Source organism: Hevea brasiliensis, chromosome 8, assembly GCF_030052815.1.
Source record: "Hevea brasiliensis isolate MT/VB/25A 57/8 chromosome 8, ASM3005281v1, whole genome shotgun sequence".
NCBI classification, from domain to species: Eukaryota; Viridiplantae; Streptophyta; class Magnoliopsida; order Malpighiales; family Euphorbiaceae; genus Hevea; species Hevea brasiliensis.
The window spans coordinates 97363131-97506585 of record NC_079500.1 but is presented as its reverse complement, the minus strand read 5'-3'; the positions used below and the strand labels follow the sequence as shown (position 1 = coordinate 97506585).

The 143455-nt window shown below is 34.3% G+C and overlaps 11 protein-coding genes, 3 long non-coding RNA genes and 1 other non-coding gene across 23 annotated transcripts in view; 8 read left to right on the top strand and 7 right to left on the bottom strand.

Annotated features, from left to right (window-relative positions):
* Positions 1-29675: 29675 nt before the first annotated feature.
* On the bottom strand, positions 29676-31072 carry LOC110670074 (probable disease resistance protein At1g58390). The gene is made up of 2 exons (XM_058150837.1): positions 30625-31072; positions 29676-30373 (listed from the first exon to the last, which is right to left on the bottom strand). Exons 1-2 carry the CDS (start codon positions 31070-31072, stop codon positions 29676-29678), a joined length of 1146 nt encoding a protein of 381 aa, XP_058006820.1.
* A 14242-nt stretch (positions 31073-45314) lies between these two features.
* On the bottom strand, positions 45315-53273 carry LOC110670076 (folylpolyglutamate synthase). The gene is made up of 16 exons (XM_021832020.2): positions 53140-53273; positions 52857-53026; positions 52705-52770; positions 52019-52128; positions 51672-51732; positions 49844-49927; positions 49662-49718; positions 49461-49521; positions 49074-49120; positions 48866-48943; positions 48130-48294; positions 47764-48057; positions 46982-47060; positions 46620-46772; positions 46125-46285; positions 45315-45631 (listed from the first exon to the last, which is right to left on the bottom strand). The coding sequence occupies exons 2-16, from the start codon at positions 53004-53006 to the stop codon at positions 45575-45577; spliced, it is 1623 nt and encodes a 540-aa protein (XP_021687712.2). The 5' UTR covers positions 53007-53026; positions 53140-53273; the 3' UTR covers positions 45315-45574.
* Positions 53274-54366: 1093 nt separating this feature from the next.
* Positions 54367-55704, top strand: LOC131182549 (uncharacterized). Its single transcript, XR_009150820.1, has 3 exons — positions 54367-54669; positions 54772-54929; positions 55377-55704. It is a non-coding gene; the product is annotated as an uncharacterized LOC131182549 (long non-coding RNA).
* A 6348-nt stretch (positions 55705-62052) lies between these two features.
* Positions 62053-63837, top strand: LOC131182548 (uncharacterized). The gene is made up of 3 exons (XR_009150819.1): positions 62053-62531; positions 62979-63036; positions 63605-63837. It is a non-coding gene; the product is annotated as an uncharacterized LOC131182548 (long non-coding RNA).
* Positions 63838-67348: 3511 nt separating this feature from the next.
* LOC110670081 (probable glycosyltransferase At3g07620) lies at positions 67349-68777 on the bottom strand. Its single transcript, XM_021832022.2, has one exon. The coding sequence runs from the start codon at positions 68476-68478 to the stop codon at positions 67408-67410; it is 1071 nt and encodes a 356-aa protein (XP_021687714.2). The 5' UTR covers positions 68479-68777; the 3' UTR covers positions 67349-67407.
* Positions 68778-69802: 1025 nt separating this feature from the next.
* Positions 69803-72764, top strand: LOC110670086 (PRA1 family protein A3). 4 transcript variants are annotated; one of them, XM_021832026.2, is made up of 5 exons: positions 69803-71212; positions 71319-71359; positions 71463-71540; positions 72432-72456; positions 72599-72764. In XM_021832026.2, exons 1-5 carry the CDS (start codon positions 71118-71120, stop codon positions 72678-72680), a joined length of 321 nt encoding a protein of 106 aa, XP_021687718.2. In that variant the 5' UTR covers positions 69803-71117; the 3' UTR covers positions 72681-72764. The 4 variants fall into 4 exon arrangements, with proteins under 4 accessions (XP_021687718.2, XP_021687719.2, XP_021687716.2 ...); XM_021832027.2 differs by having other exon boundaries at positions 69806-71212; positions 71463-71519; XM_021832024.2 differs by having other exon boundaries at positions 69806-71212; positions 72440-72764.
* TRNAV-CAC (transfer RNA valine (anticodon CAC)) lies at positions 70798-70871 on the top strand. Its single transcript has one exon. It is a non-coding gene; the product is annotated as a tRNA-Val (tRNA).
* A 468-nt stretch (positions 72765-73232) lies between the features above and the next one.
* Positions 73233-75000, bottom strand: LOC110670087 (uncharacterized). Its single transcript, XR_002497817.2, has 2 exons — positions 74798-75000; positions 73233-73456 (listed from the first exon to the last, which is right to left on the bottom strand). It is a non-coding gene; the product is annotated as an uncharacterized LOC110670087 (long non-coding RNA).
* A 15231-nt stretch (positions 75001-90231) lies between these two features.
* On the bottom strand, positions 90232-92465 carry LOC110644030 (phosphoglycerate mutase-like protein 1). Of its 3 annotated transcripts, none has more exons than XM_021796631.2 (10): positions 92235-92465; positions 92025-92103; positions 91838-91945; positions 91602-91681; positions 91412-91508; positions 91246-91320; positions 91038-91126; positions 90810-90929; positions 90595-90639; positions 90232-90502 (listed from the first exon to the last, which is right to left on the bottom strand). In XM_021796631.2, exons 2-10 carry the CDS (start codon positions 92082-92084, stop codon positions 90457-90459), a joined length of 720 nt encoding a protein of 239 aa, XP_021652323.2. In that variant the 5' UTR covers positions 92085-92103; positions 92235-92465; the 3' UTR covers positions 90232-90456. The 3 variants fall into 3 exon arrangements, with proteins under 3 accessions (XP_021652323.2, XP_021652322.2, XP_021652321.2); XM_021796630.2 differs by having other exon boundaries at positions 92266-92464; XM_021796629.2 differs by lacking the exon at positions 92235-92465 and having other exon boundaries at positions 92025-92228.
* A 3246-nt stretch (positions 92466-95711) lies between these two features.
* Positions 95712-110376, top strand: LOC110644039 (uncharacterized). 2 transcript variants are annotated; one of them, XM_058151776.1, is made up of 7 exons: positions 95720-96048; positions 96510-96549; positions 96667-96753; positions 104941-105042; positions 108183-108348; positions 109376-109649; positions 109755-110376. In XM_058151776.1, the coding sequence occupies exons 1-7, from the start codon at positions 95995-95997 to the stop codon at positions 109944-109946; spliced, it is 915 nt and encodes a 304-aa protein (XP_058007759.1). In that variant the 5' UTR covers positions 95720-95994; the 3' UTR covers positions 109947-110376. The 2 variants fall into 2 exon arrangements, with proteins under 2 accessions (XP_021652334.1, XP_058007759.1); XM_021796642.2 differs by lacking the exon at positions 104941-105042 and having other exon boundaries at positions 95712-96048.
* A 3203-nt stretch (positions 110377-113579) lies between these two features.
* Positions 113580-123374, top strand: LOC110644032 (delta-1-pyrroline-5-carboxylate synthase). The gene is made up of 20 exons (XM_021796633.2): positions 113580-113849; positions 114238-114309; positions 114401-114504; positions 115163-115265; positions 115472-115633; positions 116508-116785; positions 117223-117373; positions 117543-117707; positions 117904-117981; positions 118305-118394; positions 118763-118849; positions 118956-119042; positions 119152-119248; positions 119351-119454; positions 119613-119688; positions 122053-122203; positions 122323-122391; positions 122616-122682; positions 122767-122837; positions 122955-123374. Exons 1-20 carry the CDS (start codon positions 113787-113789, stop codon positions 123094-123096), a joined length of 2217 nt encoding a protein of 738 aa, XP_021652325.2. The 5' UTR covers positions 113580-113786; the 3' UTR covers positions 123097-123374.
* A 905-nt stretch (positions 123375-124279) lies between these two features.
* LOC110644040 (uncharacterized protein At2g39795, mitochondrial) lies at positions 124280-127227 on the bottom strand. Its single transcript, XM_021796643.2, has 3 exons — positions 126843-127227; positions 124915-125255; positions 124280-124827 (listed from the first exon to the last, which is right to left on the bottom strand). The coding sequence occupies exons 1-3, from the start codon at positions 127107-127109 to the stop codon at positions 124668-124670; spliced, it is 768 nt and encodes a 255-aa protein (XP_021652335.1). The 5' UTR covers positions 127110-127227; the 3' UTR covers positions 124280-124667.
* A 973-nt stretch (positions 127228-128200) lies between these two features.
* LOC110644041 (CASP-like protein 5B2) lies at positions 128201-133284 on the top strand. The gene is made up of 3 exons (XM_021796644.2): positions 128201-128650; positions 131805-131937; positions 132904-133284. Exons 1-3 carry the CDS (start codon positions 128520-128522, stop codon positions 133102-133104), a joined length of 465 nt encoding a protein of 154 aa, XP_021652336.2. The 5' UTR covers positions 128201-128519; the 3' UTR covers positions 133105-133284.
* Positions 133285-134767: 1483 nt separating this feature from the next.
* On the bottom strand, positions 134768-138594 carry LOC110644036 (mannose-1-phosphate guanylyltransferase 1). Of its 3 annotated transcripts, none has more exons than XM_058151773.1 (5): positions 138385-138594; positions 136585-136811; positions 136245-136307; positions 135907-136146; positions 134768-135792 (listed from the first exon to the last, which is right to left on the bottom strand). In XM_058151773.1, exons 2-5 carry the CDS (start codon positions 136693-136695, stop codon positions 135121-135123), a joined length of 1086 nt encoding a protein of 361 aa, XP_058007756.1. In that variant the 5' UTR covers positions 136696-136811; positions 138385-138594; the 3' UTR covers positions 134768-135120. The 3 variants fall into 3 exon arrangements, with proteins under 3 accessions (XP_058007756.1, XP_058007757.1, XP_058007755.1); XM_058151774.1 differs by having other exon boundaries at positions 136585-136715; positions 138398-138594; XM_058151772.1 differs by having other exon boundaries at positions 136585-136715; positions 138385-138593.
* Positions 138595-143256: 4662 nt separating this feature from the next.
* The window catches only part of LOC110644035 (uncharacterized), a 3855-nt gene continuing 3656 nt past the window's right edge, over positions 143257-143455 (top strand). Inside the window, exon 1 of the mRNA XM_021796637.2 lies at positions 143257-143455. This exon is cut by the window's right edge and continues 242 nt beyond it. Coding sequence (XP_021652329.1) covers positions 143349-143455 — 107 coding nt within the window. The 5' untranslated portion in view covers positions 143257-143348.

The window sequence follows — 143455 nt, the reverse complement described above, 5'->3', positions numbered from 1 at the left end:
ACCTCTTCCCAATTCAGGGGGATTTTATTTTTCCATTTTTTCTTTTCCTTTTTCTTTGAAATGAAGAGCACTGTAGGAGATAGAACAGGCAAAACAAAATAGTTAGTAGCAATAATAATTAGCATATAAGACATCGCCAAGTGAGCCCCTCTAAATATAATTTGATCGGACAAAAATTAAGCCTACTTTTGGACCTCTAGACTGGGGTTGGGTCCCTAGTTTCCCCAGCGGAGTCGCCAAGCTGTCGCAATAGGATTTGCGGTCGCCCGGACGATCACTCACCGAAGTGGGAAAGAGTGAGGAGTCGCCACCTTAGTTTTGAGGGAAACTAAAGAAAACCATTTGAGAAGTTAAATTAAAAATGAAACCACTTTAAAACAGAGATTCTAAGTTCGGGGTCCGTAAACGGGTGGGGAAGGTGTTAGGCACCCCACCTCGTCCCTTAATAAGGGTAAGTAGATTTAATTCTGCGTCCTTTACAAATTAGTTAGAAGGGCTTAGGCGGCAATGTTAATCCTTTTGGTAGAAGGAATGTTTGATTTTTCACTAAATTTGGATCACTCAGATACATAAGTAAATGAGACAACCTTAGTGAACGGGTGTGAGAATCGGATAAGAACTCTCCTCCGATCTTTTTTAAGTTGTTCATTAAAATTTTGAGGGGAGACCGGATAAGAACCCTCCTCCGGTCTCTTTTAAGTTATTTATTTGAAGTTTTGAGGGGAGACCGGATAAGGACCCTCCTCCGATCTCCTTTTTATAGTTATTAGAATTTTAAGTTGAGACCGGATAAGAACTCTCCTCCGATCTCTTTTAAGTTATTTAGGTCTCGAGTTGGGACCGGATAAGAACTCTCCTCCGATCCCTATTTAATAGTTAGCAAAATTTTGAGTTAAGACCGGATAAGAACTCTCCTCCGATCTCTTTTAAGTTAACAGGAGCACGAAAAGACTTTTACGATCTCACGAATTTTGATGTCCTAAGAACCTAAAGTTAAAGATCCTGGCGTTCAAAGATGTCAGGGATAAGGCTTCTCGATACCTTTTGGCTAGACGGGGAAAACTAGACTTGATTTACCGACCTTCCAGATATTCATTTTTACCAATATCTGTTAATGACCGATCTATTCTATTTCGTTTACTTTGGTTTTGTCTCACTTTGTGGCCTCTTTGCTGATCTGCCATTTATGTCAGCCTAATAGTTTGGCTATTTTCCTGACGTGTTATTCATGTCTTCCCTCAAAAGAGACCTCTAAGTCGCAGTTGCCTACGTTTACCCAAACATTTACATACTACTGGGAGTTAGAAAACTTGCTTTCAGAAATGATGAAGATTAATAAAAATAAACTGATCACTAAAGAAATGATTTAGGAGTGTCATTCTTTGGGGATCGTTCGTGCAAAAAGTAAACTTGAAGAAAATCGCAGATGTAAGAAAACAAGGAAAATGCGGAAAATAAACGTGGACACTTAATAAAACAGTAGCATGAACTCCTACAATAACACCTTTTGAGGTTCTCTAGTGCAAAATAATCTTTGAAGGAAGTTGCAGATGTATAAAGAACAAAGGAAGTGTGGAAAATAAACGTAAACAACAGTATGAGCTCTACCTGTGAGGAGCCAAATATATTGAAATAACTATGAGATGGTAAATAGTGATGAAGATGGCGGATTGATCGGCTGAGAGTTGATGTCGATAATGAACAAAGCGGAAATATGGAGTTCGAGATTCAAAACCTTTTCCAAGAAAACACTCCTGAAAACTAGTTTCAAAAGTCTTTTAATCACTACAAAACAGCAGAGTAACAAACTGAATGAAGTTTCAGAGTTCCTCCACGATAATAGCAGCCTCTTGTCTATATTTTCCGTTCGTTTGTTTCGTCCCTTGAACAGTTTTTCATGCAGGTATTTATAGGAATCGGGTGCTCTCCATGAAGGGTCAGGATTCATTTTGAGGGAGATGGAGGGTCAAGATTTTGAAGTACATGATCGGATGTTTAGGAATTAAAGAGAATCAAACGAATGGTGAGATCGCTTCTCAAAATATTTGTCCTTTTCCTCTTTTAATCCGACGGTCTTGAATCCTCTTGTCCGAATGATCCGAGGGAGAGTGAAAAAGCTGGTATTGTCGTCTTCTCTTTTGATCCAAGGGTTCGGATTCATCCTTACAAGTGAGATCAACGGTGGAGATTGGGATGTACAGGATGTCATGACATACCACGGCACTGTCGACGTGCGGGCGATTCTTAGGCGTGCGGTGGAGATCTCGTCGCAACGCTTTAACTACCTCGGCTCGATTCGGCGACGGTTATTGGGATTTGTCTTATTCTTTTTGTCTTCCGATCCCTCCCTAGCTCCTATTCCGATCTCTCATACGATCTCCTATCTCCGATCTCTATTATCCCTTAACGATGCGGATTCGGTCCAATCATTAATTGCAACTCGATTCTCGAAGCGCGCCGTTTCCGCTCAAAGAATAAATGCTCATTTTCCCTATATATACTCCTGTCGCAGAGACATTTCTTCATCCGATTTTCTCTCTTCCTTTCTTGCTTTCCTCTGTTCATTTGCTCGTGATCGCTCGTGCCATGATTGTGGTTTTGATCTTTTTCCGATGAACTTCTTTACTCACCGATTGAAAATTTACGATCCCGGTGATCGAATGACCTTAACTGACGAAGGTGAGAGGACTGGATTTGACCGATCTATATTCGACCTTGGTTGTACCGATCTCGATCGCTCAACTGAGTTCATTCGGTTTCTCATCACATTGGGTGTTCCGACAGCGTTTTTCCTCCACATTGGGTGTTCCGGGTCGGTTTCAAGTGGTAACATCGGTGACGATGTCTCTCATCTTCATGAGAGTCATAGTCACCCCTTCTGAGCTGCACATCGGTCTGATGTCAACAGCCGGTCTCCTGGTCAAACACGTCTTTTGATTCAGCCACGAGACTTGGCTTTGACATAGGCCTTTTAGATAGGATGTTCCACCGGTCTCTAGAGATCGCCCAAATGATGTAATCCTAAAATGTAATCAGATCTCTAGAGATCGCCCAAATGATGTAGTTAGACCTCCATTGTCATCCGATCCCTAGAGATCGCCCAAATGGTATATTTTGTTTTCAATGCAATTCGATCTCTAGAGATCACAGAAATGATGTGATCCAATGTTAATGTAATCCGATCTCTAGAGATCGCCCAAATGATGTAATCCGATCTTTTTGCAAATAAAGACTTTATTTTGCAGTTATCATCTTATTATTTTTGCATTGATTATTTTCCGGTCTCTAATGTGGTTATCCGATCTGGTTTACGATCTGAACGACACCTAACTGATCCTTTATTCAAAATATCTAACTTATTATGCCGATCTCCAATTAACCGATCTCAGAACATTCGGATATTTGAGAGAAGTGTCAGAACAGCTGTCGAGTCTCACCAATCGATGCGCCTAGAACCTCGCGAGCATTAAATGCTCGGACTAGTATAAATAGGGAGGGTTAGCGGTTGTTCTCTCATTCCATTTTCAATCCCTGCTCACAACTTCAAAGTTCTCTCATGTTCTCCAGTTTCTCCGACGCCGATCAGACTCCGGTAAGGGCTTTAATCCTCTTTTTAGTTTAAGTTCTTTGTTTTTTTCTTGAAAATGAGCGGTGCCGAAGGTCAGAGAGCGGCGAGCCCTCCTTCCATTCAGTTCTCATGGTCATCGTCTGATGAAGAAGAGGCGGTCGGGCCAAGCACGCAACCTGAACCCCCTAGGGTCTCTGCTCCAGGTCGGGGTCGGGTCATACCATCAAGGCTTGCACCACCTTCAAGGAGAGAGACCCTTCCTATAGACGAGCTTCCATCGGTTCTTCGGGAATCCGATCTGCAATCGTTTGTTCAAGAATACAACATTTGTCCTGATTCATATGAACTGATCAAGTGCCATGGCGATGTTCGTGTCGATCACTCCTTTGAAGAGAACGACATAGTCATGGTGTATGAGGAACAGTTAAAGGCCGGTCTTCGATTCCCCCTGGATGACTTCTATAAGGAGGTCCTAAAACTTCACCGGCGAGCATCGTTCAGATCCACCCTAACTCATGGCGGATTTTAGTAGCCTTCCGAGGCCTATGCCGAGCTAAGGGAATCAGACCTACGGCTAAGGTGTTCGCCGAGTTGCACCGGCTATCTCGCCGAAAGGACGATGACCACTGGTTCTTTCAGGCGAAGCCTCGTTGCGGGCTCTTTTCCGATCTGCCCTCGTCTCTTAAGAATTGGAAGAATCGTTTCTTCATTGTGAGGAGCAAAGATCCGAGCCATTTTGAGGACTTCCCCCGCAGCTGGTGGTACCAGGGACCTTTGCTTCCGAATCACATCACCCTGAGCCAAGATGAAAGCCTAATAGTGATGGATTTGAAGAGTGAGGCTGCTACTAAAAAGTATTCTTGTTTGGATGCGGTGACTGCCGAGCTACACCATTGGGTGTTCGGTGCTCCTTTGGCCAAGACCGCGAACTTCCGCTCTCTAACCTTGGCATCGGTATTTTCTATATCTCAATTCTCACGACCTTAGCGATCTCACTAACCTTTTCTTTGTGCAGGTATGGCGGGTGGCGATGGCTCTAGGAAACGGAAGAAGGAGAGAGAGATCTCCCGGAAGATAAAGGAGATCAAGCGTTCGGAACGACTTCAAACACCCGGTCACGAACCCGGGGAGATACAAAGAGACCCACCTCAACCTTCGGGTCCGCCGACCACTGAAGCTACCCGATCTCCTCCTAGATCGGAGGAGCAACCTCCGACTCTTGCAGTTGTTCCAAGCAGGGAAGGGGGCCTACTCAAGCTCAGGAGGACCTCTTCTCGGGCGCTCAATCTTGATCATCGCTTGAGGAATAACCGGACTGTCAAGGAGAACTCTGATTTCGCCAAAGTCCTGGGGTCTACCATCTTCTTTTCGGAGGATCGGGACAGGCTATCCCAGAATGGTCTCGACGACATATTGACTCGGACCATGAGCTTAAACGTGGAGTGTCTGGTGAACCAGACCATGATCCGGGAAAGGATTCAGCGCCTGGGTAAGGAGATCGGGAAGAAGAATCAGGAGGTGGATTCCCTCCGATCCCAACTCTCATCCGCTCGGGATTATATATCTCAAGTCGAGGGACGGGCAAAGCTCCATGAAGACCGGTTGGCCGAACAGAATCGTGTTTTGGATGAGAGGGACCGTGCTCTTAAGGAAGTCCAGGTGCTTCACGCCAACGAAGCCGCTCAGGTCGCTCAACTTATAGAGGAACTCGAGGCGAAGGATAAGGAGCTTAAGGAGAAAGATAAGGAGCTTAAGGAGAGGGATGAAGAGATGGTGACGGGAATAGCCGAGGCCTATGTGAAGGCTCACAAGGATCTCATGGCCGCACTCCAGAAGCGTTACCCAGAAGAAGACTTCTCTTGGATGGCAGACGTGGCTCCTGAGGACAATGATGAAGACAGTGAGGATGAAGCCGAAGGTGAGGGAGAGAGGGAGAGTGATCCAAATGTAGATCAGGCTGGGGGTGATCCCCCAGCCGAATAACTTGTACAAATTATGACATGAAATGGAATGCCTTTTGTTCAATGAATGATTGTGATCGGAAAATTTTAAACCATTATTTGTCTGAGTATTTGATTGTATGAGCACAAAAAACAAAAACTAAATCTGATAAATAATCTAAGTATGAGAGATCGGAAATCAATTTAAACATGAGATTGGTAGGGAGAAATCTTTGACGGAACTTGACTGAAAATTTAACTCGAACACTTAAGATCGGAATCGAACCAAAACTTTAGCTCTTAAACTTTCGGAAAGGAGGTCGGCAATAAAACTGGTAGGAAAAGATCTAGTGCCAGTTCATTTCATTTATCAACAGAGATCAGGAATATTCTTGACAGGTCCGGGAATCCGACATCGGGTTTGAGAGGTCGGTAAAATGATTTTGAGAGATCGGCGAGGCTTTAATGAATGTGAGGACTTAGCATTGATTCAATTCTCTGTGAGGAGAGATCGGAAATGTGACCGCCTATCAAAGAGGGACTGGAAACGTGATTAGCTGTTCAAAAAAGAATTTTTTATTGATTCTAGGGATCGGCCAAAATATGCTGTCGACAATGGTCTCTCACAAATTTTTCTTTTATTTAAAATTTATTTACAAGTTCCATAAGTTAAAAATGTAGAAATCAAACTAAAATCATCAAGTTTGCTTACTAACCTTTTTTTGTTGAATTGCTCCCTCTTCAAAACTCCTTCCTTTCTTTTTCTTTTTGTTGTCAAGCTCCTTATCTAGGTCTAACTACAAGATTTAATGTTGGAGAGTAAGGTTTTTATGGTGGGATTGAAGGTTTATGAAGCTTGACTTAAGAGCTCTAATGGAGTTTGAGAGAGAGAGCTAAGGGAGAGAGAAAACGTCTTGGAAGGGAAGAAGAAGACAATGAAATTTTTTTTTCCTTTCTTTTATTTATTTTGTCTTATGGAAGACCCCAAAAATTCATTTAATTAATTTATTAATTATATGACTTATGGCATCATGCATGATATCATGCATGATGTCATCTTCCTACACCTTTTTAACTTTTTCATTTTCTCTTCTTCTTTTTTTTTTCTATTAGTTCTTTAATTTAATTCTCGATCCCGAAGTTTTCTTTTCTCCTATTTTATTTGACAATTAGGTCAGGAGTCAGCTCTCGGGGTCAATTGACCAAATTGCCCCTCGCCGGTTCATCCCGGTTTGCAATTAATTCCATATTTCTTCCGGCTCCCTGACCTAATTATTTGACTGGCTTAACAGTTCTTTTTCGTGATTTTCTCTTTTCCACTGTGTTCATAAGGGTCCTAAGGACCGCGGCGTCACATTTTACGGTTCGAAATTTGAGTTTAAAATGACTTCAGATGCGTTCGAGAAGGTCACCCATCGTGACTCTCGCTGCTTAACTTCTTATGTTCTATTTTTCTTGTTTATACTTAACTAATTGGACATTACTAATTATTTGTGTTTATAGCTTCTCTAGTTGTCTTAAGTGTGGTTCTAATCCCCTTAATTGTCCAGACCGACACCGGTCACCGGAACAGTGAAATATACTAGGCTGTGCAAACGAGGGTGTTACAATTCTCCCCCCCTTAAATAAATTTCGTCTCGAAATTTTACTTGGTATCAATTTCTGAACAGTTGTGGGTGTTGTCTCCTCATGTCCTCCTCTCATTCCCAAGTAGCTTCTTGGCCCGAATGATGGTTCCACAGCACTTTTACCAACGGTATTTGCTTGTTCCGTAGCTGCTTCATCTCATAAGCCAGAATCTTTATGGGTTCTTCTTCATATGTGAGGTCTGGATTCACTTTAATTTCCTCTACTGGTAGTACATGAGATGGGTCTGATCGATACCTCTTCAACATAGACACATGAAAGACATTATGTATCTTCTCCAACTCTGGAGGTAGTGCCAACCGATATGCCAAAGGGCCCACTCTTTCCAGAACCTCATATGGCCCAATGAAACGAGGACTCAGTTTCCCCTTTCTGCCAAATCTCATAATTCTCTTCCAAGGAGAAACTTTGAGGAAAACTTTCTCACCCACTGCATACTCAATATCCCTCCTTTTCAAATCAATGTAGGACTTCTGACGGTCTGATGCAGTCTTAAGTCGATCTCTGATCACCCTGATCTTCTCCTCAGTCTGCTAAACAATTTCGGGTCCAATCATCTTTCTTTCACCCACGTCATCCCAACACAATGGGGTTCTATATTTTCTGTCATACAAAGCTTCATATGGAGGCATTCCAATGCTTGATTGGTAGCTGTTGTTGTAAGCAAACTAAATCAAAGGCAAGTGTGTATCCCAACTGCCTTTAAATTCAATCACACAAGCCCGTAGCATGTCCTCCAAGATCTGAATTACCCTGTAACACCCCTATTGGTATAGCCTGGTATATTTCACTATTCCAGTGACCGGTGTCGGTCCGGACAATTAAGGGGATTAGAACCACACTTAAGACAATTAGAGAAGCCATAAAAACAAATAATTAGTAATGTTCAATTAGTTAAGCATAAATAAGAAAAACAGAACATAAGAGGTTAAACGAGCCGAGAGTCACAGCGATGAGTGACCTCCTCGGGAACGACTGTGAAGTCGTTTTAAACTCAAATTTCGAACCGTAAAAAGTGACGCTGCAGTCCTTAGGACCATTATGGACACAGTGGAAAAGAGAAAATTACGAAAAAGAACTGTTAAGTCAGTCAAATAATTAGGTCAGGGAACCAAAAGAAATATGGAATTATTTGCAAACCGGAATGAATCCGCGAGGGGCAATTTGGTCAATTGACCCCGAGAGCTGACTCCTGACCTAACTGTCAAATAAAATCAGAGAAAGGAAAACTTCGGGATCGAGAATTAAATTAAAGAATTGATAGAAAAATAGAAAAAAAAAAAGAAAGGAAAATCAAAAAGTAAAAAGGTGATGACATCATGCATGACCTCATGCATGATGTCATAAAAGAATTAATTAAATATTTATTAAATTAGATTTTTTATAGTCTTCCCTAAGCCTAAATAAATAAAGGAAACAAAAGAAAAAAAAAATTAGAAAAATCCTTCTTCTTCTTCTCTTGTTTGCCGCCTCCCCTCTTCCACAAATCCTCCATGAAAGCTTTTCATTTAAGCTTACCTTTAAGCTTAATTTTTCATTACCCAACCTTAATAACTCTCATAAAAACTTCATTAAAGCTTGTAGTTGCAACTTGAGAAGAGAATTTCAAGAAGAAAGAGGAGCTAAAGATAGGGTTTTGAGGATTTAAGAGAGGTGAGCATGTTAACTTGTTACTTTCCATTTTTAATGCATCATTAGTTGTTGAATTAGCTTGTAATGTGTTAAAATGAAATAAAAATATGGGGAAGGACAAACTGAAATTTCGGCCAGCCATGGATGTAGGAAAGTTTGATGTATTTTGAATGAATTAAAGGTGTTAGTAAGTTTGTATGAGTATGGTAGTAGGATAGAGATGCATAAATGTAGTTAAATACAATAATTTAGTAAGTTAGGGTTTGAATGCTAGGGTTGTGAACCAAAATTTGGAGAAATGTTTAAATGATGATTTTGGTCTATTGTGAGATGAAAAATGGTCATTAATGACCAAAAGAGAAGTGTGGAAATTGTGAAAATGAAAACCAAATTCGTAGGTCCAATGGTCATGCTGCTGGTAGCATGACCAAACCTACTTTGAAGGACCAAAACGGGAATTTTACAAGCCCAATTGATATGCCACCAATTGGAGATGAAAATAGACATAAAATAGCACAATTTTCATTGAGGAACCATGGCCAAAAACTGACTAAAAATTGGTGAACCAATTGACCAAGTGAAATGAGAGCAGGCTGCCACTGCACCAAACTGACCAAATGAACAGTAACTGTTCATTTGGTCATAATTCGAACTAGACAGGTCAAATTGACCTGAAATTTTACCAGCAATTAGATAAGATATAGATCTAAAACTTTCATGAAGAACACCACCCCAAATTATGCCATTAACCCATTCAAATTATTGAGCAAAGTTGAGTTACTGTACCTGCGATTCTGCAGAATTCCATTTGAGCAGTAATGTTTGAAGGGCTATAACTCTCTCTAGGAAACTCGGATTTAGGTGATTCTTGAACCGATGGAAACCTAAGACATAGTAGAACATTTCATATGAAGAAAGTTAGACCAAATTATGAACTTAACTTGATCAAATTACTGAACAAATTTGGACCAAAAATCTGCCAGAACCAAAATCTCAGCATGAACAGTGCACATAAACAGTAACTGTATTTTGGCTATAACTTGAGCTACAAAACTCCGATTGGGGTGATCCAAAAATGAGAATACACTTAAGATAATAAGAAACATTTTCTATGAAGGAAGTTTTGCCAAATTCCAACAGTAGATTGAAAAATGGAACAGTGCAACTTCGGAGCACCAAAACCGAAAATTGGCAATTTTGCCAAAATGACTTAAGCCTTGAGAAAATGACCAAAACCAACAAGTTTAATGGCCAAAATGTGGTATGTGGGTGAAGTTGGAGTTCCCATACCTATTAAGCCTTAAAAATTCAACAATTTGACTTGAATAGTATAGTGAATAGTAACCCGAAACACAAAAATTTCAAGAACGTCGAAATTAGCACGTTAGAGCTAGGTATAAGTGAAGTTAAATTTATTTTTGGATTTATATTAAATTATGGTACTGAAACACTATAAAATTGTGTGTTTCAGTGGAAAAGAATACCGGGACAGAACCCGAGGAGTCGAGTTAAGGCCAAAAGGCGACTCATTTGAGGTTTGTGCACAACATCACTATGCTTTAAAAATTCATTGATTAAATGAATGAAATATGCATTTTACTTTTGCTTTGAATTGTTGAAAGTATTGTGGCCTTATTTATGATGTTTTGATTTAAATTGTGAAAGTTATTGTGTATATTTGAAATGACAATGTTTAGCAAATTGTTAAGATAAGTTTTGAAACCACAGTGTCATGACCATATATTTGAACACCTCACTAGCACGACTAGTGGGGGTAATTAGTTTCGAATTTTGATTCCTTCTCTGGAGAAGTGTTGAGGTGTGCCAGTAGAAGAGGATGTGAATGGATATCCATATATTTGAGCTAGCTAGCCTTGTGATGTGATTTCTCTTTAGCCTCTGGCTATTGAGATTCTATTTGTTTCGAATGGCATGATCTAACTGTGGGTTTTATGAAATGTGTTTTGATACTTTGAAATGAACCTGGTTTGCATTAAAATCTCATAATTTATGTTTTGTGTTTAATGCTCATGTTTAGTCAAATTTTTGAATAAATGTGATTTAAGTTTTGCATAAAGATTATTTTAGTATGTTGTGCACCACTGAGTCCTAGTACTCAGCGATAGCTTCTATTGCTGTCGCAGATACAGAGACTAGAGGAGCAGCAGACTGAGCTGCTGAGGATTGAGGATCGTTCTGCTTTGAAGCTATCGGGTATAATTTATACCCTGATCGTAAATATTTATTTTGATGTATGTAATGCACAGAAATGTATGGACATGTGAAGATGGGTTTTGAGCAGCTTGTACAAAATCTGTATAAAATTTGTAATAAACTTTAGTTTGGATTTTCTTAATGTAAATTTTTGTATGATGTATACATAAATTGTTTATCTTTAAAGAAATATGAATGTATGAAATTGATTGACTGTACCTTGAGGACTATTGAATTTTGAACTTGAAAAATTTATTGAAATGATTGTGAAATTGATTGAGTTTGATTGTGAAACCGAAGTAGTGGTTAAGAAAAACTTTTAGATGTGCTTTTTACAGGTATTAGAAGAACTGTTTTCTCAAAATACAGAGGAAACTCTGTTAAAATTTTTATAAAATTTGCGGAAAAATAAAATGGGCCAAAATTTCCAACTAGCTTTCAACTTAATTACATGTTTTAAATATTTATTAGAAATGCTCACCACTTATCAAAAAGAAGAAAATTGTTTTAAAATCCCTTGTAGGGTACTTAATGAGTTATCGGTAGGTGAAGTTCGGTAGTTCATTAGGTATTCTACGGGATCATGTTATGCCTTACAGAGGGGTAAGGTGTGACATACCCTCTCAGACTGGCCATCTGTCTGTGGGTGGAATGCCGTACTGAAGTTCAATCTAGTTCCTAAGGCTCTCTGAAGACTACCCCAGAATCTAGAAGTGAACCTAGGATCTCTGTCTGATATGATGGATACTGGCACTCCATGCAGTCTCACAATCTCATCAATGTACAACTTGGCCAATCTTTCTAAACTGTAGTCTATCCGAACTGGCAGAAAATGAGCAGACTTGGTTAGTCTGTCAACAATGACCCATACTGCATCATGACTCTTCTGTGTCCTCGGAAGTCCCATTACAAAATCCATTATTATTCTTTCCCATTTCCATTCCGGTACTGGTAGTGGATGTAACAACCCAGTGGGTACTTGATGCTCTGCCTTCACTTGCTGACAAGTTAGGCATTTGGATACAAACTCTGCCACCTCTCTTTTCATACCCATCCACCAGTAATGCTCCTTTAGCCCCCTATACATTTCTGTGCCACCAGGGTACATGGCAAAAGGAGATTCATGTGCTTCCTTCAAAATGATCTGCCTCAAATTAACATCATTAGGAACACACATTCTGCCCTGGTGTAGCAATAGACCATCATCTCTGATTGAGAATTCTGGTTTCTTGCCCTTTCGGACCTCTTCTATTAGCTTCTGATATTTCTGATCATTCTGAGTAGCCATTCTAATTTGATCAATCAACACTGGCTGTACATGCCATGCAACTGCTATCTGCCCATCATCATTAATCTCTAAGCTGGCATGCAATGATCTCAACTCATGTACCATAGACAAAGGAGTAACCCGTAGACTTGCCATAGTCTTGCGACTTAAGGCGTCAGCCACAACATTAGCTTTCCCTGGCTGATAGTCTATCAGACAATCATAGTCTTTTATCAACTCTAACCATCTCCTCTGTCTCAAATTCAACTCCTTCTGAGTGCCCAAATACTTCAAACTTTTATGATCTGTGTAGATGTAATACTTTTCCTCATACAAATAGTGTCTCCAGATCTTAAGAGCAAACACAATGGCTGCAAGCTCCAAGTCATGTGTCGGATAGTTCCTCTCATGCGATTTCAACTAGCGTGATGCATAAGCAATGACATTTTGATCTTGCATCAACACAGCCTAACCCATTGTGAGAAGCATTACTGTAAACTGTATATTCTTTACCCGGAGTAGGTAAAGTCAGGACTGGAGTTTCAGTTAAACATTTCTTCAATCCATCAAAGCTCTGTTGGCATTTATCCGTCCACTAAAATTTCACATCTTTTCTAAACAGCTTGGTCAATGGAGATGCCAACATGCAGAATCCCTTCACAAACCGACGGTAGTATCCAGCTAAACCCAGAAAACTGCGAATCTCTGTGACATTTCTGGGTGGCCTCCAATTAAGGACAGCTTCAATCTTACTTGAATCTACCTTGATGCCCTCTTCTAATACTACATGCCCCAAAAAGGATATTTCCTTCAGCCAAAATTCACACTTCGACAATTTGGCATATAGCTGTTTCTCCCTCAAAGTCTGCAGTACAATCCGCAGATGTCTATCATGCTCTTCTACATTCCTCGAATAGACCAATATATCATCTATGAATACCACAACAAACTGGTCGAGGTATGATCTGAAAATAGTGTTCATCAGATCCATAAAAGCAGCCGAAGTATTAGTTAACCCAAATGGCATAACCAAAAACTCATAATGGCCATAACGGGTTCTGAAGGCAGTTTTAGCAATACTCTGCTCTTGTACTTTCAACTGATAATAACCTGATCTCAAGTCAATTTTGGAGAACACAACTGCACCCCTCAACTGATCAAACAAGTCATCAATGCGGGGCAATGGATATCTATTCTTTATTGTCACCTTATTCAACTGTCGATAATCAATACACAAGTGGAGAGTGCCATCCTTCTTCTTAACAAACAACACTGGCGCTCCCCAAGGTGACACACTAGGGCGGATAAAGCCCTTGTCAAGCAATTCTTGCAATTACACTTTCAACTCTTTCAATTCTGTAGGTGCCATTCTATATGGCGTTATGGAGATTGGGTCCACACCAGGCATAACATCAATCTCAAACTGCACCTCTCTTTCTGGAGGTAATCCTGGCAATTCATCAGGAAATACATCCAGAAAATCACATATAGTAGGGATGTCCCTTAGTGCTAGACTCCCCACTTGGGTGTCTATCACATGTGCCAAATATGCTTCACACCCCTTTTTAATCATCCTTCTGGCTAGTGCAGCCGAAATGATGTTTGATGGCAGTAAATGTCTCTCCCCATGTATTACCACATCACCATACAGAGGGAGACCAAAAGTGACTGTCTTCAGTCTACAGTCAATTATGGCGTGATGCCTGGCTAACCAATCCATGTCCAAGATGATATCATACTCTCTGAAGGGCATTTCAATCAAGTCTGACAGGAAAATATGTCCTTGGATCACCAAAGGACAGTCTCTATAAATTCTGTTGACCCGAACCTCTTGTCCTAACGGACTAGTTATTAGAACTTCAAAACCCATTTGCACACATGGAACAGCAAGTGAACAGACTATGCTAGCACTAACATATGAATGGGTTGAACCCGGATCAAACAATACAAATACTTCTTAATCAGAAATAGAGAATGTACCAGCTACCACATTGGAAGTTTCAGCCTCTTCTCGCTGTCTCATTATGTAGACTCTGGCTGATGCACTTCCTTGTGCTGATTGACCAACTGTGCCCTGACTGCCTAAAGCAGTGCCTCTACCTCTGCCTCTTCCTCTGCCAACTGATTGTGAACCTCTGGGAGCAGGACTCTGAATAGATCTCTCGGCAGTAGTAGGAGCTGGACCATATCTCGGAAACGGAGCACTAGTGCAGTCTTTAGCTATGTGGCCCTTGCCTCCACAGTTAAAACAGGCTCCAGTGGCCCAATAGCATTCCTCCCCATGAATCTTGCCACAAGTCTCACAGGGGCGGACAGAATGTGAACCCTTGCTCGACTGCTGCCTATACCTAGGGGGTCTCTATCCAGAAAATCTGCCCCTACAAAATCTTCCACCTCGACCCCTGCTGGGTCCACTAAATTTCTTCTTCTTCCCAGAAGTCTCACCAGAACTCTGTTCTACTGACTTTTCTCCCTTGTCTTTTTCTGATTTCTCAGCTTTCTCTGATTTTTCTTTCACTGGGGTTGCTTCTGATTCTATTCTTTCCAACTCAAGTGCTTGAGACATGAGCTCTGAGAAGTTACTGTGCCTGAATCCCACTACTTGTATTCTCAAACTGGGCTTCAAACCAGTCTCAAATCTCTTGCACCTTGCCTTGCTGGTGGAAAGGAGACTCCCAGCATAATGACTTAAGTGGGAGAACTCCCTCTCATACTCTGCCACTATTCTGTTGCCTTGTTTTAGACTCAGAAACTCTTGTAACTTCTGATCAACATATGCATCTGGGATGTATTTCATCGAACTCTCGATGAAGTCATCCTGTGTCACTGTGGTTCAAATAAGCCGTGGGGATGGTCTTCCACCAATCATATGCATCCCCTTGTAGTAGAGACACATAATATTCAAACTTTAGTTCATCTTGGCAGTGCAGCTTCTTAAATACTCCGTCCATTCTTTCAAGCCATTGCTCTGCCTCTAAAGGATCCACTGTACCCTTAAATTCTACAGCCCCATACTTCAGTAATTTATCATATTGTCTGGCTGGAGGCAGTGGTTGTGCCACAGGTGTTTGGGGTGGAGCTTGAGCAGACATACCCCCAGCCATTTGTTGAAACATCGCAGCCATCTGCTGTGCGAACTGTGCAGGAAACTGCGGCATTTGTGGGGCTGGTGCTATTGACCCACTGACATTCGGTAAAGCTGGGGCTTCCTCTTGTGCCTCAGCTTCAACAGACTGCTCAACTGAGTTATCCCCTTCTTCCATCTCAGTCTGAAGTTAGGATATCTCCTGAACAAATAACACAAAGAGATTGCCCTCCGTTAGTTCATATTTATGATGTAATGCACTGTATGTAACAAATATGGACATTGAGCAGTTGTACTTAACAAGAAAGACACAAATTCATAAGTTAAAACATACTTCAAAAACCTGGCTCTGATACCACTAAAACATGTCACACCTTACCCCTCTGTAAGGCATAACATGATCCCGTAGAATACCTATTGAACTACCGAACTTCACCTACCAATAACTCATTAAGTACCCTACAAGGGATTTTAAAACAATTTTCTTATTTTTGATAAGTGGTGAGCATTTCTAATAAGTATTTAAAACATGTAATTAAGTTGAAAGCTAGTTGGAAATTTTGGCCCATTTTATTTTTCCGCAAATTTTATAAAAATTTTGACAGAGTTCTGTCTGTATTTTGAGAAAATAGTTCTTCAAATACCTGTAAAAAGCACTTCTAAAAATTTTTCTCAACCACTACTTCAATTTCACAATCAAACTCTATCAATTTCAATAATTCCACAATCATTTCAATCAATTTCTCAAGTTCAAAATTCAATACTCCTCAAAATACTAGCAATACATTTCATTCAAATTAAATAAAATAGTTCCACTCATATTTCATTTGAGACAAAACAATTTATATACATCCTTACAAAATTCACATCAAAAGAAATACAAACTAAACTTTATTACAAACTTCATACAAATTTTGTACAAACTGCTCAAGACCCATTTACATGTCCATACATTTATATGCAATACATACATCAAAAGAAATATTTACAATTAGGGTATAAATTATACCCGAAGACTTCAAGCTGAATGATCCTCAATCTTTAGCACTTTCCATCGCTCCTTTAGTCTCTAAATCTGCGACAGCAATAAAAGCTATCGCTGAGTACTAGGACTCAGTGGTGCACAACATACTAAAATAATCTTTATGCAAAAATAAAATCATATTTATTCAAAAATTTGACTAAACATGAGCATTAAACACAAAACATGAATTATGAGATTTTAATGCAAACCAAATTTATTTCGAAGTATCAAAACACATTTCATAAAACCCACAGTTAGATCATGCCATTCGAAACAAATAGAATCTCAATAGCCAGAGGCTAAAGAGAAATCACATCACAAGGCTAGCTAGCTCAAATATATGGATATCCATTCACATCCTCTTCTACTGGCACACCTCAACACTTCTCCAGAGAAGGAATCAAAATTCGAAACTAATTACCCCCATTAGTCGTGCTAGTGAGGTGTTCAAATATATGGTCATGACACTGTGGTTTCAAAACTTATCTTAACAATTTGCTAAACATTTTCATTTCAAATATACACAATAACTTTCACAATTTAAATAAAACATCATAAGAATGCCATAATTCAATATTTCACATTATTCAAAACAGTATGCAAAAGATGATTATAAAAAGTATACGTTGTGCACAAACCTCAAATGAGTCGCCTGTTGGCCTTGACTCGACTCCTCGGGTTCTGTCCCGGTATTCCTTTCCACTGAAACACATAATTTCACAGTGTTTTAGTACCATAACTTAGCATAAATCCAAAAATAAATTTAACTTCACTTTTACCTAGCTCTAACGTGCTAAATTCGACGTTCTTGAAATTTTGTGTTTCGGGTTACTATTCACTGCACTATTCAAGTCAAATTATTGACTTTCTAAGGCTTAATAGGTATGGGAATTCCAACTTTATCCACATACCACATTTTGGTCACCAAACTTGTTGGTTTTGGTCATTTTCTCAAAACTTAGGTCTTTTAGGCAAAATTGCCAAATTTTCAGTTTTGGTGTCCTTAATTGTACTATTTCATTGGTCAGTTTACTGTTGGAATTTAGCAAAACTTTCTTCATAGAAAATGTTCCTTACTGTCTTAAGTTTATTCTCCTTTTTGAATCACCCCAATTGGAGTTTTGTAGCTCAAGTTATAAGCAAATTACGTTTACTGTTTATGCTACAGAATTTGGTTCTGCAGATTTGTTGCTCCAACTTCATTCAGTAATTTGATCAAGTTAAGTTCATAATTTGGTCTAATTTTCTTCATATGAAATGTTCTACTATGTCTTAGGTTTCCATCGGTTCAAGAATCGCCTAAATCGAAGTTTTCTAGAGAGAGTTATAACCATTGAAACTTTACTGTTCAAATGGCAAATCTGCAGTCTGCAGATTCAGGTCACCAACTTTGCTCAGTAATTTGATTAGGTTAATGGCATAATTTGGGTTGGTGTTCTTCATGAAAGTTTTAGGTCTATATTTCATCTAACTACTGGTAAAATTTCAGGTCATTTTGACCTGCCTAGCTCGAGTTATGACCAATGAACAAACACTGTTCATTTGGTCAGTTTGTGCAGTGGCAGCCTGCGATTTCTCAACTTCGGTCACTTTGTTCACTAGGTTTTAGTCACTTTTTGGGCAGGCTTCCTAAATGAAAATTGTGTCATTTAGTGCCTATTTTCATCTCCAATTGGTCCCATATCCATTGGACTTGTAAAATTCCATTTTTGGTCCCTCAAAGTTGACTTTTGGTCATGGTGCATACCCAATCCGAATTTGACTTTGATTCAAACACTTCTAACACACTTAATTAGGTCACAAATGATCATTTCTTTCCTTAAACTATGTCAAAGACATCATTTAGCACTTCTTCATATTTTTGGTCTCTAAACCCTAAGTATCCAAACCCTAACCACACTAAATTGTTGCATTTGATTGATTCCATGCATACATACATGTTTCTTCATCTAAAACAAGCTCACATATGTATTTAAATCTATCAAACCATGCAAATATACCCCCATACACATGCTGGCCGAATTTCACTCATGGTCCCTCACAAATTTTTCTTTTATTTAAAATTTATTTACAAGTTCAATAAGTTAAAAATGTAGAAATCAAACTAAAATCATCAAGTTTGCTTACTAACCTTTTTTTGTTGAATTTCTCCCTCTTCAAAACTCCTTCCTTTCTTTTTCTTTTTGTTTTCAAGCTCCTTATCTAGGTCTAACTACAAGATTTAATGTTGGAGAGTAAGGTTTTTATGGTGGGATTGAAGGTTTATGAAGCTTGACTTAAGAGCTCTAATGGAGTTTGAGAGAGAGAGCTAAGGGAGAGAGAAAACGTCTTGGAAGGGAAGAAGAAGACAATGAAATTTTTTTTTTCCTTTCTTTTATTTATTTTGTCTTATGGAAGACCCCAAAAATTCATTTAATTAATTTATTAATTATATGACTTATGGCATCATGCATGATATCATGCATGATGCCATCTTCCTACACCTTTTTAACTTTTTCATTTTCTCTTCTTTTTTTTTATTAGTTCTTTAATTTAATTCTCGATCCCGAAGTTTTCTTTTCTCCGATTTTATTTCACAATTAGGTCAGGAGTCAGCTCTCGGGGTCAATTGACCAAATTACCCCTCGCCGGTTCATCCCGATTTGCAATTAATTCAATATTTCTTCCGGCTCCCTGACCTAATTATTTGACTGGCTTATGATTCTTTTCGTGATTTTCTCTTTTACACTGTGGTCATAAGGGTCCTAAGGACCGCGGCGTCACATTTTACGGTTCGAAATTTGAGTTTAAAATGACTTGCATGATCGTTCTAGAAGGTCACCCATCGCTGTGACTCTCGGTTCGTTTAACTTCTTATGTTCTATTTTTCTTGTTTATACTTAACTAATTGGACATTACTAATTATTTGTGTTTATAGCTTCTCTAATTGTCTTAAGTGTGGTTCTAATCTCCTTAATTGTCCGGACCGACACCGATCACCGGAACAGTGAAATATACTAGGCTATGCAAACGAAGGTGTTACACAAACTAAAGTCAAATTAGAGAAAATAACTTAAAAATCAAGTCTAAATTAAAAAATCAATAAAAAATCAAAACTGATTGGTTTAAACCGAATCGAACTGAAATAGAGCAATTCAGTTCGATTCTGTTTTTGACCCATTTCGATTCAGTTCAGTTTCTAAAATTTAAATTTCGATTTTTATAATTTAATTCGGTTCGGTTCGGTTCGGTTCAGTTCGAACTGAATGCTCACCCCTAAGTTGCGTTGGCTAGGAAAAAAATTATTTTAAATAATAATTGTTTTACCATTTATATAATATAACTATTTATATGAAATCATAAATTAATATGACAAATATTTTAATTATTGAAATTAAAAAATGTTAAATAATTTTAATTTTACAAAAAAATATTTTTTTTTACTAACGTGCTAAATTATTTAACATAAAATAATTGTTTCACTAATTCTATATTTATTTTAAAAAATTCCTTGTAATTATATGTCCAAAACTCTTTAAATTAGTAAGATAAAGAATAAACAAGTAATTTAATAATAAAGCTAATCAACTTCAATTTAATAATATTAATTTTTTTCTAAAATTAGAAACTATACAATTATTAAGGGGACAAGGAATATATATTGATATGATGGGACCCTATGCTATATTATTGATATGAGTAGTGATTGCTTTTGTCTGGTTCTTTTCAAGCTTTATTGAGCACTACCTTTTCTATATATTTATATCTATTTACCTAATATTTGAGAATTATAAAAATTAAAAGGATTTAAATATAAATTTATTATAATTTTTTTTAAAAAATAATCATTTAAATAAGATAAATTCTAATTCTAATTTAAGGATAAAATCGGTTAGATGATTTCAAATTAATTTATGAACCAAAATTATTGATTCATTCTGATGCGATTTACCATTTAAATTGATCTCCTGCAAAGTCTATAATGAGATATGATAGGATAACTATAAAAATTATTTTATTTAAATTTGAATTACATTAATATTCTCAAAATTTGTATCGTTTCAAATCTTATTAAAACTTATTTTTAATTACTCAAAATTTTTCAAACCAGTTTATTATTACTTGTAAAAAATTTGAATGCATTTAATTTTTTATATTTTAATTAATAATTTATATAAAAAATTATTTTGATTAATAATTTATATTTTAAAAATTAATAATTCTATAAAATATTTAAATTCTATTTTATATAAAATAAAATGCATAAAATTTTAAAATATTATTATAAAAATATATATTTATGTTTAGTTAAGTATTTATGTAAATGAATTTATATAACGAATACCCAACCTATAAAATCCAATTCCGTTTCAAATTTAATTATATGCTATATAAACTCATCTTATTAGAATTCTATCAAAAGAAGTACCCATAAAAATTTAACCCTTTACCATCCTTGGATACCATTTATCATGCATGAGAACTGATAATTAAGCTATAAATAATATAAATATTAAATTAAAAAATTATAATTAAATTGTATAATATATAAATACTAAATGCTAGAAAAAAAAAATTCAAAGTTTTGCAAGTTTTTTAAGTTTTAGGTAAACCATATATTATTTTCAATTTTAACCAAAAAAAAAAAATATAATTGAATTTATCACTTAACAAAAATAATTTAAATATTTTTGCTCATTATCAATTTTAGTTTTTTTTTAATTTGATTGATTTGTTCAATAATTTTTAATATTTTCATTAATTTTAGAAAACTATAGGTTTATTTAAATGTAAAAGGCTAAATAGATACGTTTTAAAAATATAGAAATTAATATATAAATTTCGTTAAATTTTAGAGATTAAATTATAATTTACTTGAATTTTTTTTACAGTGTTTATGGCAATATACCCTCTTTACTAACAAATTTAACCTTAGGACCCTATTGCAAATGTGCCAAATCACATGATAGGAAATTATAATTTCCCTTTAAAACAATGCAAATTCATATTTAATTTTCACATAGCAAAATTTATATATTTATCTAAGAATATATTTTTTAAAATATTATATTTTTAAAATATAAAAATTAACTAATTAATTTTACTAAAATAAATAAATTAAATAGTAATTTGATTAGCATTAAAATATATTGACAAATTAAAAATTTGATAGAGAAATCAAAGAATTTAATAGAAGTAAAATACAAAATATAATTATTAATATATTTTTTAAAATATATAAAAAAATAATTAATTTTATTAAAATAAAAACCTAACAAAGTGCAATAGAATTTGAAAATTAAAAAAATAAAATATTAATTTAACAAAATCCAAAAATTTAAAGTATTTAAGGAGTAAAATTATAATAAAAATTAGGAGAATTGAAGAAATCAAGAGAAAATTAGATATACAAAACTCTTAAATCCATATTAATTGGAATTGGTATACAAAATTACATATTACTCCTCTAAAATAAGATGTAACAGGAAAATTAATTTTTAAAATTAAAAGAAATAATAAGTTTTGAGTAGCATATGCACTAAAAGTGTCAATAAAATAGAAAGAAATATTTTCAATTATTACTATTATTTTCATTTTGAGAAACAACTTTATGATGATTAAACCTTTCCTTGCACTGCTATTATCAGAATGCTGCTTTCTGCACCATTTCATTCCATTATTTCTATTTCATCTGCAGTTTCTACAACAGATACAAACACAGGTGCTGATTGTATAGCGTGAAGTTCCAAAGGAGGAAATAAATAACTAAGTCAAATTTTGAAATAGAGGGAAAATGTTTGGACATTTTCATCCTTTTCTTATCTTTGGACATCCTTTTCTTATCTTTGTTCTCCTTTCATCCTTTTCTTATCTTTGGACATCAATTTAGACAATTCTTGTTCTTCCATTCTATCCACTTCGTATTCTACCCTCTCCAATCTCGATTGAAGAAGCTTCGCCTCTGCCAGTTTTACCAACTCAAATTTATCCTGCTTAGATGCAACTTCCATTAGAATACCAACCAAAACATCCCCTGTGGAGAACTGCCGAGATAAGAAAGACCAAGAATGACAATCGAAATGCTGCCTGACATGAATGTCGTTGTATATTTTCTTAGCGAGTGTGGTTTTACCTAGCCCCCCCATTCCCACTAAAGTGACGACTCGGCGTTGCTCTTCCATCATCAACAGTTGAGATTTAACATCTCTGATGGTTACCTCCAAGCTGATAACATCATCTTCCTGATCGTGTGGGTATGATCTTCTCAATCGCGTTTGCATTTCACTTGTAGATTTAGATCCCTCTCCTTCTGCATCAAGTTTGATGCCCAAACTCTGCATATTAGCACAGACACTCACAATCTTAGCTTGGATGGATTTGATCTGGGTTCCAATTTCATGGAGATTAGGAACCTTAGTGAACATGGAGGCAGCCTTCTTAATGAGTCTAGATACCAGGCAAATTACCAAGAGGGGGCAGATAAAAATTTTAAATACCAAAAGGGGGCAAGGTACAAAAAATTTATTAAAATAGGTGAATGCTGCTAAGGTAGAGGAGAGAGAGAAGGAGATTCATCTATGACTAGCGTCTACGGATTAACGTGCAATTTAAAAATTTTTTATAGACTGAAGTGTGAAAAAAAAATTGAACAGCATGCTGGACGGTATGTAAACAAGCGACTAACGTCTTATTAAAAATCTCTGCAATAGTAAAAAAAGTTGTTGCAGCTGATTGCTACTCGTAGTAGCACCTAGCTGCGTAGTTACGTCAGACGGCAGCCAGACGCTACTTATGATAGTGTCCAGCTCCATAATATCTGCCAAAATAAATTTAAATGTACACAGTCCTGCAGTAGTCCCTTCACATCATATAGTACCACAGCAGTCAGTTCAAACAACATTTTGGTTGAGAGACTATATTTATAATAGCATTTAATGACACTATATAAATGAAAATTTCAATGCCATTTTAGATAATTGGACTAATTAATATATGTGGGTAAGCTAAAAATATATTTTCCTTTTCGGTTAAACTAACGGGACCAATAAGCTCAATAATATAAAATTTTAATCTTATTATTTGCAATAAATTTTTTTGGGTTCACATATATATAAATTAACGATTAACTATACAATAAATATAAATCAATTCTAAATTTTAACTGATTACTAACCTTTTTTTTTCCTGGAAATGAGGATCAATTGCAATATCTTCAAATTCAAAGTCTCTTAAATTCAGATACTTGACTTCTGCCAAAATAAATTTACATGTACACATAAAAAATTATATTATTTCTCTTCATACTAGCATCTTCAATTGAATATTATCAATTTAAATTTAAATTATCAAAATTTTATGAAAAAACAAAAATTTTAATTGCAATTACTAACAATATATTGTCTACACATAAAAAATTATCATACATACATTTTTTTTCCTATTTTTCTAAATCAAATAATATATTCACAATTAAAGTACAGAATATTTTTTTATAATAATATAAATTTACATATTTTAAATATAAGACATATAGCAAAAAAAAATCATTTCAATTTACGTTTTTACTAATACAAACTTTTTACCATACTAATAAATTTATTATACATAAAAAATAATACATATGTAGATTTTATTCTATTTTCCTAAATCTAATAATATATTGAGAATTGTACTACATAATAAAATTTTTTTAATAATATCAATTTACCTCATATTTATTCTAAATACTCTATAAAAATTTATATTTTTTTCTTATAAAATATGTAATATATTATCTATATTTTACCTAAGTAGTTTTACCAAAAAATATAATGCACTAAAAAAAAAAATTTAACCTCCGCTTTTTTTTCAACTTTTTGTACTGTTAATATTTTTTCATTATATATAAATAAAAAATTACATTTTATATTAATTTCACCTAATTTTTTTCCCTTAAAAAATTTCTGAATATATATTCAAACTAATATTAATAGTTTTTCCTTTTTTAACTATTTTATTACCTTCTTTACACATAAAATTATATTCTATACCTAATCATTTTTCTAATTAAATTTTATAATACAATATTTAAATTTTAATAATACAAATTATTAACTACACTATTGCAATTATTATATCATAGTTTATTTCATTATTAATTTTTTAAAATATTTTATTAGAATATAAAATTATATTTTATTAGTGAGTGCATATATATATATATATATATATATATATATATATATATACACACACACACTTTACTTCATATCATTTAAAAAAAATATGTATATACACACACCTCTTACTGTATATCAATTAAAAAAAAAATGTATATAAACACACATACCTTAAAAAGTTGAAATGTTGGAGAGAGCCGGTGCATAAGATGTCATTAAACGCTATTATAAATATAATTTACCCGTTAAAATGATATTTGAACTAACTACTGCGACATTGTACGATGTGAAGGGACTGCTGCAGGAATGTGTGGGACTACGCGTGGTGAAGAAGATCATACAAGCAAGACCCTACCATAGGTAGCGTCTGGCTTCCATCTAACATGATTTGGCAGCTTGGTGCTAATATGAATAGCACCCAGCTATAACAATTTTTTCTTTTACTGTTGCAGAGATTTCGTGTAGAGATTCTGGGCGAGACGTTGTTCGCTTGTTTACATAGCATCCAACATGCTGTTTAATTTTTTTTTACACTTCAGTTCATAAAAAATTTTTAAATTACACATTAACCCCTAGACGCTAGTCATAGATGAGTCTCCTTTCCTCTCTTCTCCACCTCAGCAGCATTCACCCCTTTTAGTAAATATTTTATACCTTGCCCCCTTTTGGTATTTAAAATTTTTATTTGCCCCCTCCTGGTAATTTGCCCCCAGACACCCTTTTTCTTGAGCCTAAAGGTGTCCATGACATCCTCCGCTTCATATGCAATATCTCTGATTTCAGCTACCCAGCTGCGAATGCGTTCATCTTGATCTTGCTTGCTGTCTGCATCTTTCAAGAAGCATCGAATCCGCTTCAGTTCAGTCTGCAACTGCTGAACTTCATCTCTCACACCATGAAGTAAGCTTGCTTCACGAACAAGTACATCAGCAATTCTTTCAATGGCAAAGGAGACGATAGCCTCAACCATTTTTCTTTTCCCTTCAGGGTCGAATTGCAATCAAACAATCTCCAAGATTTGGATGCTTTTTTTCGCCGGATATCATCTATCATGCTCTGGAATTGATGCGTGGAGCAAAGATGTGACCAGTTGGGTTGAATTAATTCGGCGCAACTATGTACATGCAAGTTTAATCATAACCCATTATAATTTTACAGTAAATTATTATATATACATTGATTTTATTATATAATTTTTTTAAGATTTCAAAAGCATTTTGAAAATTTTTTATTTATATTTTTAAATTTAATAAATTTTAAATTACAATGACTTAATTTAATAATTAAAATACATTTCATTTGATAAATTTAAATTTAAACATTTATTCTCATTATAGGCTTATGAATTAACTCATTTAGCTTCGTTAGCCAACTCATATATATTAAATATTAATTTTATCTTGTAATAATTTGATATGTATATATAATTGTGATTAAATAATTATAAGATAATTAAATTATAAATAATAATGATAAAATATAAAATATAATTAAATTATTTTATAATGTATAATTTATAATCATTAAAATTTAATTAAAAATGTTATTTTATTTTATTAATTTAACTACTATGATTTATTGAATTTATTAAATATTTTTTAATAAAATTTAATGAAAATATAATAAATTAAATTTGAGCTATTTAAATGTTCACTCGACTAATTATAAACCTGTTTAATAATAAATATTGTTATTAAGAAAAATATTTTTTAAAATATATTAATTATTATTAAAAAATATTTAAAATTAATTTAATAAACTTTAATTATGAAAATATTAAAATAATATATATATATATATATATATATATATATATATATATATATATATATATATATATATATATAAATTTTTTTTTTTTCTAAAAAGCAGATTTAGCCACTCAATGCCAACGGACCACTACGACTACATCCAAGTCTGGCTTTTGCCTTGATTTATTTCTAAGACTAACAAGATCTCAAGATTAAATTTTAATTTTCTAACCTGGCTTTTCTCTTATTTAAAAAAAAATTAAATTTTAATTTAACTAATTAAAAAAAATAAGTGGATATAAATTAATATAATTTCATTAGCTTTTTTTATTAACATTTCTCTTAAAAAAGCCAAGTGGGTAAGAGTTATGATTAGTATCCAGTGTCGTATTTAGCTTTTTAATTTTAATATAGTGTTATTAAAATTAAGATACCCTTTAGTCTCTTATAAACAACTCATAAGTGTATTATGAAACGTTTATAAGAGTTAATAATATGAACCTATTTAATTTTTTCTTAAAAATTAACTCGCAATGAAAAGTTTATAAATTTATACGTAACACTCAAAATCTTCCCATAAAATTGATGTGAAACGCATCATCCCTTACTCTTTTAAATTAAACATCTTTGCGAAGCAACCGGGATCATGACTCTTTCACCCGTACTTTTCTCGAAGAACATTATGAAATTTTTGTAAATGGTCTGTCGACTGGATACATCATTCACAATCCATTTAAACAGAATATTCTGGTAAGCAATTAGGATCATAACTCATTCACCCGATCTCCTCCAAAGAATGTTAGAAAACCTTTTTATATAGCTTATCGACTCATACGGAGTGAGACTTTAAAACTAAATGATATAAACCTATCTCATTTTACATTAAAAGTTAACTAAGTTTGCAAAATAATATATATAATATCCAGAATCGATACGAAATGCATTAATTAAAGTTTGTTATAAGATGTTTTAAAAAATTCAGAATGTGAAATTCTTTTTTAATAAAAATCAGTTATACGCTTATGTATTCGGCGCAAAAAAATGGAGGGATGGTCTTAGTGTACCATCATTCATCAGCTATGGAAGGAATGGATTACTATGATCATCATCAAGGAGACAAGGAATATTTAATGGGAACCTAACCTCTATGATATCTACCATCTAGGGGTGAGCACTATTTCGTTTAAATCGAAAAATTGAATCGAATCGCTTTAAATTTGGTAATCAGTTCAGTTTTTTATGTAATTTGGTTCGGTTCGATTTTGTATTTTAAAAAATTTAGTTATTTCGGTTCGGTTCAGTTTTGGAGAAAAAAATCGGTTTGAATCGAACCGAACCGAATAATATTTTTTATTTTTGAATTAATTTATTTTTATGGGGAATTTATGAATTATATATAATTATATATATATATATATATATAAATTGCTAAATTTCATTAATTAATGGTTATTAGATTCAAACTAAAGTTAAAATCAAATCAAATAACTTAAAAATCAAGTCTAATTTAAAAAATAAATAAAATTCGAAACCGATCGATTTGAACCGAACCGAATCGAAATAGAGCGGTTCGATTGGATTTGATTTTTTATTTATTTCAGTTTAATTCAGTTCGATTCTAAAATATAGTAATTTAATTTTAATAATTTAATTTAATTCAGTTCGATTTGAACCGAATACTCACCCCTAATCAGAGCAATGGTCTTACCGTATAGTTTTTTTTCATGCTTTCCAAAAGGCGTTATCTTTTATATCTTTTATTTTTAGATAATGAATTTATTTACCTACTATTAAAGAAAAACATGATGTCCAAAGTGAGCATATAAAATAAAAAATAAATATATTTTTTTATAGTTTATCTCTGGGATATTAAATATATAATTATAATTATGACTGAGAGGATATTTGTCTTAAATTATAAAAATTAAATTATAAGTACTAAATATTTGTAAAATAATTTTAATTTATAAGTATTTAAATTTTTAAATAATTAAGTATTTAATTAAAATGTTTATAAGTGGTTGATAAATAATTTACATATTTAGTAAAAAAACACTTTACAAATATATTTGTTATTAAAATAATTAAAAATAATATTAAATTATTTTCTCAAATAATAAATTATATTAACTCAATATTTTATTATAATATTATCAAAATATATTTTAATCATATTACAATATAATTTAATTGTAAAATAAATAAACACACATCTTATAGGCAAATATTTTATTAATATTAATAAGAAATAATTTTTAAATTTATTAAAATTAATGTAAATAATTTATCTAACTTATTAAAAAAATATATATTTTTTAACATAAATATGAGAATAAATACAATAAAAATATATAGTGAAATTATAAAATTAAATGATGGTAATATAGCAAAATATATAGACAAACCAATTTATAAACACCTTACTTATAACTAACAAAATAAAAAAAATTTTCTCCTTGCTTATTATTTTTTTTATAAACAATTTATAAATTTTAAAAATATCTTAAATAAATAAATTAATTTAATTAATTTATAAATTCAGTTAAATACCTTATATAAACTAAGCTAGGTATTCAAGGGATATATAGGATATTTGCTCTATTCGCTCTTCATCCTCCTTCGGAAAGAATTTAGGCTCTGATACTATTTAAACCTTTGAGTCCAATTTAAAAGCTGACTTATAAATTAAAAATGATCAGTTAGTATATAAGTCAGGTTGACGCCAGGTAAATTGAAAGATTAAATATTTTATTTTGGAAAATATAATAATAATAATAATAATAATACATCAACTAAATAATAAATTACCAAAATATCTATATAATTAAAAATAAATCCCTGTCCACTACAAATTAATATTGTCTTTTCCTCAATTTTCCCCTCCTGGCTGCTGCATGTACTTGATATTTTATTGGAAGTTGGATTCACTTTGGATTATGGCATTCCAACACATAATGTACTGAAAAAGAACCAAATGGAATGATTCCCCATGGCTTTTCCAGGCATAATCTATGCTTAAAATGGGCTCAAGCTGTGAGCTAGAAGAACCAAAACAGCAGAACCCATACAGAGCATCCAAAGAAACAAAAAGATCACAACGTTTCAATAAAGTAATCAATCAATCCACTAAATTCCAACAGAAAGACATCGCAAGTCTTCTTGATCCACAGAACAGTGTACGTAGTTACTTTCGTAATTAATAATGTATTATGTATGTAACAGAAGTGCTAATCTTTGCCAAAAATAAAAGCAAAATAATGTTTACCTTTGCTTTTTATGATCTCTAACTCTACCAAGTCTATTGCTGCATAGATGAAGAGACTGGAAGGGTATGTGTTGCACCTTTGCAAAATCCGCTCCTTCTACTCCATTTATGACTTGAATCTTCCTTGTAAATGCTTCTGTCATGTTAATGACTTTCATTTCTTGGAGGGCTGTCACAAATTTTATCCCTTCTGGGATCATCTTCTAATTCCTGCAGGTTTTCTAAATGCAAAATCTTGAGAGATGGCATTGCACCTTCTTCTGTTTTCCAGTCTTCTACTCCTAAAGATTCAAGTTTAAGAATCTCAAGCTGAGGAAAGCCCTGTGTAGCGCAGAGCATTTCAGTTCCCTTGTATGAATTCTCCTCCAAGTACAGAAACCTCAAAGCAGGCAGCTTCTCTAGAAAACTCATGGGATCCTGCTTTAACTCGGAATTAGCCAAAATTAACTTGGTAAGACTTGCTGGTAGATATTCCAAGTTGTGATAGAGGGACTGCGGATCTTCTGGTATAATTCCATGCAACTCTAGCTTCGTTAAAGATTCACAGTAAGAAAGTGGCTCCAAGTTTGGAAATGAGCTTTGCTTTCCTCGTATGTTCAAAGAACGAAGCCAGCCTGTTGAAAAAATTGGAGATTTCATAACTGCAGAAATTTCTTTGCTCCTCTTGAAAATGACTGCTAAATTTCGAAGATTCGTCAAATTCTGCATTGCATTTTTCCTGATTAGGTTCTCACGATGTGCCCACCTCAAATTTTCCAGGTTTCTTAATGTTTCCATTCGACATTGCTCCAGAACATTAGGCAAATCTATCAGCAAATGTCTCCAATCTTCCAACTTCCACACTACGTTAGGCAATATTAGTGACTGAATACCTTGTACATCAAGGGTGTGTAAGCTCCTCAACTTACCAATGGAGGTTGGTAATGCTGCCTCCCTGGTCACTTAAGCATTTCTTAACCCAAGATGCCTCAAATGAATCAAATCACCAATTTCTTTTGGTACATATTCAACATTCAGACCCCCAAAATTCAAAACTCTTAGCAGTCTAGAGTCATTAAAGGTAAGAGTTCTATAGTCAATTGTCAACTCATACCGTTGCTCTTTGAAGTAGAGAACAGAACGAAGGGGTGGATTGCATTGTAGCAAGGGTACAGAATACAATCGAGCGTATTCTGGGGATATTGAGGATGAACAGAAATTCTACGTGTCACAATATTCTGTCGGTAGAGCTCAGAAATCCCAAGAAAATTCTCCTCTCTTGCCATCAGTACACACATGTCTCGCATCAGATCATGAATGCGAAATGTTTTGATACCTATTCCGGTGTGATCCCTTTGGCTCACTTGAACAATGCAACTATTGACAAGCTCTTCCAAGTATTGCTCGCCTACATCTTCCACTGTTTCTTCCCCTTCTCTTATCAATGCTTGAGATACAAAGCCTTCAGCAATCCACATCAGAATTAACCTCCTCTTGTGAATCTCCCAATCTTCTGGAAATTGGGAAAGATAGAGAAAGAATGGTTTTAGATAGTATGGCATATCATGATAGCTCAAAGCTAATATCCCATGTACTCCTCTGTATTGATGATCTCGTTCCCACTTAATGAATCATGCATTAAGATTTCTCTGCACCGCCTCCCACTCGTTTGCTGTCTTCTTTGTTGCCAATAAGCCTCCAAGTACAAAAATTGCTAATGGCAATTCTCCACATTTTTTCACCATTTCCCTTCCCAACTTCTCATGTTCTTGTCGGTAGCCACGTCTGATGAGAACATCTTTTGGGAATGCTTTCCTGCTGAGAAGTTCCCAGGCCTCATCATTTGATAAAAGAGCTGGTTCCGCTGGGGAGCTCCATGGATCTGCATAAGAAGCAACTTCTTTATTCCGGGTAGTCAATAAAACTTTGCTCCCTTTCTTTCCCTTGGCCGGAAAAGCATGTTTTAAACTATCCCAAGCTTCATGCTTCCAAACATCTTCAAGGACCACCAAGTATCGCTTATTCTTTGACACAGAAAACAGTGCTTCAACTAGTTTTTCTTCTTTCATGTTTTCCAACATCGAATTAAACATGGGTTCCACTTTCATCTGTTTCAACATCAATTCAAAAAAATTTTCTTCCTTCACCCTCTTCTTTTGTTTCAACTCCAATGCATACCAATGGAGTTCCTTCATCATTCTCTTTCGTTTCAACTCCAATTAAAAAGATTTGACTTGTTCCATCCTTTTCTCTTTTTTCAACTTCAAAAATGATTGTTTTCCTTCATCCTTTCCACTTCATCTTCTATCCTCTCTGAACTTGTGGAATTTTGGATATATTTTTTTATAGTCTTGAATTGTGATCCGACCCGAAAGTTTTTCTCCTTGTGACCTGATTTTGGATAAAAAGTGAGATTTGTGGTGGTAGCGGAGGATACGGACCTATAGGCTTGGGTCCGAAGCCCACCATTGATCTCCTTGGGGGTGCGCGGTATGGACCAGTATAAATATTGTAATATTCTATCATTTGTGATAGAGTTGTAAGATATTCAGGAAACACACTGGGATTAGGGTTTGAGAGTTCTGATTGATTGTATCTTGCTCTTTTCATCATAGTAGAACTTTTTTCTTTGTCTTGCCCGTAGACGTAGACCTTACGATTGAACCACGTTAAATCCTATGTTATTCTTCTTTTCTTTTCAATACTGTGTGATTGTGCGATTTGTGTGTGTGTCTTAGATTTGCGTGCTTGTTATAACAAACTGGTATCAAAGCTTTGTGCGCAAAACCTAAGGTTTACAGATGGCGTCGTCTTCAACGAAGTATGAAATGGAGAAGTTTGATGGTGGATCGAGTTTCAGTCTGTGGAAGATTAAAATTAAATCTTCCTTGATCCTACAAGGTCTATGGAAGGCAATCGATGATAACTTTTCAGAAGGTGTAAAAGAGGCGGAAAAGGCTGATCTAAAGGAGAGAGCCTTGAGTGCGATTTTCATAAGCGTAACTGATAATGTCCTACGCGAGATTACTGGTAAAAGCTCAGCATCTGTGGCATGGAAGGAATTAGAGGAGTTGTACTCTGCCAAATCGCTGACCAACCGCCTGTATCTGAAGAAAATCTGAGAATGAGTGAAGGTACTCCCATTAAAGAATATCTGGATGAATTCAATTCAATCATTATGGATCTGAAGAATATTGATATTGAGACTGATAGTGAGGATCAGGCCCTTATTGTGTTATGTTCTTTGCCACCCTCCTATGAAACTTTTGTTGATACTTTGTTGTATGGAAAAGACAGTATTTCACTAGACGATATTAGTAATTATCTAAAATCGAAGGAGTTGAAAAAGAAATTTCCAGATAATAGAGAAAGATTTGAGGGGAGAGGTTTGGTGAGCAGAGGAAGAACACATTCAAGGGAGGGTTCTTCCAGCAGGAAGAAATCTAAGGCCAGATCTAAGTCAATAATGAAAAAGGCCAACTTTTTTGAGTGCGAAGAGCAAGGTCACTACAGGAGAGACAATCCCAAGTTGAAAAATAAAAAGGGAAAGCAACCAGAAAGTTTTGCAAATGTGGTTGATAGTTTTATTGATTCTATTGGTGATGACAGTGTTAGAGAAATTTTATCTGTCAGTTCAGATCATGGACAAAATTCTTGGATTCTTGATACTGGTGCTACTTATAACATGTGTTCACACAAAAACTGGTTTTTCACTTACAAACATATGAGTGGCAAGGTGTTTCTGGGCAATGATCATGCATTATCTGTTGAAGGAATTGGTAACATCGAATTGAGGATGTTTGATGGCGTTGTCAGGACTAAAGAGGAACTTGATTTCTCTTGGGACCCTTGACTCTCATGGATTCAGATACCATGCAGAGAATGGAGTTCTCAAAGTGTGTGTTATGGAAAGTCAATCATTATATTATTTCTGTGTATATTCTGTATTCTGTATTCCTATTTAGGATTTCTTATTTAGGATTTCTTCCTAATTAGTATAACACAATTATAGGAATCAATTGTATATAAATACCCATGTACAGATTAATTGAAATCAATGAGAATCATCTCTTTCTACATCTCTTTCTACATGGTATCAGAGCAGGCCATCTAGGGTGACTATTTGTTCTCACCAACCAGAGAGACCTTGGCACGACCGGCCGGTTCGATTCCGTTCAACATTGCCAGCGTCGCCTCAATCCCCTCATTCCACCATCAGATGTCTTTGTTCGATCCAAAGACACCATTAAAGGACTTCGATGTTTGTCTCTCCGATCCTATTTCGGTATTTACTTGATTTGTGATTTTGGATTATTTTGTTGCTGTCAGCACTTTGGATTAGCGTTTTGGTTAGTTTCTTTGTCTCAACAAATGGCAGACAATAAGAATGTTATTTCTGATGTGATTCCGATGATGACTAAGATCACGGAACACAAACTTAATGGTTCAAATTACCTGGAGTGGAGTAAGACTGTTAGGGTCTATTTGCGTAGCATTGATAAGGATGATCACCTTACTAAAGATCCACCTACTGATGATACACAACAAACTTGGCTAAGGGAGGACGCTCGGTTGTTTTTGCAGCTTCGGAACTCGATTCACAGTGAGGTAATTAGTTTAATTAATCACTGTGAATTTGTTAAAGAATTGATGGATTACTTAGATTTTCTGTATTCTGGTAAAGGGAATATCTCCCGTATTTATGATGTTTGTAAGGCATTCTACCGTGCTGAGAAAGAGAATAAGTCTCTCACGGCTTATTTTATGGATTTTAAACGGGTATATGAGGAACTTAATGTATTGTTGCCTTTTAGTTATGATGTGAAAGTGCAGCAGCCCAACGGAGCAATCGGTGTTATGAGTTTTCTTGCAGCCTTCCTTCGTAGTATGAGATCGCTAAATCTCGATTCTTTCCAGCTCGAGATTTCCTCTTGCATGAAACATTCACACGGGTCCTTCGTGCAGAGTACCCAATCTTCACACCGCCAAGAGTGCTCTTATTAGCCAGAATCCAAATGGACAACAGAGTAATAGAAGAGGAAGTAGAGGAGGAATTACAGCAAATGTATAATCAGAATGGAGAGGCTAGTTCTAATCAGGACTCAAGAGGAGTCATTTGTTATTATTGTCATGAGCCTGGCCATACAAAATATAATTGTCCGCAGCTTCAGAGGAAAAATCAGCGATCACAGATGGCAAATATGGCAGCAGAGGATTCTACGGTATCTTCCTCTGAGAAAACTGTTTTGGTATCTGCAGAAGATTTTGCACAGTTTTCCCAGTATCAGGCATCTCTAAAGCCTACCATTCCCTATCATCGCGATCACGAGTCGTAAATCCACTTCATGCCTTGTGTCTTCCTCATCCATATGGGTTATTGATTCTGGTTCAAATGATCACTTGACAGTTAATTCTAGTCTTCTATCCGCTTTCACCTAATCCCACTTCCTCATCGTTACTTTAGCCGATGGTTCTACTTCTTGTGTCATGGGTTCGAATCGCGAATCCGACTTCGTCAATTTCTTTGTCATCTGCTTTGTGTCTACCAAATTTCTCTTTAATCTACTTCGTTAGTAAACTTACTCGTACCTTAAATTGTTCTATTTCCTTTTTTTCTGATCAGTGTTTGTTTAAGGATCTTACGTCGAAGCAGATTTTTGGTAGAGGATGTGAGTCAGGTGGTCTCTACATTCGAAAATCATGTACCGCGTCGCTTGTTTGCTCCAGCATCGTAACACCTCTTGAAGCTCATTGTAGATTGGGTCATCCTTCTTTGTCTACCATGAAGAAGTTGTGTCCTCGCCTTTTATCAAGACTAGAATGTGAGTCGTGGCCGCTTGCAAAACATCATCGCTTGCCTTCTCGTGTCTAGAGTCAATAAACGGGCTTCATCCCCTTTTGAGTTAGTTCATTCGATGTTTGGGGTCCTTGTTCACATTTCTAAAACTGGATTTCGTTATTTTGTTACTTTTGTTGATGATTACTCGTGTTACTTGGTTATATTTAATGAAGAATCGCTCGAGTTGTTTTCTATCTTTTGTGCCTTTTGTAATGAAATCAAAACTCAATTTAATATTTCATGCATATTAAGAAGTGACAATGCTAAAGAATATTTTTCAGCACAATTTCAGTCTTACATGACACAAAATGGCATTCTTCATCAGTCTTCCTGTGTGGATACCCCATCCCAAAATGGCGTGGCCGAAAGAAAAAATCGGCATCTTCTTGAGGTAACTCGTGCTCTTCTTTTTCAGATGAAAGTTCCTAAACACTTTTGGGCGGATGCAGTTTCTACGGCATGTTTTTTGATCAATCGTATGCCGTCTTACATCCTTAATGGGGATATTCCTTATACCGCTTTGTTCCTACAAAATCTTTGTTTCCTGTTGAACCCCGTATTTTTGGTTGTACTTGTTTTGTACGTGATGTTCGTCCGCAGGTTACTAAATTGGATCCAAAGTCTCTCAAATGTGTCTTCCTTGGGTACTCCCGGATTCAAAAAGGGTACCGCTGTTTCTCTCCTACTCTTAATCGTTATCTTGTTTCTGCAGATGTCACATTTTTTGAGTCCACTCTATTTTTTTCTCAATCATCTGTGTATGAGAGTCAGGGGGAGGAGGATGATATCTTAATATATACTGCCCAATCAATGTCTAGTCCTCTCTCACAGCCTGTTTCTTCTGTCTCTAGACCTACTCGGCCTCCCGTTGTTCATGTTTATTCCAGGAGATTGGAGATTACTGACTCAGATCCTCCACTAGCTACTTCGTTGGGAGATCCTGTACCTCATACTGATCATGATTCTGATCTAGATTTACCCATTGCTCTTCGTAAAGGTAAACGTTCATGTACTTACCCTATCTCTTCTTTTGTTTCTTATAATCAATTGTCTTCTTGTTCTCGGTGTTTTGTTACTTCTTTAGACTCGCTCCTATCCCTAATATCCGTTGGTGAGGCAATTGTCTCATCCTGGGCCGTGTGTCGCTATGAAAGAAGAAATGGAGGCTTTAGATGCTAATGGTACATGGGAATCGTTGCCTTGCCCACCGGTAAGAAAGCTATTGGTTGCAAATGGGTATTTACTGAAAGGTAAATCGATGGTTCTGTGGCTAGGTTAAAAGCACGCCTTGTAGCAAAAGGATATGCTCGGACATATGGGGTTGATTACTCGACACTTTTTCTCCCGTAGCTAAACTTACTGCTCACTTGTTTATCTCTTTAGCAGCTACATATGATTGGCCCCTGCACCAATTGGATATCAAGAATGCTTTCCTTCATGGTGATCTTCAGGAGGAGGTGTATATGGAGCAACCACCTAGGTTTGTTGCTCAGGGGGAGTTGGGTAAAGTTTGTAGGCTTCTAAGTCTCTTTATGGCTTGAAACAAAGTCCTAGGGCCTGGTTTGGGAGATTCAGGAAACAAAGACAGAATTTGGTATGCAAAAGAGTAAGTGTGATCACTCGGTATTTTATAAGCAACTGAGGTGGTCTAATTCTCCCGGTAGTCTATGTGGATGACATTATCATCACCGGGAGTGACTCTGCAGTATTTCATCTCTTAAAACCTTCCTCCAAACCAGTTTGGACCAAAGACTTGGGATTATTAAAGTATTTTTTGGGTATTGAAGTTATGAGAAGTAAGAAGGGTATTTTCTTGTCTCAAAGAAAATATGTCATCGATCTATTGACAGAGACAGAAAAATTAGGTGCTAAGCCTTGTAGTGCACCAAAGACTCCAAATTTACAAATGTTAGCAGGGGATAGTGAGTTGTTTGAAGATCCAGAGAGATACAGGAGATTGGTAGGAAAATTGAACTACCTTCATCACACTCGCCCCGACATTGCTTATGCCGTTAGTGTGGTAAGTCGGTTTATGTCTTCCCCAACCGTTGCTCATTGGGAAGCCTTGGGACAAATCTTGTGCTATCTGAAGGGAGCTCCAGGAAGAGGTTTGTTATATGGTAATCATGGGCATTTGAATGTTGAATGTTTTTCAGATGCCGACTGGGCTGGATCTAAGGTTGATAGGAGGTCAACTACTGGATATTGCGTTTTTGTTGGAGGAAATTTGGTGTCTTGGAAAAGCAAGAAGCAGAGTGTAGTTTCGATCTAGTGTGAATCGAATACAAAGGCCATGGCACAATCAAGATGTGAGGTAATGTGGATATTTCAATTACTAGATGAGACAGTTTTAAGACCCCCAATCTGAAATTGTGGTGTGATAATCAAGTCGCTCTCCATATTGCTTCTAATCCAGGTATTTCATGAGCGGACCAAACATATTGAGATTGATTGTCACTTTGTTCGTGAAAAGATTCAACAACAGATCATCTCAACAGACATATCAAACCGGAGAGCAGTTAGGAGATATTTTCACAAAAGCTCTGAATGGAGCTAGGATTGACTACATTTGTAACAAGTTGGGCATGATTAACATCTATGCTCCAACTTGAGGGGGAGTGTTATGGAAAGTCAATCATTATATTATTTCTGTGTATATTCTCAGATTCAGTATTCCTATTTAGGATTTCTTATTTAGGATTTCTTCCTAATTAGTATAACACAATTATAGGAATCAATTGTATATAAATACCCATGTACAGATTAATTGAAATCAATGAGAATCATCTCTTTCTACATCTCTTTCTACAGTGTGCAAGGGCTCTATGATACTTATGAAGAGCAGTTTGGTTTCAGGATTGTATTTTCTTTAGGGCAGTACAGTTTCAGGGGAAGCTGCAGTAGCATCCAGAAGCAATAATCAAAATCAGACTCAATTGTGGCATATGCATCTTGGTCATCTGAGTGAAAGAGGATTATCTGTGTTAAGCAAGCAGGATTTATTAGACGGGCAGAAAACAGAATCTATGGACTTTTGTGAACACTGTGCATTTGGCAAATAGACCAGGGTGAAGTTCGACAAAAAGGCAGTGCACAAGACCAGAGGAACGGTGGATTATATCCACTTAGATCTATGGGGTCCTGATAGAATCCCTTCCAAGAGCGGTGCCAGGTACTTCATGACTTTGATTGATGATTACTCTCGGATGGTGTGGGTGTATTTTCTGAAAACAAAAGATGAGGCATTTTCAACCTTTATAAAGTGGAAGATGATGATTGAGAAGCAGACAGAAAAGAAGGTTAGCGTTTTAGAACTGATAATAGGTTAGAATTTTGCAATCGTGAATTCGATGCATTTTGCAGCAATGAAGGTATAGTGAGACATCCACTCTTCCAAGGACATCACAACAGAATGGTATTGCAGAACGCATGAACAGAACGCTTTATGACAAAGCACGAAGCATGCTCTCACATTCAGGATTGGAAAAGGATTTCTGGGCCGAAGTAATTAATACAGCCTGCTTCTTGATTAATAGATCTCGATCTACAGCTATTGAGTGCAAAACTCTTTTTGAGATCTGGTCCGGTTCACCTGCTAATTACTCTCAGCTGAGAGTATTTGGTTGCCCTGCTTATGCTCATGTGAGAGGTGGTAAGCTTGAGCCGAGGGCAAGAAAATGCATATTTCTAGGGTATGCATCTGGAGTGAAAGGCGACAGGTTGTGGTACAATGATCCAAAGTCTCCAGGATTAATTATTAGCAGGGATGTGACATTTAATGAGTCTGCTTTATTGGATAGTCAGAGGGAGAAATCAGTAGCAGAATCAGATCACGGTGTCAGAGAACAGGTGGAGCTTGATATTGATACTTCAGCAGTTTAGTCCAGTGATTCAGAGGATGAGGTGCAAGATCCTGATCAGCGAGAGGATGCACCTGAGCAACAGTAACAGGAACCATATAGCATTACAACTGGTAGAGAGAGAAGACATATTAGACCACCATAGAGATATGCATATGCACATCTAATTGCATTTGCCTTGTCAGTTGCTGAGACAATTGATGTGCATGAACCCAGCAATTATAGAGAAGCTATTTCTTATTCAGATGCAGATCTGTGGGTCAGTGCTATGAGTGAAGAAATTGAATCTTTTCACAAGAATCAGACTTAAGAGCTTGTAACATTGCCTAAGGGAAAAAAAAGTGGTAGGTTGCAAATGGGTGTTCAAGAAAAAGGAAGGTACTCCAGGGGTTGAAGCACCTCAATATAAGGCACGATTGGTAGCAAAAGGCTTTACTCAAAGGGAGGGGATTGACTTTAATGAAGTATTTTCTCCAGTTGTGAAGTACAATTCTATCAGAGTCTTACTTGCTATGGTTGCTCTTCATGATTTAGAGCTTGAGCAACTTGATGTGAAGACAGTATTTTTGCATGGTGAGTTAGAGGAGCAAATTTATATGAGTCAGCCTGAGGGATTTCTCATTCCAGGTATGGAAAACCGTGTTTGCTTACTTAAGAAATCTTTATATGGTCTGAAACAGTCTCCTAGCCAGTGGTATAAAAGATTTGATACATTCATGGTTCGTAATGCCTTTAATCGTAGTTCATATGACAGTTGTGTGTATCATAAGAAGCTTTCAAATGGTTCCTTTGTTTATTTGTTGTTGTATGTGGATGACATGCTTATTGCTACTAAAAGCATGTCACAAATTAACATTATGAAAAAGCAGTTGAGTGATGAGTTTGAGATGAAAGATTTGGGTGCTGCAAAGAAGATATTGGGAATGGAAATTACTAGGGATAGAAGTGTTGGGAAGCTTTTCTTGTCTCAACAGGACTAGGTTGAGAAAGTGCTTAAGCGTTTCAACATAAATAATGCTAAGCCTGTGTCTATTCTGTTTGCTGCCCATTTCAAGTTATCTGCAGACATGTCACCCAAAACAAATGAGGAGATGGAGCATATGTCCAATGTTCCCTATTTGAGTATTGTTGGTAGCATCATGTATGCTATGGTATGCACCCGACATGACATTTCACATGCAGTTAGTGTTGTGAATAGATACATGGCGTGTCCTGGGAAAGAGCATTGGCAGGCAGTAAAATGGATTTTGAGGTATTTGAAGGGTACTACAGATGTTGGTCTGACATTTGATAGGGCCAAGATGAGTGATTCAGTTGTTGACTATGTGGATTCAGATTTTGCAGGGGACTTAGACAAGAGGAGATCTTTGACAGGTTATTTGTTTACTCTTTCTGGAAGTGCTATCAGTTGGAAGGCAATATTGCAAGCTACAATTGCTTTGTCTACCACAGAGGCTTAATATATGGCCTTAGCAGAGGCAGTAAAGGAAGTTTTATGGTTACAAGGTTTGGTGGGTAATCTTGGGTTGTTACAGAACAAGGCAATGGTATTTTGTGACAGCCAGAGTGCAATACATCTCACAAAGAATCAGATGTACCATGAGCGAACTAAGCACATTAATGTCAGATATCACTTAATTCGGGGATTGTATCTCAAGGGACTGTAGTTGTGCAGAAAGTCTCTACACATGATAATCCAGCAGAAATGATGACCAAGGGAGTCCCAGTCAACAAGTTTAGGTATTGCCTAGACTTGGTTGGTGTTTGTAGTGCTCAGTAATGCCCTTTTGCGAGGGCATATGGCAAGACAGAGTATTTTATGGTTATTTTGTTGATGATAAAGGGAATTCAAGCCAAGGGGAAAAATTATTATTTTTGTGGCTTGAATTTTAGATATATTTTTTTATGGACCCGAATTGTGATCTGACCCAAAAGTTTCACGCAGCAAACTGATTGGGATAAAAAGTGAGATCTCTGGTGGTAGCGGAGGGCACGGGCCGATAGGCCCCAGCCTGAAGCCCACCACTGATCTCCTTGGGGGTGCGGGGGCAACGCTCCTACGGTATGGACCAGTATAAATATTGTAATATTCTACATTTTGTGGTAGAGTTTTGAGATATTCGGGAAACACACTAGGGTTAGGGTTTGAGAGTTTTGATCGATTGTATCTTGCTATTTTCATCATAGTGAAACTTTTTTCTCTTGTCTTGCCCATGGACGTAAATCTTACGGTTGAACCTCGTTAAATCTTATGTTATTCTTCTTCTCTTTTTACTACTGTGTGATTGTGCGATTTGTGTGTGTGCCTTATATTTGCGTGCTTGTTATAACAAACCTCAACTGAAAATGCTTTTCCTCTTCCATTTCTTTCAACTCAAATTTAGACAATTGTTCTTCTGTCATCACTTGTTTCAACAATTGTTCTTCCTCCATGCTATCCGCTTCTTTTATCCTCTCCAACATCAATTGAAAAAGCTTTTCCTCTTATGTAGACAGTTGTTTCTTTTGTTTCCACATCGATTTAGACAATTGTTCTTCCACCTTCAATTGTTCTTCCACCATCCTATCCACTTCATTTTCTATCCTTTCCAACCTCAATTGAAGATGCTTTTCCTCTTCCAATTTTACCAACTCAAATTTATCCTGCTTAGATGCTACTTCCACCAGAATTCCTACCAAGCATCCCTTATGGGGAAATGCTGAGATATGAAAGACCAAGAATGACAATCAAAATGTTGCTTCACATGAATGTCATTGAATAATGTCTTGGCAAAGGTGGCTTTACCTAGTCCTCCCATTCCCACTATAGAAACAACACGGCGTTGCTCGTCCTCCATCATCAACTGAGATTTAACTTCCCTTAAGCTTGCCTCCAAGCTGATAACATCATCCTCCTCATCATGTGGATATGATCTTCTTAGTCGCTGTTGCATCTCACTTCTAGATCTAGACCCCCCCTCCTTCTTCAATGAGTTTGATGCCATAAGTCTGCATGCTTGCAGAGACCCTCACAATCTTAGTTTGGATGGACTCGATCTGGGTTCCAAGTTTATGGAGAATAGGAACTTCAGTGAACATGGAGGTAAGTGTAACCCTCTTGATGAGTCCACTTACCCCTTTTATAGAGCCTTTTGCAGCTTTAAGAAGAAGAAAGGTATCGATGACGTCCTCTGCCTCATATGCAATGTCTCTGACTTCAGCTACACAATTGCGAACACGATCATCTTGGTTTTGCTTTGAGTCCGCATCTTTCAAGAAAAACCGAATTCGCTTCAATTCAGTTTGCAACTGATCAACTTGCTCCCGCACACCATAAAGTGAGCTTGCTTCACGGACAACTGCATCAGCAATTCTTTCAATGGCAAAGGAAACAATAGCCTCAACCATTTTTTTTCTTGTAGGGAAGAATGAAAACAAAAAGAGGTGAAAAATATCTCCAAGATTACTGATTTGGATGATATAATTCTGCGCTGGGTATTATTGCCTAAGGAATTAAGGCACTGAAATCTTCAAATGTTTCATTTTCTTTCTTATCTTTCGCTAAAGTCTCCTTGAACTTTATTGATTGCTTACTATGAACAAGGGCAAGGTACTTGGCTTTGGAGCAGAGCAAACCAAAAATTAAAACCAAAAAAGCAATCAGTTTCTTCTTATTCTTTGCTTAAAACAAATGGAAGGCATATCACTTTCCTTTTCCTGTTCTCTGGAGAATGGAAATACCAATCTTACCCTTAGGGTTCCTTTAGAATAAATAATTTATAAAAAAAAAAAGAATTCAATTGAATTCTCACACAATCACACTTAATTTTTATTTCTTTCAAAAAGAACTTTATAAAGTTAAAAGAAATTGAATTCTTTCATTCCAAACACAAGATTTGATAAAAAAATTAAATCAATGGAATTGAATTTTTATAAAATTCTAATCTCTAGAAAGGGGAATTGGTCTTTGCCATTTGGCATAGTTTAGTAGAGATTTTAAATAAAAAAAAAATTACAGTTTGAAAATTCTTTGTTTATTCGAATGCTAAGTTGTATGCATTGCCAATTTCTTCCGTGTTGAGACAGAAGGTTTTGTGCGGAGCAACAAGAAGAATCCTCTTTTATGCTACCAATTTCTCCCACACTGTTTCATTGTGCCAATGAATTGACAGAGGAACAAAGAGAAGTTCCCAGTTTCTACTTTCTACTGTAATCCCGGAACGAATTGTGCATACAAGTCCTAGTTGTGCAGGCGTAAAGTTCCTGTAGTGAAACACGGGAAAAAACAGAGAACCAAGTGAAAAGGCACATGAAAAACTGTCATTGGAAAGAGGGGATGAGAAGCTTGGCCTCAATGAACAAGCAAAGAATTTGTTTGTGCTGCAGTTAGCAATAAATGTCATTTCCACATAAATTCAAGATATTCAAATTTAAAAATATAATGAAAGATTCAGATTCCTTATGTTGCATACCACTTACAAGTCGGCACTCCCATGATTACCTACTGCCACTGTAGACCATATGCCATCCTTGTGCAAATCCATCCAAGGCAATTGAACCTTAAATTGGACCATTTAGGATAAAGCAGAAATTAACATGCCTGACAAGATAGAATTTCCAACTGCAGAAACATCATAAAATAACCAGTAAACTATAAAACGTGTTTGAACAATGCTTGGCTTTCAGTGAACATGCACGATAGAAAAGACTCTGCATAAGCTGCTGATGGAAATGAATGCCTACAACCCTTGGCATATTATGGATTAAGATGCCCAGGCTGAATGGTGTAAGGTTCCTAGCTTCTGGCCTAAGTTCAAGTCACAGCCGTAAAATAATTTTCCTGGAAGGACGCTAGGAGCAACTCTCGTCAGTTCATTAAGCACAGCTTCATTTGACAACTTCTACCAATTACTAAATACTCCAAAATTTTCACAAAGAAGATTTCTGGTTTTGATAATGGAGAAATTTAAAATCATGCCCTTGCTATCAATCTAGCAGGATTTCTCATTGAAAGCAAATTCTCTTATTAAAGAGCAAGAATTCTTTAACTCCTTACTACATTGTTTATCCAAGTTCAAAATTATCAGCTAGGTTTAAAACATAACAATCTAAGACCACTCAGCAAGTACAAAAGGATGTCCTGAAATCTACATGACCAATTGGCTTAAACAGTTGAGCTGCTTATGTTGTTCATTATTCTCCTAACGAGTACGCAATCCAAGCAACCATTTCAGAGAATATCCTATTTAACAGGCAGATAAAGCTCACACCTATGAATGAAACAGAGTTTTTTACATGATTTTCATGATTTCACATAAAGGGAAGAACAAGAATTTTTTGCTTGGAAGTAATTTGTAATATGTGAATCATGGAAACTCTAATCACCAGTGCTTTCTTGTTTTGGAAATGCTTCCAAGATGGAAACGATAAGACACGCTTATGACACATTTTCGGGCTATGTCCGGAAAAATCAAAAGATGGAAACGCGTTTCTACATCGAAAACACATTTTCAATAGTCAAAGATGACTTCTAATTGTCATTTGTTAATCATTTACACAAAACCCATCGTGAAGCTGCTCAAAGCCTAGTTTGTTAAATCGATTGGCTACTTCACGGGCATCGCAAAGTGGTATGAGTCTCGTTAGTGATGTTCATGGCGGATAGGGAAGTTGATGAAAAGAGGAAGATGTAAGAGAGCGCAAGGGTGATGTTGTGTATTTTTTTTATTGGTATTCAGTTTACTTCCTTTTAAATTTCTTCTCTTTTCTTATTCTTTTTATTTAATTCTAAATATCTTTCCCAATAATTAAGTAATCTAAATTAAACAATACTATTAATATTAACAATAAAAATAAATGAAAATGCTAACAATGATAAGTTAATCGTAATTAAATTATCAATATAATAGCTTTATTAGTTCCAAATTAATTACATATAATTATTTTATTTATGTATTATTTTATTCAATATTTATAAATATGTCCTTAAATTTTTTTTTCCACATTTTTATGCCCTATATTTTTGAAAATGCCGTTTCCTCGAATTTGTTTCTGCAATTCCCACATCCGCATTCCATTTCTGTGCTACATAGTTTGTAATTTAATTGTTGATGTTCCCTAGTTATAAAAATAAAAAAATTGAAATTTCTGCCAATTCATATTCAAAATGCAACATTATACATCTTTCAAACTCTCCTAGTATATTAACATGAACAATCAACAGGTTTAACAACAAAGCATACTGTGGGAGCACAATTGGCAAGCACTAACAGAGAACTCAAAACAGAAAATGATCAGAATCTTTTGACTGCTTGCCATCTATACCAGCACATATCTCAAGCAGGAGAACATGCAACTGGACAGCTTCAACTAGGCATCATGTCTAACTACTTGACTAACCTCAGCACGTCACCCACAAGATGTAATGAGCCAGTAACAAGAACCTGATGAATCAGGGTGAGGAAATTAAATATTGATACAGATAGCGTAAAATAATTTAATTGCTTCTCACATACCAACACCTTGCTGAAAGCAATTCAACATTAAATATATAAATACATGCTCATATATATATATATATATATATATATGCTTATCCCACTTTTGGGAGTTATCCAGTGAGAAGTGGACTGGATGGACATCCTCCTTGAAAAGTATGTAGAAAAAAAGGTCTGGCAAGTAAAAACTTATAGGAGAATAAAGAATAGCAATGGCACTGATTATTCATGTCAAGATATTCTACAACAAAAGTTCCTCAAATGTGCAATTGATGTTTGAAGTTCAAAATAAGATTCGCCATGTAAAACTACATTGGAAATGAAAATGACTTTCACTTCCACATGAGGAATCCACCTTGACCTTATTTTTAGAAACAGAAAATAAAATTTGACTATGCAGGTTATAAAATATAGAGCAGAATACATTAATCAGCATTACCTGGAAACTAACAGATTGATTCTTGTAGACGCTGTCCCTAAGCCATTTAATTGCCAATGGGATAGAAGGAAAGACTGCACTGTTTTCACAAGTCCTAACACTAGTTCCTGTATCATCTTTAACTTCCTCACAAACAGCATCTGTTCTATTGGCCTCCCCTCCTAAGAAGTCCAAAAGAATTTTCTTTACAACACAAACTGAGCAAAGAGCTTCCTTAAATGCACTTATGGTTTCTATTATCCATAATTTCAAGTACATTGTATAACAAAGAAAATAAAAATAAAAATTGAATTACTAATACTATGCTGCCATTTTTCAAATATCTAATTAGATGGCACCCAATTCTTGGAAAAAGAAAATTACAACCAAAAAGCTATGGGAGGAAATAAAACCACTTTGGTAAATAAGTGAGTCCATTTAAAAAAGGTAGCATGTGTTTATATTATTTTATATTACTAGACTAGTACTAAAATTCATTGTGTATTTAATTGATACCTTTATCACCCTGGACAAGGTCTTCCCATAATTTTTGCAGAGTAAACTGCCATGACAAATCAACTTGAGGATCTGTTGGGGGTAAAGCATGAGATCCAACTTTGTAATAGACTGATACATTAGGTACAAAGAGCGCCTTCTTGAAGCAGACACCTAAAACATCAATTCCATGTTTATGAGGGCAAGCTCTAGATAAATTCCATCAATATAAGTTGCATCAATAGATGGATAAGACTATAATATAAAGATTTAAGAGGTTAACACACTTCAATTTTTTTTTTGTAATATTTCATAAGCAGTAGCTCTTTTCTAAAAAAGTTAAACAAATTTCATCTAAAGATGCTTCTTGATCAAGTACTTACCATGACTAGCACAGGTTTTCATCAGATGTGGAAGAAGCAACTGAGGATCTCGCACTGACATACAATTGAACAACAGTATCTGCTCAGATGCATGCAAAACTTCAAGCTCAATATAACCTCAATGTTCTACAATAATATCAAATTCAAAAAATCGTAATGCACATGTGAACTACATGAACAAGTGTAGATAGTTTAACAACAGATAGACAGGGTCATTTTTAGCTTCTAGTCTAATAATTGGACAGGTAAATAAAATCTTTTCATTTCTTCTTTGCCGTGATGTGAAAGAAAAGGTCAGGCAGAGCCTTAGGCCCATAAACAGGCTTGGTAATGAACTTCATATTATCTACGTATAGCAAAAGCCCATAATTTTTAATTTCAGATGAAGTATATCATGTGCCTACTTGTAAAGGACCTTTACCATTTCTGCCATCCTGGGGCATTTTGCCTTGGTGCGCAATTTTAGAGTTTTTAAATGATGAATATGGTTTAATCTATCCAGAGAAAAGATCCTACCCTAGCATTCCCAGGACTTTCTTAGCAAAGAACATGCCATCCCATTCTCCTGCTTGCACCAAAACACCATCTAAAGGTATTCTATTCTATAATTACCTCATATACTTTGCAAGACCACTACTCAGTGAGGATTTTAACCTTGCCAAACCACCAGCTTAACTGGCTTCTTACACACAACCATTTAATTTCAACTTCTATTATGCATCTTCATCTAACAGCTTTACAAAAGCAGAATAAGTAAACAAAATGTATATTTCTAAGCGTACCCGCATGAAATTTTTCCCAGATCTTCTGTCATGGTGCTTATCAATGCAGTCAAGCATGGATTGATAATTGTTCTGTGAAGGAAGATTCAAGGTGTTTTGCTGGTTGTCATTTTTAATGGCAAGAGAGAACCATCTTGCACATACTTCCATGCTTTCAGGACTATGAGCTCCATCCAAATAAAACACAAGATCTCCATCGCTCTCAGTGTCGATATAACGATCAGGAACAATTTGAGCTCGCCCTTGCAGACAGGCTGTTGTTAGCCCCTTAATAAACTGCTCAGGCAGTGAGCTCTGTTCCATGGAGATAACTTTGAGAAGATGTAACTAAGTAAAAGAAAGCTTGCAAAGAAACAAAAAACTTACAGTTTGCTCCAAGTAGGTGGCTTCAAGGTGACCAGTCCTTTTAAGCCATTTAGAAGATAGCGCAATAGCAAGACCAGCATTTACAAACTGGTGCTCACCTTCAAGCCCAAGTTTTAGACCATTCAGCAAGTTGGAATCCAATGGCGGTGCCACATGAAGAGGTACCTGCAATCAACATGTTTTTCTGAGTTATACATAGAAAGTTTGTAACCTAATCTTTGCTGTTCTGCAAAAATGAGGTAGCCTTGTCCTATTAAGGAAACAATTACAGCAAGCTTTTATGCAGACTGATGAACTTCCATTAAGGAAAGTAGTGCGGCATTATTCTTTAGAAAACAATGCACATCACCAAGGACTTGTTTGAACAGAGAGATGAGATGTTTGACATGAAAAATAGCCTTAAACTCTCATTTATGAAACATAACTTAACAGTTCTTAATTTATCCTAATAATCTTAAGATTGAGAACTAAATGCATCTATGTCTTGAGTGGTGAAGTTGATGAAGGTTTTTTGCCTCAACCTGATTGTTTAACAACTTAAAAGAACCATAGTGTCAACATAGAATTAAATTCATTACCTTCCAAATCATACACCAACTTCATATAAGAATGATTGAGAGCATCACGTATGTTGATTTGCTAAAGTCAATCTTTATCCTCTGAAGCGGAAGTTTGACACATGCATTTTTCAAGTTTAGATAATAGAACTAAATGGCGCATGAACTATGCTACTTACATCTAACTTAGAAGCCTTCTCTTCAAGTACACACATAGCTTCATCAGGTTGAGGCACTGTGAATGCTGGAATCCCATGCTGCACACAGAAAAGGGAACTTGAATTGAATAAAAAAAAATAGTAATGGTTACTCAAACTGGGTTAAGTTAAGAAGCAAATCCATTGGCATAGATTATATGCATGAAGGAGAAGTAGCTATGAAGAACACCTTAAAGATGCCAGCCTTTTCCCCAGCAATTTCTCTAAGAGTATTTCCTGTTAAAGCAATAACATATGAGATCTAAAAAGTTTTGCAGAAGCATGAGCCTAAAATCTAATACGAGTCTATTTGCATCAATTTCCAGAGGCACAAATTTGAATGTGAATATGCTGAATATGCTGTTAATTAAGTAGGCATACATCAAGACATTAACAAGGTTAGTAAATGAAATCCTGTTGGAGTTTGTAAAAAACTCTGGATTCATTGTATATATCCAATTTACAAATTAATGTCTACCAAATAGTATTGAAGCTTTTATACCGATAATTAAATAAAAAGTAACTAAACGTTAAACTATTATGAGCAATTACCTAACTTATAGAAATGAACACTAACCAAGAATCTCCATGTGATCATACCCAAGGGAAGATATACCACACACAACCGGTGTTTGAACCTGAAACATGATGCTATATCAACTCACTTTAGATGTAAGACAAAAAAAAAATCTAGCATGAAGAACTTAACAAAGAGCAATATGCCACGCTTAATATGTTCAATCAATAAACCTCTTCCTCAAACAAGTATTACACATACCACATTTGTAGGATCAAAAGTTCCACCTAACCCAACCTCCAAAATAGCAACATCTACCTGCACAAATAAATTTAGTAAATCTGAAGCCTATCCATCATGAGTCATGATAAATAAAACTCATGTATGTGTAGTTTCACATAGAGAGAGGATACTAATGAAGTTGATAATCATGCACATCAAACCTGCTCTGCAGCAAATATCTTGAAGGCAAGCAAGGCAAGAAAACGGAAGTAAGAAGGCATTGGTATATCTTCATTAGTTTTTTCCTACACACAAACTTTCAATTAAACACCTGAGAAATCATTGTATACAGATAAACACACACACAAACACATATTAATTAAACAAAATAAAGGACATATTTTCTTTCCATGTTTGTACACGATATTATAGCATGACGCTCAAGAACATGAATAAGTGATTCATATATAATGTTCAGCTACAGTTTAGCCTTTATTTTTTATTATAAATAAATTTATTGGGTTAGAGCACATTTAGTTAGAGGATAGAAAGAAAAGAAAAGAAGGGGTAGACCTAAACTGATTTGAAGGAGAGTAGTATAATATGACCTAGAAGCATTACACATTTCCGAGGATTTAACCCAAAATCGTTTAGAGTGGAAAAAGAGAATCCATATAACCGACCCCAATGAATTTTTGGGATAAAAGCTTAGTTGAATTGATTTGAGTTGAGTTGAGAAATAAATTCATCGGTACATTGATGTGTAACCTAAATCCACAAAAAGTATACAGTAGACCACTTCAAACGAGAAAAAAGAATATAAAATAGAAATCATAGGTAAAAAAAATAAATAAATAAGATATCACTCAGCACCAGAAGGGAAAAAAGTCCCATAGAAATCATCTATACCAGTATATAATTAGTGCAAATATTCATCAAACCAAATGTTTTTATATCCCTCCCCAACCACACCACAGCAAGATAAGAGGAGCAGCTACCCGATGCTACTCATAAGCCTTGTTGCCAAATCTTCCTTTCCAATTGATGAAAACTTGAAATGCCAACCCAGTTATAACCCAAGGATATCCAGTAACATGTATCTACAACATTCTGCTATTGCTTGTGGCACTGGCACAGGCACAGAGCAATAAACAATCATGGATGACCTCTAGCCCTCTACTCTCGTGCATACAGCAACAAATTATCATAATACCCTTTGTCCAGATTAAATTATTGGACTTTCAGCTCTTTCCATATCCAAAAAATTGCTACCTTCAATAGGAACCTGCTTATTTCAATCCAAAACCTATTGAACCAACCATATTCGGTTCAGTTTTCTCTTCAACTATTATTCAAGCCAGCTATAACTTGGATTCAGCTCAGTGACTTTGGGCCCCTTAAAAACCAAATAACCTGAATTGAATCAATCCTTTATCCTTAGTATTATTCATATTCATAAATACACACACACACACACACACACACACACACACACGCACTCACACACACACCCACCCCAACAACTACAGCATTCAATTAACATATGAAATCATGTATTATATCTGAAATATCCTTCTACCATTCAAATTTCTTTCTAATGGATTTAGACACCATCCACACAAAGCAATTGATCCCATGACAAACCAAAAAAATTAATCAAAATGCAATGCCAAAACAAATAAATGAATCAAACTCAAACATTAAATATAGTATTTTTCTAAAAAAAAAACAAAACTAACAATTTTTGTTCTCTCCAATAATGTTTTTTGAGCAGGCCAAGTTTGGTTTGGTCTAATTTCTGGCAAAATGGAACCGACTCTTTCAATTCCTTACTGGAACTAAAGTATCATGAACACCTTCATCCTTTAATGCAACTTAAAAGCAGCATACCTTATTCCATTAAAAATTCGATTGCCTCAGATTTTTGACAATTTGTTAAAAGACTCACAAATGTTTGGCAAATTTTCTTTTAAGCATCCATATTCTTAAACACATTGTATAATGAATCACAGCTGCATCAAGAAAGGGAGATTTTAAATGGAAATTTACCTTCAATCTATCATAACACCACCAGAAATGTGCCAAAAAATTTTCTTCACAAATGTCCATACTGCAGCAGCCAACAAGAAACTAGAATATTTTAAATTGGGGCTTAAATGATGTTCACGCATCCAAATGCAAAATAATATCACCTAAAGTAGTGTAACTGAGTTGAAATTCAAATATTGTAAAATCATATTGATTTTGTTCATGGAACCAAAATTCACATATCAAATGATAAGAACAATGACTGAAACACTAAAATAGAAATAAGAAAAGGAAAAGTATGCCCCTTCATCTGTTAACTGATGTATAGATGAAAACATAACACCTATGCACATAAATGCACAACTCACCCATCCAAACGAAATCTTTCACGAACATCGATGAGGTGAGGAGATGTGAAAAGTCCTGTGCGGAAGCCATAATTACGTAGTATAGATTCTGTGAAGGTGCATGTGGATCCCTTTGCCCAAAGAAAAAGATGGATTAGAGCCCCAAACAAATATAGAAAAATTCCAAGAAATAATTCTCTATATAAGTACTGCTACAAGTTAGATTTAGCCATGAGACTACAAGATAAGTGCACATCTAAATAAGTACTCTCTACATAAGCTAAGGCATTTATTTGTCATCTTATATTAATGATGTACAAGGCCAGTGTGGATTGCCTACCAAACTTCTGGGTTTTATTGTTTCCCACTTTTTGGATAAAAGAAGAAACTTTATAGCTGATAAACGATGAGAGAGAAATGGAAGTATTTTATTTTCCAGAATGAAAACAATGCAACTTTTTTTTTTATTCCATTTAACTTGAAAATTCATGCCAAAACTAGTAGGAAAATAACCATTGACTAAACCATCACATCCGAAATAAGTAAAAATCATATAAAGCAAGAAACTTCAGAGGCTGAAGAATGCGTTTCGATTAACAGAAAGAGGTATGATTACGAAATACTTTCCTTATGACATAATTAAGTAGATTAATCTATTTAAAATTTAAATACTGAGAAAAGCTGAACCAGAAGCAGAGCTTTAGTACCTTTCCTTTGGTGCCCGCTACATGTATGATCTTCATTTCTGAGATAGCCTGCTCCAGCTCCAGCATCTAAATTCACAAACACGAAATATCAGTTCAAATTAGACCGAAATGAATGAGATAAAGATCTGGCATTAACAATTACAAGAAACTACCTTTAAATAATCAAACAGCAAATCGAAGTGATCCCCTTTGTTGCTCTTGTCAGCACGAGTGCGTCTGGGTATCAAAGACGATAGAGCATCCATTGCCTCATCATATGGAGTCACGGTATGCTTCGAGGATCCACTCACACCTTCTGCCATATCTGTTCGACGGTAAAAAACTGGATTCAGAGGAAAAGATTACAATCTAAATATTTACTAACAAAAAAAAAAAATACAAGCGCAAGCAACAGCGCACATATAGAGTAGAGGGAGAGAGAGAGAGCTGGAGAACCTAGCAGGAAAGCTAAGGATGGAGAGCAGCAACAACGACTAATCGGGTTGATATCCAGTGATGAAATAGAGCGTTCTTATGAGATTTATTTATGGCACTCCAATAATCGTAGAAAGCACGCTCATAAATTATATTGTATTTAAAAGTTAATTCGCAAACTTGATTTAACATATTTAAAATACATTTTATTATTTATTTTAAAAATATACATTTTATTAATTATTTCACCTACGGATTTATAACTCACTAATTCATTTTCACCTCTGAATTGACATTACTAAAAATAATAAAGGAGTAAATATAAATTTAATTATTTATTATTTATATCTTATTTTTATCATTTAGATTTATTTAAGATTAGTAGCATATTCGCATGTTGCGTGAATTTATATTATTAGTAATTTAATTGAATTTATTTTTTTATATATAAAAATAATTATATTGGCATATATATTTAAATTAATACATACAGAATATTATGCTAATTTATGTGATATATATATATATATATATATATATATATATATATATATATATATATATATATTAGATGTAAAATAGTTAAAAATATGTGAGTTATTTTTTTTGTAGACTTTAATATTTATAAATTAATTAATTAAATATATTATAAATTTATTAAATTAATTTAATTAAATATTTTTATCAGGACCCAAATTTGAGCCGAACCAGCACTAGAACTTATGTAACACCCCAAAATTTTAAATTTTATGAGCATTTTTAGTATTTTAATTTTATTTAAATTTTAGAAATTTTTTTGAGATTTTTCGGATTTTAAAAATCGGATTCGATTTTCCGAAAATATAAACTTTGATGATTTTTAAAAATTAATTTAAAGACCACGTGGCAAAACTAAAAATATATTTGGAGTCTATGTATTTTTCTGAGTTTTCTGGAATTTTTTCGAAATTTTTGGACCTCGTTTTCGGTCCTGAGGCAGAGTAAAAATTCAAAATTTTGTATTCCGAATCGAACCGGCCGAATCGAACCGGACCGGATCGGACCGATCGAATCGGACCGGCCTTTTCCTTCTTCCCTTTTTCTTCCCCGCGCTCGTCGTTCCCTCTCCCTTTTCTCTCTCTTTTCTCTCTCCTCCTCCCACCTTGCCGGCACCCACCACCCACCCAGGCCGCGCGCCACCCAATGGCCGCGCCACCGCCACCCCAGCCTGCCGGCCCGCCCGTAACGGAAAATGAGCGCGATCTCCCTCCCTCGCGCGCGCGGCGTTTCGGCTTCCCCGGCCAAATCCGGCCGATCCGGCCACCAATTGGACCGGGTCTTGTGTCTAAAATCATCTACTCGACGAGAGCTTTCCATAGACACCAAGAACGCCGAAATCCATCGAGCGGTTTGTCCGATTTTTGCTCGGGAAGATTTTAGCCCATTTCGACTTTTGGGCTAGATTTCTCGAAAACCGTGAATCCCACGAGAAAACCGAGGCTACCAGCACGCTCCACTCGTCGAGAGCTTCGCAACGACATAAATTTCGAATTTTTCCGACACCGTTTTTCGGTGGGTCCCACGGAACTTCGCAGTGTTTTTCCGAGCATTAAATGAGCTTAGAAAATTCTGAAAAATTTATGTACTAACCCCCGTGTTATGGGCTTCGTGTAGGTATCCTCGATTCGCGGAAATTCGACAGTTGACCGGGTCTGCAAATTTCGGGCCAGACAGACCCGTTACCGGAAAAGTCTCCGAATTGGACCGAGGTTTTGGCTAGCCCCCCATTGTCAGACGTCCCGAGTGCGTCCCCGAAGTCGGAATCGGCAAAGGTAAACCCGAACCTTGCTTTTTCGTAATTTTCTAGTGCTTAAATAGGATTAAAAATCCATAAAATATTCGTGGTAGCTTAGAAAATTACGATTCTTTTTGCAATAGCTTAGTAATATTGCTAAGGACCGCGGGGCAAAGTTTTATAATTTTTAGAGCTTGTTTGGGCAGTTTTTGCAAAAATGATCAATAATAAGGACTAAATTGAAATTTTGCGTATTGTGATGGATGACTGATTTGATGGGCCCAGGAGGGGCTGTGTGATATGATTGAACTGTGGATATATGGATTTTGAATATAGAAGTGTGTTTTGAGCCATTTTGCAGGTTGGGTAGGTCCTAGGTATAGGGGAGACTCTGCCGGATTTTCGGCACGACTTAGGACGTATTGGTCTTTTTCTTTGTTTGTATTGAGTCAAATTTATTAAATGATTGTAATAAAATTGTCAGGTGAGCCGGGACAGCCTTCTTCCTCCGCCCAGCCGCCTCAGTGACCACCGTCAAGTCTGTGAGTAAAATATTAATTTTAATTGTAATTTCGATATTATTATATGTTCAAGCATGCCCATGCATCACTTATATGCATATATTTATGTAGTTAAACTCTAGGCACGATTTATGTTGCATTCATAAGTGTTAACGTGCCATGGATGTTGTTGTGGTAATTTGGAGCAGTGTGCGTGCGTTGGCGTGCGTGTGATGTGGTGTGGACTATGGATAGGACGGGGTAGTCACGGCTTGAGTAATTCGCTGGGACCCGATCCTTCGAGGGGTAGTCACGGCTTGAGTAATTCGCTGGGACCCTCGATTTGGTTATTAAGTGGAAGTCCGAGCTTGAGTAATTACCGGCACCGGGTTGGATTTAAGAGAGTCAGATAGAGATCACTCCCATATGTTATGATTGATACTACGAGTGTGTGCTCCAAATTACCTTTTGATGTTATGATGTGAAAATGTTGTTGATGTTGCATTTCACTCTCTGGTGCATTAGTTTTAGATAGTTATAGGGATTATGGTTAAAATTGATATTTTACTCTCTAAGTCGAACGCTCACTCCTGTTCAAAAATTTTTACAGGCCACAGGAGGATATTTTTTGAGGTTAACCTGCTTTCTCCCTCGCAGGTCAATTATTACTGTTTGTATAAACTTGTTAAATCTTAGAATTTCCGCATGTGTTAGAAATGTTTATTTGATTTGGGTCTGTAAACTAAATTATTATTTTGGGACCTGTAAACTTAATATGCTATGCATGTTTGATGGATTGGATGAGGGAGCTGAGCTCCCATTTATTTTTATGTTGATGAGTATGTGGAGGGTGAGCTGAGCTCCCCAAATGACTATATATTGTGTTTACAGGTCGGGTGAGTCAAAAACTCCCCGTTGGAAAGTCCATTTTATGGCCGGACTCTGTCCGTTTGTTTTCTTGAAATTGGGCCCAAATGGGCCTTAGAATTGGGTAAATGAACAGTTAGGCTTACTACGGGCCTCGGGGGCTTTAGGCTGGCCCAGGTCCTAGTGCCGGTTCGGCCCATAGGTTGGGTCGTGACAGATGTGGTATCAGAGCTTAGGCTCCAGATTCTTAGGGAAAAATTGTCTAAGTGTTGGGAAGAGTCTACTAGGAGTCACATGCGGAAAAATAGGGTCCACATTCGTCTTGCATTGTCGTCTTTGCTTCTAGTTTCTGCTTCATATATTGTGTATAAATATGAGTCTATAGAGCTGTGTAATGTGCAGTTTCAAATTTTGTGGGCTAATGCTGTTGAATTTCAGGAAAATGCGTAGAAGTAGGAGAGCTGCCACTGCACCAGAACCAGATGTGCCTGACGAGGTGTCGACACAGGATGAGGCGCCTGCCCCGAGGAGGCGGGGTAGGAGGCCTAGAGCTGCTCAAGTAGAAGAGCAGCTACCACCAGTACAGGATCAGTCCTTTATGGCACAGGGTCCCATGGACCCCATGGCAGCTACTCTAGCTAGTCTGCAGAGAACCATCGATATGATGGCGCAATATATGGTACACCCTCCACAGCAGCAGTAGTCCACCGCACCAAGAGGGGAACCTTATAAACAGATAATCAATTTCAAGAAGTTGGTGCCTGGTACTTATGATGTGTCAGACGATACATATCGGTTTTTGGATTCTCGCAGTGTGCAGAAATGTAATTGATTGGTGATAGAAGACTGATAGAGTGTATGCAGCATGTCATGGGGCCTATGCCTAGACAATGGATGAATGACTACGTGTTACCTCGGATGGAGGGTTTGTCATGGGCTCAGTTTGTGGAACTTTTCATCAATCGGTTTGTGCCAGAAAGCTTCAGAGATCAGAAACAGTGGGCCTTTGAGGCCTTAAGACAGAATGGCAGGTCTGTAGATGAATATGCTACAGAATTTCTGGAATTGAGCAGATATGCCCCTACAGCAGTATCTACAGAGACTATGAAGGTGAAAAGATTCCTAAAGGGGCTTGACAGGAGGTATGCGAACCTGGCCATGATGTCTGATCAGTCTTTTGATGTGGTGGTTGATCGAGCCAGACAGATTGAGATTAGCTATGCTGTGGATGACAGCGGAAGAGCAAAGAAAAACAGAGCAGAGGGTTCTTCAGGTGTTCCCCAAATGGGTACTCCGGATAGTGGTGGCCAGAGTAATTACAGAGGAAAGGGTAGGAGCAAGAGAAGTGGTTTTAGACACAGACCACGAGGATTCAGACCAGGGTACGGATCCAGCAGTGGTCACAGTTCGGGGTACAGCAGTTCTGGGTCTGGTTCAGGATCCTCCTTGGCACCTTGTGCACAGTGTGGAAGAGGACATTCAGGACCTTGTTTGATGGGATCAGGAGTATGCTTCAGGTGTGGCCAACCAGGTCACTTTGCTAGAGAATGCCTCGTGTTCAGCGAGCCACAGATGGGGTCACAAGGTTCTGTTGCGAATGTTCCTCGACAATTGTATTCGGGTGCTTCCAACATGGCAGGCAGTCAGTTCAGTGGCCAATAGGGCCGAGGACAAGGGGGACGTGGATTTGGAGGCGGTCGGAGGTAGAAGTCGATCGTGGTTACGCCACTCAGGGTAGGGGTCAAGCTCGAGTTTTCACCTTGACCCACCAGGATGCTCAAGCTTCAAATGCAGTTGTGGCAGGTATTCTTCTGGTCTGTTCTTATGAGGCTCGTGTTTTGATAGATCCGGGTGTTACGCACTCATTTGTCTCCCCTGTGTTTGCCATGAGGTTGGGTAGAAACCCTACAACTTTAGAGTTCCCTTTGTCAGTAGCTACCCCACTTAGCGACAACATAGATGTAGATATGATTTTTCCGGGTAGCCCAGTAGTAGTGGATGGAAAGATCCTCCCAGCAGACTTGGTTCCTCTACCAGTAATGGATTTTGATGTAATCCTGGGGATGGATTGGTTGTCAACTCACTATGCCACTTTAGACTGTAGGAACAAAAAGGTGTATTTCCACATACCTGGTGTGGAAGAATTTAGCTTTGATGGTGACAGGAGCGTGGCTCCATATAATTTGGTGTCAGCAATTAGTGCTAGAAAAATGTTGAGGCGTGGATGCCAAGGGTATTTGGCATTGGTGAGAGATACATCTGTAGAAGGTGTCAGCATAGAAAATGTTCCTGTTGTCAGAGAATTTATGGATGTCTTCCCAGAGGAGCTTCCAGGGTTGCCACCAGGAAGGGAAATAGAGTTCTGCATTGATGTTGTTCCGGGTACAAACCCCATATCCATGCCACCTTACAGGATGGCACCAGCAGAATTGAAAGAGCTGAAGGAGCAACTACAGGAGCTTTTGGACAAGGGTTTCATACGTCCGAGCACTTCACCCTGGGGTGCTCCTGTTCTATTCGTGAGAAAGAAGGATGGGTCATTGAGGTTGTGTATTGACTATAGGCAATTTGAACAAGGTGACTGGGAAGAACAAGTATCCACTTCCTCGGATCGATGATTTGTTTGATCGGCTCAAGGAGCTAGATTCTTTTCAAGACAGACTGCGATCGCTACCATCGCTTGAGAATCGGGGATGAGGACGTGTCCAAAAGCGGCTTTCGTGACAAGATATGGTCATTATGAGTTCTTGGTGATGTCTTTTGGACTCACTAATGCACCAAAGACCTTCATGGACTTGATGAGCAGGTGTTCAAGCCATTTTGGACCGTTTTGTCATCGTATTCATAGATGACATTTTGGTATACTCTCAGACCGAGGAAGAACACGTGTGGCACTTGAGAATGGTGTTGCAGACGTTGAGGGAGCACCAGCTATATGCCAAATTTTCAAAATGTGAATTTTGGCTAGAAAGCATCTCATTCTTGGGACACGTGGTTTCTAGTGACGGCATTCAAGTGGATCCCAAGAAAATTGAAGCTGTAACTGATTGGCTTAGGCCTACAACAGTCACTGAGGTGCGAAGTTTTCTGGGTTTAGCTGGCTACTATAGGCGTTTTGTACAAGATTTCTCCAGGATAGCGGCTCCCCTAACTAAGTTGACCAGGAAGAATGTTCCATTCATTTGGACAGATGACTGTGAGGTGAGTTTCCAGAAGCTTAAGGAGTGTCTAACCACTGCCCCTGTGTTGACACTACCTGTGAGTGGTGAAGGATACACCGTGTATTGTGACGCCTCCAGAGTTGGCCTAGGGTGTGTTTTGATGCAGAATGGAAAGGTAGTGGCTTATGCTTCAAGACAGCTGAAGAGGCATGAGCAGAACTACCCCACCCATGATTTGGAAATGGCGGCTGTAGTCTTTGCACTAAAAATCTGGAGACACTACCTGTATAGTGAAGTGTGCGAGATATACACCGACCATAAGAGTTTGAAGTACATCTTCCAATAGAGGGACTTGAACTTGAGACAGAGGAGATGGATGGAGCTTCTGAAAGACTATGATTGCACCATCCAGTACCACCCTGGAAAGGCCAATGTTGTGGCAGATGCCTTGAGCAGAAAATCTTCTGGCAGTTTGGCGCACGTTTCAGTAGAGAAGAGACCATTGATTCAGGAGGTACATGAGTTGATGGATCAAGGTTTAATCCTAGATCTTTCAGATGAGGGGGTATTGTTGGCTCACTTTTCAGTGAGGCCAGACTTGAGGGACAGAGTTAGAGTTTCCCAGCACAGAGACCAATAATTGATGAAGATCATAGAAAGAGTACAACAAGGTGAAGGTGGTGAGTTTGGATTTGCCAATGATGGCACCCTAGTGCAAGGTTCTAGGATATGTGTGCCCGATGTGGACAACCTCAGGAATGAAATCATGCGAGAGGCACACTACACTCTGTACAGTGTCCACCCAGGTTCCACCAAGATGTACCATGATGTGAAAGATAACTATTGGTGGAATGGCATGAAGAGAGACATAGCAGACTTTGTGTCCAAGTGCTTGACTTGTCAGAAGGTGAAGTTTGAACACCAGAGACCATCAGGGAAGCTGCAAGAGCTCCCTATCCTAGAATGGAAGTGGGAAATGATCACCATGGATTTTGTGACTGGGTTGCCTCGTACCACGAGAGGATGTGATTCGATATGGGTAATTGTAGACCGCTTGACCAAATCAGCTCACTTCTTACCTGTGAAGACTACATACTCTGTGGCACAGTATGCCCGGCTCTACATTCAAGAAATAGTCAGATTGCATGGAGTTCCAGCTTCCATAATATCTGACAGAGGGCCCCAGTTCACTTCTTGGTTTTGGAGAAAGTTGCAGGAGGCACTTGGCACACAGTTGAACTTCAGTACAGCTTTCCACCCTCAGATAGACGGACAGTCCGAAAGGACAATCCAAACACTGGAAGACATGCTTCGCATGAGTGTCTTGGATTTTGGAGGTCAATGGGATGAGCAGCTAGCTTTGGTGGAGTTTGCCTACAAGAACAGTTACCATTCCAGCATAGGGATGGCACCCTATGAGGCACTATATGGAAGAAAGTATAGGTCTCCTATGTGTTGGACAGAAATGGGGGAAGCGAAGGTGCATGATATAGACCTAGTGCAGTACACTTCAGAGGTAGTTCCTTTAATCGTGAACGATCAAACAACCTTGATGAAGCGAAGAGTTATGCAGACCCCAGATGAAGGGATGTGGAGTTTGCAGTGGGCGACTATGTATTTCTGAAGGTTTCTCCAATGAAGGGAGTCATGAGATTTGGAAAGAAGGGAAAGTTGGCACCTCGGTATATTGGACCTTTTGAGGTTACGGATAAAGTTGGAGCAGTTGCCTACCGGTTAGAGCTACCACCCAACCTTTTTTACGTTCATCCCGTGTTTCACATCTCCATGCTCAGGAAATACATTCCCGATCCTTCTCATGTACTGCAGCCGAATGTGATAGAGCTAAAGGAGAACTTGACATTTGAGGAGCAGCCTGTAGCCATAGTGGACTACCAAGTGAGACAGCTGAGATCCAAACAGATCCCTATGGTTAAGGTTTTATGGAGGAGTCAGTCAGTGGAAGAGTGCACCTGGGAGTCAGAACGGGACATGCGTAGCAAGCACCCTTATCTGTTCAATGTATAATCATGTGCTTTATTCTGCCTTGTGTAAAATTCGAGGACGAATTTTCTGTAAGGGGGGAAGAATGTAACACCCCAAAATTTTAAATTTTATGAGCATTTTTGGTATTTTAATTTTATTTAAATTTTAGGAATTTTTTTGAGATTTTTCGGATTTTAAAAATCGGGTTCGATTTTCCGAAAATATAAACTTTGATGATTTTTAAAAATTAATTTAAAGATCACGTGGCAAAATTAAAAATATATTTGGAGTCTATGTATTTTTCTGAGTTTTCTGAAATTTTTTCGAAATTTTTGGACCTCGTTTTCGGTCCCGAGGCAGAGTAAAAATTCAAAATTTTGTATTCTGAATCGAACCGGCCGAATCGAACCGAACCGGATCGGACCGGTCGAATCGGACCGGCCTTTTTCCGTCTTCCCTTTTTCTTCCCCGCGCGCGTCGTTCCCTCTCCCTTTTCTCTCTCTTTTCTCTCTCCTCCCCTCCCCTGCCGCCGGCCACCTTGCCACCCAGTAGGCCACGCGCCACCACCCAGTAGTGCCGCCGTAATCGCCAAAAGCGCGCGATCTCCCTCCCTTGCACGCCAATTGACCCGTGTCTTGTGTCTAAAATCATCTACTCGGCGAGAGCTTTCCATAGACACCAAGAACGCCGAAATCCATCGAGCGGTTTGTCCGATTTTTGCTCGGGAAGATTTTAGCCCATTTCGACTTTTGGGCTAGATTTCTCGAAAACCGTGAATCCCACGAGAAAACCGAGGCTACCAGCACGCTCCACTCGTCGAGAGCTTCGCAACGACATAAATTTCGAATTTTTCCGACACTGTTTTTCGGTGGGTCCCACGGAACTTCGCAGTGTTTTTCCGAGCATTAAATGAGCTTAGAAAATTCTGAAAAATTTATGTACTAACCCCCGTGTTATGGGCTTCGTGTAGGTATCCTCGATTCGCGGAAATTCGACAGTTGACCGGGTCTGCAAATTTCGGGCCAGACAGACCCGTTACCGGAAAAGTCTCCGAATTGGACCGAGGTTTTGGCTACCCCCCCATTGTCAGACGTCCCGAGTGCGTCCCCGAAGTCGGAATCGGCAAAGGTAAACCCGAACCTTGCTTTTTCGTAATTTTCTAGTGCTTAAATAGGATTAAAAATCCATAAAATATTCGTGGTAGCTTAGAAAATTACGATTCTTTTTGCAATAGCTTAGTAATATTGCTAAGGACCGCGGGGCAAAGTTTTATAATTTTTAGAGCTTGTTTGGGCAGTTTTTGCAAAAATGATCAATAATAAGGACTAAATTGAAATTTTGCGTATTGTGATGGATGACTGATTTGATGGGCCCAGGAGGGGCTGTGTGATATGATTGAACTGTGGATATATGGATTTTGAATATAGAAGTGTGTTTTGAGCCATTTTGCAGGTTGGGTAGGTCCTAGGTATAGGGGAGACTCTGCCGGATTTTTGGCACGACTTAGGACGTATTGGTCTTTTTCCTTGTTTGTATTGAGTCAAATTTATTAAATGATTGTAATAAAATTGTGAGGTGAGCCGGGACAGCCTTCTTCCTCCGCCCAGCCGCCTCAGTGACCACCGTCAAGTCTGTGAGTAAAATACTAATTTTAATTGTAATTTCGATATTATTATATGTTCAAGCATGCCCATGCATCACTTATATGCATATATTTATGTAGTTAAACTCTAGGCACGATTTATGTTGCATTCATAAGTGTTAACGTGCCATGGATGTTGTTGTGGTAATTTGGAGCAGTGTGCGTGCGTTGGCGTGCGTGTGATGTGGTGTGGACTATGGATAGGACGGGGTAGTCACGGCTTGAGTAATTCGCTGGGACCCGATCCTTCGAGGGGTAGTCACGGCTTGAGTAATTCGCTGGGACCCTCGATTTGGTTATTAAGTGGAAGTCCGAGCTTGAGTAATTCGGCACGTGTTGGATTTAAGAGAGTCAGATAGGGATCACCCCATATGTTATGATTGATACTACAGGGTGTGTGCTCCAAATTACCTTTTTGATGTTATGATGTGAAAATGTTGTTGATGTTGCATTTCACTCTACAGGGTGCATTAGTTTTAGATAGTTATAGGGATTATGGTTAAAATTGATATTTTACTCTCTGAGTCGAACGCTCACTCCTGTTCAAAAATTTTTACAGGCCACAGGAGGATATTTTTGAGGTTAACCTGCTTTCTCCCTCGCAGGTCAATTATTACTGTTTGTATAAACTTGTTAAATCTTAGAATTTCCGCATGTGTTAGAAATGTTTATTTGATTTGGGTCTGTAAACTAAATTATTATTTTGGGACCTGTAAACTTAATATGCTATGCATGTTTGATGGATTGGATGAGGGAGCTGAGCTCCCATTTATTTTTATGTTGATGAGTATGTGGAGGGTGAGCTGAGCTTCTCCAAATGACTATATATTGTGTTTACAGGTCGGGTGAGTCAAAAACTCCCCGTTGGAAAGTCCATTTTATGGCCGGACTCTGTCCGTTTGTTTTCTTGAAATTGGGCCCAAATGGGCCTTAGAATTGGGTAAATGAACAGTTAGGCTTACTACGGGCCTCGGGGGCTTTAGGCTGGCCCAGGTCCTAGTGCCGGTCCGGCCCATAGGTTGGGTCGTGACAACTTAGGTCGATATAAGGCTCTCAAAGTCCGTCGTAAGCCTAAATGATTTTAGCCCAACTATAAAGCTCATATTTAGGCCTATTTTCAAGAAATCAACCGAACAGAATCCGGTCATAAACTGGACTACCCAATAAGGAGTTTTAGCTCACCTGACCTATAATCACAAAATATATAAATTTGGGGAGCTCTGCTCACCATTACAATCCTCAACATAATAATTATATTTTCAACCACACATGCATGAATACAGGTTTACGATTTCAAAATAAATAATCTTTTACAGTCCCACATGAAATATAATATTCCTAGCACATGCGGAGTGTAGATTTTTAATCAATATTGTGAAATACTGATGTTTACTGCTAGTAGACCTGCGAAGAAGGAAGCAGGTTAATCACAAAAATAGAGAACCTCCTGTAACCTGGAAAGAAAAATACGATGAACAGGAGTGTTTGTTCAACTCATAGAGTAAAATATTGATTTTAAATACAATTTCTATAACTATCTAGGGCTAATGTATCCATAAGGATGAAATGCAGCATATATTAACACATTCAACTAAGTTCAAATAATATTCATAAAAAAAATAATTTAAAGCACTCACACACCCATATGTCACATCAATCAAATATATAAATGGGAGCTGATCCCCTACACAACTCTCTTAATTTCAACATCTGCCAGTGAGATCAACTCAAATCGGACTTTCTCTTAATAATCCAAATGCAGGGGTTAGCGAGATCAACTTAAAGGCGTACTCACCCCGACTTATCATAAAGAAGACCGAGCCCCAAGTGAAACTAGCTCAAGTCGATCTACTCGTCCTACCTATATCCAGTACCACACTTCACGCACACAGTTCGAAATTACTCTAAGGTGCCACCCACATCAATTTCATTAAATAATAATGCAACACAAAGTGTGCCTATAATAGCTATATACATATAATTATAAGTGAATACATGAGCATGTTTTGTATGTATAATAATATTGAAATTATAAATAAAATTAATAGCTACTAAAAAATCTACCAGATATCACTACAATGGCTGGATGGAAGAAAAAAACTGATTCTGATCACCTAAATAATTATATTAATGAATTCATCAAAATCAACACAAAATAATTATTTAAAAATTTGGAGCGTTACAATTTTATTAATTATATTTTTTATATTTAAAATTTTAAATATCAAAAATATCACAAAATAAAAAATTAGTAATATACAATAAGCTTTTAATATTTAATAATATAATTAATATGATTAGATTTTTAAATCCATAATTAACTATAAATAAATATTAATTTTTAAATTAAAAAAATGTGTTAATTGTATAAAAAAAAATAAAAAAAAAATTCTAGGAAGTAGATAATAAAATGTGGTGATATTGAAGCCTTCTAAATATATATTTTTTTAATCAAAAAATGCATTGAAGCGGATTACATAGAAATGAAACATTCCTAGAAGTTAAAAAAGCTAGCAAATGAGTTACTTGATTGAAAGAACGTTTAAAAAAAATAAATGATACAAAACTCATCATTCCAAACATTTTAAAAATCTGGCTCATATTGCATAGTCAATATAATATAATTATCATTTCAAATAAATTAAAAAGTAAAGTAGCAAACATGACCCAAAAAATACAACTCATTTTTAAAGAAAATGACGCCATAAAGAACTAAAACAATATTTATAAGTAGTACTTCAATAATTAATGTAGTTTTTCACCAAAGTACCGAATACCAAACTCTGCTTAGCAATTAAAGACTGATTTGAAACAACCTTATTAGGCACCACCACACGCGGCGACGATGAAGGAGAATTACCATCATCATCGTCTTTTATATAATAACCTTCAAGTATGTAACCTTCTTCTGCAATAAATCCTAATGTATTAATCATGTTAGACCAACATTGTTTATCTATCATGCAGAGATGGCTTAGTAGTAGCCATGGCCTAAGAATGTCTCATTGTTGAGAAAGGAAAAAAATATCTCTCCAATGCAAGCTTGAAGTTAAATCAAAGAGTCTCGACAACCTGATGATTGTTCATCTAACTTTAATCGAGCAATGAAATTTGAGCTAGAGGCCAAGGGATGTACCATGGCTCTAGCTAGTTGCTGCCGAAATAACAATGAGAAAAAAAGGAGATTGAGATTATAAGCCATTTGCAAATGAATAACTAAAAAAAAGATCATAATTGTCGAGAGGATTCTTATAACTATGGAATTTATATAAGAACAGTGAATTGTGTCACATTACATTCATGGATTAAAGAGTGGAGGATGAAGAGGTCAAGGAAGATGGAGAGGCTATTGTAACTATTAAGGGTACTTAATGACATATAATAATTAGCTTGAAATAAATATATTTTAGCATAACTACCGATCAACTTTATGTATACAATGATTAAGTGATATTTTTTAGTTAAAATTCACTTATTTTTTCTAATTAAAATATAAAGTTGTTAAATAGAGTGAAAAAATTGCTCTTATTTTTTACTTTATTTTATGAAAATTGAAAAATATTTTTAAAATTTATAGAAATTATCAAGTAGGAAAGAGAAAATTACCTTTGTCCTTTACTCTCTCTCTCTCTCTCTCTATATATATATATATATATATATATATATATATATATATATATATATATATATGATTAGGTTAGACTAGATTATATTTTCAATGTTATAATTAATTATAAAAAAATATTAATTGTTAAAATTTAAAAAATATATATGTTAATTAATTAGTCTAATTAAAATAAAAATTTCTAAAAAATAAAAAAATAAATTTAATATTCATAATAATTACCTTGTAGGAATGAAAATTTTGGATTGTTCTTTACTTTTATATCTATTAATATATAGGTATAGATTAAATGTAAGTATAAATCTATTATTTATAATTCAAGATTTTTTTAATTATCTACAATTGAAAATATTGTCATTCAATTTATATACAATAGCCGTGTTTTAAAATCCAAAATAATCAATAATAAAATTAATTATAATTTTTCTCATATATCAATTATGAAAAAATTTCAAACATAATTAAATATATATAATAATCATTAAATAAATTTTACTTTAAAAAATAATAATTATTATTTATAATATTATTATTTTAAATTATTCACGTTAACGTATTACTTATAAAAATTAAAAAAATTCTAAATTACAGTGCTAAACGGATGTTTTTTTTTTAAGGATATAATAATAAGATGTTCCTTGCTTGCTCTAATACACAACATGAAAACAGAAAAGGAAATGGCAATAACATTTCATTCCATTAATAAAAAAATTATAAATAATTTCATAAAAAAAGGCTTAAATCCATTCGCTCCGTGCGTATCTAATAGTGTGCCGCCTAAGCCAAAGCTCATACACTACCATATGGAACGGATCGTACGGCTCCGGTTTTTCATTCCACAATAAATGATGACTCGCCGCCACACCCAATCTCCTCATTCCCTCGCACGTATCGTCTTTGCACGTGCGATCCAGCACACGCTTCACTCCCTTAAGCCCACTATTGGTATTCACAGTGGACCCCACAAACGCCGCAATCTCCTGCCATCTCAACACGTCCATCAGCGGCAAATCCTTTATTGGACGGTCAGTAATCACCACAGGCAAGCACCCAAAACGCAGCGCTTCTCCTATCCCCGAAGTATCGGCTCCGTATTCGAACAAACAAAACTCGCTATTCGCAAATCTATCCACCAAAGTCTTCTCATCGGACGGCTCAGTTTCCATAAGAAAATCAGAAGCGCTTCTCAAGTCGTTGATTAGGGCTGACTCTTTAACCCCATTGTATTTTACAAAACCTCGATACCTCGCCGTTCTGTTCGCCGGCGCTTGTGTTGCGTGAGTATTCGCTGGCGGAGGCAACGTTATATCCTTGTGTGGAACAAACTTACCGTCCGGTGCAGGGAAGCAAGAGATCTGCACCGAGTTCTTCTTCAACTCGACGAGATTTCGGTCCGATTCGTAGCCAAGACCAGCACAAGAAACATAGAAATGATCGGCACCCAGAGTACGATTCCAGTAGGGGAACTCCATTCGAAGGTCTCTAATTACGCGGGCAATCGAGCGCGTGGAGAGATCGGAAGGGAAGGGCACGAAGAAGAGGTGAGCGTCTTCTGGGTCTTGGGTTACAAAGGGGCTGTTTTTAAGAGAAGAGAAGAAAAGAGACTCAACTGGAGATGTGAAAGAGAAAGGCTTGGGAGGTGTGTACATGTAAATTCTGAAAGATTTCAGCATTTTCTGATAATCTGGGAACAATATGGTGGGTGAGAGGTACAGTGAAGCGGAATCAGTGATGGATATAGAATGAATAGAGAGTGATGAAGAGAAGAAAGAGAAGCAGAGAATGAAAGAGAAGTAAAAGATAGCCATTTTAACGCAGAAAAAAAAAAAAAAACCCCAAACGGTATGATCTTTGAATTCTTTTCTGAACCGTCGAAGAAAGTTTCTGCTTCCAGATTTTGATTTGAGGTTGAAGACGAAACCTTCAAGGTCAAACTCAAAACGGAACTCAAGCTCAACTACCAAAGTTAAAGTTAATGCCGTTCTCGGACAAGAAAACAATTACATTAATCCACGTGCAATAACCCACGCGCCGGTTTAAGTGGGGTCCCAACAGCCAACCTGTGATCTAAACTTGATGAAAGATTTACACGTGGAAAATTCTGGTTTGACAAGTATGCATTTTTGCATGCTGTTGTCTTAATCTACTGTGTCCATATATTTGAAGATGACGTAATATACAGCCCGGCAATTTTTCCGTATAGCTGTGAATGAAATAATAAATTTACGAAAAAAAGGTGTGAATGAATTAAATTACATGAGGAGGGTAAAATTGGGTAAATTGAAATAAAGATTCTAATAAAATTAATATAAATATTAAAATGTTAATAATAATAATAATATTTATATTAAAACGCTAATAATAATAACAACAACGTACAAGAACTAAAACACCAATAATAATATTATTTAGGAGCAAAAACACTAATAAATGGTGTAATGTGTGAAAATGTCATTTAAAATAGTATTTCCTTTATAAAAATGTAATAAAAAATAGTGCTCAATGCAAAATGTTATTCATAATAGTGTGCTTTTATATAATTTAATATTATTATATTTTTATTTATAAATAAAAATAATGATATATTTTTTATTTTATTTTTTAAAATATATTAATTTTATATTTTTAAAATTATATTAGTTTTATAGATTAAAAATAACTAAGTACAAAATTTTAATTGTATTTATTAATGAAAATTTATATTATAATTATTTAAAAAAATATATTAATTTGTGCAGGCAAAAAAAATAAAATAGTGAAATTATATTTTCACAAAATAATAAGTAATATACATAAAAATAAGAAATTAAATAAAATTTATTGCATTAATATTTAAGTAATATAATGTGAAAAAATAAGAAATTAAATGAAAATTTTTTGTTTAAAATATATGAAATTTAAGTCACAAGAGACAGAAAAAAATAGTAAATAAAATTGATTATCCTTTAAATTAATTTAAATTTAATATTAATTTTTATTTTTATTTTAATTATGGATAGTTTATTTTTTTTATAGTAATTAATATATTTAAGTATTAAAAGTAATTAAATTATAAATTATAATAATATACAAAAAAAAAATCTTCACAATACACACCTTTTTTTTAACAGTAATTAATTTTGCAAACTTTCCACTAAAACCCTTTTCAAGCCACACTATTCTGCTTTAGTTACTACACAAGTGCCGCTCTCCCTTCTTTGCTAGTCCACTGGAAGCTGCTCCACTACGTCCACCGCTAACAGAGCTGAGAGAGATGAGACGAGAGAGATGAGAGGGATGAGACACGGGAAAAAACGGGAGTTGAGAGCTGTAAATGAGAGCGGGTGGAAATGAACTAAGGTGTGGAGGGATGCTCTAGACGCCATTAAAACTAGCGTTCACAGCGTTGCAGGTTCCCTGTTCAGTCGAATCTTTGGGTTGCGTGTGAGTGACTCCGGACGCCATTTTGAATAGCGTCCCACGTGAACGAGCGCAGGAGTGACAGGGAATCTGGTGCAGAGGGCTTTGCACGCCATTTTGATTGGCGCCCGAACCAGCACGCTATTTTGAATAGCGTTTTGACACCGATTCACACACGTCAGCCGAACTCACCCCCTTCCCGCTATTTTCTTCAACACCACCATTTTCTCGTATATTACGTTGTGCAGTACACCTGTACAGTAAAAACCCCCTACAGCCGCTGCTTCATTTTCTGTGCTTAAGGTTATGTCTTGTAAGAGACGCTCGAGTTTCGGGCTAAACTTTGCCATGGAAGAGGTTCAAGGCAGCTAGTGGGTGCTGTGCAGATAGTTTCCTTCTCAGATCAAAACTGCCAAGAAAGAGTCTAATTCTAGCTAGCAGTTTTCTGTTCGAATAGTTGAATTTTTTATTATATGGTCTTATTAGCTTCTACTTATTTACTTGCTGGTGCAGTCAAAGTTGTAAAATTGATGTTGATGTTCTGCAATATGGCATGGATTCTGCTAAAAATTTATGTAGGTAGCTTGTTTTATTAGAAGTGATTAACCGTGTGAATTCGGCAAAGCTGCAGCAAGTGCAACCATCTTGGTGTTACAGAAAATCAATATCTGGCAATTGTACACAATCAATGAACTTTTAAATTTCATCTCATGTCGATTAACACGTCGGTCTGGGTGGTGTAGTTGGTTATCACGCTAGTCTCACACACTAGAGGTCCCCGGTTCGAACCCGGGCTCAGACACCATCGAGAGCTGTTTTTATTGGTGTTTGTTTGTTTCGTTCGCTATGCATTTAAACGTTTTCTGGTACAGGACAATTTGTCCCGTTAAAGCTCCAGAATTTGTGATTTTTTTTTTTTAATTTCTCCATTTTGTTTGGTGCCTGTACTGATAAGTTATAGGATTGTTTAGTTTGAGAAAGGGAGATGGATTAAGAAACTCTAACAGCAGAAGATCTAATCAGTGCCTTGGGGGAAGTAGATTGGTCTATGCCTCCTCGTTCTGTCAGTGAGTTCTTCTCTAAATTCACCTTCCCTCGATCCTATCCCAAGTGGAAGAGCCGCCTCAAGTGCAATCTCTATTAGTAAATACTTTCTCTTTCCCTCCCATTTTTTCTTTTTAAATTGATGTTCCTTTTTATTATATGTGCTGGTTTTGAGATTTTTTTTTTCTTTTTAATTTTGTGGCAGCCATAGGACAAACTACTTCATTTTGATAGTGCTCGTTCCCGGTAAGTAAAGAAGCACCAGCTACTTGTGAATTAAATTTTTGTTTTTGGGTGGGAATTTATCTCCTTAAGCTTAATTAGGAGTTTATTTGTATTTTGGTTTCAGGGGTTGCATGTCTCACAAGGCCTACGGCTATTCTTGCTGCTGCTTTGACAGCTTTAAGCATTGCTTTTCTCAATGATAGTTATGCTACTTTCATTATGTGAATCTGGTTGTTTATGGTAGTTTGCAGGGCTAATGCTTCAATTGTATCGTTTTCCTCTTTCTGGTTTCAAACTGGGTTATTGATAGCCGATAAACTCATCCCACGCTTTGTTTTTGTTTTCTATAATGACTTCAGTATTCTAAAATTTCTTGAATATTGTATGGAAGGATGGTAATCATTTATATAACTATTGTGGTAACCTGGATTTCCCTCCAATGTTAGGTTGAATTGGGTATATCTTCATGCTATATGACAAATTGATTTGTTTTTGCATGTCAAAACAACCAGAGACATGAGCTTTAGAAACATCCAAGTTGTTATTCTTGTATCATAGAACGTGTAGGCATGTAAATTCTCAAGGATTATATCATTGAAGGCTCATGCTTAAAGCTGATGTAGAAACTTGTAAATTTTCTGTGAACTAGTCAATAAAAAGTTGGTTTCTTTAGTTTCATAACATTGGTTTACTTTCCAGCTTGTAATCTAACTATGAGACAAACATAGGCTATCTTACTTGCAATCAAGAAATCACATTATCAGTGACAGAGAGAAGCATGGAGAAAACAATTCAACAAGTATATTATTAGGAACTATGTATTTACTTTATCAGATGTCCCTTCTCGTGATGCTTCTTCCGATGAGGCAACAACAAAGATTATTTTGTTTTCTTTGTTGCATGCATCTTAGGGACAATCATGTGTTCTATTCCTCTTGAATTTGCCATGCTACTTTTAAAGCAAGGAAGTTAATCTATTAACCCCACCCCTTTACCTGGCACATGGGATGTGCATATCACTTCATTTTGTTCTGAATCTATGCAGTGGATAAAATATCTGTTTATAACTTGGTGCTAATGATTTATTTTGCAGTTTTGCAGCTACTTTCAGTGAAAAGGTAACAAGAACTGTAAGACAGTTCTCTCCACATTTGGCTGCAAAGATGAGGCCTCCTCACATATTAGTTGGTGCTCAGTTGGCTTTCTATTTTTGTTTCTGAATTGGATAGAAATTGTGCTTACCACACTTGCAATTTACAGGCCTGTCATCCGTGGCCGTCCTTCTGCCAAAAAATCAGTATACATATCTGTGGCCAACCTCGTGGAGTGTTCATCGTTTTAGTCTCAGTTGGTAGTTAAATTCCTTCTTAATCAGTATTGTACTATAACCGGCTATGATCATTCTAATGAATCTTGCTTGATCAAATGTTTTTCTTCTTAAAATTTCTTTTTGCAGCCAGATTTATTTTGTGGTTCAGTTCTGGTAGTCTACTGTCTATGTAACACCCTCTACCCGTCAATAATAAGCTGAATCAGGAATGCCACAAACTGTGTGGAACAAACTGTGTGAAAGTACACAATATGAATTTAAAATATTTTTAAATAATAATGGAACAAACTATTTTAATTTTTCCAGATGTGACATTATTTATAAAATATAATTTATTTTCTAAAACATACTATATACAAAAACACGAGGAAAAAAAACTGCAAGAGTTTCCCTTATTTTTCCTTAATTTCCTCTTGTTAAAAATGAAATAAGCACTTCCAAATACTTCAATTTTTGACCCCAAACTTCTTCAAAGGATCAACTAACTCAAACACTTCAAAAATTATATCATCAAATCCAAACTATATCAACATCATTTTAAATCCATCCATAATAAATATAAAATCATTGAAAAGATAAAGTTTGCAATAACCATTATAAATTACACAAAAAGTAAAAAGATTGGTACAAAATAGTTTACTTAATTACAACAACTATTTCTAATATACATGCCAATAATTTACAACTTTTCACAGGTTTGATAGAAAAGAAACTTTATAAAATGTCTGATGTGATTTGAAGCTGATGCAATTACTGTGGCCCCTTTGTTGATGACTGCTCTCTGCTACCTGTGTGTAGGAAAATCCAACATGCTTAGTGGTGCTAAACTCATGCTTAAAATATGCAAGGATGAAACTAATATGTAGATTGAAACAACAATTTCTATAATGTTAACAGCTAAACATATTCATGAACAAGATGCAAAGAGATAAAGAAAACTTATCATATGACAAATATTAATCAATTTACATCATATTACTTATGTCTCAGTCCCTATAAACTCTTAGCAGGATTGCTTAGCTAGATAAGGAAAAACTATAATTATAGGGCACAGAGTACCAGAACTATAGAGTACAAAAGCCAAGAATTGTAAGGTACCATGTACCAATATCATGTATTCCACGGTTGCAGTACTGCTAAATCATATGGCATGCCACACCCTATACTAACCTATAACATTTACCGAAGTTTACTAGGGTTAAGAATACATAATACATTCTTTTACAATTATCAAGTTCATGTACTTATTTCATATGCTCATATTTGCCATATATAGCCAAAATTTCACTTAATTCATTTCAAACAAAGTTTATTTCGCAATTTGATAAGAAATACTCAAACAAACCTATATGAGAAGTGTGTAGCTTAAAAATCACTTTCTGTAGAAAACTGACCACGCGAACAGTAATATTCAAAATTCTAACAAAATTCATAGAGATAGAATTTTAATGCCAAATTTTGCAAAAATCCATTTTCCTATGTCTATTTTGATTTCCAATTGGAATCATGGCAAAATATATTTTAAAACTCAAGATATAAGCAAAAGTATACAAGCTGTCTATAAATCTGTTTTAGTGTGCACAACAACAGAAAAGTATGAATTCCAATAGGAAAACAACAAAATTGATTTCTGGCCATAACTACAAAGTTTTAAATCTCTCTTTAAGATTTCCAAAGCTACAAGAATCACTCTATTTAGAGTTTTTTAGCTCAAGTTATGAATTTTTAAAACCAGATCCCCTGTTATTGGAATCTGCCAGACCAGTTCCAGAATTGAGTAGTTAAATGTTTTGGCTTCAAACTGTATTCTATCATTAAAATTAAGGCTAATACTGAACTACAAAGTTTTAGGGCACTCTTCAAAGTTTCATTTGCCACAAGAATCACTTCATTTTGACTTCCCTAGCTCAAGTTATGAATTTTTGAAGGTGGCTGTCTAGCAGCCTCACCCAACACAGATTTTGGATTTCAATCCCTCAAACCCTAATTTCATCTAATTAGCAAATAACAAGAAATCACATATATAAACATGGCAATAAGGATGAGTTTAAGCACTAAACTCTAGTAGAATCACTTAATTCCATTTCTCTTCAACTCTTCCACTCAAAACCCTAGAAGGAGATGCCTACCTTCAACTTCTTCAATTGCTGATTTTCTTCTTCTTCCTAAGGCTTGATTGGTGATGATTAAGGTAGGAATTTGGCTAGGTTTAAATTTCTTGGTCTTCTTCTTCTTCAAATTTGGGAGGAATTGGCTATGGAGGAAAGAAAATAAGATGGGAAAGTGAGGGAAAGGGGGCGGCAAATTGGGTTTAAGAAGTGTCCAAATTTTGTTTTATCCAATGGTTAAAATAGGCTTTGTCCAATGGTCCAATCTCTCTTTATACATTGTACCCCAAAACTTATCATTTACTTCAATTTAGTCCTTATGTCTTTTAATTTGCCTCTCAACTTTTTATTATCTTCTTTTTAGTCCTTTCTTCCTTACTAAACAATGTACATATTACTCTTTCTAATTAACTTTCATATTAAAGACCCAATGCCTACATGATAACTCATGCAATATAAATAGATAAAAATTTTAGGGTAGAATTGAGAATGTTATAGTCTGCCTTATGGATTTTTGGGTGGCATCTCCCATTTCCTATGTGGTACTCTAACTATTCCATAAAGTATACCAAACTATAGGCTACTTTCTCTTTTGAAATATTAATTTATTTATCAATTTTTTAATGGGTGTAAATTTATAATTTTACATTTATTAGATTCATTTAATGCACCGACTAATATGTGATACTATGCACCCATTTAGTTGCAGTTTCTCATGTGGTTTGTCATTAAAATTGTAGTTCCAGTTTTAACAAGGTAAACATAATTTTGCTCGCAGTTACTGCTATTCATGCTAGCGTGAGATCACATAATCTGAAGGCTCTCCTTAACACATTCAGGGAAGAATTTCTTGCTGTGTGGTGCAATTATAGCGAGCTTTGTCTGCTTATATCACTGTATCAGGATGTGTGCAAACCCTGATCCATGCCTTGAATTTCAGTTAAGCTGCACATATTCTTTGTTAATATAAACGATGAAATTGTTAATGCACATATTCTTTGTTAATATAAACGAAGAAATTGTTAAGTCATATTATGGCTTATCCTTAGAAGGAATTTTTTTTTTTAAATGTCTTTTATATTGTCATGTAACAATGAATTGCTTAAAATGAAATATCTCAGTGGGAAGAGTGAGGCCTAAGATGACTCTGAGAAAAATAGTATTAAATGATTTACAAGTCTCGATATTGATAAGGATTTGGTTTGTGAAAGAGTTGATTGATGAAAAAAGTATTCTTATAAGTGATTTCGACTAATTTAGAGTTAAAATTTACTTCTTGTATTATGTAATAATAAAGTATTAATCGATTAATTATCTTTTTTCTTTAAAAACAATAAAATTTAATATGTTTTTAATTTTTTTTTTAGACAAATATATTTTTAATTAATTTCATTTCATTTTTATACTTTCTTACATAAAAAATTAGTTAAATCTATATAATTTTATATTAATAAAGGTTCAAATTGAAGTTAATTGATCTAAAAATTGTAACACCCCTATTGGTATAGCCTGGTATATTTCATTGTTCCGGTGACTGGTGTCGGTCTGGATAATTAAGGGGATTAGAACCATACTTAAGACAACTTGAGAAGCCATAAACACAAATAATTAGTAATGTTTAATTAGTTAACTATAAATAAGAAAAACAGAACATAAGAAGTTAAACGAGCCGAGAGTCACAGCGATGAGTGACCTCATCGGGAACGACTGCGAAGTCATTTTAAACTCAAATTTCGAACCGTAAAAAGTGACGCTGCGGTCCTTAGGACCCTTATAAACACAGTGAAAAAGAGAAAATCACGAAAAAGAACTATTAAGCCAGTCAAATAATTAGGTCAAGGAAACAAAAGAAATATTAGATTATTTGCAAACCGGGTTGAACCGGCGAAGGGCAATTTGGTCAATTGACCCCGAGAGCTGACTCCTGACCTAACTGTCAAATAAAATTAGAGAAAAGAAAATTTCGGAATCGAGAATTAAATTAAAGAACTAATAGAAAAAAAAAAGAAAAGAAAGAAGTTAGAAAAGTCAAAGGTGATGACATCATGAATGATGTCATAAAAGATTAATTAAATTATTTTATTAATTTGGGAATTTTGGTCTTCAAAAAGGGATAAAAACATAAAAGAAAAGAAAAAAAAATCATTCTTCTTCTTCAAAAACGTGTATCTCTCCTCTCTCTCTCTTTTCTCCTTAGTTTTCTCCATAACCATGAAATTCAAGCTTTCAAAGCTTGAATCAACCCCATAAATTCCCCAAAAATTCTACTAAATTATGATTAAGCTTTGGTTGGGCTACTAGAAGAGGAGATTGAAGAAGCAAGAAAGAAGAAAAAAGAGAAGAAAATTAGTGATTGAAAAATCAAACAAAGGTTAGTATATAAATTTGAATTCTTTTACTAAATTTCTATGTTCTTAGTTTAATTAACTTAGAAAGTAACTTAAAATGAAACAAAAATAATTGTGAGGGATCAAAGCTGAATTTAGGCTAGCTAGGGTTTGATGTGTGTGCATGAATTTGATGGACTTTAAGGTGTATATGAGCTTGATAGAGTTAAAGAAGCATGTATATAGGCATTGAATTGGTTAAATGAAACAATTAAGTGAGATTAGGGTTAGGAGGCTAGGGTTTGTGAACCAAATTTTGGAGAAATGCTTAAATGATGACTTTGGTCTATTATGAGATGAAAAATAGTCAATAATGACCAAAAGAGATGTGTGGGAATTGTTGGAATGAAAACCAAATTCGTAGGTCAAATGGTCATTGACCAAACCTACTGAAGGACCAAAATGGGAATTTTACAAGCCCAATTGATATGCCACCAATTGGGGATGAAAATAGACATAAAAGAGCACAATTTTCATTAAGGAACCATGCCCAAAAACTGACCAAAACTGGGTGAACCAATTGACCAAAGTGAAATGAGAGCAACCAAATGAACGTAATCTGTTCATTTGGTCATAACTCGAGTTAGGAAGGTCAAAATGACCTGAAATTTTACCAGCAATTAGATATGATATAGATCTAAAATTTTCATGAAGAACACCAACCCAAATTATGCCATTAACCCATTCAAATCATTGAACAAAGTTGAGTTACTGTACCTGTGATTCTGCAGAATTGCCATTGAGCAGTAATGTTTGAAGGGCTATAACTCTCTCTAGGAAACTCGGATTTAGGTGATTCTTGAACCGATGGAAACCTAAGACATAGTAGAACATTTCATATGAAGAAAGCTAGACAAAATTATGAACTTAACTTGATCAAATTACTGAACAAAGTTGGACCAAAAATCTGCCAGAACCAAAATACCAAGATGAGCGATTACGTGAATTGTATTTTGGCCATAACTTGAGCTACAAAACTCCGATTGGGCGATCCAAAAATAAGAATACACTTAAGATAATAAGGAACATTTTCTATGAAGGAAGTTTTGCCAAATTCCAACAGTAGATTGACCAATGAAACATTGTAACTTCGGAGCACCAAAACCGAAAATTGGCAATTTTGCCAAAATGACTTAAGCTTGGAGAAAATGACCAAAACCAACAAGTTTAATGACCAAAATGTAGTATGTGGGTGAAGTTGGAGTTCCCATACCTATTAAGCCTTAGAAAGTCAACTATTTGACTTGAATAGTGCAGTGAATAGTAACCCGAAACATAAAAATTTCAAGAACGTCGAAATTAGCACGTTAGAGCTAGGTAAAAGTGAAGTTAAATTTATTTTTGGATTTATGTTAAATTATGGTACTGAAACACTATAAAATTGTGTGTTTCAGTGGAAAAGAATACCGGGACAGAACCCGAGGAGTCGAGTCAAGGCCAACAGGCGACTCGCTTGAGGTTTGTGCACAACCAACTCTTTTGTTATTTTTCAATTCCAAATTGATTTGAAATAAATTTATTGTATAATTTATAATTTTTGTTGTGTTGAGAATTTTAACTTATTGAATGAAATTGTATAATTTGAATACAAATTTTCTTATGCATTTAAGGAATTATTGCATTGTTTTGAGGATTGTAAATTTTAAGTTTGATGTGTTGCCAACCTTGAGCATGAATTTATGATGATTAAAAATGTTGATTTGTAAATGCTTTGTAAATAGAAATTGTTTTGAATATGATTTGAAACCACAGTTGACATGACAAAATATGTTGTGAATTCTCATTAGCTTGTCTAGTGAGATAACTCCTCCACTTGATGGGGCGAGTTTCTTTTTCTCCGCTTGCCGGTTGGGAATGATGTGAATGAGTACTCATATATACTAGCTAGTCTTTGTTTCTCCCTTTTAGCCTCGGTTATTGGGAGTATGTGAAATGTCGTGGTGTACAACACGGCATCTATTCGAATTTTGGGTCATGGGTTCGACTGTGTGTATTGTTGTCAATGCCCTTTAAATTATGTATGATTTGATAAATTGTGATTGAAATAAATAATTTGTCAATGATTCAAAAATTTTTGCATTGTCTCGGAATTTAAAAGAAATGTAAATAAATAGTTACTATTTGATCAAAATGTTATTCGAATGAATAATTTGCATGAATGAAAATGTTGATTTCTGAAGGTCATGGATTTTGAAGAATTTAGAAATTTTAAAATTCTATTTGTTATGAATTGTCAAGCATAAATTGTATTAAGTTTTAAATTGTTAGTTTGTGTACCACTGAGTTCACTACTTAGCGATAGCTTGTTATGCTGTCGCAGATATAGAGACTAGAGGAGCGATTGAGGAGGACAGGAGCTACTGCTAGAAGTTATCGGGTATAATTTTATACCCTGACTGTAAATATTTATTTTGATGTATGTATTGCACGTAATTGTATGGACATGTAAAATCGGTCTTGAGCAGCTTGTATAAAGTTTGTATAAAGTTGTAATAAATTTTAGTTTGGATTTTCTTAATGTAAATTTCTTGTAATGATGTATCTAAATTATTTTGTTTCTAAGGAAATATGAATGATATTGATTGACAGTATTTTGAGAATTATTGAACTTGTGAATTTGAGAAATTGGTTGAGATTGAGTATGAATTTGAAGCAGTGGTTAGAAAATTATTGGAAGTGTTTTTATTTCAGGTATTTGAAGAACTGGTTTCTCAAAATACAGAGGGAACTCTGTCAAAATTTTTATAAAATTTGCTTAAAAACAAAATGGACCAAAAATATTAACTAGATTTACTTTTAATCATATGTTTTAAATACTTATTGGAAAATGCTCACCGCTTATTAAAAATAAGAAAATTGTTTTAAAATCCCTTGTAGGGTACTTAATGAGTTATCGATAGGTGAAGTTCGGTAGTTCATTAGGTATTCTACGAGATCATGTTATACCTTACAGAGGGGTAAGGTGTGACAAAAATACTAATTAAATTAATGTTTTACAATTTAATAGACTTTATTTTATATAAAGTCTATCATTTATTTATAATTCAAGATGAAGTAACGTGCAAATTAGTATATTAATGTAAATTTATTCTTAAATAAATAAAAATTATTAATTGACCTAATTTACATGAATTTTTTTTATTAAATCTTAAACCAATTTATTTTGTATGCCATGAAATAATTGCATTACAAATCAAGTAGACGTAAAAATCACAAAAAGGTTACGATCAACTTAATTTTTCAATATAAATTAAGAATTGAGGATAATTATTTAAAATAAGTTTTTTGAAAATGATATAAATTATGTGTAATACATAAATAAATTTATTAGTTATTTTCAAAACATTTGATTATAATTTGAAACTTCGATAAGAGGATCTGTTTGGCATTAAAATTAAAAAAATATATACTTTTAAAAAAATCATTTTAAATATTACAAAAAATAATTTAAAAAGTTATTTGGTTATTTTAGAGACCTTATAATTATAACATATTAAATAAAATTTTTAATCAATTTTAAATTGTAACATCCCTAGTTTTTAAAATACTTATTTTATGTGTAAATATTAATATTTTATTTTATTAAAATTTTGAAAAATTATTTGAAATTTTTCGAATTTTAGAGATCGGGTTTGATTTTTCAAAGTTAATAAACTTTGTTAATTTTTACAAATTAATTTAAAGATCATGTAGCAAAACTAAAAATATATTCGGACTCTCAAAAATTTTTCTGAGTTTTCTAAAATTTTTTCAAAATTTTTAGGCTTCATTTTTTGTCCCAGGGCAGAATAAAAATTCAATTTCAGGTTTTCTGAATCGGACCTGCCGAATTGAACTAGATCAGGTCAGACCAGTTTAATCAGACCGGCTTTTTTTTTTCTCCCTCTTCTTTCCTTGCATCACTCCCGACCCTCTTCCTTTTCCCTCCCGTTTCTCTCTCCTCCCTCCTCTCTTGGCTGGCCAACCACCTCCCCCTCCACCCTAACTCGCCTGCGCACCTCCAACGCACCTTCTTGCCGCCGGCCGCCGCTCCAGTGGCTGAAAAATCGAGCTTGAATCATTCCCTTCACGCAGCGCACCGTTTCACCTTCCCGGTCAAAATTCAATCGATTCAACTACCTATTGGATCGGGTCTTATCCCAAACAGCCTCTACTCATTGAGAGCTTTCCATAGACACCAAAAACACAAATTTTCATCGAATAATTTATTCAATTTTTATCCGGAAAGTTTTAACCCATTTTGACTTTTGGGTTAAATTTCTCCCAAACGGAAACTCCACAGGAAATCCGAAAGTACCAGCGCTCTCTACATGATGAGAGCTTCACAAGGATATAAATTTCAAAATTTTCCGACACCGAAATTTTGGTGGATCCCTCGAACTTCGTAGTATTTTTTTGAGCTTCATTTGAGCTTAATTAATTTTGCAAATATTTTTTTCTAACTCCTGGTGTTATGGGCTATGCGTATGTATCCTAATTTCGGGAAAATTTAACAATTACTCTGGTCTGTAATTTCGAGTCAGGCAGGCGAGCTACCAAAAAAACTTCAGAATCGACTCGAGATTATATGCTACCCCACCGTTTTTAGATGTCTCGGATGCGTCTCAAGTGTCGGAATTGGTGTAGGTAAATCAAAACCCTAATTTTTCTTAATTATCTAATGCCTGATTTCAATTAAAAATCTATAAAATATTCATGGCAAGTTAGAAAATTATAATTCCTTTTGCATTAGCTTAGTAATATTGCAAAGAACCGCGGGGTAAAATTTTAGAATTTTTAAAGCTTGTTTAAGTAGTTTTTGCTAAAAGTTGATTCTAGGGACTAAATTGTAATTTTTTCAGATTGTGAGTTTTGATTGACTTGGTGTAACACCTCTATTTGTATAGCCTGGTATATTTTATTATTCCGGTAACCGGTGTCGGTCCAGATAATTAAGAGAATTAGAACCATGTCTAAGACAACTAGATAAGCCCTGAACACAAATAATTAGTAATTGTCAAATAGTTAAGTATAAATAAGAAAAACAGAACATAAGAGGTTAAATAAGCCGAGAGTTACAGCGATGGGTGACCCTCTCGGGAAGGACTGCGAGGTCGATTTAAACTCAAATTTCGAACCGTAAAATGTGACGCCGCGGTCCTTAGGACTATTGCGAACACAGTGAAAAAGAGAAAATCATAAAAAAGAATTGTTAAGCCGGTCAAATAATTATGTCAGAGATCCGGAAGAAGTATTAAATTATTTACAAACCGGGTCAAATCGGCGAGGGGCAATTTGGTCAATTGACCCATAGAGCTGACTCCTGACATAACTGTCAAATAAAATTAGAGAAAAGAAAATTTCAGAATCGGGAATTAAATTAAAGAACTAATGAAAAAATAAATAGAAAAAAAAAGGAAAAGAAAAAGTGAAAAGTGATGACATCATGCATGACATCATGTATGATGCAATAAACATTATAATTAAAAAATTAATTTTTGGATAATTTTTGGGGTCTTCCTAAAGGATAAAAAGTCATAAAAGAAAAGAAAAAAAATAAAAAGGCCTTCATCTTCTCCATTTGTTGTCCTCCCTCTCTCACCTCTCCCTCTCCACAAAACCACCATTGAAGCTCATTTTTGAGCTTGCAAATTTTAATTTTCCACCATAGAAAATTTTCTTGCTATAGTTAAAACTTGTTTTGGCAACTAGAAGAGGAGAGTGAAGAAGAAAGAAAGAAGAAAGGAAGAGGTTTGAAGGGAAAGAAAATTCTGCATTCAAGGTTAGTAGCTAAACTTCAAACTTTTAGTTTAATCTTTGTGATTTTAGCTTAAGGAACTTAGAAATGAACATAAAATCAAATGAAAACAAGTGTTGGAGGACTATATGTAAATTGTGGCCAGTTAGGGTTTGAGATGGGAATGCATGAATTTGATTGAATTAAATATGTTAGTAAGCTTGTATGAGTGGTGAAGTGATATTGGTATGCTTTGAATTAGTTAAATGTAACAAATTAGTGAATTAGGGTTTGGACCTAGGGTTTTGGAAGCCAAAAATTAAAGAAATGGTCAAATGGTATATTTGACCTTGTTTAAGCTGAAAAATGGTCATTTGTGACTAATTGAGGTATGTTGGAAGTGTTGGAATTGAATGGAAATTCGGATTGCTTAGGGCCATTATGCAGGCAACATGACCAAGGTTCCTTTCAGGGATCAAAACTAAAAATTTACTAACCCAATTAGTGTGAGGCCAATTGGGAATGAAACTAGATACAAAATTACACATTTTTCATTGAGGAATCATGCTCAAAAAGTGACTAAAACCTAGTGAACAAATTGACCAAATCCGAAATTAGGTATGCTGCCCTGTATAAAAATGACCAAATAAACAGCTATAACTTGGGCTAAGCAGGTCTAAATGACCTGAAATTTTACCAATTTAAAGCTGAGATATAGACCTAAAACTTTTATGAAGAACACAAACACAAATTATGCCCTTAACTAAGTCATTTAGCCACCCAAAGTTAGTGACCTAAAACTGCCAGAACCAGTTTTGGTGCCCAGAAAATCTAGGTTAGGCTAATTCGGCAGTCATGATTCAAATGGCTATAACTTGAGCTACAAAATTCCAATTGGAGTGATTCAAAAAGGAGAATAAAGTTAAGACAATAAGGAACAATTTCTATGAAGAAAACTTTATCAAATTCTAATAGCAACATGACCAACGGAGCAGTGCAACATTGGACACCAAAACTGAAAATTTACAAATTTGCCTAAAAAGAATTAAAATTTGAGTAAACAACCAAAACCAACAATTTAGGTAACCAAAATGTGGTATGTGAGTGAAATTAGAATTCTCATACCTTTTAAGCATAAGAAAGTCAATATTTTGACTTGAATAGTACAATGAATAGTAACATCAATATGAAAATTTTCAAGAATGTAAGTTTAGTATATTAAAGCTAGGTAAAAGTAAATTTGAAATTATTTTTAGATTTATGATAAGTTATGATACTGAAACACTGTGAAACTGTGTATTTCAGTGGAAAAGAATACTGGAAAAGAACCCGAGGGATCGAGTTAAGGCCAAGAGGCGACTCGTATAAGGTTTGTGCACAACATAGAATTTCTGTAAATTTTCTTCTGTAAATTATTTTTTAATGAATTAAGATATTAAATGGTGACACAATTGTATTAAAATGTTTATTATGCTTTTGATTTAAATTGTGGGAAGATTAATTGTTTGTGTTTGAAATTGCTATAAATGTTTAGTAAATTGTTAAGATAGTTTTAAACCACAGTGTCATGACCATATATTTAAACACCTCACTAGCATGACTAGTGGGAGAAATCAGTTTCGAATTTTGATTCATTCTCTGGCTGAAGTGTTGAGGTGTGTGTCAGAAGAAGAAGAAAAAGAATGAGTTCCCATATATTTGGGCTAGCTAGCCTTATAATGTGACTTCTCATAAGCCTCTGGCTATTGAGATTAATATGTTTCGAATGGCATGATATAATTGTGTGTTTTTATGAAAATTTTTTTTGAGACTTTTGAAATGAAATTGTTTGGATTAAAATTTTATAAATCATGTTTTGTATTTATTTTTCATGTTCAGTCCAATTTTTAAATAAATATGATTTAAATTCTGCATAAATATTATTTTAGTATGTTGTGTACCACTGAGTCATTGTACTCAGCGATGACTGTTATTGCTGTCGCAGATATAGAGACTAGAGGAGCAGTAGAGTGAGCTACTAAGGATTGTGGAGCCACCTCCCCTAAAGTTTAATCGGGTATATTTTATACCCTGATTGTAAAAATTATTTTGATGTATGTAAATGTATCTAAATGTAGAAAATGGTCATGAGCAGTTGTATAAAGCTTGTAATATATTTTAGTTGGGATTTTTCTAATGTAAATTTTGAAATGATGTATGTAAATTGTTTTATCTTTAATGAAATATGAATGGAAGTATTTTATTTGAATTTGAATGAAATTACTTAGTAGTATTTTTTATGATGTTTGAATTTTAGAATTTGAGAAATGATGTTGAAATTGGTTAGGTTGGATGTTGAATTGATGAAGTTGATGAGACAAATCATTGGAAGTGCTTTTTACAGGTATTTGAAGAACTGTTTTCTCAAAATACAGACGGTACTCTGTCGAAATTTTTATAAAATTTGCAGAAAAATAAAATGGGACAAAAATCTTAACTAGTTTTCAAACTCTGATTAAACGTTTTAATACCTATTAGAAAATGCTCACCACTTATAAAAGTAAGAAAATTATTTTAAAATCCCTTGTAGGGTACTTAATGAGTTATAGGTAGGTGAAGTTCGGTAGTTCATTTGGTATTCTATGGGATCATGTTATGCCTTACAGAGGGGTAAGGTGTGATACTTGGAGGGCCCAGAAGGGGCCATATGTTATTAATGTGTTGTGATTGTGAGAAATTAAGAATTAAAAGTATTGTTTGAACCCTTTTGCAGGTTGGGTAGGTTCTAAGTATAAGGAGAACTTTGTCATATTTTCGGCAAAATCTTATGGCTATCTTTTGATTCTCTACAGTTTTGTTTCAAGTTGTTTATTAATAAATTTTTGATAAATTGTTTAGGTGAGTCGGGACAGTCTTCTTCCTCCGCCCAGCCATCGCAGTAGCTTGTAAAAGTGTTGTGAGTAGATATTTATTTTATTTACAATTTCAATATTATTATATTTCTGGCATGCTCATGCATTACTTATACTTATATTTATGTAGTTAAATATTAGGCATGCCATGTTTTGCATTTATATTTGATGATATTACTTTGATTGCTGTGTTTTGATAATCTAGAGTTGTGTGTGTGAGTTGGTGTGTATGTGGAGTATATGGAAATGGGTAGGACGGGTAGACGCGGCTGGAGCTTGACTTGTTGAGACCCGATCCTTATTATGGATAAGTCAGGGTAGGCACTTGAGTTGATCTCGCTGGCCCCCACATATGAATTATTAAGCGAAAGTCCGACTCGAGGTGATCTCTCTGGTAGGTCTTGGATTAAGAGAGCTGGGTAGGGGGATTAGCTCCCTATATATGTATGCGTGAGTATGAATATGACTTGGGTGCGTGAGTGCTCCAGATTATCTTGGATATGACCTGACTTGTTTGCATGACTTGTATGAAGATGATGCATTTCATTTTAAAGATGCATTAGAATTAGATAGTTATATAAATTGTAGGTAAAATAAATATTTACTCTTTGAGTCGAACGCTCACTCATGTTCACTATTTTTCCAGGATATAAGATAGCCTTGTTGTAAATGACCTATTCCTTTCCTCATAGGTCCACTTATGTTCATGTTGTATAATTTATGTAATCAAGGAAAGTTTTAAAACTTCGCATATGTAGGGGTTATTTAATTTGCTTTGGACTATAAAAGATTATGTCTCTTTTCTTTTAAAAATTTGTAAACTTCTTATGATGCATGTAATGTTGAATGGACTGGGTATATGGCTTGGTTTGAGTGAGCTGAGCTCCCATTTGATCTTATTGTGATTTGTGGATGATTGTGAGGGTGAGCTAAGCTCCCTAATGGATTGAATTTTTGTGCTTATAGGTCGGGTGAGCAAAAAACTTCTCGTTAGATGATCCATATTATGGCCGGACTCTGTCTAGTTGTTTACTTGAAATTGGACCAAATATGGATTTATGTTTGGGTTGAAAGATAATTGGGCTTACTACGGGCTTCGGGGACCTCATGCCGACCCAAATTCTAGTGCCGGTCTGACTCACGAGTTCGGGTCGTGACATAAATAATTAACAAACATATTTATAGAAGTATTTTTTTCAATTTAGTAGCTTTAATAACAATGTCAAAAAAACCCTTAGCCTATATCTGATTGCGATCAATTCAAAATTGAAAGTAAACTAAGTTAAATTGAAATCAAATTAAAATTAATTACATTGAATTTATTAAAATTAATATTGATTTAGATCGGAATCAAACTAAAACTAGCTAGTTTAAAATTTGATCATTCTAAACTCAAAAAAAAAAAATTATAAAAAATGTCAACCACTATATTTAATCAAAATCAAACTAAAAAAGAATGAAATTAAAATAAAAATAAAAAATTCCTTGTCAAAATTAAAATTAAAATAACTCTTAACCTAGTGTTTGAAGGTAGTAAGATAAGGTAAGGCTTAGAAAAAAAAAAAAAAAAGGTAAGGCTTTTCTTAGTTTTATTTTGTTTGAGAAGAAGGTACAATAAATAATAACTTAATAATTTTATATTATTTAAAAAGGTAAAGTAAAGTATAAAAATTATAAAAGTATCTTTATTATTAAGCAAATGTATTTTAATGTTTAAATTGATTATCACTATATTTTAAAAATATTTTCCATATTTTCTACGCCAAATATCAATTAAAAACATTAATCATAATAATAATAATTTCTTTTCTAATATTGATTATTTGAATTTTTCGTATATCCATGCACATGAAATTCTTTTTTTGGATAAATTTAAAGAGTCTCTCTAAATTTAAAAATGTAATATGAAACCTTTGATTTTAAAATTTTATATAGTAAAATTATTCTAATTCTTAATAGTCAATTTATACAATAAAAAATAATAGTGACATAAATAATTATCTATCTTTTATGTGATAGTAATAAAATCAGTTATAATTTTTTTTTGCATATTAACCAGTTATTTTAAAAAGCTTATAATTATAACATATTAAATTGAATTTTAAATCAATTTTTAATAATCAACAAACATATTTACAAAAATATTTTTCTCAATTTAGCAGCTTCAATAACATTGTCAAAATTGAAAGTAAATTAAGTTAAATTAAAATCAGATTGAAATTAATTAAATTAAATTTATTAAATTAATATTGATTTGGACCGAAATCAAGCTGAAACGAGCTAATTTAAAATTGAATCATTCTGAGCCGAAAAAAAATGTCAACAACTATATTTAATCAAAATCAAACTACAAAAGAATCAAATTAAAATAAAAATAAAAAATTCTTGTCAAAATTAAAATTAAAATAACTCTTAACCTAATGTTTGAGAGCAGTGTAAGGAAGTAAGATAAAGTAGGATTTTTTTTAATTTTATTTTATTTGGGAGGAAGGTGTAGTAAATAATAATTTAATAATTTTATATTATTTAAAAGGAATATATGAAAAGGAAAGATAAAATATAAAAATTATAAAAATATCTTTATTATTAAGCAAATGTATTTTAATATTTAAATTGATTATCACTATTTTTAAAAAATATTTTCTACTTCAGATATCAATTAAAAACATTAATCATAATAATAATAATTTCTTTTCTAATATTGATTATTTAAATTTTCTGTACATCGATTCTCATGAAATTCATTTGTTAGATAAATTTTAAGAGTAGTATCTCTAAACTTAAAAATGTAATATAAATTCTTTGAACTTTAAAATTTTATACAGTAAAATCTTTCTAATTCTTAATAGTCAATTTATACAATTAAGAATAATAATAATATAAATAATTCTCTCTTTTATGTGATAATGACAAAATCAATTATGATTTTCTTTACAGATTAACTATAAAAAAAATTTTAGCCGTATTAAATAATAAAATACTAGATATGTAATAACTAATTAGAGTGATTTTCCCTTAAAAAAAATAACATTAATCATTCACATTATCACCACTTTTGACTGTCTACGCTAGCGTGTTACTTATAAACTGATTATTATGAGTCAAATTTCAGCTTTGAAATTTATTCAATACTTGCAAACTAAACTTATAGATTAACCGTAAAAAAAATTTTAGCCATATTAAATAATGAAATACTAGATTTTATCTTAATAATAGATTGGACATGTTTAGCATTATTGTTAGAATTAGGGGTGTGCAAACGATCGGTTCGGTTTCGAACCGAACCGAATAGATAAAACCAAAAACTGAAAATAAAAAATTTTAAAAATCAAACTAAATCGATTAATAAGAGAAAACTGAACTCAACCAAACCGATAAATATCGGCTCGGTTTGGTTTTAAACCAATAAAACTGAATTTTATAAAATTTTTTATTTTCAACATTAAATCTAAATAACAAAAACATAAAAACAAAAAGAATTAGAAATCATAACTCAAAAATCTTAGGGTTCGGTTCGGTTTTCTTTGATTTTCCTTGATATATATATATATTAATAATTTCAGTTCAGTTCGGTTTTTTTATTTTTGTGAAAATAACCAAACCGAACCGATTAAATGAAATTATAAAAAATTATAAATTAAACCGAACCGATTAAATTTTAAAATCGAACAAATTAAACCGAATTGACTCGATTCGGTTTGATTTTTCGATTTAAACCGAAATCTGCTCTTCCCTAATTAGAATTACTGTTGAAAAAATTATTTTTTAAAATATGCAAGTTAGAGAATATTAAAAAATAATTTAAAATTTAATTTAATAAACTTTATCATAAAAATATTAAAATAATAAATTATTTTTTTCTAAATTATCTTTTTAACTGCATTTAAAATAATATTTTTATTAAAAAAAAGTTTTAACTATCAAACGCGATGCCAACTGACACTTACTTCTCTCTTTCAACTTGATGTATAAAATTCCCTCTTCCCTCAACAAGGCCTGGCAAAACATTTTTCACACAGAGGGAGAGAGAGAGAGAGAGTATGGCGGCAAGTATTGCACAGCATGTCCCATCAAGCTTTCCTCCTGCATGCACCTGGTTATTGCTTTGTGTGTGATGATGTGTGTACATCGTGGCGCCATAGGTGTAACGTGTGTAACATGGATGTGCACTGGAAATGTGGTTTTCTGCAGGAATGCCATCAGCTACCCACGGCCGAGGGCCTTTCTCCTACCAACCAGCCACAGGCTCATCAAAACAGAAGTAAGGATAAGAAGATTGCTTCTTCTTTGCTTAAGTTTGAAGCAAAACTAGCCATGCCGACCTTGGTTGGACCTATCTTCTTTGATTAACAAAATTAAACATTTGCGGTTCACCCATAAATTCGAAGTTTATGGGGAATCGAACCGGATCGTATGATTCCAACGAAAGTGAAGCCGAATAAGGAAAAAAAAATATGAGCATGGTAAAAATGTTCTCTATTCCTGTGCTGATCGATGGTTCCTTCTAAAATTAAATCAAGGAACTATTGAGTTTTGGTTCTTTTGTTCAACAAGTGCAACTGAATTCATCATCAATTAGTTTATTAAAATTTACTTAAAAATACAATAAAGAACTAAGGAAGGTTAATTACATATGACAATTTCCTGCCATATGCCATTCTGCAGCATCACCAGCAAGATCAGGTCTCAAACACTTCCTCCACTCCCATCAGTTGCTGGGCAATTCATCATCCTGCACATATTAGAACAATGTAGGAAATTAGCAAACAGAACTATATTGCAGTGTATTTTTTCAATTTTTTCAATTCTTTCAAGCATTCTTACCTCTTATCAACCATGACCATTGAACGAAGCTCACAGTTCACGAATCTAATAACAAATATTTACAGTAACCATTTTGATTAGTCACAGAAAGCAAGAACTTAATGTAAAATGTATTGTAAGTAGAAGTCATTTTTATCTGTTCTGCAAGCACCTCTTCAAATCAGCTTGTTAATAATGAAAATACTGAACCAGTTAATGTTAATAATATACTTAACTCTTTGCACATTTCACTTCTGACTGATGGATGAAAATCATTTGCTAAGGCATTTAATGTATACTGCAAGAACCTGTGGTGAGTAACAACTGCAATTTCTGTCTCTTGGCGTGTCTTTAACCTATTAAAGTAGACAAATTTTTCATGAGTCGGTTAATAATTCATAGAAATCTGTTCTATGACACTTGTGCACATACTGATAAATTAATCAAGACAAAAATGCATTCACCAGTTCATAAACTTCAAGCCCCTAGCAGCAACTTCCTCATCAGTCTCCCTAACATCTGCTTTCCACAAATTGTCATCATCACTTTCCATCTACAAAGAAATTTTTAAAAAATGTCAGGATAAGAAAGAATTAATAATGTTAGCAGAACTAGAACTTGAGACTTCCATCCAAAAATAATGATATTGAAATCCTAATTTTAAATACTTGCCAGTGAAAAATCAATTTGAGGGAAGAGAGATGAATACTCGGTGATGGTTCTCCTCTTATCGCACGGATGAACTCCCTGCATTAGGAGAAGATACACAATAATAGAAGCATTCAGATTATAGGTGGAGTGGGTTTGGTTCACAGAATGTCAGTGTCACAATACATACTGTACGTTCTCGACAAAGTTCAACTGCCACAATTGGTGGGCTCTTGAGACCTGACGATCTTTCTCCACCAAAGACTCCAACTGCTGTTTGCATAGCCCTGCAAAATTTTGAACCTTCAGTCATGATATAGCTGTGTTCTTAAAAAATCAATGAATATTCTGTCAAGAACTTGACTCAGGTTAATTAATACCTTAGCAAAGGGGAAGTGATGACTAAATCAATTTTCTTAAACAGTCCAGATGTGTTAACATAGTTGCAGAGATTGCTAACCTGTTAAGCTAAAACAGATCATTCTAAAGCATTCTTTCAATAGTGAGACAACAATTACTAAAAACCAAATGATAAATAAAATAATGAAATGTAATGGTTTAAGTACTAAGCCAATCAGAAACATCTATTGAACCTTCAATAGCAGGTAAATCATACCTGCTCCAAGCCCAATGGGGAGAGCTGAGCATCAAAAAATTCTGGAGATAATAATGCACCAAGATCCTTCTTTCCTGCTACATTGTGATTTGCTTGTGCATGCCTCACCTGCAAAAATGTAATAAGATCAAATGATTCTGCAAATGCAACTAATAACAAGGAGGAGAATTAACTAGGTTATTCAAACCAGATGAATAATTTTAGAGTGGCCTAAAGGGATTAGACATTGAGATGTGGTAGAATCCATATCAGCAGAGTCCAGGTAGCTGAAAGAGAAAAGAAAAACACATAGTTTGCGAAGAAAATAAGCCCGACGGAGGATGAAATTCCTAATGAAAGAAAAAAAAATCATCCTAGTTGTGATTCTGTGAATAAAAACAGTAGAATACGAGGGTACCCCAGGAAGATTGGTATTGAGATTCACTAACCCTATAATAGAAATTCAATCTTTAAAAGCAAGATTTTCTTTGGTAAAAGTCAAATTCTTGAATATTAAGGTACTGAATCCAATATCAAAAGAGGAGATGGCCAAACTTGCAGACATGAGACACGCAACTGCCTATTTATTAGCCTATCCGCTCCAACTGTGGCCATTCACACGCACTAGATGCTAAAATTTCTCATCCATTGCCAAACCTGGCTTTCAAATATTATCATTATTATCAATAAAGGCTTTACCCTTCATTGATAAAACCATCTATATCAGTGATTTTTTTTTTAATTGCAAAAAAAATTAGCTTTTTGAGTGCAACGATCGTTGCTTCTAGTTAGTGTTCGCGATTAAACAGTTTTATTAATCTCTGATTAACCCTTCTAAGTTTTATAGTGAGTCTCAAAGAGCCATAAAAATAAATTACCCATAAATCGATTCACTCATTCATAATAAATAGAGGCAATATTAAATTATCAACATCAATTAGTCAAATCATAATTAAATACTTCTAACTTCAAGGTTAAGACTTATAACTAAGTCATTATACTTAATAATTATTAATAAATTGATCTTTTAAAATTTTAAATTTATATATATTATTATTATATTATGAGATTTTTTTTTTTAATTTTTTCACTTAGCAATAGAGATATAAACTGGATACAAATGGACGATCTTTTTTTTTTTCCTGAATTTTAATAAAATTATATTAAAAAAAAATTCTAAATACTAGACAAGACTAGTCTTCCCCAAAAGTCAAATTCATGAAGCTACTGAAATCCAGAACAAAAGGATAGGCGGCGAAATTAGATGCGCCAAATTATTCGCATATCCGCCTAACATTTGCCCAGTCACAAGTGGACGCTAAAATATCGTCATCAATTGCCACGCCTGGATTAAAGCCAGGGACAGCAGCGCCCCAAAATATTTTTGAATATTGGACCTCATGAATTTTTTTTTTATGTAGTTTTAATTTATATATGATTTAAAAAATAATATTTAAAATTTAAAGTGTATTTTTATATATTAAATTTTAAATAAATAAAATTTAAATATTATATAAAATTATTACAATTTTAAAATACAAATTATTAATAAAAATATATTTATGTAAATTATTAATTAAAAAATATATATATATATAAAAATCAAGTTAAATGATTTCATATTATTCAAATAAAATTTACATAAAAATAATAAGATTTGAAATGAATTTAAGTAATTTAAAATAAATTTTAGCTAAATTTAAAATTAGTTTCAATATTTAGAATAATAATTAATAAAACTTGAAATTATCGCTTCCCTAATATGGGTTCTATTTTCGTCGACTCAGTTAACAGACTTGCAAAATAAAAAACAAATGAGTCAGAGGTCGTGGATCAAGAAGATTCCAGTGAGGACCCTCCACTGGAATTGAATTAAACCAACACGCATTGCCCACAACTCAACACCCACTGCAGCAATTTTGCCAACAATGCATTGCCCTCAAGCTACCCACAAGAGGATCGCCACTAATCCCCTTCCTCAGCTTCCATGCGATCACATTCAACAATTAAGTGATATAAACCTTTTTGCCAAGCCAAATTCAAACCAACACGCATTACAGCAATTTTGCCAAAGCTAGAGACAAATCCTCCAATCCATTCACCCTTCTAATTTCTGATAATACCTTCACCACAAGCTAGCTTCTCATTTCCCTTGCAACAGGCATTCACGTTGAGTTTACATCAAGGAAACTCGAGAGGATCCCATTTGATCCAAGCTTACCCCCTGCATGGTTGAGTATTAACCATAAAAACATCTCTTCTTTAAGCGTCCCGAATACTAATACTGTAAGCCATCACTGAAGAGGCTAAAGCCATGGTCACACTCCCATCATCTATCTCACCAAAGACCTCCTTGTTTATCTAAACCAAATAAACCAACAACAAGAAACCATAAAAATTATAACGCCATTCCACCTGCCCAACAATTGGTTACGTTTCCTAACTTAAAAAAAAAAAGAAGTTATTTTTAAAAAAATTGTTTAGTTTTCTATTTAATCAGGAATATATTTTATGTCGATCCATTTTTTTAGTACCCAAATGTTACAAAATATAAAAATTATTTTTTAGAATAATATTTTCCATAAAGCAAACGAATGCTTAAATATTATCTTTTTATTTATCATAGGCAAAAGGCTTATTTAAATCCTTAATCTATACCAAATAGTCATATAAATTTTTAAAATGTTTTGAGATCCATTTAAGTTTTTTAACTTTTAAAAAATATCATTTAAAATTTTTTAAAATAGATCAAATAAACTTTTACGGACAAATAAACTTTTTAAATTTAAAATATAGATAAAAAAAGCTGAAATATAATTTGCATAAAATATAAATCCAATCAAGGTCATACATGCCAATTTTCTAGGATTCTTATTAATAATTTTACGTATTTGATTTATAAAATTCTGATCGATATTTATTATATCATATGGCAAATTGATAAATTGTTATTTACCGAATGGTTCAACAAGCTTATTTATATAAATTATGATGAAGATAATGATAGAGAAGTTTCTTGAATTGTTTGGTAAAAATCAATTTTATCAATTTGCTTGATGATGCTGCAAAAATTTACTGGAATGTTACAAATCAGGTATGTAGGGTTGCTAGTGAGAATTCTATACACTATAAGATTTTTGTGTATAATTTTAGCTCTATTTATATTAGAGACAAATTATAATCAATTTTTTTATTTAGTTTTAAAAATTAAAGGGTTTATTTGCCCCAAAATATTAAAAAGGCTTATTTAATCCATTTTTAAAATTTATTTATTTTTTATTTAAACTAAAGAACTTGTTTGAATCCCCAAACAATTTAAAAAATTGTATAATTATTGACTTAAAGACCAAAATTAACATTTTCCCTGTAAATAGAGTTATTCATAAACAACTGTTTATCTTTTTATTTTTCAACAAAAATGACCTTAATCCTATTTAAAAATAATTCACTCTGATTAACTCAAAACTAATATTACTAGCAGCTGACATCATTTCTTCTTGCCTTTGCAATGTAACCAGGTTGCCATGTATTTGTTTATTTTAATAATAAAGTAATGCTATAGCAAATTAAATCAATAATTATATATTTATTTTAATAATAAAATAAATAATATAGTATAATAAATTTATTTTAATAATAAAATAAAATATATTAATCATTTTATATATAATAATAATCGTTATAAATAATTTTATTAAATATTTAATATAAATAAATTATTATCAATTATCAGTTAATGGTATCAACTGGTCCAGCTCAGGTCCAATTAGCCTAAAGAGGCCGAAATGCCCAAAGTCCAGCCCATGATTATCCTTAGCACGTGGAACGCATGAGATCAAATGGAAACTTGAAGTTGAAACATTTTTAAAAAAAATCTGGTACGGACCACCAAAACGACAAATATCCGTGACGTTTCTATAGGGGCGTGGAAAGCAACTCTGGTTCGTAAGTTGAGCTCGTGCTCTTGTCCATCCATCCTCGATCAGTCCTCTCTCGTCTTCTGTTTCTGTTTCCTTCTAAACTACGAAAGGGATCATTTTCCAACCCTAATTTTGGAATCTAATCACAAGATCCTTAATTTCTCTCAATTTTATATTGATTTTAATCAGCAATGTCTACCTAAAATCTAAAAAGGTTGCTTTCTCCCTGTTCTCTGTGCTGGATATCTGACTACATCCATGGAAGAGTCTTACAGCAACCTCCCTACTAGTCATTTACTGGGCTCTGTTCCTGTAAGCACTATTTTTTTTTCTCTCTCTATTCTGTGTATGTACTTTTATATATTTAGCATTGCTTTTTATTGTTTCGATATAATTTTTTTTTTTTAATTTGTTTCTTGTTTGTCATTTTGGGTTTAATTTTGAAGTGAGTTGATCCTAATCAATTGCATTATCTTGATTTGTAAAGTTTTGATTTTGTTTAGAGAAGCAATGGATTTTGGCTTTTGAAAGAATAGGAGTATAAATGTGCATGGGATCAATGTTAATGCAAGGACATTTACATGCTTAATTTAAGAATTTTGCGGGGTTAAAGAGTTAAATTTGAGCTGTTTTGAATTGATAATTTCATCTTTATTTCTCTTGATTTAAGTGAAGTGCATGAATCTCGTTGATACCAAATAGATTATTTATATATGGCTTTTTTCTGGTAATATTGTTTTATAGATATCTTTTTTTCCCCTCTTGCTCTATAGGCTGTGGTCAGTGAAGAAAAAAGTACCACCACCTATGTAGGTATGAGCTTTTCTTTTCTTTTCTTTTTTGTTTTTTTAAATGTTTTGTTTATGGTTAAGTAGAACCTGTATCAAAATCTAATAATTACAAAAAAAATGTTTATGAACTTATATGCAGCCCCTGAAGCAAATATGCAAACATTCCCTCCAAATAATAATGGAGAAGGCAGCAGTCGGGGTTATCAAACCCTTGGAAGTCCACCTGGTATGTGTTTAATATTTCATTTCCATTGTTTTGAATGTGTTATTGTAGATTGTTAAGCTTGGTTACATTCTTATCTTTATCCTAGGCATTTCTTGCTATTATTGACTTTTTAGCATCATTTTGCAGATCAATAACATATTTTGTAATTTTCTCTCCAAAATAGCATTTTTAGCGTGAGGTGGATGGGACTGTCTTGTTCATAAATTTCTTTATGTTTGTGCAAGTAGGTTCTCAAACAATGTGCAAACAAAGACTTGCACATATAAATTATTGCAGAATCCTTACACACATATGCACACATTAACATTCCTTGCATTAGAGCTTTGCTTTTTGACTTCTTTTTTAACTAACATATCAACAGGGAAATTGTTTTGCATTGGAAACATGAAAACTATTAGCCTGATAACATCATGATTTTGGTGACATTAAATAAAATTGAAACTGTTGGAGGATTCTCCCATCATAATTACTTTTACTTAGTTAGCATAACTACGTGCTTGTAGGTATTGTGGCTATAAATGAGGAATGTCATCCTTATTTTCCTCCCTTTTCTCAATGTAAGATTTACAATGTCACTGAAAGAAATATATATATATCCTAGGTTTATGTTCTGTTTCAATTATGAATATTTTGTCTTAATTTGGTGTTTAAGAATTGCTCAATTGGTTGTTAAAATACCTTGTTAACGGATCTAACTAAGATTGATTGGAAGATAAGTATCTAACTAAGATTGATTGGAAGATAAGAAAGAGTGAAGGAAAGAGAAAGGGAGGGAAAATAATGGAAAAGGGGAGAAGAGCATAGAAAGTTCACAAAGAAACGTTGAATTCTTGAATGGTTGAGAATTACATCCCCAAAATCCTTATATGATTGCTAATAATTGCTTCAGCTAACCAGCTAATAAATTAAGTTTGCAATTTCGACAGTAAAAACTAACTTTTTGTTCACCAATCAACTGTTGCCAGCTCGGCTAACTAATTTCAACTAACTTGGATGACTCTGATTCCTTTCCTGCCAATACTTGAGTTCTCTTAACTTCTTGGAGTTCTCTTAACTTCTTGGATCTTTCTGATTGGTAGATGTAACAATGGTTGGGAGCATATACATGCTTTTGCTAGATATGAGTTGATAGACAACAAATGTTTTGTTATATGGATGCTTCAAAGAGAATAATTGAATTGGTGTCTTTTACATTTTTAGTGATGATGAGACCTAGAAGCAGCGAGTTTATATTCACAGCTTTTTTTTTTTACCCATTGCCCTTAACTATACCCCTTGTAATACTACTGTCCCTCATCTTCAATTTATTAGCTAAAACTCCTCATACTTCTATTAGTGCACATTAAAATCCTTGCTAACTAATTATGCTAGTTGTTCCATTATATTGGCTTACGTGGCACTCTAGCTGGAATTTTTAAATTTTTTAATAAAAATAAATCCACATCATCCTTCTCTTTCTCTCTCTCTCTCTCTCTCTCTCTCTCTGATCTCTCCCTTTCCCATTTCTCTTTCTCCTCCTATCTCTCCTTTTCTCCTTTCTCCTTTGTTTCTCTCTACTTTCTCCTTTCCCCCACAATGACATATTTTCATGCAAGAGGATGAGATGGCCTCTTGGTCTCATTACCCTCTCAACAAAAATAATTTCAACCAAGATTTATGCGCTGATCTCCTTTATCCTTCTACTACCTTTGTCACTTCCACCACCACAAAGAGCCAGACCTTCTCTCACACTTCTTGGCTGATTCATGGTGAGCCGCCACCATTTGACAATGGTGTGAGCTTCCCTAACATGACTGGTAACGCAACAAATGGCCATAAAAAATGGTGGATCGGAGCATCAATGGCTGCAAGCTTCTTGACTTGATTCAGTTGAACCATGGGGGTTAGGACAAGCGATCGCTAGCATTGATATCCTCATCTAAAGGGCTCCCAATCAACACCTCTCTTGCTTGGTTTGATTTGGCGGTTGGAGTAGAGGAGTAGACAACAACGAGAGTTTGGCATCAACTTTTTACCTCGATCTGACCCAATGCAAGCTACTGGAGATGAGTGATGGACCTAGCCATGCCCTTGTCGCTTCCGCCTCCTTGCATATCACCACCTCCACCATGTTCTAGAAGCAGTACGCCACTGCAAGGTTAACATAGGGCTGAAGATTGGCTTGTTGTTTGTGGCCATTGCATCGATTTTGCATATTGACATTGTTCTTAAGAGAAGGCAGCTTTTGAGGATCCAATATAGATACGAAACTTGGTCTTCTTAAATTTTCAGTATTGTCATGCTCATATCTTTGTTTAGAACTTTTAGGTTTTATTGAATTTGAAGATTCTTTGTGCAAGTTCTTTGGTGGCTAGTGGGAGGATGCAAAAAAATGATGAGTGATGACAAATGGCAGAATGTTGGGTTGCAAATTTAGGGGTTGACTCTCACTAGAAAAGGAACTATTGAAGGCAATGGGGAGAGAGAGAAAGGAAGGGAGGAGGGGGTGAGGAATTGGTGTTTGATTATTATTTGGGTTGCAATGGGTGGAGAGAGAGAGAGAGAGAGAGAGAGAGAGAGAGAAGGTTGATGTGGATTTATTTTTATTAAATTAAAAATTACAACAGGAGTTCCACGCAAGCCAATAGACCAGAACACTTGCAGAATCATTTAATAGGGATTTTAATGTGCGTTAAATAGAAGTCGAGGAGTTTTAAGTGACAAATTGAAGATGAGGGACAATAGTGTGATAAGGGATATAATTGATGGACAACAAGTGTTAAGCCTATATGCACAGTGTAAATAATAAAATCTCCGCCTAAGTAGTTTGTACTTAGCCTGTTCCAAGTCCGGATAAAGGAGGAGGGTTGCGGTAAGTGACAATCAGTGTAAAAATTTCGTCACACCTCATGATATGGATTCAAATAATATAAACGTTGGGGCGTTCTCTACTTACGATGCGTTATATCAGAGTCCGGGTGTAGTGAGAAATATGTAAGGGTGTAGGGCGTTCACCGAAAGCGACACGCAATGCCAGCGCCCGGGTGTGGTGTTAAATGAGCAAGGGTTCCCACATCATGGATGGGTATGGGTAAAGAAGTTAGTCCATAAGACAGATAGTAGAACAAATAGTGGAATAGAACACAAGATAGACATAGAGAACAATAGAAGATATCATAAAAGGAGATCAATTAGGAAGGAACATGATAAGAGGAGAATCAGGGTTAGTACTTGGAATGTTGGATCACTTACAGGAAAATTAATGGATCTTATGGATACCTTGGAAAGGAGAAGGGTGAATATTGCATGCATTCAGGAGACTAAATGGGTAGGAGAGAAAAATAAGGAAGTGGGTAATTCAGAGTACAAATTGTGATTTACTGGAAAGGAGAGGAACAAGAACGAAGTGGGCATAATAATCATAGACAGGACATTGAAAGATGCTGTAATAGCTGTGAAAAGAGTAGGAGATAGAATTATACTAGTAAGGCTAGTACTAGAAGGAAAAACAATAAATGTAATTAGTGCTTATGCCCCACAAATAGGAATAGATAGCGAGAGTAAACAAAGGTTTTGGGAAGATATAGATGATCTAATGCAAAGTATACCGAATGAAGAGAATATTTTCATCGGTAGAGATTTGAATGAATATGTAGGAAGTGATAGGCAAGGTTATGAGAATGTCCATGGAGTTTTTGGTTTTGGCAGCCGAAATGAGGAGGGAAAAAGTATCCTAAATTTTGCTATGGCATACGACCTAATACTAGCAAATACTTAGTTTATAAAAAGAGTCACATTTAGTGACTTTTAAAAATGGGCAATATAGAAGCCAAATTGACTTCCTCTTAACCAGGAAGACAAATAGAGCTCTATGCAAGGATTGCAAAGTCATTCCACGAGAGGCTTTAACAAGTCAACATCCGTTAGTGGTCTTAGATTTCAAGTTTAGGAACAATTCAAGTAAGGTTAGAAGAAATAGTATAGCTCGAACAAAGTGGTGGGAGTTCAAAGGAGTAAAGCAAGTGAAGTTCAAAAATGAGCTTCTCGAGCTCGAAGCATAGAAGCTGGATGTGGAGGCCAATACTATGTGGATACAAATGGCATCAAAGATTAGAGAAGTAGCTAGAAAAGTACTTGGAGAGTCTAGAGGATATGGACCACCCTCAAAAGAGAGATGGTAGAATGAGGAAGTACAAAAAACAGTGAAGAGAAAGAGAGAATGGTATTAGAAATTACCTAAGTGTGATAATAATGAGGCATATGAACAATACAAGATAGCAAAGAAAAGAGGCGAAAAAGACAGTTAGTCAAGCAAGAGCGTATGCCTTTGAAAAGTTATATGAGAAACTTGGATCTAAAGAAGGGGAGAAAGATATTTATAGATTAGCAAGGAGGAGAGAAGAAATGTCAAGATTCCAATCAAATTAGGTGCATTAAGGATAAAGAAGGAAAAGTATTAGTGAAAGATGAGGACATTAAAGAAAGATGGAGAAATTATTTTGATGATCTCTTTAACAATAGTCAAAGTGGTAATAGGTTGAATATAGACTGCAGAGCAGTAGAAAAGAATGTGAATTATACTAGAAGGATTATATCTTTAGAAGTAAAGGAAGCACTTAAGAGAATGAAAGTGAGTAAAGCCTATGGACCCGATGGAATACCAATTGAAGTGTGGAAGTATTTGCGAGATATGGGAGTGGCATGGTTAACTAAATTATTTAATAAGATTCTAAACTCAAAGAAAATGCCTTATAAATGGAGGAGGAGTATTTTAGTACCTATTTTTAAAAATAAGAGAGATATACAGAGTTGCTCAAACTATAGGGGAATTAAACTCATGAGCCATACTATGAAGTTGTGGGAGAGAGTTGTGAAATATCGACTACGTCATGACACTTCTATCTCTCCCAATCAATTTGGCTTCATGCCCAGTCGTTCAACTATGGAAGCAATTTTTCTCATTAGAAGCTTGATGGAAAAATATAAAGATGTGAAGAAAGATCTACACATGATTTTTATCGATTTGGAGAAGGCTTATGACAGTGTTTCAAGAGATGTCTTATGGAGAGTGTTAGAACAAAAGAGAGTATTTATTAGGTACATATAAGTGTTGAAAGATATATATGAAAGAGCAACTACTATTGTACGCACAGTGGGAGGGGACATGAGATTTTCCTATCTCAATTGAATTACACCAAGGTTCAGCTGTAAGCCCTTATATTTTTACATTAGTTTTAGATGAATTAACGAAATATATATGTTAAGATATGTACCATAAATAGCTAGGATATGTGTATCTGTAGTGATTGTGTAAATATATTTAGGTGCTAGAATCGTGGCTATAATTACGCATTTAATTAGGATTGTATTTCCTATTTAGTTGTCCTGTACAGATTATAAATTGACACCATTGGCTTGAGGGAATAATTAAGCTCTTTAATCATTCTCAATATTCTTCTTCTGTTCTATTTTCTCATATGGTATCAGAGCCCTCGGTGGGTCTGATTTGAAATTTGAAACAAAGTCCTCATAGGGAGGAACTTTCCCTCTTTTTTAAGTCACTTTCTAGGAGTCCGTGGTTGTCACAGCCTAGCCTAGTAGATTACCCAGCCAAGGATCGGCCTCAGGCATCCTCAACCAGGCTGGTCCCGTCACCTGTTTCTCATTTTTTGTCACTATCTCTTCATACAGTAGGCTTTTCTGACGTAATTCTGAACAATATTTCAGTGTGCTTCTCTTGCCAACATTCTGAGATTGAGGAGTCCCCCAATACAGCCTCCAACACAGGTTCTGAGATTCTCACACCCATGTCCAACAAAGTTTATGAGATTCTCAAACCCATATTTTCTTTCATTGGTAATTCACCAGCTATTACTACTGTTAAATTTGTAGGAAGTCAAAATTATATGTCTTGGGCTGCATCAGTGGAATTATGGTTTATGAGACGGGTATGATGACCACTTTGTTAAAAATACCATAGATATAGTTTTAACAAATAGAGCTAATTGCACTAAGATTGATGCTCAATTATGTAATCTCTTGTGGCATTCTCTAGACTCAAAATTACTTAATATTTTTCAGTCTTGTAAAACCTGTTGCAAGTCTAGACTAAGGCAAAAACCTTTTATACAAATGATGTGCAGCGTATTTATATGGTAGTATCAAATATGGTTTATCTGCAGCAAAATCAACAAGATATGTCTAGTTATTTGGGACAAGTAGAATTACTGAAAGATGAATTTAATTCTATCATTGCCATGTACTAATAATATTTTTGAGCAACAGCGAGACAGGTTCTTCATGGTTTTGGCATTGATTGGGCTAAGACCTGAGCTTGATTTTGTTAGAGACCAGATATTAACTAGTCCGGTTATTCCCACTCTAGAGGATGTGTCTGCCAGGCTTCTACGCATCTCACTCAGTAAGAATAATTTCTCCGAAATTGAATCTTTAGTTTTAGCTACACAAAGTAGAAACCAACCGAGACAGGGTACTTATCAGAGAGGCAAGGGTAAAAGGCTTCATTGCACTTATTGTGATAAGAGTAATCACACTCGAGACACTTGTTGGGCCCTTCACGGTCGACCACCACGCCCCATTCAGTCAAATAATGTGGGCCGATCAACTGCTCATATGGCTCAATCTGGTGAAAATTGTATTCTTCATTACCTGATGGAAAGGATTAGGTGTCAGATTCTATCGTATTAGCTGGACCTGATTACAAGGAGCATTTGCAATATCAAATAGCCAAACAGTAATCTTCTAATAGTGCTCATTCTGGTAATTCCTTTGCTTGTCTAACACAGTCTTCGCTCACTGGTCCATGGATCTTAGACTCTGGTGCTTCTGATCATATATCTGGTAACGAAAGTCTTTTCTCATCTCTAGTTTCTCCTTTGGTTTTGTCTAAAGTTACTTTGGCTAATGGTTCACAAACTTTAGTTAAGGGCATAAGAGAAGTAAAAATCTTTCCATCTATTCCTTTAACTGTAGTTTTGTTCACTCTAGAATGCCCATATAATTTAATCTCCATTAGTAAATTGACTAAAAATCTCAATTATTCTGTCACATTTAAAGCTGTGCCTGTTGTTGTGCAGGATCGGAGTACGGGGAAGATGATTGAGTAGGATATGAGTCACAAGGGTTGTACCATCTTTCTACTTCAAATTCTCCTATTGCTCTTGCCTCTATCACTTTCGTTGATCTTCTTCACAATCATCTAGGTCATTCGAGTCTTGCCAAATTGCAAAAATTAGTTCCTAGTCTTTCTAGTTTATCTTCTTTTGAATGTGAGTTTTGTCAACTTGGGAAACAAAGTCGTGTTTCCTTTCCCAAGCGAGTCAATAATAGGGCTAAGTCCATGTTTGAAATTGTCCATTCAAACATTTGGGGTCCAAGTCGTGTCAGTACAACTTTGGGATTTTATTATTTTGTTAACTTTTTTTATTATTATTCTCATTGCACTTGGTTATTTTTAATGAAGACTCGTTCTGAATTATTCTCTATATTTCAAAAATTCTCTACTGAAATACATAATTAATTTAGTGTTTCTATTAAAATACATTGTAGTGACAATGTAAAAGAATATTTGTCTACTCCCTTTATTCATTTCTTATCTTCTCAGGGTGTTACTCATCAAACTTCATGTGCTTATACCCCTCAACAAAATGGGGTTGCCGAACGAAAGAATCATTATCTAGCTGAGACTGCCCGCATTTTACTCATTCACCATAATGTTCCTCTTCGTTTTTGGGGAGATGCTATTCTTACTACTTGTTACTTAATTAATCAAATGCCTTCTTCTGTTTTCCAAAATCAGAGTCCTCGTTCCATTTTGTTTCCTGACCAAGATACCCAACTGTCTTTGCATGTACTTGGTTGTATTTGTTTTGTTCATGATCACACTCCTGGCAAAGACAAACTTTAGTCCAAATTAAATAAAATGTGTCTTTTTGGGATATTCTAGACTTCAAAAAGGTTACAAATGCTACAATCCACTTACAAATAAATACTTTGTGTCAGCTGATGTAACCTTCTTTGAAACATCTCCCTATTTTTCCTCCAACACCACATCTAAGGTTTTTAGTCCCACCGCCTTACCAGTTTCTACTCTTCCTCCACCATCAATCGGTCCACCACATCTACACGTCTACTCACGTCATCCTCATTCTCCCACTAACACCATTGATGCTCCTTTGCTTGATACAGGTGCAACACCGGCTCCTGGTGACTCTTGCCCTCCTTCATCTTCGCCTATTCCGGTCTCGCCTTCAATAGACGATGCTACTCCTCCCATTTCCATCCAAAAAGGTATTCGTTCGTCTCGAAATCCTCATCCTATTTATAATTTTGTGAGTTATCATCGTTTGTCTCCTTCCTACTATGCTTTTGTCACCACTTCGTCTAATGTATCTGTACCTAAGACTGTTAGAGAAGTTTTGGAACATCCAGGATGGTATAATGCAATGGTTGAAGAGATGACTGCTCTCCATAACAATGGCACTTGGGATTTGGTGCCACTACCGAAGGGCAAATCTACTGTTGGCTGTCGATGGGTTTATACAATCAAGGTGGGGCCTGATGGCCAGATTGATAGACTTAAAGCTCGCCTTATTGCAAAGGGCTATACTCAGTTTTTTGGCCTCGATTACAGTGATACCTTCTCTCCTGTAGCTAAGATTGTCTCGGTTTGCCTTCTTATTTTCTTAGCTGCCATCCATCACTGGCCACTTCATCAACTGGATATCAAAAATGCCTTTTTACATGGCAAGTTAGCTGATGAAGTTTATATGGAGCAACCACTAGGGTTTGTTGCTCAGGGGGAGTCTGGTTTGGTGTGTCGCCTATGGCGTTTTTTATATGGTTTGAAACAATCTTCGAGAGCATGGTTTGGACGGTTCAGTACTATAGTCCAACAATTTGGAATGTCTCGGAGTGAAACTGACCATTCAGTATTTTTCCACCATAATGGTCGTGATAAGTGCCTTTATCTCGTTGTTTATGTTGATGACATTGTTATTATAGGAAATAATCTGTTGGGATCTCAAAACTCAAATAATACTTGTCCAGTTATTTTTAGACTAAGGATCTTGGGAAGCTAAAGTATTTCTTAGGGATTGAAGTGGCACAATCCAAGACAGGTATCGCCATTTCTCAAAGGAAATATGCTTTGAGTATATTGACAAAGACAGGCATGTTAGACTGTAGACACGCAGATACTCCTATGGATCCAAATATTAAACTTGTTCCTGGACAGGGAAGCCATTGGAGGATCCTGGTAGATGCCAGAGATTGGTTGGAAAACTTAATTATCTTACAATCACACGCCTAGACATCTCATTTGCTGTAAGTGTGGTCAGTCAGTTCCTTCAAGCACCATGTAGTAGTCATTAGGATGTAGTTATTCGGATACTCAGATATATTAAAGGAGCTCCAGGACAAGGCCTATTATGTGAAGACAGGGGTCATTCACAGGTTATTGGTTACTTAGATGCAGATTGGGCAGGTTCTTCTTCAGACAGACGATCTACTTCAGGATATTGCATTATGATTGGAGGTAATTTGATTTCTTGGAAAAGTAAGAAGCATGTGGTTGCTAGGTCAAGTGCAGAAGCAGAATATCGAGCTATGGCTTTGGCAAATTGTGAACTTATATGGTTGAAACAACTTCTCCAAGAGTTGAAGTATGGGGAACTTAAACAAATGTAGCTAATCTGTGACAATCAAGCTGCACTTCACATTGCCTCTAATCCAGTGTTTCATGAGAGAACGAAACATATAGAGTTGGATTGTCATTTCGTCAGACAAAAGATTGAATCTGGGTGTATTGCCATTAGCTTTGTTAGCGTAAATTACCAATTAGTAGATATCCTGACAAAATCTCTCAGAGGCTCTCGGATTGAATATATTTGTAACAAGCTTGGAGCATATGATTTGTACGCTCCAGTTTGAGGGGGAGTGTTAAGATATGTACCATAAATAGTTAGGATATGTGTATCTGTAGTGATTGTGTGAATATATTTAGGTGCTAGAATCGTGGCTATAATTACTCATTTAATTAGGATTGTATTTCCTATTTAGTTGTCCTGTACAGATTATAAATTGACACCATTGACTTGAGGGAATAATCATGCTCTTCAATCATTATCAATATTCTTCTTCTGTTTTATTTTCTCACAATATACAAGAGAGTATCCCTTGGTGCATGATATTTGCAGATGATATAGTCCTGATAGATGAGACACGAGAATGACTTGATAGAAAACTAGAGCTTTGGAGAAGTACTCTAGAGTCAAAGTGTTTTAAGTTAAGTAGAACGAAAACAGAATACATGCATTGCAAGTTCGGTGAAGGCCGAACTGGTGATAGGGAAGGAGTTAATTTGGATGGAGTGGTACGACCCCAAAGTAATCACTTTAAATATCTCGGCTTAATCATTCAAGTAGATGGGAGATGTGAGGAGGATGTTAGTCATAGGATTAAAGCCGGATGGTTGAAGTGGAGAAGTGCCACGGGCGTTTTATGTGATTGCAAGATTCCCAATAAGTTGAAAGGAAAATTTTACCGTACATTCATACGACTGGCCATGTTATATGGTAGTGAGTGTTGGACACTGAAGGAGTCGTATGCATTTAAGATAAGAGTTGCAGAGATAAGAATGTTAAGGTGGATGAGTGGTCATACTAGACTAGATAAAGTCCGTAATGAGAGTATTAGAGAAAAGGTAGGAGTGATGCCAATTAAGGATAAGTTGATAGAAGGGAGATTGAGGTAGTTTGGTCATGTGAAGCGTGGACATACGGAGTCTCCAGTTAGACAAGTAGAGCACATTAGGTTAGGGGATAGAAAGAAAAGAAGGGGTAGACCTAAACTGACTTGGAGGAGAGTAGTACAACATGACCTAGAAGCATTACACATTTCTGAGGATTTAACCCAAAATCGTTTAGAATGGATAAAGAGAATCTACATAGCCGATCCCAAATTCTTGGGATAAAGGTTTAGTTGAGTTGAGTTGGAACATTGGATATTTTGAAGCAGTTTGAGGCTGGTGAATGAAAGCTTTGTGACTGGACTAAATAAGGTTGCCGTATGATTTTTATCCAAAGTAAATAAAATGGAGATATTTCTTAACAGTAAGATGAAAAAAATGATGCATGATATCTTTTTATTTCATAAATCCAAATCTAAATATACCTTGTCTTGTTTAATTGTTTATTTGCTGATATTCAATGATGAGGTCTTAATGCATGTATGGAGTATTGCCATCTTTACTAAGATTTTGATTAACATTTTGAGGGGCTTTTGAAGGAGAGTGAAAATGCAAAATCTTTTATCATATTTTGATGTTAGCTGCATTGCAATTTCATAAGTCATGTGATGCATATTTTGCTGCATTCATCTGCATGACACTTTTTCTTGCTTCTATTTAACATCTCTTATTGACCATGCAGAAGGATTTGAGCAACAACCACCAAACAATTGGAAAGGGGTATTCAGTGTATCATCATACACACAGTATTTCAATGTGGATACAGACATTGTCATAAACAGAATGATGAGCTCTTTTTATCCTATTGGTGGGGATTTTTTCAGCAAGATTGATGCAAACCCTGATCTGTGAGTTTGGCATTTTCCCTGTTTTGTTTGCCTCCAGTATCTTGACATTAAAAAATTTTTCATATATTAGAGAATCTTTTTTGTACCTTTGATGTGAAACTGTATGAACTATTTCTGCGGGGGAGGGGTGAGGAATATGTTTATACTTGAGGAATAGGATTTGCGGGTGTGACATCAAAAGCATGTACATGTCAATACTGTCAGCATAGTAGTTAGTTGTTTTTCACTTTCTAATAACTTAAAAGCTTGAAACATAATTATTTGAAATCTGAAAGAGATAACTGATCAAGGAAATTTAACATGATAATTGTGTTATTTTTTATTTTTTCTTTTAATCATCATTATCTGAGGTAAGTGGAAGTGGCTGTAACAAAAAAGATGAAAGCAGACAGAAAAGAAGAAAAGAGTGAGGCTGCAATGGCGTGCTAAATGGGCTTTTTTTGCGATTATTTTCTAGTTGATTCTTTCTTTTTTCTATTTCTTTCCATAGAGGCCCACACCCTCTTCCCCTTTCCCTCCCTCCTCGCTTCTTGCCCCGTTTCCCTTTTTCTTTCCCATTCCTTTGAAACGCAGCCATTAAAGCTGTACATGATCAAATAATGGAACTCTAGATTCAAATTTTCTTTATTGCTTTTCCAAAGGTGCCTTGTCTTTTCTTGTCTTTTCTTGCATTTTCAAGTTTACAAATCACTATATGCCACCCAATGGGTGAATAAATATAAAAAAATTGAGAGTTTTAGATTCATCTGTAAAATGGGGTAAAGCATTTAGGAGACAACACAAAAAAGTGGCATATTTCACATCAGTATCCACTCTGCTAATTCTGAGAATTTTTATTATGTGTTAAATCTGGGCTTATCTGGATTTCAACTACATTGGTCTTTGTGCTAGATTCATCAGTAAAATGGGGTAAAACAGTGCATCTAAATTGTTTGCAATCTAGTCAATTAGGAGACAACGCAAAAAAGTGACATATTTCACATCAGCATCCACTGTACTAATTCTGAAAATTTTTATCATGTGTTAGGTATGGGCTTATCTGGATTTCAACTACATTGGTCTTTGTGCTAGCTTCTCTTGGAAATTGTGCCACCTACCTCATACAGAAACGCGCTGACAGCAGTGCTTCTTGGAGCTTTGATGTTGGATATGTAAATGTGGCAGCATGTGCAATCTATGGATATGCTATTGTGGTACCATTGGCATTTTACTTCCTGCTTCAGTATCTCGGAACAAATGCTAGCCTCGTACGGTTTTGGTGTATGTGGGGCTATTCACTCTTCATTTTTATTCTGAGCTCTGTAAGTGCATGCCATCACTGCTGTGTTTCATACATTTATTTCTTCTTGTTTCACTTTTTTTTAATGAACTCATCATCTCATTCATACTGTATGGAATATATTCAGTTTCTGCTGGTTATTCCAGTTGAGGTACTCCGCTGGATCATTATACTTGCGGCTGGGATCGACTCAGCATGTTTTGTTGCTGTCAACCTCAAGTCCTGTGTTGAGGGGAATGATCTTACAATTGTGGTGTTCGCGGCATTCTTTCTGCAGCTAGCCCTGGCAATCTTCATCAAAGCCTGGTTCTTTCCCTAAGCCTTTTACTCTTACCACATGTATCTGCAACTTCAAAACACGAGCCTGAGGAATTTTTCTTGAAGATGAGTACATGTTTTGTTGACAGTCTGAGTTGCTCTGTAGTTAGTAAAGAGACAGATACATGGGAAGGAAGAAAGTTGAGATGTCTTTGACGAGTGGTAATTATTGTTGTTGCTAATGGAGTTGAATGGAATGTGTTGGATATGGATTTAGCGCATAGCATTTAGCAGGAAAAAGCAAGTAGATGGGAAAAGCCAATTGATAAATTTAAGTTCTGCTGGAACTTCCATTTGTCACGAAACTAATACTCTTTTGTCAGCATGAATTTTTCCACACTTGAACTTGGATGTGTAAATGTACAAATGGCCTGGAGTGATGTTTACATTTTCTTTACTTCATAATTTATTATAGCAGCAAAGTGTCTCTATTCTTTCCCTTTATCTGATAGACAGAAGAAGCTCATTCATTTAAGGTATTATCATCAATGAAGAAACCAATGATTTTGCCAAGTTGTATTTGTATAGCCAAGTAAAGGGTGTTAATATCCCCATCGGTTTGTGATAGGAGTAACGTGCCCTTTATAAAGCTTTGGGTACTCCTCTCCTTAAGCTGGTTTTTTGGGGTGAGTTAGGCCCTGAATGATATCGAAGCCTTCCTAACTGATGTTGGGTCTCCCCTGAGTGCTTCATGCTGTTTGGTCAGAGGCGTGAACGGGTATTAAGTGTTTTGTTAATTTCCTACATTGGTTTGAGATGGGGTAATGTACCCTTTGTAAAGCTTTGGGTGTTCCTTTCCTTATGAGCTTACTTTTTGGTGTGAGTTCGGCATGAGTCATTTTCTAGGAAATGAAAGAATGTATTAAAGAATCTAGCATGGCATGCTCACTTGATTAAAATTTAGAGCGTGATGCTGGAACTTGATTAAAATCGGACTTTTGAGAAAAAATGTGTAATAAAAAATATAAAATACAGAAAAGGGGTAAGTTTGAAATTAATTACCAAAAAGGGATGAATTATGCTGAGCTGGACGAGGTAAGTGTGGTACGCTAATTATAATAGCGTTTTTAAGATTCGAACGTTATTCAAAATAGCGTTCGCGTCAAAAATTTAATAGGAGAGCTAGACGTTATTCAAAATAGCGTCCAGCTCTCTTTACAATAATAAAAAATTAATTAAAAAAAGTTTAAAGGTTACAACCTTTTTTTTATTTTTACTAATTTTATTCTATATTTTAAATAAAATATAAATATTATTTTAATAAATAAAATTATAATATGTAATATTATATATTATAATATTTTTATTATAAATATTATTTTTTAATTTAAAATTAAATTAAAATTTAATAAAATAAAAAATTAAAATTAAAAAATAAATAATTAAAAATATTTAAGAAAATTGGACCCTACTGTAAGTAGCGTGTAACTTTTCTTTAAATTTTTAATTATTTTATTTTATATTTTAAATAAATTAAAAATATTATTTTAGTAAATAAAATTATAATAATTAATATTATATATTATAATATTTTTATTATAAATATTATTTTTTAATTTAAAATTAAATTAAAATTTAATAAAATAAAAAATTAAAATTAAAAAATAAATAATTAAAAATATTTAAGAAAAGTTGGATGCTACTATAAGTAGCATGCAACTTTTCTTTAAATTTTTAATTATTTTATTTTATATTTTAAATAAATTAAAAATATTATTTTAATAAATAAAATTATAATAATTAATATTATATATTATAATATTTTTAATTATTTTATTTTATATTTTAAATAAATTAAAAATATTATTTTAATAAATAAAATTATAATATTTAATATTATATATTATAATATTTTTATTATAAATATTATCTTTTTAATTTAAAATTAAATTAAAATTTAATAAAATAAAAAAATAAATAATTAAAAAGGTTTAAAAAAAATTAGACACAATTTATAGTCTAATTTTTTTAATTATTTTATTTTATATTTTTATTATAATTTTTTTATATTTTATATTTTTTAATTTATTTAAAATATAAAATAAAATAATTAAAAATATTATATAATATTAATTATTATAATTTTATTTATTAAAATAATATTTTTAATTTATTTAAAATATAAAATAAAATAATTAAAAATTTAAAGAAAAGTTAGACGCTACTTATAGTAACTTTCAACTTTTCTTAAATTTTTTTAATTATTTATTTTTTAATAATAATTTTTTATTTTATTAAATTTTAATTTAATTTTAAATTTCAAAATAATATTTATATTTTATTTAAAATATAAAATAAAATTATTAAAAATTAAAAAAAAAAAGGTTTGACGCTACTATAAGTAGCGTCCAATCTTTAAATTTTTTTTAATTAATTTTTTATTATTGTAAGGAGAGTTGGATGCTATTTTGAATAGCGTCCAGCTCTCCTATTAAATTTTTGACGCGGACGCTATTTTGAATAGCGTCCGAACCTTAAAAACGCTATTATAGTTAGCGTCTCGCACTCACATCGTCCACCTCAGCATAATTTATCCCTTTTTGGTAATTAATTTCAAACTCACCCTTTTTCTGTATTTTATATTTTTTATTACACCTTTTTTGTCAAAAGCCCATTAAAATCCAGATTGTTCACATTAATTGAGAAATTTTATTATTACTGTGCTGAAAATAAGTTTATTTGATGCTTGAGGGGAGTTAATTTATCTTTTCCATCAGTAGATAATTTTACAAAAGAGAAATTGTTTTTTTAAAGTTATATTTCTGTGTTCTAAAATCATGGGGTAAATCCCATCTCCTGGAACTGGAAGGTTGATAATTTAAGTGTTTTTCTAAACATAGTCGATTGTTATTACATATTGTTCTTTTCTTTTCTTTTTTCTAATTTCCCAAGTCCATAAGTCAGAAAAAGATGAAGCCAAAAGTGCCAAATTAGGTTAATTTTTGCCCTAGTCTCATACCATTAGCTTGCCAGATTTTACTATGAATCAAGCATTCACGTACGAGTCACAAACCATTCCTGAATATTATGAGACACAAACCATGTGATCAGTTTAAGAAGTCAATGAGATTCATTATCGAAGTTTTTATTTTTCATCATAAAGTTACAAACTTTATGCTTTATTTAGAAGGTATAAGAAATTGGGAATCTCATATTCATATATTAATATAATTTTCTTTTTAATTTTTTATATGTTCTAGAAATAACTTTAATCCCACTGAATTTATTACTCTTACTCTATGCTTTAAAAAAATTTCTTGTGATAAATTTGTGCGCAGAGAGATTTTCCCTACCAAATACAAACGAACAAATCATCAATAGTATCAGTATTTCTTGACATTGAACTTTTATCTGATTTGATTCAAATGGATACAAAATCTTTGAAAATGAAGCTCAATTATTCCGTTTAGGCATTTTCACAAACAGTCGTAAGTCACAGATGCAGCCCCATCTCACCACAAATCTCTCTTGGTGACAAGTGCCATACACATCAAAATAGGTGTCCGCGCGGTACAGGCTCAGAGGCCCACACGTTAAAAAATAACACAGATTAACAACATCATCTTTGATATGGAAAAAAAATAAAAAATAAAACGAGGACACATATTTAAAATCAAGAAAGAAGACAAGACACGTCTCCTCGTTTTTTGTCGTTTTCTTGCTATATATATCTATCTATCGATTGCTTGTCCTCCTTCATCTGGCCTTCACCAGTGAAACCCTTTTCAACAATCTGTCTGTCTGTTTGTTTCTTGCGTTCCCGAGTCGCCTCGTATTCTTGGCCGAGTCCACTCAGCTCCTCAAATTCTCTCCCTTTGTGCTCGAAGGTCGAGTCTCCACCATGAACGGTGGCTTGGATCGGTCTCGCGCTTTTGTCAAAGATGTTAAGCGTCTTGTTGTCAAGGTCCCTCTCTCTCTTTGTGTGTGTATCTCCATTTCCTTGCTTTTGCTTAAAATTATGTTTGTGATTAAGAAGATTTGTTTTCGTTATTTGGAATTAAGAAATGATGTTACTTGGAGGGAGTTAACCACTTCATTTCGTGTATTGCATTTGCATGTTATTTTCAATGCTCTCTTTTCCTTGTTGTTTCTATAGCTCTATGCAAGCGAGAAAAATGATAGCTTTTCATCTCTTTATTTATTTTTTAAATTTGGTTTACTGGGATGTGGGAATCTGATCTGCTTTTGATGTTGTATTGTTGGAAATGAATTTTGTAATTGGAGCAAATTATAAGGAAATGCGGATTGAGAATTTTTCTGGGTATATTCACTTTGTGATTTGGTTATTGAAGGTTGGGACTGCTGTTGCGACTAGAAGTGATGGGAGATTGGCGCTTGGGAGATTAGGAGCTCTTTGTGAGCAGGTAATGCTGATGGATTTTTTTTTTGCTTTTGCTTGTGCTATCATTCTTTTAGGAAAATTAAAAGTGGTCATCCTTTTTCTTTTAACTGCAGATTAAAGAGTTGAACTCTGAAGGTTATGAAGTTATTTTGGTGTCATCAGGTGCTGTGGGCATTGGTCGCCAAAGGCTCAGATACCGGAAATTAGTCAATAGCAGGTTTTTTGGGCTTATATCAGTCTCTTTAACTTCAATTTGTATTATAAAAATACTTAAACTTCAATTTAATGCCATCAAAGTCCCTTTAGTCAGTTTCCAATGGGAATTCCGACCAGAAGCTTGACATTACTTAAATTAAACATGATAAAAAAAATAATTCAGTATTTGATATGTCCAAAGATAAAGAAAAAATTAGATAAAATGAAAAAATTATCAGTAATGTTTTAACCACAATTAGAAAGTACTTTTCTCTGGATGTGGATTAGGCATATGAATATTAGTTTTTGACTGGAGTTTTCAACAAAATCTAACCAGAGGGACTTTAGGTGATATTAACAGAAATTTGTGTATTTGGGATTTTAGGTGATATTAAGTGAAACTTGTGTATTTTTGTGATACAAGGGATGGTGAAACCTCAAAGTTGAGAGACGATGGATCTCCATATTGTTTAATTGAACTTGGAGCTTGTATAATAGTTTATTTAGTCTTTTTAGGTGTGGCTGGCATTGTTCTATTTTATTGTTTTATGGAAAAAGTTGGGGGTTACCTTTGGGGGAAAAGAAGAGGTTCAAAAATTGCCTGAATACAGATTAAAAATATGATTTCTTTAAGCTAGTTGAACCAGATTTATACATGAAATATTTTGTGTAAATTGCAGCTTTGCTGACCTCCAAAAACCACAAGTTGAAATTGATGGGAAGGCATGCGCAGCTGTTGGACAAAACAGTCTGATGGCTCTTTATGATACATTGTTTGGTCAGGTGGCTTTTATTATTTGTTTTGTAGATGAATCAATAGTTTATTTTATTTTTTATTTAACGCTTTCCCCTGAGCATTTATGTATGTAATTATCTACCCTTTTATGTTTATTATTAATTTTTTTTTTTGGTCTAAATGAACATTTTCTTCACCAATTTATCTTGTTTTATTTCTAATTTTAAGTATATACTGTATTTTTTGGGTGCAGCTGGATGTGACATCAGCGCAGCTTCTTGTGACTGATAATGATTTTAGGGATAAAGAGTTCCGAAAGCAACTTAATGACACTGTGAAATCACTATTATCTCTGAGGGTTATCCCTATATTTAATGAAAATGATGCTGTCAGTACTAGGAGAGCTCCATATGAGGTTTGTGACCAACCTTTGTTAACTTTGTTCTTTGCTTAAGTCTCAAGTGCCTCTAATCCTCCCTGTTTTCAGGATTTTATGTTTTCCAATGTTCATATGCATGTGTGCGGAATTATGTAATTTGGCTGCACCATTTCATTAACAAATCTAATATGCAATTCTCAATCATATTAGTCAAAGTTAATAAAATTAAGACTCTTAATTGGGCTAAATTCTATGAGATGCTAATTGTTCGTGATAAATACAATATTCTTCAAGTTTCAGAAATTTTGTAATTGGGTCCAGAAGGTTCTAATTAATCTCTTGCTTAGATCTTAGCAGGACTAAATTGTATGGTAAATTTTTCTTTGAGTTAATGATGTATAAGTGCTAGTAGACATGAAATCTAGATGGAAATTGATAATATGTTGATACCTATTTTGAATTGATCCTTCCAATCATTCTCTACTTCTTCCCTTTTTTTTTTTTTGTGAATGCTTTACTGTCTTGTTAATGCCTTCTATGGATTAAGGTTAGTTATGCTGGGAAGAAATGTATTTCTGCCTTTTTTGGTTTCCTTTTCTTTTCTTCCCCTTCTCTCTTTCACACATATAATCATTCACTCGTGTAGTATCTACTGAACTAGGCTACTTCATGTTTTCTCTCTCTTATTCAAGCATGTTTATTCTTACTTTGCCCAGCAAAATGTCAAGCACATATTTCTCCTTGCCCTTGATTTTGTTTAATTCTACTATCTTTGCGTGTTTTTTTTTCACATATAAGACATTCATTTATGTTTCCTTTATTCTGACCCCTTTAGGTCATTTGCAACCCAAACTATTTCTTTACCTAATGTAATGTATATTTATGGTGCTGATCATGGAAACTCATGCAGGATTCTTCTGGTATTTTTTGGGATAATGACAGTTTATCGGCTTTGCTAGCTTTAGAACTAAAAGCTGATCTTCTCATCCTGTTGAGTGATGTAGAGGGTCTTTATAGTGGCCCTCCAAGTGACCCACGCTCAAAGCTGATTCATACGTACATTAAGGAAAAACATCAGGGAGAAATTACTTTTGGTGATAAGTCTAGAGTGGGAAGAGGGGGCATGACGGCCAAAGTGAAAGCTGCTGTCAATGCTGCTTATGCAGGTGTCCCTGTTGTTATAACCAGGTACATTTATATTCTGTATTGTCATACAAGATAAAAGGATTTAAAGTTGTTGAGATCATAATTTTTTCCCTATATTCAGACATATTTATAGCATTTGATCACAACTGAAAGTTGTCCTGCCGTAAGTATGAAGCATAAGCTTCATCGTTGGCAACAATTTACGAAGGTATTCTCTCTGATATTCCATGGAACGATTGATACAATATATATTCAAGAATTTCCTAACTAATTATGAGTAAATCCCTAAGATTGTGCTATACAAGGAAACCTAATTACTTAGGAATATATGGTTGACTTTCCTTAACAGTTTTGACAATAGCTGACTCTTTTTCTTAAGTCTTTTAATCCAACTGTTTTGAGCTCTATACACATTTGGTGCTTGCTTGAGCTTGTTATTTCCCTGGGCATGCAATGATTTTTTGGTTCTCTTTTTGAAGTGGGTATGCTCCTGAGAACATAATTAAGGTCCTTCAAGGAGAGTGTGTTGGCACCCTCTTTCATCAACATGCACATTTATGGGCCCCAGTTACAGACTATGGTGCGCGTGTGATGGCAGTTGCAGCAAGGGAAAGTTCCAGACGGCTTCAGGTAACAACAATAGATGCCTGATGCAGGGATATGGAATGTTTTTTGCTGTTGTAGAATCCCTTTTTTTTTTTGCCCTTTGCAAATTGATTTACTGTTTTGCTCCTTAATTTCTTAGCATAAATACTGTTCATTTTCAGCAGCATAACAATGGTAGAGTCTTGCTATGTAGGCATTGACATCACAAGATAGGAGAAAAATTTTACTGGATATAGCAGATGCCTTGGAAGCTAATGAAAAACTGATCAACATTGAAAATGAAGCTGATGTTACTGCTGCACAGCTGGCTGGATTGGAAAAATCCTTGATATCTCGGCTGGCTTTAAAGCCCGGAAAGGCAAGACAGTGCTAAATTCAGTTTTGCTTTATTGAATCATCATTTATTTATTACTTCTGGTTATTGTCCAGGTTTATTTGTTACCAAATTAATGTTTCTATTTTACGTAGTGATCCTTTTATTTCTTTTTGTCTTTGTTTCATCAACTTTTATTTCATCTTTTTTATTTTTGAAAAAAATCTGTTAACCTTGACAGATTAAAAGTCTTGCAAATTCAATTCGTGTGCTTGCAAACATGGAAGATCCAATTGGTCATGTTTTGAAAAGAACTGAGGTAATCACTTGTATCCTTTTGGTTTATGATTTTAAGTATTTCCATTCAGGCTTTAGGTATTCTGATACACCAAGGTAATGGACAAAAGACGTTTAAGTTTTAATCTATAAATGGTAATTTACGATTTCTGGAAATTAAAGTGCTAAAAACTAGGTTTTGACGTGAAGAACTTTTGAGTCAGTGCACAATTGGAAAATAAAATAATGTTATGAAGTGAAATTGCAATCAGTTCTGGACATGTTTCACAAGCTATCTACAGTTCCTTGATTTTGCATTGTATTGTTAATGATTTTTTATGTTTTCAATGAATTTTGTGTTTTCAGCTTGCTGATGGACTCCTCTTAGAAAAAACATCATCTCCTCTGGGTGTTCTTCTGATTATCTTTGAGTCTCGACCAGATGCGCTGGTGCAGGTAGATAAGAATACATGTTTTATTACCATATGATGGGTTGAACTCTATTTAATTCATGGTCTTGGGATGAGGACAGGATAAAGTGAAATTCTAATATTCAGATCTTATAGTTGGTACTACTTTTAAAAAATCATCTTCATTTGCTCATCATTTTTCTTCCTGACTGTATGGGTTGCTGTGTGAGCAGGCAGGCAATATTGTGGACATGAGTACTGGCTACGTGCTGTTATTATGTTGTGATCTAAATAATGAATAGAATTATCATTATGTGCTTGTCAAATTAAAGGAACTTGTCGTTTGTACGTGTTTGCATTATCAGTTGTCTGTTTTATTTTCTGCTTCGTGTAAACTTTTTATGGTTTCAATAGATATCTTCCTTGGCAATTCGAAGTGGGAATGCGCTCCTCTTGAAAGGAGGAAAGGAGGCCAAGCGGTCAAATGAAATTCTGCACAAGGTTTGGAGCTTTCATGACATGATTATCTCTGTAAAATTTTTAACTATATTTTTATTTGGCAAAAGACTGAAAATTAAATCATGTCTAATATTTTTTTCCTCAACAGGTTATCACTTCAGCCATCCCAGAATCTGTTGGTGGAAGACTTATTGGATTGGTGACATCAAGAGAGGAAATTCCTGATCTGCTTAAGGTGGGTATTCTTCTAAAGCTCAACTAAATATCAAAATGTGGATTTTGAGAATGATGTTTGGTACTTAGAAACTAAATTAAGGTCTAGATTTTTTTTCTTGATGCATCAGCTTGATGATGTGATTGATCTTGTTATCCCAAGAGGCAGCAATAAACTTGTTTCTCAAATCAAAGCATCAACTAAAATCCCAGTTCTGGGTCATGCTGGTGAGATGGATCACTTTTAGAATCTTATATATTCAGTATGATGCTTGATCAATTCTGGTAAAATTCTGGATTTCATAATAAACCTGTGTTTTTGCTTCTCAGATGGAATTTGTCATGTATATGTTGATAAGTCCGCCAATATGGAAATGGCTAAGCACATTGTCTTGGATGCAAAAGTAGATTATCCAGCTGCCTGCAATTCAATGGTAATTTTGTATCCAGCTATTTTTTGAATATGTTCATTATAACTTTGTTGCTGATAACTTCCATGAGTTATAGGTGTGGATCTGAATTCACATTTGTGAATGCTCTTTGCTTGTTCATGACTTGGCATATTTCCTTGGTATTCTTTTACTATTTGTAGGAAACCCTTCTTGTGCACAAGGATTTGGTGCAGACTGGTGGTCTTAATGAACTGACAGTTGATCTTCGCACTGCAGGTAGGGATTTTTCCCTTATGAGCAACATCCCATCATGGTTGTGTTGTTTTCAGGGCATTAACTTTAATTTCTCTTCCGTCAGTATGTATCTTAGTTCAGAACAACCTAAAATAGAAATAAAACATGTGTGCTTAATGACAGCTACATTTTTATGATATGAATTGGGTGATGATTTTATGACATTGTCTTTAATGATTATACAATGAATTCATGGGAAAGTAGTCAATTGGATTTTATATGGAGGCTGCAGTTGCAGTGCATGTTACAACTCTCTGCATTGGAAGAACTATGCTATAAGTAACCTAGAGTTCTGCTCAGTCTTCAAACGTTAATATCAGAATTCTCTGCACTAAAATTACAGTTTCCTCTCAATGGCTTTTTCAGTTAGATTATAACGGCTAAATAACATGATATTTCCATCGTAGTTCCGTTCATTAGTTTTAAGTAGGAAGTAGATTTTAAGTGGGAAGTAGATCCAGCCAAGGGCTGTTTTAGCCCTTGAACCAGACCAGGACTGGCCAGGGTCAAATTTGGAACCAGACCTGGTCAACGGGTCTGGGCCTTGAACTGGGTTTTTTTTCTTTTTTTTTGGGGGGGGGGGGGGGGGGGGGGCCGCGGGGGGGGGGGCGGGCAGGTGGGCGCTGCGGTTAAGGGCCCTCCCCCCTTGAATTGAGCCCGGAATCAGCCGGTTGTTCAAACCGGAATTGACCCCATTCAAAAACTTGTTTTATTTAGTTTTCTAAAATTTATATTTGGGTTTTTTTTTTATACATTAGAAACTAAATTATTTAGTTTATAAATGATATCTAAAAATTTATCATAGTTTGATGATACATAGGGCCGAACAGGAATCGTCCGGAACCATTTTGAACTGAAACCGTTTCAAACCAGAACCGTGCATAACTTTGAAGCTGGCTTAACTGACAGTTCTGACCCGGAATCGGACCTGAACCAGCCTGTGGCCATGTCTAGTAGGAAGGCTTATTACCTTTAGATTCAATTACCCCATCCATTTACATGGTGTATTGATATTTATAACTTCAGTCTTGAAGTTTTTATGATATGATGTGCAATTGACTTCAATACATTCCTAGGTACACATCCATTTGCCTGAAACTGAGGGTGACCTTTCTGCAATGATGAATTTGCTTCACTTTCACCTGCTCATGGGTCTAAAGTAGGGGAATAGCCTTCAAGCAATGCTATATATATAGATAAGGCTGCATGTTTGTGACCGTCCCATAGCTATATATATATATATATATATATACACACGTTTGCTTGAAATTGACATTCAAATTGGAAATAATTGTTTGAGTGAGTTCTTTAGACTTGCAAATATTTTGGGAATAAGAGCAAATTTAGATTTGTGATTTTCATTTTCAACATTTCAATTTTGGAAATCAGGATAACTTCATGGTGAGGCATCTTTGCAAGTGATCTTTTGTTTCTGTTTCTTTGTATATAATGGCATATCCAAAGGTTTAAACCAGAACCGTGCAGAACTTTGAAGCTGGCCGAACTGACAGTTCTGACCCGGAATCGGACCTGAACCAGCCTGTGGCCATATCTAGTAGGAAGGCTTATTACCTTTAGATTCAATTACCCCATCCATTTACATGGTGTATTGATATTTATAACTTCAGTCTTGAAGTTATTATGATATGATGTGCAATTGACTTCAATACATTCCTAGGTACACATCCATTTGCCTGAAACTGAGGGTGACCGTACTGCAATGATGAGGTTGCTTCACTTTCACCTGCTCATGGGTCTAAAGGAGGGGAATAGCCTTCAAGCAATGCTAGATAAGGCTGCATGTTTGTGACCGTTCCATAGCTGTGTGTATAAATATATATATGTATATATATATATATATATATATATATATATATACACACACACACACACACGCACACACACTTTTGCTTGAAATTGACATCCAAATTGGAAATAATTGTTTGAGTGAGTTCTTTAGACTTGCAAATATTTTGGGAATAAGAGCAAATTTAGATTTGTGATTTTCCTTTTCAACATTTCAATTTTGGAAATCAGGATAACTTCATGGTGAGGCATCTTTGCAAGTCATCTTTTGTTTCTGTTTCTTTGTACATAATGGCATATCCAAAGGTTTATTTTCCTTAAAATGGGGGATCCTAGTTGAGTAGATCCTAGGCAATATTATGCTTTTATTATTGGTTTCTGATACTCTCTATTTGACATCACCACTAAAATATTATTTTTTTTATAGATGAGAGGTATTTGATGTGGCTCGACTCTCAAGCTTCTAGAATGAATAATTTACATGATGTACTAATGTCATTCAAAGGATCTGAGTATAGCCAACTTGTACTTCTTTTTCAGGTGTTAATTTGTATGGGGGACCAAGGGCAAGCAAGGAACTGAACCTTCCAGAAGCGCATTCATTTCATCATGAGTACAATTCTATGACTTGCACTATAGAAATTGTTGATGATGTGTATGCTGCCATTGATCATATACATCAACATGGAAGGCAAGTTTCAAAAAATAATGAGTTTTTCTTATTCTTGGACCATGTGTATATAAGCATAGCTATGGTTCTGTAGAAGATTTATTTGGAGGTTTTCATGCTCTTTCTTACTCTTGTTGCAGTGCACATACTGATTGTATCATAGCAGAAGATCATGAAGTTGCAGAAGTTTTTCTGCGTCAAGTTGACAGGTAAGGATGCTTAATTATTGTTGTGCTTAAAATTTTTCTCATGTTCTCATTTTATTACCCTCACGCATCATGTTTTTCAAGTTATCTGGACGACCATATTTAACAAAAAATCTTAGTACCATACGTCTTTTGTCCAAAATTATTTGTCATGTACTAAATGATCCATATGCTAGCTCTTTAAAATGGCGCAGTTAAGTCCTGTTGCTTGTAATTTGCATTTGCAGTGCTGCTGTATTTCATAATGCAAGCACAAGATTCTGTGATGGGGCTCGATTTGGTTTAGGTGCAGAGGTAAAATATATATTGACAATTATTTTGAGCATCGGTTTAAGTCTTCATGGTCCTCATAGTTAATTCACATTGATGACTGAGTAGGTCGGAATAAGTACAAGTAGAATTCATGCTCGCGGTCCTGTTGGAGTTGAAGGATTGCTAACAACAAGATGGTACAAATATGCTTATGATATTCATTTTGTGTAGTGGTTCTAGTTCATTATTGTAAAGGAAATGTGAAATTCAGTTTCTGTTTTGTAATACCACTCCTTTTATCGTTATGCATGCAGGATTCTAAGAGGTAGTGGGCAGGTAGTGGATGGTGATAATGGGGTCATGTATACCCACAAGGATGTAACTCATATTCAAGCAAATGGGTTTATACCTCCCTCACTCCATAAAGAAGAAAATGGAGGCATTGGCATTCATTGATGATGATGCCTTTATCATTAGCTGTTGTCTCTCTCATCTTGTGATGTTTCCAAGTCCATCTCAGAGTCACTGATGCTTCTTTTTATTAGTATATGTAATCTTTCCTTTGGTAGTATCCGTTGACTGTAATGTTGTGGGCCTCATCCTGAGTATTGTCTACAAAGGATCATACCCATTTTGTGGTGGGGAAAAATGGCTTTCTATTGTAATAATCTTCTTCGAAATGTAACGGTCTTTTGTTGTGAAAATTAAGAAAATGGAGATTCGAAATGCTTTCATACTGGGTTAAGCAGTAAGTCATAGCCCTTGACTGACCTGTTCACGGGTCTACTTCTCACATTATAAATAGGATATGCTTTTTATAATTTGCATTTCCATTATAAATAGGATCTGCCTATTATTTTTATGTATTCTTAAAAATATAATTTTTTTTTTAAAAAAATATTGGATTCCTTAAAATGGGTCAAATTTACTTTACAGCCCTTGGAGAGAAAAAAGAAAAAAAAATCTGGGACACTGCATCAGAAGTATCAAACTGGTCTAAAATGAAATTGTAATTTAAAAAATATTTTAAAAATTTATAGAAACATTTATCTAAACACCAAACTTTGTCCCTTAAAATTTATATAATAAAAATTTTAGCATAAAAAATTGATTGAAAAACCAACAATTTGTAAAAATGTTTCCACCAAGAAAATTGCATCATTGAATTTTTTAAAATAATAATTTTATAAAATATTTGATGAATGAAGAACAATAAAAAGCCAAAATTATAAGAAAATTTTGTTTTACCTTAAATTTTCACTTCTCAATGAAAATATTACTTGCATTGCAAGAAAAAAATGGAAAACGAACTGACCACAAAAATCAATTAAAATAAAAATTATCATTTAAACTAAAAATAAAAATTATTTTTATAGTTAAATAACAATTTAAAACCTAATTTAAGGCCATCCACCTAATAGTAAATGACTCCCTCTAAGCTTTAGCCTTACTTTTAGCTACTTAAATCATGATATTGGCATATCATCCTACTGCTCTTTTTTAGCTCATTATCATCAAACAAGTTGAATAAAGTTTATTCAATGTTTTTCAAATAATTTAACATGACAATTTCTGCAACACTGTTCTGTTAGAAAAGTCAACAACACAATGCAATTCAAGTTTGAAAGAAGTAACAATATGAAAATGGAAAACCAATAAAACCAGTTTAATAGACTAGTAATTTGTAAGAGTATTTATGCCTGAGCAATGCAACAAATACTTCCCAAGACATAAGTCATTTTAACACTTGTTCTTGCCTTCTTGGAGTTTTACAATGAACTTTCTAAAACAGAGTTGTCCACTTCACGAAGTAAGTATAAAAAATATGAATTTATGATAGGATGCTACCAGTAGAATTCTACAAGGTGGTGATGGGTGAAGGCCACAAAAAGCTAGTTAGCATGACATTTTCTTTTGTAGGGCAAAATGATTTATGCTTCTGTGAATTCCTTGAGGTTCTTCACCTGCTCCCACAAATCTTGACTCCGTCAATTACGTACCCATGGAAGAAATTGGTCCCAAAAGGTTTATGCTTCAATGAACTTCTTAAGGTTCTTCAACCACCCCAAGAATTCTCGACTGTCTTTGTTGATCATGTACTCATGCAGGAAGTTGGTTGTGCTGGGCTTTATTCCTCTAATCTCCAGATACTTGTGGAAAGCCTTCCTCAATTTCTCATCCAAATCCCTGTAAAAAAATAACAAGAGACTCTCATTACAAAACTGATTAAAGAAACCCTCACTAATCACCAATGGATGAGTGACAGTAGCTTACTGAAAGTTAGGCCCTTCATACGCAACTTGATCTTCTTGAGTTTCTAGATTTTTAACTGATAAACTGTCAATTGCAATCTCGTCAGGGTAAGCAACACAGTGGAACTCTAGAGAATTTCCGCTCCTTTTAGAGACAGTAACAACCAATGGGATGCTAGATTGAGTTGGCTTCTGAATATCATCAGTGTCATCATCAATTTCATTTCCTTCCCCAGTAACAAGATCAGGCATGTGAACATCCACTGTCACAAGTTCACCTTCATATTCTCTTGTAAGAATTACAGTTTGTTGCCCTGCATTATCATCAATCTTGAAAGGGAACTCTTTTGGAAACTCTTCAACCTGTTATGCATATATCAGAAAAGAGACAGAATATCAAAAAAAAAATGCTACTTTAAAATAGTCACACATAAGATTGAGTTAGGCCTAGGTTTAAAAGTCACTTCTATCAGAATAGCTGAATAGGACTATGCTTGATCACCAGATAAGTAAATCAAATAAAAATAAAAAAGTAAGCCCATACTTGACTAAAATATGCCCAATAGAGTGTATGGAAAAAGTAAATTTCACAAAACTTTTATGAAATTCAATTTCAGGAACTCATTTGCAATTCGTTATTTGAATTCCTTAATTTACAAGGAAATCAATCCACTTGAGACAATTCCTATAAAAATTTATGGAATTCACAAATGAATGTCACACTAATCAAAGTATAAATTTAATTACATTTGCCTACCCTCCTTAAATACTAGTAACTCAGTCACCCTTTCTCACTCCTTAAATACCAGTAGCATGTAGGGGACTTCTCACACTATCTCTTCATCTGTTCTGAACATAATGTTGGTTGAATTCAATTAGGTTCTAAGCACTAAACATGATAATATATTATATATCTGTATATTGATTCTACTAAGACTCATTTGCAAATAATACAAATTTCTTGTTCTCTGCTTACCAAATGGTGTGTTAATTTCAAGGTCATTTATCAAATCCATAATAAACAAATAATTTTTTTTGATAAGACAAAACAAACTATTCTAAATTCAAAACTCTAATTCATACTTAGAGCTTAGTCCACTATTCTCTCCAGCTTCTTTACATGGGAAGTATACAGGGACCCGGGGTCAATAAAGAAACAAACTATGAGCTTCATGCTGCATATCCCACAGATTCTTAACGTCTTCTAACTCATAAAAGATAAAATATATGCCAACAACCACTGGTAATGTTGTTTTCTCAGGTTCCAGCAAGACCCAAATTACATCTAGCTTGAAGATTGCCCAAACCAATAACTAGAACTCAAAGTACATTATCTAAATAGATTATTTTAATAAAACAGACAATTCAATTAATTATAAATAAATATTAATTTCTTTAGGAGAATTCAAAAAGGGAAGGGGAAGTGAGGCTAAAGATCTCTCTAGAGGCTTGCATGGATGGTCACATAAACCAAAAAATACTCAAATTTCTATGAAATGTAAATATTAAGTCCCAAAATTTATTTTCACCTCTTCCCTAGCATTTATCAGTGACCAAAAAAGAAATGATAACAGCTCAAAAGTAACTCTATACTGAGCATCACCTTTGATTTGTCATATTCCAATTTTTGCAATCCAAGATCAAGTGCAAACACCAAATTCGAAACCTCATTTACTCCCATTTATCAGCAGCAATAGAACGCATGATAACGTCTATAATATTTTTCTTCAATAAACATAGCATCAAATGCCTTCAATGTGCAAATCAATTACATAACTTTCTATCCCTGAATTAAAACAATACACACAAAACAAAAACAACCACTCAACTTTGCTTGAATAGCATAGACTAAAATTACAGCCCTTTTCATTATTATTTTTCAAAATTCCTTCCATTTGCTAAGGAAACAAACAAACCCATGAGCGAGAAAAGTCCAAAACAAGTACTTACCCGGTCGTGATCATCAGTTTCCTGGGCTACCTTGATCTCGGATTCAATGACTCGGAGAAGGAACTCAGTCGAACTCTGCTTCTTAGCATCACTAGCCGTAGAATAGTATTGTAGAACAGCGTGGGGTCTGCTGTGAGAAAAACTGGCATGGTGATTTACTGGGGGGGAGAGGGCAGAAAGGTAGTTTCTGTGACCTATTCGAACGATTCGACTCACTAGCGGAGCCAAATTGGACGCCGATTTGCGGATAATCGCAGCCAGAGCCATTGTCTTCTTTAAGGCCAGGCTTTAGAGTCGACGATGTGAAGCCTTTTAAGGGTTTAGGGTTTATATGCTGAGCTCAATTTTTAGCAGAACCTCTACAGTAAATATCATGGTAGTGAAATCAGTGACCACTATATTACTGCCATGTCATATTTGACTACAAATGATTAAAAATTCCGACCTTTTACCTTTTTTTTTTTTGTAAATTAAAGAAAAACACTCTATTTATTTTTTAAAAAATAATTTATATATAAAAAATATTTTTATCATAAAATGAATTTAACAAAAATAATAATAAATATAAATTTAAATATATATATTTTATTTCACAGTTATTAAGCTTATTCTAATATAAAATTAAGTGTATAGTAATTGCATTTATAAAAATAATTTTTTTTAATGTAAAATAATTAATTTCATAATAAATAAATAATAGTTAAATTCAATATTTTTTTATTTATTATATTTTAAAATAGAAAAAAAAAACAATTAGATTATTCCTATTTGAAGGACAAAGATTTTTCTTTAGAATGGGTTAAATTGCCATTGCAAGGGGATATTAGAATTCAAATATCATCAATAGTGATTCGTTCATTTAATATTAAAAATATAATTAATGATATTCATGAGTTTAATGCTAAAACACAAAACAAATAAAGCAGCACAAAAATTAAAAATAAAATAAAATAAAATAAAAATTAAAAAATTAAATTAATTGAATTTATAAATATTATAAATTAATGCAAATCAAATTAAAATAAAAAAAAATTAAAGTGAATTAAATTAATCTAATTTAATTTAATTTAATCGATTTAAGTTTTTAATAAAATTTTTTTAATTTAATTTTTATTTTATTTTATAATTTTTATTTTGATTTAGACATAATTTTCATTTAATTTTATGATTTTTACTTTGATTTAGATTTGATTTCATTTATTGAAATTTTTTTCTTAAAATTAATTTAAAATAAAAAAATTTTAAAATTAAAATTAAATTAAACTAAATTAGTGTATAAATTAAATCGACCGTTTCATGCCGTTTAAACTGAACAGTGCATTAGAAACAATTATCAATGTAATGCATTTTTCTAATAATTAAAAAAAAAGTAAATATCCAAAAGCCAGAGTTTTAGTTTTCAAGGGTATAAGAGCATTCATAAGAGAATTTTAAGGGAGATCCTGAAGAATGAAACCCAAATCCAAATCCAAATCTATGTAAATCCCACTTCCACATTAAAGCCTTTTTCCATTGTTTTACAGGAGAGGGGTGGCGGTGGAGGTGTTGCATTCATGGAATCTTAGAGAAAAAGATCAATCTGAAAAGCACCCAACACCTAAAAATTCCTTCTTTGTCAGTCTATTGTGGAAGGGTATTTTTCTAGAGAGAGAAAGTTTCTTTCTTTTAGAGATAGAGATGAAGGAGTTGTTTGGGAGTCCAGGGAGAGTCAGTGGGCTGGGACTGAGAGTTGGGCAGTTTGCTTTTGCAGCTGCTTCAATTGGAGTCATGGTCTCTGCTCGTGGATTCTTCGACTCCACCGCTTTCTGGTAATTTCATTTCTATACCTCTTGTTATATTGGGTACAAATTAGCTGTTGTTCTTCATTTAATATTCTGTTGTCTGTTGTGAGTTTAAACGCATTTTAGTTCGGAATTGATGCTGATTCACTGTGACTTGCCCAGTGGATCATTTGATTAGTAAATTTATGTTATTGATTCTCGCATTAATGTAGTGAATTTTACTTAAAAGATTGCTTTATTAAATTTGTGCCGGAAAAACATGCGAGTTTAAATGAGTTGGTCTTCCTTTATTTTTTGTGGGGATCGGTGGTGTGGGAGGTGGTGAGGATGTTTGAAATAGTAAATTTTTGGGCTAGTTTTTCCCAATTTGAGTGCAATGTCATTGTACGGAAGCAGCACTTTTGTGTTTTTGCTTGAGTTAGTGGAGAAATCTGGGAAAAAGATATTTTCAAGATTAAGAATTAAGAATCCTCAAAAGTGGAGTCATTTGTTTGGTTAGCATTCTTCAGCAGAATTAATGGCAATAACTTGTCTGTGTAAGGAGGCATAACAGGTCTTTGTCTCCTGATTTGTTTTATGTGTTTTCCCAATAGCCAATGATCAACCCTATCTCTTTTTTCTTTTTTCCCCCATTCCTCTTGCTTAACCCATTTGGAATAGGCTTTCTGTTGTTTTGGGGTAATAGTGGATTTGGTTAGAATGCGTGGAGGGATTCAGAGAGAAAACTAAGGCCAGCAGTTATTATGTTACAGAGATTTTGGTATATTTGTGTCATCAGTTCTTGCCTCCTTAGTTATTGCAGGATATTGTTGTTTTCCTGATCTCTCTAATCTTTATGGAATTTTGCTTTTGGGATGTACTTGGAGTATTTTACTTTGTTAGTTCTCTCCTCGTACTTTTAACTGATTAGAGAAGTATGCCTACTCATAATTGGTCTCTTCTTCCTTTGTTAAATTTTTTTGTTAAACAAGAAGGGGAAAAAAATTTTAATATGCATGGAAACCCTTGTTAATAAGAATAGAAGGGCTTGGTCGATAGTGATTTTGTTTCTACAATATGATGGGTCACATTCAAGCTGATGGGTTTGATGGGTAGTTTCAAACTATGAGCTTGCCCATAATGGATCAAAGAGAAATATATCACGATGGCATTGAAAATTCCCAATTTGGGATCATTTAGAAATTAGTCAAAATGGAGTTGATAAACTGTTACAACAAAATATAGAAAATGGTCGTTTTGCCTTGTGCCTCCTTATTGATATAGAGAATAGACATTCCCAAATCTGAAGAGTGCAGGCATTCAATGGCAGAACCAATTGTAAATTATGGAGAAACAAAAAAGAAATATGCTTATATAAATATTTGACCAACCTTTGATAAACTATTCCTCTTTTGAGAAATACTTGTCTCATGTCATAATTTTAGAGGTTGTATGCTAGCCTAATTGATATTTCCTATTTGGAAAGATGGATCTCTTTATCTATCAAACTAAGAACCAAGCACAACCATATTATTTAGTGATTGGGGACCTGGAAGGAATCATTACTATTGGCACTGAGTGGGAATAATCTACTGGCCCAGCATTCTGCCCAAATTCTTCAGCCTATGGCGCTTGGGCTGCTACGCTAAAAAGAGTTAGAATTGTGTCTCTACTAACAGTTTAAGCTTTTGGCACAGTGGTAAGTACTTGATCTTACAATTGATATCAGAGTCGAGGTCATGGTTCGAATCCCTAGTAGATGCTGGAGGGATTGTTGGCATTGGGTAGGGATAACCTAGTAGGCTAGCATCCTACCAAATCTCTTTGGCCTATGTGCTTGGGCTGCTATGCTAGAAGAAATTAGAGTTGTACCTCTGCTAACAGCTTAAGCTTTTGGCAAAGTGGTAAGTACCGGATCCTACAATTTCCACCAGCTAATGTATTAGCATAACACATTTATGGTAATTTTTTTTATTAATTTCATAGCATCGCCAAGTCAATATTCTAAATGTATCTCAATTCAATAAAGCAGATGAAGATTGAGCAAGTATTGGTTTTTGATTGAACCCCAAAGGGCTAGTTTTGAACAAATGACTTAAAAGTTTATGGAATTAATTTATTCATGCTTAACTTGTTTGCAACTTCAAAAATTTTTGAAATCTATATTAATTTATGGAATTGGTTGTACTTGAACAAAATTCCATCAAAATTGGTAAAATATGTAAGTGAATTCTAAAAGAGTATGTAGTTCTGAAATTTTTTACAATAGCTGCATAATATAAAATGAATTTTTATGCATTAAAATGTAAGATACTAAATATGAGAATTCACTCTTTATTGAATTCAGTTGCAAATTAAATGAATCCCATATTCATTTGATTCCAAACACAACATTAGGGATAATGGATTTGATATAGAGAACCACTGAACAATCACTTTGAATTGAGAAGGTATTTATCACCGTACGTTATGTGAAGGTTCAATGTTTTGGGAGGTCATGTGGTAGGTTTTTGGTGTTACTTTGGATTAATGATGTTGGTGTTGTTATTGATATGATTTGGTTAGATGTAGATTGCAGCCTTTGTTCAGGGCACTTAAGTTCAGTTGAGCAACTAAAATGTTGAATAGGCCTCATTCTATTACTCCCATAGCTACCCAGATAACCTTAATTTCTAAGTACCCTGGCATTCTGCTGTGTTTATTAATTGTATTCATTGCATTAATCTTCCTCTGTTATCTCTTACATTTTTTTCTCTGACTCCACATAAAATCCATTTTATCCTTAATTGTAGAAAGTAGTTCTTTTTGTTCATCTCTTTATGGCTATTCATGGATTCCCTGTTTTAGTGGTGTTTAGCATCTGGTGTTTTGGGGGTATAAACCCTAACCATGTTGCTTAACCATCTAAGCCTTTGGGGTCCAAGATTGTTCCTTTGTATGCTTTTCATTTAAAAACTGATGTTTAATATCCATAGTCATGGTAATGCTAAGATTTTGGATGTCATTTAAAGGCAAACTTGTATGCATGACCATATATAAATACGTGCACGGAGGTATGTTAAAATCTGTTAACAAGGCAGTCTCTGCTACTGATGCATGCTGATCTCACTTTTTTCATGTACTTCTGGTGCATTTTCTTAACAGTGCATCATTTCTTCTATGTGGTGGTACTACAATTTTGATTTTTGCATATTGAATTCAGCTATTTGATTGCTTCAATGGGGCTTCAACTTCTTTGGAGTTTTGGGCTTGCATGCCTTGATCTGCATGCTTTGAGATCAAAGAGAAACCTGCAAAATCCTGTCTTAGTGAGCCTATTCGTTGTTGGTGACTGGGTAAAGATATTTTTCTACACTTTTGTTTATGCATTAATTTGTATAGATAAGATAAATTTTGTATTTTTTTTTATGTGTTGATGGCCCAATCACATACATTAATCACTGAAAGGATGGAACAACTGCTACTCTAGAATAATTTTTTAAGAAAATTTAACATCAAATGATTGAGGAGAAGGGTATTGCTGAGTGAAATATTGTTTGTGAACTTCATGCTCAAGGTGCTCAAGGCAACAGTTTAAACAAAAAGCTAAAATTTGTGCATGGAAAAAGGATAATCCTCGTGAATGGGAAAAGGATAACTTCTGTGCATTCATCTTGTCTTATATTGTATATGCTCCTAGGTTGGGTGTTTATTGTGTGGTAGGAGAGCCCCTTTTTTTTCTATCAACAGGTGAGCCTTATCATGAGATGTGAAATAGCGAGGCCGGATTTGGATATATGAACCCTATAGTTTATATTTCCCTTTCCCCTCCAAACTCACTTTTTTTCACCTCAATTATATATTTGTCGTTGTCATTGATAAGGATAGACCAGAGCACCATCCAAACTATCACCTTATTTGTCTCCTTGATAGCTCTATTATATGTTGGCCTTAAATTTCAAATCAGCAAGACTTTAAAGATTAAGATGAATGATTATTTCATTAAGTGTTTTGTACTTTTGAGGTTCTTGGCTTCTTTATACGGTCGTGAGACATACTTAGTAGAAAATTAACACTTGTATAAATATGAACAATTTTGGCACCTTTCACCAAAATTTCATCGAACTTATCAGGCTGATTTGACTTTTTGGTTCCTTTCTTTGCAATGCAATAATATGTCAGAATAATATTAGTGAATTTTATGAAAATATCACAATGAGAAGAATCCTTGAATTTGAATTATTTGCAAAATTCTCAAAGTTTTTTGAGTTGATTTTGCAGTAATGACTCTCATTCTCATGTAATGATTGCTTAAATTACAGGTTACGTCGATTCTATCACTTGCAGCTGCATGTGCATCAGCTGGAGTTACAGTTTTGTACGCAAAAGACTTGCATTACTGCAAAGGACCACAATTTTTGCCATGCAGCAGGTTCCAAATCTCCATTGCTTTGGCATTTATCTCATGGTTTCTCCTTGCCATATCTTCTCATGTTATGTTTTGGCTTTTGGCCAATGTATGAATTAATCAACACCAACCACGCAGACCAATATTCTTCATTTTACCTTGTAAATATCGTTATTTCTGGAACACAGCTGTTTTTCTTGGAATTGTCATAATTATCCATTTTCAATAGGCCAACCCATACGTTATATGTACTTGTCCATTTAAGAATGTTTAGTGGGAGAATGATTGTTTCCTAGCTGAGTTGTGCATGGATTAAGCCTGAGTTAGAAATGAAGGTGACCTTCAAAGTGATCTTGTCACTTGTGCCACCCCAGCCACTCACTACTTCTAACCTTTAGAGTGGTTAACAGTCTAATTTCTATATATCCTTGTCCTACTGATTTGCTGTGCAAGTTGCCAATGAATAATGGTGTAGTTATGTATGGCTCTGGGTAGAAGGTGTCATCATTGCATTAGTGTTCAATTCAAAGTCTTGAAAGCAACAATTGAACTAGTTTAATACTGTAAAGGCTCTCATATTATTGTTATGGTGCCTCTACAATTATAGCCATAGATACCATGTTATATTTTTATGGCGTTAATGTACCTTTGATAAGAGATGTCACCATCAGATCAAGATTCTTTTCAAACTTCTGAAAGCAACAATTAAACTAGTCCATAGTTGAATGCATTAAAGAGTAAAGACTCTCATGTTTGCCATGCTACCTCCTAATTAAAGCAGTTTTTACTTGGACAACCATCTAAATTCTTGGAAAGGTGGAGGATCTAAAGAGAAATTGCTGAAACTTATGAAAATAATATTAAATTATCCACACTCCCAAGATTCCAAATCGATCTTTCAGACCATTCACAATCCACTACCTGCTATCATGCCCATCTGTACATCATTATTATTATCTTAGTAGAAGGAAAATAAAATGAACACTACTAGTTCAAAATGAACACTACTAGTTCTTGCATCTTCAAATTATGTCATGTATTTTATTTTCTTTAAGTATGCTTGTAAAATTGTCAAATTGCAATATTTGACCTTTCAATAGTGATTTAACCTATTAAGAATAGCAAATATGCTTTGAGTGGGATGTTAGGTAGATCACATGGTAGGCCATGGATCCTTTTTCTTTATTTTGTTTGCAATATTGTAGGCTCTGCACAAAAATTGAAATAAAATTATGTCAAGATTAAGTTTTCACGATGTGTGCTGATGTGGGAAATAGAAAAACAAATAAGACAAGAGCCAGGGAGGACCCTTGACCTAAACAAGATAGGCTGCCTTTTCTCAGGAATCGAGTTTGGCACCACAAAAGACCAACACTGCTATCTGTTTGGGACCCCTTATGTGTACCTCTCCATATCGCAATTTCTGTGTCTGAAGATAAGAGTCTATGATTACCTTTCAGTTCCACCATGCATACCCCTTGGAAAAGCTTATCCTTCGTTTCATTGTCGTGACCCACCAGCCACGTCAAAGGTCAAGGCCATGGAAAAGGGAAAATCACCTGTGAAATTTTTGGATGAAACCATAAATTTTTTTTATCACTAAGAGGAAAATTTGATCTATTTCATAAAAAATTCTCCTTTCAACTCTTGAAGAAACAGTATTTTGCACGAAGGACTAACGATAAGACGACGTCTGTGACTCTCCACTCAGAAATTAGAAAGGGTAAATCCTGTGAAAATTTTGAAAATCACAAGAGAACAAAATTGATAACTTAAGCTGCCGACACTTAATGAGAATCATATTATTGCATAAATTAAAACAAAAAATCCAAAAAGATCCCACCATTACCAAGGATCCATATTAAAATGGCAGGATGGAACAAAGAATTTGCAATTGACAAATTACAGGAAAAGCCCGAGAAACAGAAAACTTATTTCTATGTACATAGCCAAGTCACACTTCTCACACCAAGACAAACATTTTATGCCCTCCATAAACAGAGAAACATTCAGCAGCTTGACTCGCATTGAATAACTGACTTTTACACTTGAGAAAAGGAAAGGACAAAAGAACCAAACACGTTGCCATCTCCCTGCCTAAACATATTCTACAGATCTCGATCCTGTTCCCTCACATAACTATCTCTGGCTTCAAAATGCTTGATTTGATCTCTTTGTGAGGCAAAACCACACCCCCATTGCTGTAAATTTCATCGCATACATGGACATCTTCTCCAAGGATTGTCATGTTTTCCACACGAGCCCATTGGCCAACAGTGGAGTGCCACCCTATGATGCTGCTAGAAATGCAAGCGTGCTTCTTGATGCGAACTCCACGCATCACGGTGCAGCGAGAGAGTCTAACTCCTGACTCAACAACACAACCTGGACCTATTGCAACATCAGGTCCAATCAAGCATCCGTCTCCAATCTTGGCAGTCTCATCCACCAAAACATTTCCCACAACATGGGGACCAGTGGCTAACCTAGATGAGGATTTCTTTCGCAAGGAATCTAGATAGAGTCTCAGACCAGTAATGTAATCTCTTGGCTGTCCAATGTCCATCCAAAAGCCTGGGAGGACCATTCCATAGAGCTGTTTATCTGCTGCAATTTTTGGGAAGACCTCTTTCTCAATTGAGGTGGGTCTAAGTTCAATTCGATTAAGAACAGATGGGTTCAAGAGATAAATTCCAGCATTGATTTTGTTTCCAACAAATATTTTTGGTTTTTCCACAAATCGCTCAACCTTCCCTGTGGATTCTTCCATAACCACCACACCATATTTTGATGGCTCATCCACCTATTATGTAAGGTCAAATGATTTCAATCAATTGACAATTGCCTTTTAGATTCAAAGCATCACTAGGGAAGAATTTACTAAGTTATATACTAATTAGTTGAGTGGAATTGTTACCTTCGTCACCATTATGGAAGCCTCTCCTCCATGGGCTTTATGGAACTCTATCATTTCTTTGAGTGGGTACTCACTGATGACATCACTGTTGAGAACAAAAAATGGTTCACCAGAATCATCAATCAATTTGTCCCTAGCCAGAGCCAGAGGACCAGCAGTGCCAAGTGGCTCGGTCTCTTGTGAGCATGTGATCTTGATCCCTAGCTTAGCCTCGAATTCCTTCAAGAAGTTCAACATTACCTGCAGAAAGATAAAGGAACATAAACAAACTTAAGTTGAATCAACCTCTTTAACTTGACAGTGATGAAAGGGAAGGAAGTAAGGAATACATTATTTACCTCTGGTTGGTAGTTAATAGCCAAAACCACTTCAGTCACTCCAATTTCCTTAAGCGCCTCAATCTGCAAGGAACTCAAAGTCGAGCCATAAATTAAGAGAGAGAGAGAGAGAGAGAGAGAGAGAGAGAGAGGGGAGCAGATGTAATGCCTAGTAAAAGGTTTAAGTTCTACAAAAACCTAGACTTCTAATGATTTAACAAAAGCTTCTTGTTTCTCAATCATGGATCTCAAAGAAATGGAAATCAACAGAGTTAGATAACCAAAAGTAAGCATAATATTTATGAATCTAATTAGAAATGCATTACAGTTTTGAAGGAACATAACACTTGCAAATTTATACCTGATGTAGGATCATAGGTTTGTTGGCAAATTCAACAAGTGGTTTAGGTACACTGAGGGTCAATGGCCTCAACCGTGTCCCAAACCCTCCAACAAGAATCAGCGCCTTCATTGTGGAATACTCTGCTTTTCCTGTGAATTGAAAAGTCAGAAACTAAGCAGCAGCTTAATAAAGACCAATATCAGCAGAACCCAAGACATTATCATCAGCAGAACCCATCTCCTTTTCTATTCATCACAACAAAAAGCAAAAGATCCTCATTAATGACAATTGTAGATCTAAAGAAACATAAGAAGGAACTCATGAATTCTCTTTTATGGCAAAGCAGTGAAACCTCAAAACTTCACAACAGGCAGGGAGACGAACAATTCCATTATAAGAATTGGAGACGACATACCACAAAATTTAAAATGAAGAGTGAGGGACTCAGCCAAAAGCTCTAAACACACGTGTCATAACATAAATCATAACACTAAACGAGTAATGCCAACCTATCCATATGAATTAGCCAGTATCAGTGAACAACTTCAAGCAAAACGCTACATATCAGTAATTTCAATAAAAATGATAAAGTTGGTTTTATTTTTTTCATCAGTTACTACATCAAGGACAATATGTCTAAACCAGAATATAGTTACTAGATAACCATTGCTTCACGTAAATGACTAGCTTTAAATTTCTTTATCCTTCTTAACAAAGAAAAAGAGGCCTCAGTTAACTTGAATGTTACACAATTTTCCTTTTCTGATTCCTAACTTTGTAGCACCAAGCACAGAGGAAACAGCCACAATGGAGTGCTAGGAAGAATTAGAAGAAGGTTTCAACTTACAGCCGAAATATTAGGAAGGGTCCATTCTACAAAATAGCTGCACTTAATTTGCATTCCAACTTCTGGAGTTGGAACTATTTTACACATTTTCCTATATCTTGTGAAGCAATAATCCCCAATTTGGTAATTTGACAAATGCTAAGAGAGGAAAATTTAAAGTACCACGCACAAGGAAGAGAAGCAAAATTGCCAAGAGGTTTCCTATAATATACTCAAACAAACAGAAAGGGGTGAAAAGGCAACAGATTCCTCGTAATCGTAAAATAATGGCAGCCATTATGGATTTCTGTCTTCAGCAAAAAAGTACACTTCTAAAACACAGAAGAGATCAGAAATCTAGAGAATTCAACCGATTGAAAACAGATCTCTAACAAATCAATGGGCTACAATAATTTCGCCAGATAATTCAATTTTAAAAATATACCCAATTCTTACTGCTTAAGACCCTGCAAATGAAAACTGTTCACCTCCAATTTGGAATATTGTATGATAGGTTGAAAAATGAAACAGAAACCTGATTGGGTCATAAAAGGCCAAAAAACTCGCATGGAAGTGACCATACACACACCATAGCAAGTAAACATGCACGAAATTGCAGTGAAGCTACTAATCATATAAAGCGAACCAAAACAAATTGCTTTAACATTACTGGATCTGGCAAAAATACTTAAAATTCTTGTTAATTGCTTATCAAATCATCCAAAAATTCGTAAAAACGCATAAAATGACAATTCAAAACAAAAGAAATAATCAAATGAAAAAGAAAAAGAAAAGAATTCATGATACAGTCGAACATGATCCACATTGCTGCATTTAGCAGAAGATCCAAATCGAACCGACACCAAACGACGCCGTAGTCAGCTCAAGAAAAACATAACAGCACACCATCAAAACCGTAATGTAAAACACTCGGATCCAAATACCACTCGAGATTAGTACAGTAAGAGAACACAATATCAAGAAATGATTACCTTAAAACCTCACCAAATCCAAAATCCGAATCGAGTCCCACAACCAGGGCCCAAACCGCCAATCCGGAGCGAGTCACAACGGCGGGAACTGAGTCAGTCTAAAGTGTACACAGCGCGTTGGTCAAGAGAAAGACGATGGGATTATAATTTTATATAAAGCAGGAAGGAAAAACCATTAACTGCCGTGAACTTGGCGGATTTGAAATAAAATATTAAATTTTATTTTTGGAGAACTTTCCTTCTTATTGAAGAAATTGCATTTATCCCATCGGGCAAAAATTTTAAATTCATGGAAGTTTCGGGGTGGTTTCATATTTTTGGCAGATTTTAGGGTGTGGATAAAATAGTACAATTTTTATTTATTTATTTATTTATTTAATATTTGATAGTATACTGATAAGAATTTCTTTTTAATTTTCATATATAGACTGGACCACATGAAAATGAATGCATTTGTTTTCATTCGGTTGAGGAAGATGGATGGTATATATTAAAATGTTCATATTGAATATAAAATGATTTTGTGGACTTAATAATCAACTATTTATTTTTAATATGTGAATAATGTTTTTATATATAATTTAGAAAATTGATTTTTTCAAGAAAATTTAGAAAAAGAACATTGAAAAAATAAAAAAAATGTGAAAATATAAATAAATTAAAAATATACTATTTATTAATCAATTGTTATTATATTCTGCTGATTTGTATAAGTTTAATTGATAAAAACTACCGGTTAATAAATATATTAATTAATTGATATGCAACGTGATAAAAAAATATTTAATTATTTAATATGTAAATAAAGATATAAAGATAATAATTTTTAAAATTTATTTGAGTCGGTTATTATTTTTAAATTTTGAAAATCAGATTGAAAGAAGGATATTGAATGCTAGTTTTATTTTTAATAGTATGTATGTATGAACTAATTAAAAAATATAAATAATTTATTATTTATTAAATTTTAAAATTTAATAAAATTTATTAATACTAAAAAATAAATTTATTTTTCACTTCTATTGAATATTGGATATTGAATATAGTGTTTATTAAAAAAACTCTCTTTTCATTCATTGATTTTAATAATTTAATTATTTTTTATATAATTAAATTTTTAATTATTTATTATATTTTTAAAATATTTATATTTATATTTGATAAACTGTTTATCAAATCACATCTATTTTTATGCATAAATATATATATTGTATTTCAAAAAATAGATATTTCTGTAAAAGATTTAGAATTTGAAAAGCATAAAAATGATAGATAACTTCTTCATAATTTAAAAATAATATATTAATCAATTTAATTATTTATCCACATTTAAAATAAAATTATAATTAATTAAAATTTTTATTATTAATAAAATTTTATAATACAATTATAAAAATATAAAATAAAAAAATAAATATAAATTTATATTATTAAAATAATAAATAATTCATAGAACACACAAGAAAAATGATTAATTTATCTTTTAAATTTAAAATATTAAAATAAAAATATTTTTTATATCACTAATAATTTTAATTTAATTCAATTTTGAAATTATAATATTATTTTTATTATGTAAATATTTTGATATTATTAAATTTTGTATTGATTGGAGATTTTTATTGTTTTCCAAATGAGAAAACATAAATTAAAAATTTTTTAAAACATTAGGGATTATAATACAAAGGTGATAGTGAGATTTAAATTCTAACACTTCATTATTATTATTATTATTATTATTATTATTATTATTATTATTATTATTATTATTATTATTATTATTATTATTATTATGCTACAGCTTGGATTAACATGAAATGAAATTTTAAATCATTTAATCTTAAAAAAAATCTATAAATATAAAATTATTATCGGTAAAAATAATAAGGTGTTTACCCATAAATTAAAGAATTATTTTTATTTTTCAAAATTTTTAAATCGATATATATTATTTTCTTTTAATTAAAAAAAAACTTTGTATTTATCTAAATATATGCTACTTCCTTACAATAAGAAAAACTAGCTAGATCATATGCGCTGGTTAATTTTCATATTATATTGTTGAATTTTGCTCTGTATTTTATATTTATCTCTTAATTTTAATTTATTATTATAAAATTTTTAAATTTTAATATTATTTTATGAAAAAAATTTTAACTTGTAATAGTAAGTTTTCTTATTAAAAAATTTCTCTAAATTATAATACAATATCTATGAATATAATTTTCAATACTTTTTTAGTGAGAGATAAATTTTTTATATTTTTAAATACAGATTATAATGAAAATATTGATATTTTTATAATTGATGTAAATGATAATTAAAGCGTTTGATTTTTTAAATATCTTTGAATGACCAATTCAATATCTTTGAATTTTTAAAAATTAAAAAAAAAATTGATACTTTTTAATTTTTTAAAATTAAGAGTCTATTTTTAATTGGCTGAGGGCGCACTGCTCTTCGATTTGATTGGACAGCCAACGTGTAACTCGTTGTTGTAGTTAGCCGACAGCACAAGTATATCCCATAGTATAGATCCGCCCACATTGTATATACCAAAATTAATAGTGAGAGTTGGCCCATGTAAGGGACGATTTTCAATTTATAAAAAATTTTTAAAGTAAAAATTCTTATTTAGTTTCTCTCTTTTAATAAAATTAATTTTTTTATTTTAAAAATAAATTAATTAATTTATATATTTTATTTCATTTATTTTCTAATCCCTTTAATTATTTTAAACATTAATAAAGTGTGAAAAATCTAAAATGCATAAAATTTAATTTTACACTATATTTTGAAAAAAATAATTATATAGTCTTTTAATATTTTAAACCTTAAACTATATATATATTTACTCTCTTTTGATTAATAAAAAATTTAATTTAAATTAAAAAATAAATTAAAAAATAAATATAACAAAATATAAAGATTAATTAATATATTTTAAAAAAAAATAATTAATTAATTTTATTAAAATTAAAAGACTAAATAACAATTTTTCATTTAAAAAAAAAGCAAAACACAGCTCATCATCAAAATCCTTAACGCGAGGCATAATCTTGCTGCATGTCACATGCAAGACCACCCTCATAAAAAAAAAATGATTAATCTGTGGGCTGGCTGGCAACGGCTTGCATGGAAGTTGAAGAAAGGCCTTTTTGACTAAGTTAATTTATTTGCCATCGACCAAGTTACAAATGAAGGAAAGATTCAAACTTTACATGCAAATAACCTAAAATTTGGCTTTGACAATGCACCAAGTCAGATTTGGTCTCAAGAACTAGCTTGAGTGTGGCTTAATGTAACTTGAAGATCTGGGATTCTTTTTCTTTAGTGTTGTCATACCAAAGTTGGAATGTGAATGCTGTGTTGCCAACTTGCCATGTATCCACTTCAAAGTTAACCATTGAACCTTTTGGGTCTCCACTATCCACCACGTTAGTTCCATCTATTCTTACATGAAATTCTTTAAAGTTTTGGTTAGTTTAATTAGTTAGCAAGTGGATTTGCATTTTATTTTATTGATTATAACTTAGATTTTAGATCATATATATATAAATAAGAAATATTGTCAGAACTCTAATCTCAATAGTTTTAGCATCCGATTATTAAAATTAACTGTTATAGTAAATATTAATTGTTACTAATTAGCTATTTATATAATGACTTAAAGTAAAAGTGTTCAGTAAATTTAGCGATTGTATTAACTGTTAAGTGTAAAAATAATGATATTATTTGTTTAACCTTTAAAAGTTATGAGAGTATGGTAACTTTTCATGAACAACTCTCTTAACCTCTAAATATTAGTATAAATACAATGCTACTAAACAATATAAATAAAAAAGATAATATTTTAATAACTAGAGTTAAAATAGTAAATTTTACTTTAAAAATTATTGTCAAACAGGACCTTATTCAAATCTCATATTCCTCTAAATAGACATCATTAGCAGCTTTGATTCATCATGTGTTCACTTACCTTTTAATGATAATTATATACGTTAATTTGAATTAAAAAAAAAAGTCTAATATACTTTTTCTTCCCCTCTGCTTAATAAAATTAATATTTTCATGCAAAATAAAAGTAACAAATTAATAGAAAGGGGAAAAAATGACCTTAAAAAGATAGCCCATCTTTATGTTGATGCCTGTGTAGAAGAAGGTGATGATGGAAAATAAAACTGAAGAATTCAATCAATCCTCGCAACACCATCTTCTACCTTGCATATTTCTAAATCATGTTTGACCAATTGATAGATCTCACCAAATTGGTCTAGATTATGACTGATGATTTTACACTCTCAACTACGTTGCTTTTTAAGAAGTTTTGCAGCAAATCTTGCTTTGCAAACGAAAATATTTGACTACTAGTAAAGTATTTTCATATAGATGTCAAATTAAGTTGATGTAAAGTCACAATTTTATGAAAATGGCCTTGTTGAGAATAGGGCTTTGTTTAATATTGTTATTGAAATTTTTGTTAAAAAAAATATATTTTTTAAATATATTAAATAAAAATTATTAAAAAATAATTTAAAATTAAATTTAATAAATTTTAGTTAATAGAGTACTAAAACATTATTAACTCGATTCGTGCCTCTAAATTAAAATAATTATTTATATATTTAATCTTTAAACTTATATTAAATTTATCTAATGGAAATTTTAATATTTTAAGAAGGTTTTATACCTTCAATCCCCATGCCGTATTGGGCCAAGGTTGTGAGGCCCTTTTGGTAAAGTTTTCGAAAGCGCACTGAACGTCTTTCTAAACGGTATCGTTTATCTTCTTGATATGAAACGACGTCGCATAACCGACCAAGTACGTCGGTCGAGGGCGTAAGCGAAACCCTTCTTTTTATATCTCCCTACAGAATCGTGCTTACCTCGAAATCCAATAGCCACCACTGTACAGTAACACTCACCACCCTGCTCCATAAACCCTAGATCTCTCCACTTGAGCGATGTCGCTTGACAAATCCGCTCTAAACCAGACGAAGCCGCTCCGGTGGGGTGAGCTTGATGAGGACGACGGTGAGGATTTAGACTTCCTCTTGCCGCCCAAACAAAT

Coding starts and splice junctions, on each gene's coding strand:
- LOC110670074 (XM_058150837.1), bottom strand. CDS start 31,072: ATGCCATACTATCTAAAACCATTCTTTCTCTATCTTTCCCAATTTCCA. Junction 30,374..30,624: donor CTCTACTTCAAAGAGCAACG/GTATGAGTTGAC, acceptor TGCCTAACGTAG/TGTGGAAGTTGGAAGATTGG.
- LOC110644039 (XM_058151776.1), top strand. CDS start 95,995: ATGGAAGAGTCTTACAGCAACCTCCCTACTAGTCATTTACTGGGCTCT. Junction 108,349..109,375: donor ATTGATGCAAACCCTGATCT/GTGAGTTTGGCA, acceptor ATCATGTGTTAG/GTATGGGCTTATCTGGATTT. Junction 109,650..109,754: donor TCATTTTTATTCTGAGCTCT/GTAAGTGCATGC, acceptor GAATATATTCAG/TTTCTGCTGGTTATTCCAGT.
- LOC110644036 (XM_058151773.1), bottom strand. CDS start 136,695: ATGAAGGCGCTGATTCTTGTTGGAGGGTTTGGGACACGGTTGAGGCCA. Junction 136,308..136,584: donor AACCTATGATCCTACATCAG/GTATAAATTTGC, acceptor AGTTCCTTGCAG/ATTGAGGCGCTTAAGGAAAT. Junction 136,147..136,244: donor CTATTAACTACCAACCAGAG/GTAAATAATGTA, acceptor ATCTTTCTGCAG/GTAATGTTGAACTTCTTGAA.
- LOC110644040 (XM_021796643.2), bottom strand. CDS start 127,109: ATGGCTCTGGCTGCGATTATCCGCAAATCGGCGTCCAATTTGGCTCCG. Junction 125,256..126,842: donor AAACTGATGATCACGACCGG/GTAAGTACTTGT, acceptor TATGCATAACAG/GTTGAAGAGTTTCCAAAAGA. Junction 124,828..124,914: donor TATGAAGGGCCTAACTTTCA/GTAAGCTACTGT, acceptor ATTTTTTTACAG/GGATTTGGATGAGAAATTGA.
- LOC110644032 (XM_021796633.2), top strand. CDS start 113,787: ATGAACGGTGGCTTGGATCGGTCTCGCGCTTTTGTCAAAGATGTTAAG. Junction 114,505..115,162: donor CGGAAATTAGTCAATAGCAG/GTTTTTTGGGCT, acceptor TGTAAATTGCAG/CTTTGCTGACCTCCAAAAAC. Junction 119,455..119,612: donor CAGCTGCCTGCAATTCAATG/GTAATTTTGTAT, acceptor TACTATTTGTAG/GAAACCCTTCTTGTGCACAA.
- LOC110644030 (XM_021796629.2), bottom strand. CDS start 92,189: ATGATTTTTTTTTCTTTCATTAGGAATTTCATCCTCCGTCGGGCTTAT. Junction 91,682..91,837: donor CCCCATTGGGCTTGGAGCAG/GTATGATTTACC, acceptor TTAGCTTAACAG/GTTAGCAATCTCTGCAACTA. Junction 91,127..91,245: donor CTCAAATTGATTTTTCACTG/GCAAGTATTTAA, acceptor ATTTCTTTGTAG/ATGGAAAGTGATGATGACAA.
- LOC110670081 (XM_021832022.2), bottom strand. CDS start 68,478: ATGGCTATCTTTTACTTCTCTTTCATTCTCTGCTTCTCTTTCTTCTCT.
- LOC110670076 (XM_021832020.2), bottom strand. CDS start 53,006: ATGGCAGAAGGTGTGAGTGGATCCTCGAAGCATACCGTGACTCCATAT. Junction 49,522..49,661: donor CTTTTGATCCTACAAATGTG/GTATGTGTAATA, acceptor ATCATGTTTCAG/GTTCAAACACCGGTTGTGTG. Junction 48,944..49,073: donor AAAAGGCTGGCATCTTTAAG/GTGTTCTTCATA, acceptor TTCTGTGTGCAG/CATGGGATTCCAGCATTCAC.
- LOC110670086 (XM_021832024.2), top strand. CDS start 71,118: ATGCCTCCTCGTTCTGTCAGTGAGTTCTTCTCTAAATTCACCTTCCCT. Junction 71,213..71,318: donor CTCAAGTGCAATCTCTATTA/GTAAATACTTTC, acceptor ATTTTGTGGCAG/CCATAGGACAAACTACTTCA. Junction 71,541..72,439: donor CATTGCTTTTCTCAATGATA/GTTATGCTACTT, acceptor GCAGTTTTGCAG/CTACTTTCAGTGAAAAGGTA.
- LOC110644041 (XM_021796644.2), top strand. CDS start 128,520: ATGAAGGAGTTGTTTGGGAGTCCAGGGAGAGTCAGTGGGCTGGGACTG. Junction 128,651..131,804: donor TTCGACTCCACCGCTTTCTG/GTAATTTCATTT, acceptor TATTGAATTCAG/CTATTTGATTGCTTCAATGG. Junction 131,938..132,903: donor TATTCGTTGTTGGTGACTGG/GTAAAGATATTT, acceptor CTTAAATTACAG/GTTACGTCGATTCTATCACT.